Genomic DNA, 144,179 nt, shown 5'->3' on the forward strand with positions numbered 1-144,179 from the left:
CAACTTTTTAATGTATTTTTTCACTTGTATTTTGGCCAACCTTGCAATTTAATAAATTTGAAAGGTATATATGTAAGATGTATTGTAAGATATCAAATATATCAAGGAGTAGTGAAGTAATTTTAAAAAGTATCTGTGAAGGATTTTCAATAGCAGTTCAAGGAATACTGCAAGGTCAATATAGAGGTAGAAAAGTTATATTCATCACATAAGGTGATGAGTGCATAAAGGATCTTATCAGCAATTAGTTGTAAGTAGATCCACTACTTCATCTTAATAGGTGAATCTATTTTCTAAATCCTCTAACAAGGTAGACTTAACAGTCTTTTTATAAATCTCCTAACCGAGTGCATACTTCATTGTATGTTTGTAAATCCTCTAACAAGGTGGACCTAGCAGTCCTTTGTGCTCCTAATAGGGAAGATCACCAGAAGTGGTCAATGTAAGTCTTAACAGGCCAACTTTATGCTGCAATATTGAGGTTTTGTGGGTATCATCACCACCCTAGTTTTACTTTCTATTTGGAAGGTTTCTAGGTCACCAAAATATTGTGTTCTTTTGTGTAATGAATATTTTATATTTCAAAACTAATCTATGCAGTAGCATAGATGGATGTGTGGTAAATTTAAAAGAAATTTTTTAAGTTATTGATTCACCCCTCCCCTCTTAGTAACTTGTCATATCTTGAATATTTCCAACAATTGGTATTAGAGCTTTGTGGTTCTTAGGATAAAAGTTTGGCAGCTTGAGCAAAGATCTAAAAGACAAATGGACATATTCAGACTTGACAAAGCAATTGAAAATGAAAAACTAGATCTAGAGATGGCCATAGCTCAACTCAAAGAAGCAAAGGAGCATCTTTCCCAATTCCTAAAAAGAAGGAAAGTACTTGCAAGACAAATGGATGACCATCAATATGTTGAAGAAAAGATTGAAGACCTTTTACCATCAAGTAGCTCAGATGAAGCTAATGAGGCAATCAAGGAACTCTTAGCAAAGAATGGCTCTCTGCAGGAAGAAGTAAGAAAACTAAAAAGAGAACAAGAAATCCAATCAATCAGGCTATGTGAAATTTTGGAACAAAGGAATAAGGCAAATGAAGACTTGGAGGCAAGAAATAATGAAGAATACAATCAATCCAATCAACATGAAAACCTCATTGATCAAATCACTAGAGAAAATGAAGAAATTAGGATTCTCAAAGCACAGAATGAAAGAATAAGAAGTGATCTAAATTATGAAAGGAAAATTAATGAAAGAATATTGAGAGAACTGAGATGTGAAAAGAAAATTGTTGAAAAATTAAAGAATGACCTAAATACTGAAAAACAAATCAATGAAAGAATGTTGAAATCACAAGAAGACATGAATCAACTGATTCAGCAAAATGAGCAAAATCTTCATAAGAAAAAAGGTAAAGTAGGACTTGGATACAATGAATAACAAGGTGAATCTTCCAAGAAAGGTGCAAAAAGGAATCTAAAAACCTCATGCAATCATTGTGGGAAAATTGGTCATACATCAAACAAATGTTGGAGCAATGGAAAAGGAAAATTCAATGGAAAGTGCTATAATTGTAATCAACATGGTCATAAAGCCAATGAATGCAAGAAGAAACCAAAATTTGAAGGTAATTGTCACAAATGCAAAAAGGATGGTCACAAAGCATCTCAATGTAGATCCAAATCATTCAATCCAGCTGAACAACTTATAAAGGCAATATTTGGATGGGACTACAATACCTAGTGCAAATGTCATTGTTATGGAGAATATGGACACACTGGTATAAATTATGCAAGGCATCACCTAAGGAAGAAGGACACTACTATAAGGTGTTACACATGCACTAAACTCAGTCATATAGCTAAAAACTACATGAATATAGGCAAAATTGAAGATGAAAAGAAAGCAAGGGCTAACAACATAAGAAAACAAATGAAGTAGCAATGGATCCCTAAATCCACTAAAGATATAAGCTCAAATCATGGAAGTGAAGTCACTCAAGAAGTGGGTGACTCCATCCCCTCAAACTAAATTCCTAAGAATCTATTGGAGTTGTACTCAACAAGAAAATCATAAGCATTTCCAAGAAATATGAAGAATGCAAATGATCCAATCAATATTTCAAATACACTAGGATCATAGAAAGGTTATCTTTCACTGAGTTGCATCAAACTCCATCCAGGAAAGTGGTTAAAGACCTTAATGAGCAAGGTCGGGAGTAAAAGGAATTTGGTTCATCTATTGAGTTGATACTCTTGCCAAGTTAGGTTAGTGGATGACAGTCTATCACACTTAATGACAATATGGTCTAAGCATTAATGGTGAACTTTTTATCAAAATGGGAAAAATTCAACTTCATTTTTCATTGTATCCTCAGAGAAAAGAGATCTCCAGGTGCATTCAAGAAATTTCAAGTGATTCCAAGCAATTTTGAGCAAATTTGCAATTAGGGAATTTGTTCAAAGATTTCCATCACTTACCAAGTAGAAATGGCATCTGGAAGCACCACCAGCAGCAAGGTGAAAAGAGGATCAGAGATGTTCGTCAAGAATGTAGAATGGAAAGCACCAAATTTCAAGTTAGTTCTTATAGTGGCAGAGGCACTCAACCTTAATGGCACACAATCACAAATTCCACCAAAGTTACTTCTAATTAACAATATCCACACTCATTTTAAATGTTCAATTCAAGAGATAGGAACCCTAGAAATGGATAGTACTTTAGAAGAAATGTGTGTTGATGGCTCATTGAAACCCAAGCACAAGCATTTGGAAACAAAAGGGTTGACTCACATATCACACCTACCAAGAAGCTTTCAGATAAAATGGATTAGGTATATTCTTAGCCATGTTCAAAATGGTTAGTTATGGTTGGAGCAGTGCATATTGATCACCAAAAAGATGATTCACAAGATTACTGGCCTTCCCATTCTAAGCAAAGCTAAATCCACCAAAACCCTAGGTCAAGATGAACTCCAAAAGAAAACCCTAGCTAAGTGGGATGGTAGAGGCTTGAAAATTAGCACCATTACTGATGTAGAGCTAAGGTTCATAATTCATGTAATTACTCACAAGATTTACAATTTTAGTCATTTGAATAGCGTGCCATGTGAGGCAATAGACTTAGCATTCAAAGTTGTGAAGAAAAACTTGGAATTTGACCTGTCAGAGCTACTACTAAGGCAACTAAACAAGAATATGGATAGCATTAGGTCATCAAAGAACAATCCCTAAAAATTCAATTCTTTTTTAATATGTCTCTTCTTTTATGTGCAAAAATTCTTTCCATCCAAAGGCTCTTTTGTATGGAGAAAGGATGTTCCCATTTTGTATCAGATAAATGAGTCTATAGCAGAAATGGATGTAAACTTTGACAGTATAATGGATAATTATTTTGAAGACTTCAAAGAAAGAATGAACAATAGGTTCAGGATTCCTCCTCAACGTGTTGAGGACTATAAAGATGATGTATGTTTCATGGTAGACTACAATAGAGTATACATTCAGGAAGTTAGGCCCCAAGTTGCATGGGTGAAACCTCTCCCTTATGAGGTCAATATTGATGAAACCAGGGACATCATTGAAGCACTGGTAAATGAGCCTCTAGATCCCAAGCAACCAGTCTTTGGTACTTATGATGAGGAAAAAGCCAGAATTGAATTAGAAATTAAGCTGCCTCAAGCAATCAACAAAGGTAAGAGAAAGGTTGCTAAGATGAAAACTGTCACTGGTCCCTTAATGCTTATCAAGTGAAAAGGAGAGGACAAAGAAGAGGATCAAGAAAAAGAAGATGAAGAGAAAGAATAAAAAAGGAAGGTGGAGCCAGCAAAGAAGAAAGGGAGGGTTATCATTACTAAACCTTCAAAGGCCTCCATAGTTGTTTTCACCAAGAGAGGCAAAGGAAAAAATAAAGGTGAAGTGGTATTCAACAAGCCCCAACTTACCTTCCAAGAAAGGTTGAAATAGATGGAAGAAGGAGCTAGCATCACAAACTTCAAAGCTTTAAATTTTGAAACCAAAACTAATGTGAAGATGATGCAGATTGAGGAGCTGGTACTCACCAAAATGGGAAAGTGGAAGTATTCCCTAGACCAGATTACTCCTCATATCTCAAAATAATCATTAGTAAGACTGCAACTGAGGTGGGAATCAACCACATAGACAACAAAAGACATCTATGAACAATGCTTGAAGAATCTATTACCAAATCTCACTAAGGTAGAAGTAAAGGTAGCCATGAAGAATAATGAAGGTAAAATGATGATTAGATTTCACACATGTTTGATTCTAATTAAGGACATTGAGCATGTTGTAAGAGATTCAACAAACATGTGGAAGAATACCTATCATTTGCATAAGCCTAGTGATGATCTAGTTGTGATCAAGTATGATGATGGTGATAGTGATGATGAAGAAGATGCCAAAACTCCATGTGCTACTGTTGATATTGAAGATTATCAGGCACTAAGCGCTAATGATGAAGAGAAAGGGGAAGAAGCTAAAGAGGAAGACAAGGAGGAAGTGGATGAAGAAGATGAACCAATGAAGATTGTAGTAGAAGTCATTGCTTCCCTTCCTCAGTCTCCACCTAAGCCGACAACATCATCAGGGTTGGAGACAACTTTAGGAGGATAGTATAATTTCCAAGTGGCAGCAAATAGTGTTAAATTGAAGATTTGACAAATCCGAGCTGACTATTTTTTTTTTCTTGAATTGTGTGAAGCATGTGAAAGATAACTATGATGAGTTGGTGACACAGAATTCAAGGTAAGCCATTTTGAGGAAAATTCAAGAAAGATAGTAGAAGAAGTTTCTAGAGGAACCAAATGGAAAAATGGTAGATTCATTGTATTCTACCTAACCCTAAAATGGACAATTGTGGTTAAGTGACAATTGTTTTATGGATATGGGTCTACTAAGTATTGAAAAGTTTTATTTGTACATCTAGACTTTGGATAACTTATTTATGCCTCCTTCCTCCCCTCAGTTATTGTAAATATTTCCAATAGGATGAAGGTTGATTAAGTAAATTATTTAAATGTTAGTGGAGAAAGAGATCCATTTCCATTCCATGCAATAGTTGGTTGTCTTCTTTTAGGGTGCCACTTATTTGGTGGTTGGATCCTCAGTTAGTTACCCTCAATCTATGCAAGATAAAAGCCATCCATTTGAGGTGAGATTTATTTTCTAGTTGTAGATTCAAAAGGAGTTCCAAGAATATTAAAAGAAGAATGCCTTATTTGAGGATTCATTCAACATTTTACACAAAAAATTCTAATTAGATACCCCATTTTGAGCACTTATGGTCGAATTCCCAAATATAACATAATATGGAACCTTAAGACATAATAGTTGTTGTCTTGTGGTTAAGCACAATTCTTTAGTCCAAACAAGGTAAGGCTGATGTTATGCATTGTTTACTCACTTAGAATAATAAACATGGGTAACAAAATAATGAACATGGGTATCATGTCTTGATTAAAGTGTAAAATAACTTGTTTCCATTTTTAGATATATACATTGTAGACCAAATAAAAGAGTTAATTGACTATCCAAATCAATGAGTTTCAACATGTAAATCCCCATGACAAAGAAAATAGTCTTATTTTTACTTTCGTAATCTTGTTTACATAAAAAATTGCAGCACTTGTGCACTTATATGTGGTTCTAAAAAATTTGGGACATCTTTCTAGTTGATATTCCTTACATGATTATTTTAGTGATGCTGAATTTTGTGTTGACCCAATCAATGCATATTTTGGTTTTGAGAATTGATGAAAGGGAAAGGTTGATCCTAATCTTTCTCTTATTTATTTTTCCTTGGTGTTTATTTAAAAGTGAGAGATTATTGATTTTATTGAATAATCATTCGAATTAGACAAATAAGTCTATTGGATTAAAATTTTGTCCCTATAGATAGAAATATCAATAGTAAAACAAAGTGTATTATAAAGTGTAACTAAACATACAATTATATTATTTTATAACTATCAAAATGTTATTAGCATATTGCTTTAATTTCATTTAAATAATCTAGTTTAATTAATTTGATCTTCTTATTTAAAAATAATTATAAAATATGTTGATTTATATTATTTTTTCTGTATAATTTGATGTGCTAATAATTGAAGGATTAACTATTAAGCCATAATCATTGCATAGTATTTTTATATAATTTATGCATACATGTAGCCTATACAAACAAGATATGCATCTAACTAAAGCTGAATCATAATCTTGGCTAGAAACGAAGAAGGATCTAAGACATTGTTTATCAAAAAATCATGTGAGAAAGGTGAATATAAAAAAAGTCATGGGAAGAAAGAAGTCATGTAAGAAAGGTGAATATAAAAGAAGACATGGGGAAGAAAAATACCCCAAAGAAATTTATGAGAAAAAAGAAACATAAAATCACATGAAAGAAATAGAAGTAGGAGAGTGAAATACAACCACCACTTAAATAAATGAAAAATTTATCACATCCAATTAGAATATATAATCCAATCTTTTATACAGATCAAGTCTATATATAAATAGCCTTGTGTACAATTGGCTCAGCCACACGTCATCGAAGAAGTTAATTTTAATACTCGGTGATCTTCAAACATTGACACCTCAATAGATCGAAGCTTAAAGGCATGATAGAAATATCCAATCTATGAATATGTTTGTTACAATCTGAAAAACTGTGACAACAAAACCATATATTGGTGGAAACATCTAACCAACATTTAGTAATCCATTCAGTGATCAGACCTTATAGCCAATAATCACCTTATCGAACATAAGAAAAAGGCATATTGACATTTGAAAAAATATTTCCCATATGGTTTTCAGTCAAGAAGATCCTGCTATAAATTTATATATAATCAGCATATCAATTTGTATCGAATGGGTGAGGAATGGGACATAAGAGGAAGACTACATAAAATAGTGTTGTTGATCTTATTCCCTAAAACGCTTACCAACCTTTGTTAATGAAATTTCTGATGAACATGATTTCTTTGCTCACACTTTCGAGTGGAAGAAAGTCGCGTGGATGGAAGGAGAGCTGGGATGGACAACTTGGTTCGATGATCATGATGATGTTTTGGAATAGCTTTTCTATCTCCTCTTTTTGTAATCTCACTAGAACTGCTACTTAATGTGTTAGTTGGCTATTTCTAGCTGATTGTTGGACTTTGATCTGGGTGGTTGAGGCTTGCCTCCTCCCCTCTTTTGATACTGTACCTCTTTTTTGTTCTCTCAATTATTTAATTTAAAAAATTAAAGAGGTAAAGGAAGCAAAAATTCAGCATGAATTGATTTTAACAATGGTGGGTTGTACTAATGATTTCATCATAGATCAAACAGGAGAAGAAAAAAACAAAAATGCCCCAGAAGAAGTTGCACATCCAAGCTCAAACCTGATCTCCCATTCCTCCAAAACTCAAAATACTTGGTTAAGTAGGATTCAGAGCTGTTTACAAGGGCCTTTCGCTTGATCAGAGGTAGATTACAGTAAGGAAATTAGAAGGAACTAATTAGGTTACATGCTATTCCACGCTGCCAATATTGGTAAATGATGGTGATGAGACAAAGGTTGTTAAATCCAACTGTTTGTTTTACTGTTCGATTCATAGTTTACCCCAAGTGAGGGATCTTGTTTAGATGCGAAGAAAAGAAGTAGAGCAAGTGAGAATTCTCTGTGGATGCATATTTTCATACATAGGGCCTCCTATGATTTCCCTACGTTTTAGCGGGCTCAAGTATGTGAATGCTGGTAAATAAGTTTGTTTAATCAACTCTACTTTTCCCTTGGTAGGGGTGAAAGGAAATTGGAAAAGAGTCTCGCAATAATGATGGCCACATTGATATTGTGACGGCATCGGGGACACTTGAAATATGAAAAGCAGACCTAAATTAAACTCCCATCATAAATTGTTGTTACAATTTGACCCAAATGTTGTAGTAACAATGGATTCATCCCCAAACCCCCATTTGTAAGTATTGTCTTAGTATTCCTAACATATTCTCTTTTGCCTATGCCCACAATTAGACTAATGATTAGTTTACTCCAACATCCTCCCTACTAAACAAATATTTCAATTTATTCTACGTATGCCAAGAATATGGTTGTCCAAAAACTAAGAAACAATTTGTTATTTTTATTGTGATTTCATGAATTGCATTATAAATATATCTTTAGCTAATAAGCATAAATTTTGATTATGTTATTTTATTTTGAAAATATAAGTTTGAGAGTCGACTAGAGGTCAAAATCTTAATAAATATGATTTTTAACAAGTTTGAAATATACAATGCATAAATGTAAGTGTTAGTTAAAGTGCACAAAAAAATAGTTAAATATTCAATATAATGTATATGTATTGTGACTTGGTTAATGTAAAGTCATAATGTAAAATTCCCAGTCTTGAATGCATTTCTAAACAAAAACATACATTATATAGTTAAAAATGTACTTTTAGCTTCTTCTTCTTTTTTTCATATATATACATGTTTATTAACTTGCATTCTTAAATTAGGAGTCTAAATCTCATATTTAAGGACATTATTTTGATTTTTTTTCACTTATGCTTTAGTTGTATGAAATTGACAATTCTTAAATATGTATGTATATATAGACGAATTATATCTAAATAGTTTTTAAAACTAGATTCTTATGATAGACTTGCATGCATATCTATGCTCCATCCTCTTATTTTTAATGTACAATTTATTTATTTTATATATATAATACAATCATTTAAAATAATACACCAAATCATTCTTCATTTTCATCTCAACCATTTCAAAAGTCATACATAGGTCGGCTCTATATTCATCTCAACAATTTAAAAGTCATACATAGGTCGGCTCTATATGTAATAGAGAAAAGGCTATTAAAGGAAAGATGGATTCATTTACAAGGCACAAAGCTAAAAGGTTGGGCCCATTTACAGAAACTGCTTTTGATTAATATGCGGACAATTTTATCATTCCATTCTTCGGAAGTGCCAGTTTTTCATAGTTCCAAGTGTAAGAAACAATTGTAAATGTACCTTTTATCTTTTATGTTAATCTTCTCAATAGCTTTATATGTCTCTCAAAAAGTAATTAGTATGGTGATTTAACTTTTGAACGACTGATGTAACTGCTAACATGTTTTACAGGCTGGGTGTTGGTTTTTAATTTTTTAAATAGAATTATTTTTATAATTAATATTTTTATAAAATTTAGAAAATAAATATAAAGAAAAAATATATTAAAAATTTCTAGTTTCTGTATAAATTATTTTAAAGAAAACAGTACAATAACTTAAAAGAAGGTTAAAAGTTATATTTATAAGTCTATTATAAGAATGCAGTTCTTAAATAAAACTACAAAAACAAAATTCTAAGTCTTGAAATACAATTAAGTAGTAATAACTAAGTCAAAATTAATTAGATTTACCAAAATATTATCAGAAAAAATCAGCTGTGTTCCACTGGATAAGAAAAACATCTTTTACTTTCTTTTAGGTTTTATCTCAATATCATTTGTAGTCTGTTTGGTTGGTGGAATAGAATAGAAAATTTGGAATAGGCTTTCTATTTTTCGTTTGCTTTGTCAATTAGAATAGGGAATAGGAATACATATTCTATAGCCATTCTATTTCCAATATGCATTTCTATTCTCCATTCCTATACCTGCAATTTTAAATATTCATTTCATTTTTTTTCACTGAAACTTTCAATAATCTCCAATGGTATTTTAATTTTTGAATTGATGTACCTAACCAGCACTGTTTTGAATAACATGCTTTAATACACACCACTTTTCCTCATTCTTGGTATTGGTATTTTAGTCCCAATTTCGATTGCTTTGGATTTAATTTCATAGAAAAAATTTGAATGAGCCTATTTGTGCACATATTCAGCATAAAATGCACCGAAGAATCATTCTAGAAGAAAGACCATTATGCTGCAGGCTCACCATTGAAAGATATTATGTGCTTTCAGTGGAGAAATCCTTCATAAGATCTTGGAAGACATCCTTTCTTCCTCAAATATGTTATTGGATATTGCTAAATATGTTATCAAACAATTTCTGATATGCCATACTTTATGGCAGAGACTTGTTTGTGCATTCTAAAATTTGTCTATTTGCAGTACAATGGAGCCATGAATCCCAATAGCCCTTCTACTATGATTTTGTCTATAGTCTAAAATGCATCAAAGCTATCTGCCATTTGTCAATATCTTAGTTTAGATTTTCCTGGACAAATAATTTTAGTGAGAAAAACAATTTTTCAACTTGTTTTTATCAAGTGACAATAGAAATACTGTATTCATAAAACTACCAACTTTCTTAAATTTTGAAACTTCGAACTGAACCATACTGTCAGTTTATTGTGGGATTTAAACATTTGTTATGTTATCATCATTAATCTTTCAAAACTTGTCCTTACAGAGATACTGCTCATACACTTCACAAGGCACAAGTTTTACTTCTATCATGTCTGGAGACCTTGTGCTAAAATCCGTATGTGAGAGATGCGGGGCAAAATCAAACTTATATGGAAGTAACTGCAAGCATGTGACAATATGCCTGCCTTGCGGAAAACATTTGGCACAAACAAAAGCAGTTTGTTCCACTTGCAGAAGCCCTGTCACAAATTTGATTCGTGTAAGTTGGATATTATTGAAGATATATTTACTGTAGGAAAATGTTTGAACATAAAACGTTAGATTCACTGTTAAGTCTGTTGAGCATTCTATTTTATGATAGTAACTCTCATATGAAAGCTAGCTAAGTTTAATTAAATATATATTTGCAAATATGGTAACTTCTTTTTATATGCATTGAAGACAAACTTTTACTATAGGAATTGAAACTAGGTGTTTTAAACTGTAGGTTCAATCAGCGGGGATAATATTGATGTAGTGAATTGTTAAGAATTTGTGCAGGAGTATAATGTTCGAGCAACAAACATTAGTGATAAAAGTTTTTCCATTGGAACCTTTAAAGATGGTTTACCAGAATGTTTGAAGAAGGGTTCTGCAAAGTTATTCATGCATAAGGAAGGTCTAAAGGATCCCAAGCTAACAGATGCTTTGAGGGTATTCCTTCTCACCTTGATGCACAACAGAAAAATATTGAATTTATGAGATCTGTATATACATTGATCATTCTAAATGTCAATAGGGTTTGTTAAAGTGTCACTTAAGAAAGTTTTGTTTTAATCTTTCATTGTGTCCTATTCAGCCATATGCTTATACACAGTTTTTGGTCAGGCCAAACACGAAAAGAAGCCATGGATAATAGAAGATGAATCTGGGGAACAAATGTATAAAGGGAGACTTGAGGGTTCACAGCAGGGGGCTTACTACATATTGATGATTCATGAAAGGGACTTTCTGGCCATTCCTGTTGATGAATGGTACTTCTTTTGTCTCTTCATCTGTTTAATGTTTTCAAAACATTCAAGAGGCTAATGCCAATTATCATGGATAGCAGTGTCTTTTTTCCTTCTTTAGTATGTGATATTTAAGATGGCCTATTTTTCATATATTAGCTTATGTATTGATTGTTGCAATAAAACCTTTGGCAGGTATACTTTTAACAAGGTGGTTAAATGTAAACAGCTATCTTTGGAAGAAGCAGAGGAGAAAATGAAAAATCGAAAGAAAACTGCTGAAGGATTTTCTAGATGGATGATGAAAATAGCAAACAGTGGTGGTGCTAGCGCTAAAGATGGCAAACTTGAAGAGCTTGAAGGTGGTGCAAGGAGTGGACGCAAAAAGGGTGATGATGAAGGCAATGACAATGTTCTTTCTGATAGAGAAGAGGAGAATGATAGAGAAGAGGAGAATGAGGATGAAGAGGAGGAGAGAAAAACCAGGCTTGGCCTAAACAAAAGGGTTGGTGATGAGAATGAGGAAGAAGTGAAAGGAGGTGACTTTGATGCAGATGCTGATGATGACACAGGAAAAGGCAAGTTCTTATCTATTAATGATCTTTATAAAGTGTAGAGATTAACATGCTAGTTGAAGAATACCTTAGCCAATCCCGTCTTTTGCCTCCACATTCTTTATGCGGATTGTACTTCTAACTAATAGATGTTTCTGAAAAAAACACTAAATTAATTTTTTTAAAGATTCTAACAACAATAGATTAAATTTATCATGAGCTTTGTTTGAGAGTAAAACCGACAAAGATGATAAGTTTGAACTATATATTATATTAAGTTTAAGTTTGAACTTTGAACTTTATGTGACCATGCCTTATTGGGAAAGTGTGTGTTATGACCAAAAGAAGGATGAAATCAATTCATCAAGGGTGTAATGGATGAAAGACATAGAGTTAAATAATTCAAGTTCTATGCCTACCTTTGGTCATGTAAAGGATGGAACTTGTTCCTACTTCTCTTGCAAACTATTGCTTCTGAACTTGTTGATATCAACTCTATCTAGGGCTTGAGCTTCAATCTGTAATTTGTTTGATATTGCTTACCTTTTTCTTCAGGTGATGACTGGGAGCATGACGAAATATTTACAGATGATGATGAAGCAGTTGGAAGTGACGCTGAAGATGAAGAGGAAGATGAATCGGATTCTGAAGCTTCAGTTCTGCCAGAAAATAAACAGGTCTAGTTGCATCCAGAAGTATTGTTTCCCTTAGAATATCATGAATTCTGCTTACACAAATGAACTTTGCTAAAATTTGGTTATCTACAACTTCTTTTCCAAGATTAGATTTTTTTTGAAAATTTCTGTATTGGATCTTCTTAAGTTTATTGTGCACATTACATGTAAAAAAATTAATAGAATTATGCACAAGCTTATATTCTACATCCAGCTGCAATTCTGTTAGACCAAAAGAAAATGTTTGTTGACGTAGATTACAAAACTCTCTTACCAACACTGTCGTGGTTCAAGGTTTGTTGACGCAGATTATGAATTTAACAAAGGGCTACTCCTTGCCGTATTTTGGTAGAAGAGCTTGGTTCAATAGGGGTTAGAGATTTTGCATTTCATTTAGGGCCCGTTTGGTTGCTGGAATACAACCGGAATAAGAATAGGAAATTAGAATATGATTTGTATTCTTTGTTTGGTGCGTGGAATAGGAATAGGGAATAGAAAAACATATTCTCATTTTAGCTCTAAAATGAGCTTTTGTCCATTCCAAAAAATACCTGTAATTAGAATTGCTATTCTTGGATTCATTTTAACTTTTTCAAATTTGATTAAATTTTCAAATCTGCTTTGACCTGGGGTGAGCGCTGAAACTCTGTTTTCAATATTTTCAAATATTTCAACAATTTTCCAATGGCGCCGATTGCATCTTCAAAAATATTTTCAAATATTTCACCGATTTTCCAATGGCACCGATTGCAAGTTAACCCTATTCCAATTTAAGCTTGCATAACCAAACAAGGGATAAACAAGCTTGGATTGCAATTTTCCATTCCTATTCTTCATTCTCCATTCCCATTCAAATTTTCTATCCTAATTCTCAATTCCTACGCTTGCAACCAAACGGGCCCTTAGGTTAGAAAATCTGTTCATTCCAGGGCTATATGGACTTTTATTGTGTATGTATTTATTCTCTTTGAGGGTTAGCTGATAACTCTTGCAACCTAAATTGGCCTAAATTGGCCTCTTGATTCTTCGAAAACTGCATGTGAAGTGATAATGTCTAAGGCGTTGAGGTTATATTCAAGTGCTGTTTCATTTACATGTGTATATCACTAAATTGCAGGATGGAGATGAATGTAACGAAGAGGAAGGTGATGATCTAAGCATTTCTGGAAAAGAGTTGAAGAAGTTGTCACAAAGACAATCCAGGATAGATGATGATACTGGTGCCAGAGATGTATGTTTTGTCCACTCTTATCATTAGAACATTTTGCCTTTCGTTTAATCTTTAAACAATGGGCATCTTATTTTGGATTTTCATACCGAGATGGGTTGCATTAGTTTATTCATTGTCATGGATCTTTGTCTTGTTTTTCAAATAATGTCTAAGAGAAAAGAAGCCTCTCTTAATATTTTACAGTGCCATCTCTTTCATTACATTATCTTTTAAAGAAGCCTCTCTTAATATTTTACAGTGCCATCTCTTTCATTACATTATCTTTTAAAGCTATTAGATTTTCACAAACTATGTAAATGTTCTATCTTTTTTCAAGATTAGATTGTATAAAGTTTTTAATAATAATGTTTTGGATCACATTATATGACTTATTATCAGAAATCATATAGTATAATTTCCAATAATATTACTAAAAAAATTTACCTAATCAAATTCAAAAAAAGATAGAATATTTCTTTTTTCTATTCTGCCTACATTTTCTTCAATACCCCAGCCTGACATCAGTTCGATGGCTTGTAATTACGGTGTAACAATGGAAAGAATACCATAAAATTTGTGAATCACTTTTCCCATGATCAATGGATTCTAGTTATAGTGTAACTATGGAACACCATAAAAAATTGTGAGCCACTTTTCCTAAGATCACTTGTATGCAAAGCAGTAGATTTCAATAGGTTTCACTCATATTCTTCTACAATCCCAGAACTGTTATTTTTTCATTGATCATTAGTTGTTTTTTATTAGAACAGGTGGATGGAGAGAAGCATATTACAATCGCAAAAGTTATGACTAGTCCAGCATCTATTAGCAGCATGCCACAAACAACAAAATCTGGTAGAGCAAAAAGGAAATCAGACAATGAGGATTTGAAGTCAACTGAAGCTTCACCAACAAAGGGGCTAAAGGCAGACGTAAGTAATATCTTTAATGAGATGCAATAGTAACAAAAATGCACTTTGGTGAGTGTGAGCCCTTGCCATAGATATTTGCAAATATGTTTATGAATTCTCTTCTCTTTTCTGACTTTGATTGTATAATATTTTTTATCATTAACTTTTAAGGTTATACTATATGATCTATCATTAGGATGTAATCATTAGAATGTAAGAAAGTCAAGGAAGATCATGTAGTGTGATCTGAAATAATAAAAAAAAATATTACACAATCGAATTTTTAAAAAAATTCATTAACATGAATTGTAGAAATCTGACTTCACTGATATGTTCCTTTTGTTGGATTTATCATTCTGAAGATGTGAATGTTTTGCAGTCCATTAAAACAAACAGTGTAAGAGATGAAGTTACATCTACATCAAAAAGTGTTTCAACCTTAGGGAAGCATACATTGCCTACATCTAACAAGGCCACATTTGGACAAACAGAAGCGCCAGTAATAGAGGAGGAATTGTTGAATTTTTTGAGAGAAAAGGCTCCAATAACAATTCAAAGTATTGCAGCTACATTTAGGCCCAGAATCAAGACTCAAGAGGTATGTATTGTACTTGATGGCAGCAATATTGAAATATTTGAACTCTTAAATTTATAATAAACTCACAATCAGATCAGAAATTTCTTTGACGAAAAGAATTGAATTTTTTAATCCATTTGAATAAGTATGTTTACCAAGGAAAGTACAAAGTTCATCTAGCTATTTCTTCTTATGACCTTGGAAACCTGAAGTCTTCAATTATGTTGCTTTCAGTTCCAAAGTTTCAATCAGAGTACAGATGGTACCCTTAACTCTTGGCTGGTTGGATTTGACATTCTTTGATTCTCTTTCTTTGTGGTACAGGACAAGACAGCATTTGCTCAAGCCTTGAAGAAAATTTCTCATCTTGAGAAAATTAATGGTGTCAATCATTTGGTGTTACGAAATATATAAAGTTATCAATTTTGTTTGAGTTGATGTTTGAATTTGGTTGTTCTCTCTGATAACAATTATATTTACAAAACATATCTAACATAAATTGATATAATTAGATTTTTATATTGATGATAGATCAGTAACTGTTACAGGAACTGCAATTTTATTCAAAGTTTTCGTTCTTTCTTATTTGCAGAGTTTAAGAAAATACTTGTCCATAGTCTAATTAGTCTTCCAACACTACAAAGCTATAATTAAATTGTTAAATTGTTTTCAAAGTTTTTTTTCTAACAGATATTTAAACGTTGAATTAAAAGGATTAAAAGGACTTCAATAAAAGTTAGAATTCTGTTAAATGAAAGAATAGATTATTTTAGACAAATGATAGTTCATATTTTTATTTACATTAGGTTATTATTTATTTATAGTATGTTTGCATTATCAATTTAAATATCTTTTTTTAACAATTTTATTCAGAAGTTTTGAAATTAATTTGAAAGGTATGAGAGGTTCAAATGAGTTCTAATGTGGTTGTCATTAAAATAGTTCATCTAATTAGAATATTAAATCATTCAAATTAAACTACATATCTATTATAATACAAAATGTAATATTTATCATTCAAAAATGTACTATAGGTACAACTATGTGAATAAATGTGTATTGTACAACTAATATTCTATCAGAATATTTTAATTTCAATTTCATGTTTTGATGAAATATTAAAAAAGACAATAAAAGTAGGGATATGAAGTCTTTGCCCTACTAGGGTTTCATGTGATCTTTGAGTTTCCTTGTGTATGACTCTCTGTTCCTTTTGTGTTTTCCACCTATCAAACCACATTTTCTGCAGGAGTTTTTAGGCCATTTATAATGGCCCCAGCCAGTGGTAACCTAGTTGTTGATACTAGTGTTCATGTTGCTACTTCGGAAAGCCATGGCACCTCCATTGAACAAATGTCCTTGCAAATTTGTCTAGAAGGTTTTTCATGAGGTACTCCTGATATTATCCTTCCTTTGAAAGAATTTGATGTTGCTTGTGATTGGTTAGAACAACATACCTTGATAGGTATTTTGTCGGTAGGACTCCTCCTGAAGCTATGCTCTGAGAATGGGTTAACAAGAGCCGGAGTGCTTATGGAGTCTACCTTAATGCTATGCAAAACCTTACCAAAGGTTTTTTTATGTTATTTTGTCAACCCATCTCAAGTAGATATGGTGTTTAACAATGGCCCATGGTTTATATGCTCCTCCTTGCTTTTTTTTTAAAGATGGTCGACAGACTTTACTATCTTTGATGAAAAAAAGCTTAGGATCCCTATGTGGGTTGAGTTCTTGGGTTTACCCTTTCCGTGTTAGCCTTTTATCAAGTCTATTGCTAATACAATTGGAAAAGTTATTACTAAGGAAAATGAAAAGTTTTTTAATGCTCATCCTTAGAAATGTGTATGTGTTGAGGTTGATCTCTCCAAGGATCTCAAGAATTTTGTAGAAATATAGATTAGTTCTCAAACCTTCTCTCAGAAGGTGCTCTATTTGAACTTGCCCAAAACCTGTTATAGGTGTTAGTCAACAGATCGCAAGATTAGGGATTGCCCTTTGGCTATGCCTAGGGTTAAACCCCTACCTAAGGAGGCTCCAACTAAATCTACAGAAGGGAAATAAAAAGATGAATGGACTATAGTTGGGCACAAGGGTAAAACTCCCTCAACTTTGAAATAGTCATATGTAGTTGTTGTTTGGGTTCCTCCTTGCCATGAGAGAGAAAACTCTAGCTGTTGTAGGGATAAAGTCAAATTTTTCAAATTCAAACCTTGGTGTTTCCCAGGATTCAAACCCTAGAAGTTCATAGGGGATCAAGGTGGCTGCAAGGGCTAACATTTCTATGGTGATTCACATACCTCTTGCAGCCTCTTCTATTATGAAGTAGAATGTGCAATGTTGTCACAGTTCTTCTGGATGTGTTGAGAGACTAGAGAAAAGACAAGCCATCAATCCAAAGGATTTTCCTACTGGATACAACCAAGCTTCCACTTTTCTACAAAATAGCTATTCCTCTCTTGAGGATGAGGAAGATATGGAAGACTTTTCATGAATTTTTTATCATGTAACATAAAAGGTCTTATAGACCTCTCAAGAACGTACTATGTTAGGGATATGTCATGTCCCCTTTTCAAATAATTAAAAATAATAATCTTTGCTAAGGCAGGCAGGCCCAAAAAGGTGAAGTTTTGGAAAAAGGGGATAATCTTTGGAAGCTAATGGACTAATAAATGAAGATTATTATTAAAATAAGTTTTATTAACCCCTCTTGGACGTGAGTTAGGGTTATGCCCTCTTTTAAGGGGTTTGGAGGCATTTTGGGCTAATTCCAAAACTTGATTTTTGCTCATTTCTTTGTTATTCTTTAGAGGCTGCCAAACCTGTGGAGAAGGAGACCCAAGAACGGGAGTTTGCAGGTTTCTAGGGAGACCCAAGAATAGGAGTTTGTAAGTTTCCAGGAAGGCTAAGGATGGGAGTTTGAAGCCATTCCATGTGCATCCTCATGCCGAGTTTGCCTTTGTGCTGAACAGTGCAGATTTGTGAGTTTCCGGGTGTATTTTTTGTATGAGTTTGGTGTTTTCAATTGAGTATTTCATATCAGTTTGGGTTGCTGCTTTATTTCAGACTTTAAAATGTTAAAATAGAGCTGAATATATGTATTGGGATGTGATTAAACTTCTGAGATAGATTATTAGTGTTTTTGTGGTGTTTTCGGGCATTTTTGTGTTAATTTCGAGAGCCCGATGAGCATAGTTTTTGTCCTACATTTGTGAACTATTTTGTAAAGGCTATACAGATCTGGAAATGTCATTTTGTAGGCTGTTATGCTGCTGAAATTTCTGTAAAAATGTCCATTTTCAGATTTATTAATAATAGGTGAAGTTGTGAAGCTTTTGGCACTATTTCGGTCATACCCGATTTGGGTTTATTTGAGAAATTGGTGGATCTTTGTAATATTGGTTGTTTGGTTTTAAAAATCTGATTTGAGGCTTGAAATATCATGTAAAATCAGAAAAGGGACATTTCAGTGGCATCAGAGCCATGATCTTGCCAGCCTGAGAGTTTGTAGAAGTTTGCATGTCAGTTTTGATAACTACCCAGATCTCGCATGTCAGTTTTGACAACTACCCAGATCTTGCATGTCAGTTTTGACAACTACCCAAATCTCGCATGTCGGTTTTGACAACTACCCAGATCTTGCATGTTAGTTTTGACACTACCTAGATCTTGCTTGTCAGTTTTGACAACTACCCAGATCTTGCATGTCAATTTTGACAACTACCCAGATCTTGTATGTCAGTTTTGACAACTACCCAGATCTTGCATGTCAGTTTTGATAACTACCCAAATCTTGCATGTCAAAATTTATGGTTGAATTCTACTTCTAATCATTTGCATGTTAGTTCTTGGTGAATTTGGTGGTTGCGTGTTGCTTCTAATCAGCTGCATGTCAAAATTTATGGTTGCATGCAACTAAGTGAAAGAGAAAAGAGATATTTACAGCGAGAAAAGAATAAAAATTTTTTGGTGAAACCTCCAGTTGAAAGTAAAAGTATAAAATCCAAGGAAGGAAAAAGTATGGCTAATCTAGATGAGATGGCAAAGAAATTCTTCCAAGACATCCAAAATACTCAGAAGCAAACAATGGATAGTTTGGCAGAAACTAGAGAGGCTTTGCGAATATTGACAGAAAAATTGCAAGGAGTTGCATCCATTAATGAGAAAGGGAGCACTTTAGAGGAGTCAAAAAATCTGAAACTCACACCCTCTCAATAAAAAAAAAACTATTTTTCTGCATGCAGATGAGCCACCAGTGCTAAATCTAGCCCTTAATCCCATGGAAGAGGTTACAGGTAACTTGATTGCATTAAGAGCTACTTACAATGGTTTAGATGATGACTTTCGTAGTTTAGTTCCTTTTAGAGAATATGTGGATATGATGAACACTTTGATGCCCAAGAAAGAGTACAGAAGGGAGCATGACATAAGTGGAAAAGAGCTCAAAAATAAAATAAGCAAGTTTATAGCACCTACTTTTGATGGAACAAATAAAATTTCAGCTAGAGCATGGCTACAAAAATTATAGACCTTCTTCACACTTAACCCCATGAAGGAGAGTGATGTTGTTCAAATTGCAAGTCTACACTTGGAAGATGCAGCGTATGATTGGTGGTATCATGGAATGACTACTCAAGGTCATGATCAGGTAACTACATTTGATGATTTTAGTCAAAGAGCGATAGATAGATTTGACCTCAAGGAAGATGATTATGAGGATGTTGTTGTGCATGATGGTGAGATACCTAGTAGAGATGAGCAGACATTGAGCATTCATGGCTTTTCTGAGAGAGAGTACCAGGCACAGTTAGATGTTTCGTCACATGAGGTTGAGGCTAGTAGTACTTCACATGATTTATCTTGCCAGATAAAGGTGAGTGAAGACAGTATTGTGACTACATTATCTCATCATGACAAGTATGTGGAGTTAGTTGGTATTGGTCATATTACTCAGGTGAAGAGTTTTCTTGAGTTACTAGCTGATTCTAGTTTATGGATATGGACTCGAGATTGTTATATTGGCATTTGGGATTCAGTTGACTGGAAATCTTTAACACTTTTTGGTAGCAGTGATTGTTTGGGTGCTATCATGGATTTGATTAGCAGATTGCATGGTGTTGTCTTTTCTTGTGATAGTAGCTTGTCCAATGTTAGTATTAGTTTTTATACACTGGTGTTGGGCTTTGTTCATATATCCAATCGACCATTTTTGCTAGAATATGTTGATGATCTTTCATATTTGGTAGTGTGTATAGATGAGTCCCAGGGTCATATTGGCATTGATGACATCTAGGAGGATGTAGTGGGTAGTTTTGAAGACTTAGTTTCCTTGGCAGTTTCTTTTGGTACAGAGGAGTTGGATAGCAGTGCTACAGTTTTTGATACTCTGTTTGTTGATATGAGCTTTGGAGTTGATTCACAGGATATGGATGGTAATACTCTAGGGACTAGTAACTTTGAGAATACTCCTTTAGACAGTGCATCAGAGGAGGTTTGTAGGAGACAGTCTAGCCAGTGCCATCATGTGTCTAATTAATTAGGAGTTAGTGAGCGAGACATTGCTATCGCTTGCTAGCATTTTGATGTTGCTCATCAGTTGTTAGCTGTTTATGGATGGGGTTCTCCTACTAGTGATGAGCAGGGAAGCAATTATCTTTCCTTGACAAAGTTCCACTCTTTATGGGAGGCTATCCAGATTTTGAGATAGGATTATATGCAGTTGGTAGCCGATAGAGATTATCTTATGGAGTGGGGCAGTACAACATACAATGCATTGTTGGACAAGGAAGATGAGGTGAGTGAGCTTACTCAGCAGCTTGAGGTGACTTCTGAGATTCTTGAGAGTACACAGTTGGCTTTCAAGGAGTCACAGTTTCATTTGGCTAAGGTGACCATGGAGTTAGAGCAACTATAGTCTTTACTAGATTCTATACAGTCACAAGCTATGGTGTTTGGTGATTCGAGGATGTCCATGGTCGAGATTGTCAAAGATAGTGGAGATGGGGATGCATCCATCCTTGATACTAACATTGGCATATCAGGTTTGTCCCCACTAGAGTCAGGTTCAGTTGAGTTGGGTGCTGCAATAGATTGTTGTGGTATGCCTGACATGGTGGTGACCTCTAGTACTGATGGCACGAAGACTAGAGATGTATCAAAGATCATGTGTGATGTTGGTGAGCTGGCAGTTGGCATGGTTCCTGCTAGTAATACTACTCCCTTGGTGATATCTTCGAAGGTAGTTGTCTGTTCCAACATGGTTAATGATCAATTGTAGTTAGTTACATCTGGATTGTAGTCTGAGCCACTGATTGAGATTGGTTCATTCTATCGACATTACATTGTGAGATATGCTCATGACCATGTTAATGAGATGATGATACAGAGATGTACTTTGGTTCCTAGTGCTTATCATCAGTTATGGGATAGTTTGATGCCTCAGGATGAGAGTTGTGATGGGCACGACATGGTGATAGGTCCTGTAGTTGATAGCTTGATAATACATGACTTAGAGCAGGAGTTTTGGAGTGATGCTTCAGTAGGTGTTGCTATTGATTCTACTCCTTTGGCTATGACATCTCCTGACTTAGCTGGTGATCAATCACAGTGGGTTGTATCACTTGTTCATGGTGAGCTGTTGACTAAGGTTGGTTTTTTTTATCAACATTATATTGTAGGGTATGTACATCAGTTAGCATTTGATCCTTGTGTTGAGGAGTTGATGGCAGACAAACTTGGTTTGGGTTCCATTTCTTGCTCTTTATCTTGTAATGTTTTTATACCATCATTAGTGCATGGGAGTTATGGTTATGAGATAGTGGCTAGTGATTTGCAGAGTTGTGTTGACTGCAAGAGTTGTATAGTGTGTGGATTCTCCATATTTGGTACAATTTCATTCGAGAGCGTTCACCATTGTTGCAGAGTTGGATTGTACATTTCGTATAGGCCAGTGGGATATGTTGATGGTATTTACTATGTTGGCAGTTTGATTTGTGCCCTTTACTTGGGTTTTGATGTTCTAAGAGTTTGTGTCTCATGGGTTTTTGACTGTGGTAGTGTTGATTTTGGAGTTTGGTTGAGCTTGATTATGGATTCCTCTCGGTCATATTGCAGGAGCCTATGTTAATTGGTAGTAGTATAGTTCATGATTACATTTGGGATCTAGGTGGATTGATTGGTTTATTGTTCAACCATTGCTTGAGGAAAAGCAATGTTTGGGAGGGGAGGACTTTTCATGTCCCCTTTTCAAATGATTAAAAATAATAATCTTTGCTAAGGCAGGCAGGCCCAAAAAGGTGAAGTTTTGGAAAAAGGGGATAATCTTTGGAAGCTAATGGACTAATAAATGAAGAATATTATTAAAATATGTTTTATTAACCCCTCTTGGATGTGAGTTAGGGTTATGCCCTCTTTTAAGGGGTTTGGAGGCATTTTGGGCTGATTCCAGAACTTGATTTTTGCTCATTTCTTTGTTATTCTTCAAAGGCTGCTAAACCTGTGGAGAAGGAGACCCAACAACGGGAGTTTGCAGGTTTCTAGGGAGACCCAAGAACGGGAGTTTGTAGGTTTCTAGGAAGGCTAAGGATAGGAGTTTGAAGCCATTCCATATGCATGCTCATGCAGAGTTTTCCTTTGTGCTGAACAGTGCAGATTTGTGAGTTTTTAGGTGTATTTTTTGTATGAGTTTGGTGTTTTCAGTTGATATCAGTTTGGGGTGCTGCTGTATTTTAGACTTTAAGATGTTAAAATAGAGTTGAATATATGTATTGGGACGTGATTAAACTTTTGAGATAGATTATTAGTGTTTTTTTGGTGTTTCCGAGCATTTTTGTGTTAATTTCAGGAGCTCGATGAGCATAGTTTTTGTCCTACATTTGTGAACTATTTTGTAAAGGCTATAAAGATCTAGAAATGTTATTTTGTAGGTTGTTATTCTGCTGAAATTTCTGTAAAAATGTCCATTTTTAGATTTATTAATAATAGGTGAAGTTGTGAAGCTTTTGGCACTATTTCGATCATACCCGATTTGGGTTTATTTGAGAAATTGGTGGATCTTTGTAATATTGGTTGTTTGGTTTTAAAAATCTGATTTGAGGCTTGAAATATCATGTAAAATCAGAAAAGGGACATTTTAGGATACTCGTCATAGACTTGGTAACTTAGATTTTTTTTGCATGTAAGAGGTTATAATTTATGGTTTCATGCTTTCTTCTGCATGTTGCATCATTTGTTCGGATGACATTATGTTTTCTTCTTAGCACAAAATTGGTAGAGGTGGTGTGGTTACTCTATTGTCACTTCATCTTCATTCTACTATTATTTCGCATGGTTCTGACCCCATGCACAACATAATTTGGCTTGTTCTTTCTATCAACAATCATTCCTTTGGAGTAGTTAATGTTTATGCTTCCAATGATGCTGTGGAAAGATCTCAATTGTTGGGTTGGATGATGGAAAAGTTACCTCCAGCTACTTGGGTTATGTGTGGTGACTTCAATATGGTTGAGATGGCCTCTAACAAAAATGGCATTTTTCTTTTTTCGCTAGACAACTGGGGAAAGAGAAGCTTGGTACTACATGTGTAATAAAGTAAGCCTTTATGACCCCAATTCTAACCACAGCCAGCATAGTGGGGGCTGGCACACTTGGTCCAACTTTAGAGCTAGCTCTAACTGCATTCTAAAATGTCTCAATCATGCTATGATTAATGCACAATCTTTTTTCTCCTTTTTGAGGATTGAGATCTACCTATCATTCCCTTGCCAAATGTGACATTATCAAACCACTATCCCATTTATTTTTTCATCTCTTGGCATATAGTTGTCTAGCTTGTTTTCAAGACTCAGTTTTTTCTCAATACATTAGTGCTAATGCATGCTTCAACTATTTCTCATATCCTCCATGTTTGGAATTTGGAGCCATGTCTGCATTCTTAAACTAGTTGGATTCAGTGGTGGAATGATGCCATCACCAAAATTGTTAGATTTATGAGCATCTATGAGCGACAGTTGGTATTTTTTAGACGTTGTTCATATGAATCCACTGCCATGGCTCTCAAAAAATCTTCTAAAACTCTCACCCTTAACACTTTTGATGTTGATTTGCAAATTCAGCTTGCCAAGTTTCGTCATGACAAGCAGGTTGCAAATAATTATGCTACTCACGAGGCCTAAATCAAAGCTCACCTCCATTGGTTTGAGGTTGGTAATAAGGCTTCTAAAGAATTTTTTTAGGCTCTTAGATCTCGTCATACCAATTCTAGGACTAAAAAGATTAAACAAGGCAATTCTATTCTTTCTAGTCTCCTTGACATCCTACAAGCTTTTGTGCACCACTACAAAAATGTGTTTGCTTCATAGGGAAATTTGGTTGCTCAAGAGGAAGCCCTCAAAAAGTGTATTATTGTTACTCCAAACCGCCTAGTGGTCAAGCAATGAGCCTTCTATGAGTAGCTTCTCACCATTTAAGACCTCAAGAAAGCATTTTTTCTATGGCTGATGAAAAATCCCCTAGGTTTCACAGGCTCCCCTGTGAATTTTACAAACATCTTTGGGAGGCTATTGGTCCAAACCTGCACAAAGTTTATCTTGAAGCCTATCATTCCAAGAGTCTAGGAGCTATTATTAACAAACAAAACATCAAATTCATAACTAAAGCTAGAGATCTCAAAGATATCTGTAATTGGCGACATTACCTTGCTTAATGTATCTTATAAAATTATTGCTACGACAATTTCTCTCAAAATCTGCCATCTCCCACCCTTAATTATGCAGCTAGTGAAAATTGGCTTTATTAAGTCCAGGTATATTCTTGACAACATCATTGTTGTCTGGGAAGGCATGGAGTGGGCTTGCAAGTCCAATCAATCGTTTATGTTTTTACAAATTGACTTTACTAAAGCTTATGACCAGATTGAATGACCTTTCATTTTGGCTATGCTTCAAGCTCTTGGTTTTTTGGCCCCAATTTTTTTAAGTCTATGGAAATGCTTTTTGGAGATGCTAATGCTTGTATTACTATCAATAGTTCTCAATCTGAAGCCTTTGGGATCATTTTTTCCATCTGACAGGGTTGCCCTCTAGCTCTGACCTTATATGTTCTCGTTGCTAAAGGTTTTGTGTACTTGTTAGCCCACTTTGTTTCTTCTAGTTTGGTGTGTGGCATTTCCTTACCAGATTCCTCCTCCTAGTTGGTCAATGGTCACTTTGCTAATGATTCCTTTCTCACTATTTTGGAGGATCAGAAAAAATTCACTAATGCCTTGCAATGTCTGGATACCTTTTGTCATGCTTCTAGCTCAGCTATTCAATGACACAAAATTTTCTTCCAGCTCCACCATGGCTTGACCAATTCTAATGGAAATGGGTCACTCATGGGGAGATATTTCAATTTCTAGGCATTCCTTTTTCCTTTCAAGCCTCACTGATTGATTTGTGGAATGTTGTGATTATCAAGATTGAAAAGAAGCTTGACTATTGGCTTACTAAACCCCTTTCTCTTGTGGGGAAATTCTAGATTTTCTCAAAGGTTCTGGCAGCTATGCATGTATATTATTCTTCTTTTTGGGCTCCCTCCAAAGCCTCTTATCTAAAGTTAGAGAGATTACTTTGTGACTTTCTTTAGGCTTTTGGCTCTAACAATCATGGCTTCCACGGAGTGGCTTGGGATTATTATTGCCTCCACAAAGAGTATGGAGGCCTTGGCTTTCTTTCCACTCAAAAGCAAGGGCTTGCTCTTTGTGCCAAATGGATCTTTCATGTCATAACTAGAGATGAATCCTGAAAAGTTTTGGTTTGACATTTCATTTCTTCTAGCTCTCCTATCAACAGACCTGCATGGAAGGGGATTGGCTTTCAAACCCTTCTTATCATGCAAGAATCTATGCACATACAAAGCTCTTTTTCTATCGAGAGCTTCTAGAAAGCTTGGGAAGCTATCAAGCCTTGGCTTCACTGGTCTGGTGATGGGTTCCAAGATGGTCTCTCTTTGAATCAATAGAACATTTGGTGGTCTCCTATGTTTTCCACCCAGGGTATTCCTTTGGCCAAGACTCAAGATGCTTTGGCTCTACATTTTTTTAAATGTGGCATCAATACCCCTAAGGATCTCTTTTCCAGGGTCACTATGAGCCTTAGATCATGGGAAGATATGCAAGTTCAAATTTCATCTTGCCCATTCAAATCAACAAACTTTTGATCTATTGGTTGTTGCAATTTCAAATCATTTACTTCATAAGGTGGGTATTCAGTTTGTTTGTCCTTGGTGGACTGACCAGAAATGGTATCCGTCCACTCTCTTCACTTGCTATAAGCCCAACTTGGGATATCATTGGCTTTCTCCCCATCTGTTGATGGTGGATACTCTCAACCAGCACTAGCATTTGCAGTCTTCTCCCTCTCTATGGAGAAAGCATTTTGACACTATTTGGAATGCCATTACGAAGCCCAAGATTTCCCAGTTTGCTTGGTGTCTGGTTTTTCAAGGTCTTCCCCTTGGGCCTCAGCTCAAGCATATTGGGGTTTCGGATCCTCGATGCCCTTTTTGCATCTCTTTTGGTTTGCTAGATGTGCTTAGTACTATTGGCATTGGATTCATGATTTTTTTAATCCTTTTAGCCAGAACCCTTTTCTTGGCATATGGTTATTTTGGGTGATTCCCCCAGGTTTCCCAAGAAGCTTACCCAAATCTAGCATACCTTCAAGATGGAGATTTTGTTTACATTATGGAAAGATAAGAATGTTGTTATTTTTACTCATAGTTTTCTTGACATAAATATTGCTATGTAAAGTAAAGCATGCATTTGTAATAATGTAATGATGCAGATTCAAGTACAAGCCAACACGGTGGCTCTAGAGGTGGCCCACCTCCAAGAGCTACTTAACTACTAGGGTAATGCTCCCTCTACAATTGCCAAAGTTCATCTGATGTCTCTGCTAACACTACTCTTCCTAGGGGCCACCACCAAGGGTGCAGCTCTTTAGGCCACCGCTTGCACACACCTTGCTCATATGCTTCCTATCACCACTCTCCTAGTGGTGGCAATGGTGGTTGGCATCGTTGCTCAGTTTCTTTTCCCTAAGGTGGCACAGGGTGGTCTTCGGGCCTGATGGCTCCCTTGGCTAGTGCTTGGTATATTGTTCCTGATAAATGGCCCATTCACCTGGATTTAGCTATCTCTCCCCTCAAGGATTGATAACAAGGATGAAGCTAAGACCCCCGAAGATGCTATTGATGGCTGAACTATTCCCAGCCCACCTACCAATCTTAGGGATGATTGGAGATTTCATGATTGAGATGAACCACCACCCTTGACTAGCACTACTTTGGCAGCCTAAGGATGTTTCTTATAAGTTTTTTTTGATGAATAGTTGTTGATTCCGGCTAAGGCTGTGTGAATTTTGGCAGGGTGATCTTGCATCCCCTAGCCCCTTTTTGTAAATTGTAACTTAGTATATTATTTATTAATAGAAAAGGACTATTCATCAAAAATATTTTCTTAAAAACTTGTTAGTCCAGGTTGGGTAAAAGTACAAAGGTGTGTCACCTTTTAGGCTGACTTATTAGAATGACTGAATTTGAGTATTTCTATCTAAAAAATATTTTTGTTGAAATATTTGATCTAGATAAATTAATTCTAGCTAACTTATATATGGTTTCACACATTTTCAATTGGAAATGCCTATTAAATGCATGTTTCATACTAGTTTGTATCCGATTATAAAAGAAATAAAATTATTTCAGAAAAGTGGTGTTTCAATAACTCTTACTATTTTTTATGATTTTTTTTAATAACATATAAACACCATTTTATAGAGCTCAAAGTTAAGAATATTCTCATATAGAGTTTATAGTGTTTTAATTAGATATAGTATAATGTAATTAAAAAATTTCACAATCACATATTTTAACACTCAAAAAAAGTCAATTTTGAGAATGAAAAAAATATTAAATCATATCAAAAAAATTTAAAATTATATGATGTTCTAGAGGAGAGAGTCCTCTTCTAGAATGTATAATTTTTCTTTTGATTAGAATATATTTGTTTTGGAAAATGTGGTGGGAGATGAAAACTATCGATTTCAGGTGAGTTGAAATTTGAATAATTATAAAAGAGATAATATAGGTCTAAAGCTGATTTTTATTTTTGATTCTTTTAGCTATATATGTTATCTATAATATAGTCTAAGATCAAAGGGAAATGAGTTTATTTGCATATAGTTTTGTGGTGGGAACTAGACCTCTAATTTTCAACATTTTTAGCAACTAAAAATTTATCTATAAAAATTAGTAAAATATATCAATTATTATTCCAAATAATTATTAAAAAAATCTATCCTAAACTTAATCCATTTCTAGACATTTCATTAGTTTACTTCATTTTCAAATTCAAAATAATAATACTAGTTTTATGTCATTAAAGGTGAACAATTATACTTTTGTTGGCGTTTTCCTTTACAAAAGGGTGGCATGGGTTTGTGCTTTTACCCCCCTGCCTATTTATAAGCATGGAACTAATGTTTTCAGTAGACCCCCTCTATGAATTTGTCCAATTTCAAAAAATCAGCTTCTAAGGTTTGATAAAAAAATTATTATTTAAATTAATTTAATTGATTTATTCTTATTTTCCTATCAGTCCTTTCCAATTTTTCTAGGGTTTATGTTATTTTTCCAATTCAAAAAATTAGAAAAATATGAACAAGCAAAATGAACTACATTTAATAGCTGTCACCTCCACCAGACTCTGTACTCTAAGTTGTCCAATCAAATCTATAGATCATTAATGATGGAGAAATGACTATGTAAGGAAGGCTTTATCTTAATTTCATTAAGTGATAATTTAGTCTAAATAAATTACATTTCTTTTGGCTTTTATTAACCTTTGAATCATAATAGTATTTCAACTATATCCTTCTCCCTGTTGCATGAAATTGTAGACTCATGATTTCTATACAATAATACTACTTTCCATCACACTTCATTGTTAACATGTTCGATTTAATATATTGGCTCTTTATTTGGGGGCATCTACTCACATGAAATAATTGAGTGTTCTAGTTAATGTTTTGGTCGAATCTACTTCCACAACAATTGCCATGTTTACTTTTGTTGTCGTATGAAACGATGGGTCAATATTTAGTTTCCTAAAATTATAAGATTATATAATGTAAGAGTAATCATAAATATATTAAAATAAAAAAAATTGAAGCTTAATTTTTTTAAAGCTCTTCTTTTTATAGAGTAAATCAAAATAATGCAATATTTTTAAAATTCTATTCATGTAGCGTATGGTTTAAAATAGATTTAATAAGTAAAAATGTTAAAAAAATCTAATTAAACTTTTTTATTTGATCCTTTTTATACCGAGTTTTTAAAATAGTTTTTGAATTTAGTCAAATAACAAATGAAAATATTAATAAAATTTAAATTGTAATAATATTTATGTAATTAGTTTTTTAAATTATATTAATTATTATTATATTGAACATGTAAATTAGTAATTTAAAAAAAATATCATATTGAGTATTTAGCACTGACATTATTTAATTTTTTTTAAATATATATATAAATAACATAATTAAACTCTATATATATATATATATATATATATATATATATATATATATATATATATATATATATATATATATATATATATATATATATATATATATATAGTTTCATTTTATAAAATCTTTTTCCACAATATCACAATAGTTAATAGTAGCATATATCATTAAAATGATTTCTAGTTTAGAAAAAAATATTCTTCATTTAGAGTCCTATAACTCATTCAACTATCTTTCTAGACGCTTGTTTGTTACACACTTATTTTCCATAATGCATATGTATGGGTTTTAAAAATATTTTATCTACGTGCTATAAAATCTATTTAACATTAGCTTTATTCTATGATATTGCTATTCAATAACTACTTTTTAACATTGTTTTTTAATAATTGATTTCCTTCTATTTTCTCTAATAGGCAGGGACTTATGCTCCAAAAGAGCTCTTGTTCTACATGCACTTGAAACATGGAGTGAATCTATCATTATCGTACTTTTACTTGGTCCTTGGTGAACAATACCATCTAACTACAAATGTAATTGTTTATTATGTTGATTTCCCCCTTAGGTTATTTGTAGGATAAATTATAAGTAAATGTTGGAGTGACTATTATTACTCTTTGCATTATTATTATTTTTAAGTGTAACATTCTAATATGGAAAAGCAAGAATTAAATTTCTTATTCTACCAATTTTTGACAAGTTTTATTTGATAAATTATTTAGTGCATTTAATTTTGATATCAAATTTTCTTTCTTCAGATATCATTTAACTATAATTTTAAATTGTACCTTATCTACTAAATGTATTATTTTATTTATTATTAGCACTCTTGCAATGACATTTTGTCATGTCCCCTAATTAGAGTAATATAAGTAAATATATTATTTCTTAATGTTATAATATATTAAAAAAAATATTGATATATTATTAATGGTATAATGTATTATTAAAGAATAAATAATAATATATTATGGATATAATAATACATTACTAAGGTAATATTAAAATAATAAATAATAATATTAAAGGTCAAATCATTATTAATAAATAAAATAATAATAATAATAATGTTATTATCATATAGTATGATATTACATTATAATTATAATGTGATAATAGTATTAAAATATAATAAATAAAAGATTGATAATATTAGTAAGGTAATCAAGATTCGTGGATAACAATTGTTCACATAATAAAAACAATAATGTTATAATTACATTATAAATGGATAAGACGATAATATATCTAACTATTATCACATTTAAATATAAACACTATTAATAACTAATAAATTGATTAATAAATTAATCAATATAATGTTAATGGTACAATAATTAATATCAAATATAATTAGAATTTATAATAATAATTATTAAATAAACAATAATAATACCTTAGAATACTATTTTTATAATGAAAGAAAGTAATCTAATTTGGAAGCCATGGTAGACTAACTTCACAAGTATATCCATGGCAAAATATCAAAAGGGTAGTTTATGATCAATAAGGGATGCGATTATTCCTTATGGCTCTTTGGGCCAAATTTTAGATATAAAAGGAAACCATATTTATGATTAGAAAAAAACGTCGATGATAGATTACAGATAATGATTATGATATGGAAAAGATACAATCTATTGAAGTCGATATTCATCAACCAAAGAGATGTGGGTGTTAAAATGAAGAGATGTGATTGTTAAATGAAGAGTCACAAGGTTCCTCTTGGTGACATATAATAGGAAGCTCAAACATCAATAAGGGAAAAGGGAGGAAAACGAACATAAACCAGAAGAATACCCAACAAAATGACAACCAGAAATCTCAACCATAGTGGATACAATCAACATTGTTATTAACCTTAAGGCTAATGGAAACATTGTCACTGATGTCCAAATGCATGAACAAAACTACAAGTGTTCATCTATCAAAGGTATAATTATGGGGTTGATTGATATCAAGGATAAGTAGGCATTACTTGACATTCAATTCATGACCAAATAAGTATTTAAGGATCTATTATGATTGACCTTGAAGGAGAGATTAATCCACAAAATATTTGCAATGAAAGAATTACGTTGATAAGCTGATAATATCACACGAATATGATCTAACAGTCCAGGATATAAAGCAAACAGACATCATGCAAAGAGTCATTAACATTGTCAAACGATATTACCATATTTGTCAAATGAGAGAGCCATACAATATGGAGTATAATGAACAATGTTCATGATAGTGAATAACAATGGAGACCTTTGAATATACAATTAGTAATGGATAGTTCAATTAGTAGTTTGCAATAAACAAGGATCTCCAAATGTTAGGAAAGAATGGCATTACTAATCATGAATCAACACTGATATCCAGACTGAATGATATAAACACTCCTTGGTTAATACAAAAATATATGCAATAGTCAAAATGCCCAGATATGGCATCAAGATAAGATTTAATACAGAAACTATCGATGATGTGTGTTCTCACTTCAAATTGTATGAGATATAAATGATAGTGTGCTTCCAATGCTACAAGGTCAATTCCATAATAAGTTAACACTTTAGATAAGAAAATCTGAGTGGCGCTAAACAAGTCAATAAAGAGTTTATGCTGAACAAATTTGACTGACAACCTAGAGAGGCTTTGTTTTTCACATAGTATGCTTGTAACCTGAAGAAGCCAAACATCAAGAAAAATATGGAAAATGATACAAATAAAAATAAAAAGCTGTAAATAAATGAATGACCAAAAAGGGTCATTACAATTGGTATCAAAGCATGTCTTCCTACTAGCCTATGATTATTTTAGTTGAAATAATATATTTACTGATTCGAAAGCAATAATCTAAAATTGAAACAACATCAAAACTTGTTTTGCAAAACTGACTACTCAATAAGAAATTGAAAAGATTTGGCAATGGGTAGAAATTTCATGATGAGAAAAGCCCTTATCATATCTAAATAATCTAGTAAAGGAGAATTTTCACCACTAGAATAGACTTTCAAAGTTTTCAAGAATGAATGACATTAAAATACTTCTCTAAATATTTTAAAGAGAAATTGATTTTTATCACATAATGCATCCACCAAACCTTTAGAAATACCAACATCTACAATATCTCCTGAAAATAATTAATGGAAGATTCAGTTGCAATTTGTACCCAATCTAATATTTTGAGAATTTCTAAATATTATGGAGATATGAAGACATAAAAGGCTCCATTTGGCTGTGAGAATAAGAATGGAGAATAGCATCACATAGATTACAATACCTTGAGCACGTTAGCATGGCAAGGAAAGCAAAAAACTTAGGTTTCAAAGGAAAGACTCCTCTTTGGTTAGATTGAGGAAAAAGATATGGTAAAAATGGTGCAAGCACCCTTGATCCTCATTCGATTTGGAGCTTCCACTCACTCCAGCTGTGATCACCCAAGTTCATCTTCAAATTTAGATCAATGGATGAAATGCCAATGGCCCCCAGACTTGCGTACCTGATAACAGGTTGTTGCTAATATATATAGGGTTACTTATCTATTTCTTACATATTATTCATTAATTGGTGGACAAAGTTAAGGGAAATAATGAAGTTGGCATTTCAGTTATGAAGCGAGATGAAGAACATAGAGTTTGTAATTACAAAGTAAAGGTAGCAGCTTCAATATAGCAGTGAATGGAATTCAAGTTTGGCAAGGGAAACAAAACAAAAAAAATATAAGAATAGTGGTTCATAGTGAAATCTTAGAATTATCACATAAGAAGAAATTATTTCCAAGGGCATGGCTAAGGGGACTTGGTCCACATAGCCCCACGTCATAGCAGATATATAGGGTTCAACAACCATCCCAACAGCATCTTGCATCCATGCAGATATAGCTTTCACTTACACTCACTACAAGAAAGAGATTAGGTATTAATTCATGATGGGTTTGTATGCTGCCTATCAATGATGGACCCAAAGTGATGATAATTAAAGAGAGGATTAAGATAAAATATGTAAGGATATCACCTGATATAAGGAACCCTCCATTAATAACCTCTAATCATATATGAAAAAAAATTGAACCAGTCATATGAAACATATTAGATGTACTACAAAGAATCTGACCAAGAGGTCAGTCAAAATAATATACAGTCTGTAGCAATATGATAATGAAGGAAGATATATATATTTACAAAACCCTATGCAAATATAGTAATAGTTATTGCCAGATATGGCGTGGAAGAAATATGAGATTGTTAAAATATAATGGAACTTGATGGTATCAAAGAGGGAAATCATTTAATGTTCCAAAGGAAGATAAAAAGAAAAAGATGACACATAAAAGGTAATATTGAGGTAATGTTAAGGTAAGTACTATTTGTTTATTTCATTATGAATCTATAATTTAAGTGAATGATAGATTACTCAATGTATTTTCTAATGATAATGAGAAAACATATTAAATATATACATTGAGTATATATATATATATATACACAAGGAAATACACAAGGAAAAGTGGATAAGAAGTTATCCCATATTTCTAAATCACCACTTCAAACGCATAATGGAAATAAGGTTTGGTAAGGAGGTAAGTTATATCTTATTCATATATTGTTATTATATGGAAAATTTTTATATTGTTATTATATGAAAAATTGTTAACACAAGATATAGTTATTAGTATCTTTCCCATTATTGACATATTTTGTTATTGAATAGTCTAACTCCTACTATCAATATCTTGACTAAATATTTATAATAAAATAGGATAGATTTTCAAATCAATAGGAAATAAGAAATTATCATATTATAATATGATAATTATAATATAATATGATAATTAGGATTAAATAATGATCAGATAGAAGATTATAAAACTCATACGGATGAAATAGGGATCTATTTCTCATCCACATTAAGATCTCTTAAGATAGGGAGTTGGTGGAGGGAGAGGTAGAGTAAATTCGGGCACCTGACAGATATCCTCCAAGGAACTATTTGTAGCTTATTTCACGTGCCCTCTGCACCATCAATCTACCATCTCGAGATGATTGTAATAAGGAGAGAGAAAGATTCATCTGTCAAATAATTATGTTCATTTGATTAATCATCTCATCCACATTAAGATCTCTTAAGATTGGGAGTTGGTGGAGGGAGAGGTGGAGTAAATTTGAGCACCTGACAGATATCCTCTAGGGAACCGCTTGTAGCTTGTTTCACGCACCCTCTACACTGTCAATCTACCATCCTGAGATGATCATAACCAAGAGAAATTTTTATGTGTATTATAAGAAGAAATTTTTCAAATGAGTTAAGTAAATTAAATTTAACACTCATCTTCTCATCCACATTATGATATAATAAGGTAGGGAGTTGGTGGAGGGAGAGGCAGAGTAAATTTGAGTACATGACAGATATCCTCCAGGGAACCACTTGTAGCTTGTTTCACGTGCCCTCTGCACCATATATCTACCATCTTATGATGATCGTAATAAGGAGGGAAGGAATCACCACGAGACTCATTTTTATTAGAGCTATTATATGTTAATAATTATTTGTGTTGCAGGATCCATGATCAAAAGGCTTATTGGGGAAGTATATTTTTCATTCCTTTTACTCTACTTCATTGTGAAAATAAACAAAGAATGTATGATGTGTCTGCATCGTGTATGCTTTGTGCCTTCATGCATCATGTGTTTGCACCGTGTATACTTCATGTCTTCATGCATTAATGTTTTTTCTTCATGTATGCTTCGTGTTTGCAAGTACTCAGATATTTATTTCATGCATTATGACATTAACTACATGCATACCTTATGTATTCTTTCATTCCAGTATATAACTTGTATATTGAATTCACAATAAAGGTTTAGTGTAAACAATCATTGCTTGAGGAAAAGCAATTTTGAGAAGGGGAGACTGTCATGTCCCCTAATTAGAGTAATATAAGTAAATATTATTTCTTAATGTTATAATATATTAAAAGAAATATTGATATATTATTAATAGTATAATGTATTATTAAAGAATAAATAATAATATATTATGGATATAATAATACGTTACTAAGGTAATATTGAAGGTCAAATCATTATTAATAAATAAAATAATAATAATAGTAATGTTATTATCATATAGTATGATATTACATTATAATTATAATGTGATAATAGTATTAAAATATAATAAATAAAAGATTGATAATATTAGTAAGGTAATCAAGATTCGTGGATATCAATTGTTCACATAATAAAAACAATAATGTTATAATTACATTATAAATGGATAAGATGATAATATATCTAACTATTATCACATTTAAATATAAACACTATTAATAACTAATAAATTGATTAATAAACTAATCAATATAATGTTAATGGTACAATAATTAATATAAAATATAATTAGAATTTATAATAATTATTATTAAATAAACAATAATAATACCTTAGAATACTATTTTTATAATGAAAGAAAGTAATCTAATTTGGAAGCCATGGTAGACTAACTTCACAAGTATATCCATGGCAAAATATCAAAAGGGTGCAAGTTTATGATCAATAAGGAGTGCAATTATTCCTTATTGCTCTTTGGGCCAAATTTTAGATATAAAAGGAAACCATATTTATGATCAGAAAAAAATGCCGATGATAGATTATAGATAATTATTATGATATGGAAAAGATATAATCTATTGAAGTCAATATTCATCAACCAAAGAGATGTGGGTGTTAAAATGAAGAGATGTAATTGTTAAATGAAGAGCCACAAGGTTCCTCTTGGTGACATATAATAGGAAGCTCAAACATCAATAAGGGAAAAGGGAGGAAAATGAACATAAACCGGAAGAATAACCAACAAAATGACAACCAGAAATCTCAGCCATAGTGGATACAATCAACATTGTTATTAACCTTAAGGCTAATAGAAACATTGTCAGTGATGTCCAAATGCATGAACAAAACTACAAGTGTTCATCTATCAAAGGTATAATTATGGGGTTGATTGATATCAAGGATAAGTAGGCATTACTTGACATTCAAGTCATGACCAAATAAGTATTTAAGGATCTATTATGATTGACCTTGAAGGAGAGATTAATCCACAAAATATTTGCAATGAAAGAATTACGTTGATGAGCTGATAATATCACACAAATATGATCTAACAGTCCAGGATATAAAGCAAACAGACATCGTGCAAAGAGTCATTAACATCGTCAAATGATATTACCATATTTGTCAAATGAGAGAGCCATACAATATGGAGTATAATGAACAATGTTCATGATAGTGAATAACAATGGAGACCTTTGAATATACAGTTAGTAATGGATAGTTCAATCAGTAGTTTGCAATAAACAAGGATCTCCAAATGTTAGGAAAGAATGACATTACTAATCATGAATCAACACTAATATCCAGACTAAATGATATAAACACTCCTTGGTTAATCCAAAAATATACGCAATAGTCAAAATGCCCAGATATGGCATCAAGATAAGATTAAATATAGAAACTATCGATGATGTGCATTCTCACTTGAAATTGTATGAGATATAAATGATAGTGTGCTTCCAATGCTACAAGGTCAGTTCCATAACAAGTTAACACTTTACATAAGAAAATCTGAGTGGCACTAAACAAGTCAATAAAGAGTTTATGCTGAACAAATTTGATTGATAACCTAGAGAGGCTTTTTTTTTCACATAGTATGCTTGTAACCTGAAGAAGTCAAACATCAGGAAAGATATGGAAAAGGATACAAATAAAAGTAAAAAGCTATAAATAAACAAATAACCAAAATGGTTCATTACATGTTTCCATCTATAAACTAGACTACCCCACATATTATCCAATTGCATACATGCATTTGTGATCTTCAAATTCAAAACTTGTCTATATATTTTCACAACTACATCGTAGAAAATGATCATTACTTGGGCAAGAACATAGAATGGAGGGTTAAAGAATCTTGTGTTCTAGTCTATAGAATAATAAGGCTAAGCTTTATATGGCCAAGATAAAGAGAATCAAATGTTGAATATATAGAAAGAATCATGCTTTATCATTCCAATGTAATATAATAATAATGAAACACCTTAATTATTCAAACAATGCAAAAAATCATATGGATACAAATTTTTAAAAATATCTTCATTTTTGTAGTAATTATAGGAATTTTATTGTAAAACATGTAAAGCTAGCAAGAATAAAGATTATATATGTTATTTTATATTGAAATTATGAATTTGAGAGTTAAATAAAAGTCCCAAGTCAATTTGAAGAGTAACTAGGAAGAGGAATGATGGGAGATGAGGATGATGATTCCCCCTCAAGAGTAAATGTGGGTTAAAGAGATATGAGTGTGCTCTCAAAATTGATGAGAGGATGTATGCATGAGGAGTAAAGGATGAGTGGATGGAGGGAGAAAAAGCGTGAGATGACATCTCTACAATAGGATATGTCATAGTGTTGGAACTACAATTGGAACAATTGTTATTGTTGGCATAAAGTTATTTGCCATTAGTGACAACACTTTTCTCACAGTATTAACCGAGTAAAGAAGAACTCAGTGTTAACCGAGTTCAGTCAGTTAACATAGAACTCAGTGTTAACCGAGTTCAGTCGGTTAACATAGAACTTAGTATTAACCGAGTTCAGTCGGTTAACTAAGAACTCAGCATTAACCGAGTTCAGTCGGTTAATTAAGAACTCAGTATTAACCGAGTAAAGACGGATGCAGTGTTAACCGAGTTCGATCGGTTAACATAGGACTCAGTGTTAACCGAGCTCAGTCGGTAAACAAAGAAGTTTGTTCTACCGAGTTTGTTTTGCTATTTGGCCGACTCAGTTAAATTTTGTCTACTTTTATTCAGCCGACCATTGCATGAAATTTTAACTTGGATGGTATATATATGTAATGTATTGTATCATTCAAAATATATATGGGAAATATATGAAGTATGTGAAGAATGTGTGCGAAAGCATGTAAAGCTGAATTTTGAAGGTTTTCAGCAAAGTCAGCATTGGAGCAGAAAAGTTTTATCTGTCATATCAAGGACAATCAGAGTGTAGCGGATCTTATTAGCAATCAGTTGTATTCAGATCCACTGTTTCATTCTAACAGGTGAATCAATTTTTATAAATCCTTTAATAGGGTAGACTTAACAGTCTTTGTACTAAATCTCCTAACAGAGTGCATACTTATGAAGTATGTTTCAAATCCTTTAACAAGGTGGATATAACAATCCTTTATGCTCCTAACAGGGCAGATCACCAGAAGTGATCATTGTATGCCTTAACCGGCTAACTTCCTACTGCAGTAAAGAAGATTTGTGGGTTTCATCCCCACCCCAGTTTTACTTTCTATTTTGGAAGGTTTCTGGGTCACCAAAATCTCTGTGCTTATGTGTTATGAATGTCTACATACTGCAGATTAGGTGATTAAATATTTTACTGATTGATTTAAGATTTTATGTTTACTGATTCACCCCTCCCCTCTCAGTAAACTATTATATCTTGAATATTTCCAACAATTGGTATCAGAGCTAACTTGGTTCTCAGGACAAAGCTTGACAGCTTGAGCAAAGATCAAAGTCAGTGGAGATATTCAGATTGGAGAAAGTTATAGAAAATGAAAAGTTAGATCTTGAAATGGCCATGGTTCAACTTAAAGAAGCAAAGGAACATCTTTCTCAATCCCTAAAAAGAAGAAAGGATCTTGCAAAACAAATGAATGATCATCAGTATGTTGAAGTGAAGATTGAAGACCTGTTACCATCAAGCAATTCAGAAGAAGCTGACCAAGCAATCAAAGAACTTCTAGAAAAGAATGGATCTCTGCAAGAAGAGGTAAGAAAGCTTAAGAGAGAACAAGAAATACAATCAATCAGGCTATGTGAAGCTTTGGATCAAAGAAACAAAGCACAAGAAGAACTGGAAGATAGAAGTCATGAAATCCGCAATCAAACTCATTAGTATGAAGATCTCATAGACCAACTCACCAATGCAAATAAAGAAATCAGGATTCTCAGAGCACAAAATGAAAGAATAAGGAATGATTTGAACATTGAAAAGCAAATCAATGAAAGTCTACAGAATGACTTAAGATCAGAAAGGCAAATCAATGAAAGCTTGAAAAATGACCTAATCTCTGAAAGGCAAGTCAATGAAAGGATGATGAAATCTCAGGTAGACGTAAATCAATTGAATGAGCAGAATCTTCAAAGACAAACAAGCAAAGCTGGTCTTGGATACAAAGAAGCTGGTGAATCCTCCAAGCAAGGTGAACAAAGGAATAAAAGATCCACTTGTAATCATTGTGGCAAGATAGGTCATACATCAAACAAATGCTGGAGCAATGGGAAAGCAAAATTCAATGGTAAGTGCTTCAACTGCAATCAGCATGGTCACAAGGCAAATGAGTGTAAAGAAAAACCAAAATTTGAAGGCAATTGTTACAAATGCAAAAAGCATGGTCACAAGGCATTCCAGTGCAAATCCAAATCATTTAATCCAGCTGAACAACTTGTCAAAGCCATATTCGGATGGGACTACAACACCTGGTGCAGATGTCACTATTGTGGAGAGTATGGACATACTGGCATGAATTGTGCCAGACATCACCTAAGGAAAAAGGACACAACTGTAAGGTGCTATACATGTACAGAACTCGGTCATATAGCCAAAAATTGCATGAATATCAAAAGAATTGAAGATGAAAAGAAAATCAAAGCAGATAACATTCGAAAGCAAATGAAGCAGCAATGGATTCCAAAATCTACCGAACAAGATAAGTCAGATAGGAGTTTCACTCAAGAGGTGGGTGACTCTACCATTTCCAATTAGTATTCATATAAGAAACATTGGAACTGCATCTTCCAAGATTTATCCTATGCAGCTCCAAAGGAAGAAGATGGATCAAATTAGTATTATAGATACACTCTGACTCCAGGACGGTTCAATACTTTACCAAGTTTGGTTGGATGTAACAAAGCTTCATTAACCAAATAAGCAGTTATCGAGTTGAGTCGGTAAGAGACTTTGCCGAGTTCGGTCGGTCACAACTAAGTTTCATTGACCATGTTGTGTCAACCGAGCAAGGTCAGTTCGTGACTCAACCGAGCAAGGTCGGTTCGTGACCCAACCGAGTAAGGTCGGTACTTCAATATTTTCTTTCAATCGCCGAGTTAATAATATCTATCGAGCTAGTGGATGACAACCTGTCATTTCTTCTGCCATCGTACCAAAACATTTATGGCAAATTTGTTATCAAAAGGGGAAAAATTTGATCTTAATTTTTACTGCGAACAAAGAGCTAAGGTATTTTCTGCAATTTCAGAGCGAGCTTAAAGACATTTTCGAGCGAATTTTTCAAAAGAGCGAAAGAATCAATTCAGAATTTTTCTACACCTACCAAGTGACAATGGCATCCAGAAGTGGAAGCTCTAAGACTAAGAAAGGCTCAGAAATGCTGGTTAGAGGAGAGGAATGGAAGGCGCCGAACTTCAAATTAGCACTAGCTATTGCAGAATCATTGGACCCTAATGGTGCTCAATCTCAAATTCCTTCAAAGGTACTTCTTCTCAATGATATAAGATCTCATTTTAAATGCTCTATTCAAGAACTTGGAAACCTAGAAATTGATAATGCCCTAGGTGAAATGAGCATAGATGGAAACCTAAAACCCGAACATAAGCATCTTGAAACAAAAGGGTTAACCCACATTTCGCACTTGCCAAGGAAATTTCAAGTTAAATGGGTTAGGTATGTACTCAGTCGAGTTCACAATGGCCAATTGTGGTTAGAGCAACCAGTGCTCATCACAAAGAAAATGATTAAAAAAATTACTAGACTCCCCATGCTAAGCAAAGCCAAGACTACCAAAACCCTAGGTCGGGAGGAATTGCAGAAACTGACCCAAGCAGAATGGGATGGTAGGGGACTTAAGCTGAATACTGTAGCTGACGTCGAATTGAGATTTGGCATTCACGTCATTGCTCACAAAATCTATAGTTCAAGCTGTCCAAACAGTGTACCCTGTGAAGCTGTGGATCTGGCGTACAAAATAGTGAAGAAGAATTTAGAATTTGATTTATCAGAATTACTTTTATCCCAATTCAATAAGAATATGGAAAGCATTAGAACCTCCAAGAACAATCCCTGCAAATTTGGTTCACTTTTGATTTGTTTATTCTTCTATATTCAGAAATCTTTTCCATCAATGGGATCAGTAGTATGGAGAACAGATATACCAATTCTTTATCAGATAAACGAGTTCATTGCAGAACTAGGTGAAAACTTTGATATTATTTTGGATAACTATTTTGAAGAATTTAAGGAAAAGATGAATCATAGGTTCCGAATTCCACCCAAACTGGTTGAGGAATACAAGGAAGACATATGCTTCATGGTAGACTGCGACAAGGTATACATTCAGGCAGCCAGGCCTCGAGTAGCATGGGTGAAACCTCTTCCCTATGAGGTAAAAATTGATGAAGCCAGGGATATCATAGAAGCACTGATGAATGAACCAGTAGACCCAAGGCAACCAATTTTTGGAACATATGATCAAGCTAAGGCCAGAATTGAGCTCCAAATTAAAATTCCTCAGGCCATTAGCAAAGGAAAGAGAAAGATAACCCAACTAAAGACGGAAGTGGGCTCTCTTATGATAACAGAAGGCAAAGGAGAAGACGAAGAAGAAGAAGAGGAAATCGAGTCAGACAAGGAAAAGGAGCCTCAACAAAAGAAAGGCAAGATGATCATCACCAAACCTAAAAGGCAAGCCTTTGCAGTCTTCTCCAGGAGAACAAGACAAGGAAAGAAAGAACCTGTACTTGTTAAGCCTCCACTCACATTTGAGGATAGATTGAAGCAATTAGAAGCAGGTGCTAGCTTCACAAACTTCAAAGCATTGAAGTTTGAAACCAGAACAGAACAAGAAAAGATGCAGATTGAGGAACTGGTACTAAACAAGATGGGTAAATGGAAATACTCACCGGACTAGATAGCCTCCCAGATCTCCAAAGAACTATTGGAGAGGTTGCAAATCAGATGGGATGCTGCAACCAAGACTGTAAAAGACATCTATGAGCAGACATTGATGAATCTCCTGCCGAGTTTCACTAATGCTGAAGTGAAAGCATCACTAAAAGATCACGAAGGCAATATGATGATTAGATTCCACACCTGTTTGATACTTTTCAAAGACATTGAGCATGTGGTAAATGATGCAACAAACATGTGGAAAAACATCTATCATCTACACAAATCCAGTGATGATACTGTTGAAATCAAGGACACTGACAACAGTGATGATGATGAAGATGATGATGATATTGAAGATATTCCAGAGGATCTTCATTCAATCATGTTAGAAATAGAAGAAGAGGCTAAGAAAGAATTAGAGGAAGAAGAAGCTGAAAAAGAAATGGAGGAGAAAGAACAAGCAATGGTGGAAGAAGATCCAGTACAAATTGCAGCTGAACTCATTGCATCTCCTCCACACTCTCCATCCAAAACAGTTACATCAACTATGGAAATAGCTTCTACTGGTAAGTCCTCTTAGCTCCATGTACCATCTATGCAAGTGCCAATCACTTCATTAACCGAGCTGCAGCCACCTTCATTAACCGAGTCTTCATCAGTCTCTGCAGTAAGTTCATCATGCACATCAACCTCTACTGCAGAATGTATAATAAGTGTACCTACAGATACTACAATTTTGACTTCTCTTAATCAAATTTTGGCAACTATTAGCTCTTCCACTCCATCCTATACAGAAACATCAATTTTTGATACCATTTGCACATCTCTTAGTTTTCCTTTACATAGTCCTATTCCAGTCTTATCAGCCAGCCCTGCCTCATCAACTATCGTCTCAGTTCACAAGGTTCAAGATGAAGTCTTTGCTGGAAAAGCAAAAAGATACATGTTTTCCAGCAAGACACTGGATGAGGAAATTGATTTGGATAAGGACATTATTCTTCCTAAAATAGATCTTGATACAGCATCAATTGATGAAATGAGAATGCTCAGTCAGCTATTAGAGCAGAAGGCTAGGCAGAAACAGCTACGGCATGAAAGAGATCTGGAATATAGCATCATTGAGAGTGCTAAAAATATTATAACAGAGGCTATAGGTGTTGAAGTAGATTCTACTCAACACATTTTGATTCAGTTGGAAGAGGCTGTAAACAAATTCAATGAGGATACCTCCGGCCAAGAAAAGTTGATTGAAAAGGCAGCGAAGAAATTTGACAATAAAGTGCTTGAGCACATTGCTCAGCAAATTGCATTAAATCAGGTAGAATTGTCTACAATTTTGAATAATTTTGAGAATTCTTTTAATAATGTAACTTCACTTTTTGGAAAACTCTGTGATGTTACTAAGTATACCAAAGATATAAAAGAAAAATTGAATAAAATTGATGAGGATATGAAGGTCAGTGCCCAAGTGCTGCAATCTGACCTCAGTACAAGTTCATCCCATCATCATAAAATAAGATTTTTGTCAGAGAAACAGGCAGAATTGCTGAGAGAGGAAGCAAGAATCAGGTCTACTCTCATAGATATCCAGAATATGATTCTTCCTGTCATGACTTCAATGCAAAAGCATATTGCTCATTCCAGAACATTGATTCATGACAACAATTTCTTAGTTGCAGATCATATGATTGAACTTTCTGCAGAAATTCAAATTGCACTCTCCTCCAGCAAAATTTTGCAAGAAAATTGGGATAAGACTTTGGCTCTTATTCTCAAGGTACATTCAGAATTTCTCTCTCATTTTGAAATCTCAGTGTAAATTATTTGGCATTATTGTCAAAAAGGGGGAGACAGAACTTCAGAACTTCAGAGCTATCCATGCAAAGATATATGTATTGATCTATAAATACTGTGCATATTGTATGGGGGAGACATACATCTAATAAGATCTACAATTTTGAAAACTTTTTGAAATGTATGTCAATTTCTGTACATAAACTTTGATACATAATTGTTTTTGTCACTAATGCCAAAGGGGGAGATTGTTGGCATAAAGTTATTTGCCATTAGTGACAACACTTTTCTCACAGTATTAACCGAGTAAAGAAGAACTCAGTGTTAACCGAGTTCAGCCGGTTAACATAGAACTCAGTGTTAACTGAGTTCAGTCGGTTAACATAGAACTTAGTATTAACCGAGTTCAGTTGGTTAACTAAGAACTCAGCATTAACCGAGTTCAGTCAGTTAATTAAGAACTTAGTATTAACCGAGTAAAGATGGATGCAGTGTTAACCGAGTTCGGTCGGTTAACATAGGACTCAGTGTTAACCGAGCTCAGTCGGTAAACAAAGAAGTTTGTTCTACCGAGTTTGTTTTGCTATTTGGCCGACTCAGTTAAATTTTGTCTACTTTTATTCAGCCGACCATTGCATAAAATTTTAACTTGGATGGTATATATATGTAATGTATTGTATCATTCGAAATATATATGGGAAATATATGAAGTATGTGAAGAATGTGTGCGAAAGCATGTAAAGCTGAATTTTGAAGGTTTTCAGCAAAGTCAGCATTGGAGCAGAAAAGTTTTATCTGTCATATCAAGGACAATCAGAGCGTAGCGGATCTTATCACAATCAGTTGTATTCAGATCCACTGTTTCATTCTAACAGGTGAATCAATTTTTATAAATCCTTTAACAGGGTAGACTTAACAGTCTTTGTACTAAATCTCCTAACAGAGTGCATACTTATGAAGTATGTTTCAAATCCTTTAACAAGGTGGATATAACAATCCTTTATGCTCCTAACAGGGCAGATCACCAGAAGTGATCATTGTATGCCTTAACCGGCTAACTTCCTACTGCAGTAAAGAAGATTTGTGGGTTTCATCCCCACCCCAGTTTTACTTTCTATTTTGGAAGGTTTCTGGGTCACCAAAATCTCTGTGCTTATGTGTTATGAATGTCTACATACTGCAGATTAGGTGATTAAATATTTTACTGATTGATTTAAGATTTTATGTTTACTAATTCACCCCTCCCCTCTCAGTAAACTGTTATATCTTGAATATTTCCAACAGTTATGTTGTCATTGATGTCAAACTTTATTGGTGAGATAGTTATTACTTGAGTTGAGTACCATATCAAGATAATAAATAAAGAGGATTTGAGAACTAGAAGAGATAACAAGAGGACCTAGTGAAAAGGTTAAGTTATGTGGAATTATAATGGGCACTTGATCAATTAGACTTTGGCAAGATAATGTGTAATTTAATCATAACACTAAGTGGAGAAGAGAGTTGTGTTAATGCCTAGAAGAGATGATCAATAATGAACATATACTTAGGCTTAACTAAGCTTCAATGTAGAATATTAAGGAACTTATAATTAAAGTTGAACAATGCTAGTATTGAGTGTGTAAATAGTAGAAGTCTTAGAGAGCAAATTCAATTGAGAGCTAGTAAAAGATAGAGTAATAGAGAAGTTAGACCAAGTGCAAGAAAATGAACTGAGGGGTGAGAGTGTAAGCTGAGTAATTTAGTATAGTGATGACTAAGTTATCTAGTGATGATCAAGGCTGAGGAACATAGTGTGGCTAGGTGTTAACATTTGACTATTTGTGAACGAATCTCATTTCTTGGCTGACATAATTGAATTCTTGGAATATGAAAAGCATGTTGAAGATCATAATCAATGAGCTAGAATATTTAATTCAAAAAAAATGTGTTTGAGTATTTCTATGCATGGATTCAAAGAGAATTTTGGAGATGTTTCTAGAAGAGCAAGGAGGAAACAAAAAGATAGAAGGATTTGATGAATCTAACCTAACCCTAAGATCAATGGTGGTGTTTAAGTGACAAAAGATCAAGATACCTATTTAAGGAGGTATAAGGGCTAGTCTAGGAGAAGAGGTTAGCAGAGTTGATGAAGACCTTAACAAGATTGGAGCAGTTGTTGATGCTATTGATTGACAAACTTGACTAGGAGGATGAGAAAAGTTGTGAAGAGGGGAAGTGTGATTGCTTGAAGGGTTGCTAAGAAGATTAGAGATGGAGATGATAATGGAGGCTAGTCAGTGGATCATCATATAAGCTACATTGTGATCTCTATTTGTAAAGTGATTTGTATTTATTTAGATTAACATGTTGTTACTTTCTAACCATTGTATCAGTTTGAAATCTTTTAATCAAGGTGACATTCTAATAGAATGTTATTAAGTCCTCTAACAAGGCTACTCTTAACGAGGTGATTAAATCCTTTAACAAGGTTGGCTCCTCACAGAGCTCACTTTAGAAGAGTGAAAATATTGGTGCTATGTTGCTAGTGATTTTTCCCAAATTGGGTTTCTACATTAAATTCTGGTGTCATACTTGTGTGAATGTTTATAGTTTAGTTATCCTAAATCATTCTAACACATATATTGAGCACTTAGTTTGATATTGTACTTAACACTATATATTAAGGTGTAAGGGACCAATATGACTATGTAATAGGTACATGATTACAAATGGTCAAATACAAAAAGAAACAATACAAATCCTAAAGATTGGAAGGATACATCCAATGATGTTGATTTGATTAAACCAGATTAATAAAATATTAAGTTATTTCAAGGGTCAAGATGATAGAGTGATTAAAGATTAGTGTTCTACATTAAAATGTTGGATTGCATGGATTAGCATTGATTGCACATGATTAGATTGATTTAGGATTTTTTAAGAGTTTATGTATATTTCAATTTTATTTATAGTGATTTTGGATGGATAGATTAAATTGGAAGGAAATTTGAAGAATGATTTAGATAATATTGGGTTAGAAGAAATGAACTAGATATGATGGACATTGATTTGATTAGAACAAAATTGTATTTAATATGAAATGAATCAAAGAAGTGAAATTGATTAGATTAGAAGATAAATAAACTGATATGGAAATTTTGGAAGAAGGGAAATTGATTAGATGAGAAGATAAGTGAAATTGATATGAAAGGAGTGGATTTATATATAGAATGGATTGAGGCCAATGACAAGAGAGAACCAAGGTATGGTAAATGATGGAAAGGGGAGAGATTTTATGGATGGAAGATAGATGGATGGAATGGATGGAGATATGATACGGGGGTAAGTGGATGAGTAAAAAGTGGATATGGCTTCAAGAGTTATGCAAAAAAGAAGTTAAATACCACCCACTAAAGGTAGGAGAATAGATGGAAAGATGATAGATAGAGGATCTAGGAAATGGAGGGATATTGTGATGTCCCTAGATTGAAACAATAAATAATAATTAATTAATGAGTAATTTATAATATAATTTACTATTAATTTAATTATATTATTAATATAGCATACTAAAATGATATAATATTATAAATGAATGAACTAGTCTAATACTAATATTAAATTTATTATTATAACTTAATATATAATATTATAATAATTTAATACAATTTCATACTAGTAATATAAATAGAGAAAGAATTTAAAATAATATTATATATGGGTATGCACAGGATCATGGTCAACCAAGCTATGCTCTTAAGTGGTAATAAAAAATTAGCAAATCAGGGTTATGTCAAATTGACATGTAATTTTCTACTTGTTATAAACTTTATATCAAAAAGTTGGGACAAAAGAATCTCTAGGATATTGAATTTAGTTTCTAAAATACTAGGCCCTATCTGAAAAAATAAAAATTGATTGGTCAAAATTTTGAATTTTAATGCAATAGTACAAAAATTTCAGGACAAAAGTAAGTAGACGTATGTCTGACCACCTTAATAAAAATCAAATGATAATATTTTTAAATAATATTCTAGATAGACTCATGCCTAAATGTGACACATTTTTAAAAAAAAAATTATTCTAAATAAATAAATAATTATTAATTTTCTACTTTAGTATTTTGAGAATTAAAAACTCTCGTGTTTGACTACCTTAACTAATTCAAAACTTTGCAAAATTTATTTTATATTTATTTTTCCTTATAGTAGAAGAAGAATAGAATGTGATGCATCTTTTGGATATTCAAATATAATGTAACATTTGAAAGTTATAGTTATTTTTCAAGCAGTGGGTCAATCAACACTTTATATGTAACTCCATTAGAAAATAAGAAATAATTACTTACTAAACTCATAATTTGACAAACCATATATTTATGGAAAGCTAAGGACATTCTTAAGAAAATCTTTTCATTTCATCAAAATTTTAATTAAAAAAAGCCACTAGCTACATGTTTGAAGTAAAAAATAGACAAGAATAGCCCAAAAACACATTTTCGGGAGGTTTTTAAAGTTCACCATATAGGGTTGGTATCAAAATATATAGTAGGCTTTATAAATGTATTAATTTTTTTTAGGATGGGTGGGAAAAATTGGAATAGATTTGAAATGCTTTGAGGTATTTCAGGACTACATATTTTTCAGATTACCACTTTTTGGCTGTGATCTTTCACATACTCGTATATAAGATCCATTATTCATATTATATATAATACTACTAATACAATTAAAAGATGACACATTAAAATATAAATAAATAAATAATATACAATTAATAGTATATTATTAAATCAAATAAAGAGATAATAAAATAATAATACAATAATAACCATATAACTAAACAATACAATTTAATCAACTATATAATGTAGCGGTAATACTTAATTGATAAAATATATTAATTATGTTTAGTAAAATAATAATATTATATTACATTATTAACATAATGGTTCCAAGAGACATGACTCTTGAAATTAACATATATATAAAGGGATATAGAAACTTAATAATGGGATATAGATTGGGGATGAGAAATATTTGGAATAGTATAGAGTAAAAATAGGTAAAGTTCTAATTATGAACATTACAAGTGGTATTAGAGCATAATCCTACCATCCTATGCAATAAATATTGAAACAAAAAAAAAATAGCACACTTATAAGGAAAGAAATTAATTGAAAGAATACTTAAGAGAGACAAGAATCACAATCACTTAGCAATAAGGAAGAAATATAAATTATACTACTATCTCCAAAAAATATATAAATCAGAAGCAAAATATTCTTTAGTCATTTGGAGAAAAAAACTTGGTGGGGTTGTAGATTGAAAAGAAAATAAAGAAAGCTATCATGATAAGATGCATTTGAAGTCCATAGAAAGGACAAGGAATCGAATTTAATCATATATCATACTATTGACACAAAAGCTTGCACCCTAGCTTGAGGGAATACTTCTTAGGAAACCTCATGTAACATTGAACCAATTTCAAAAGTGTGGGACTTTGCAACTTGAGATTGAGCCTCCAGAGAAGGTCAACTTATTTTACTATCAGGATGCACCTAATTGATTCTTGAGTGGAAGAGGGAGAAGGAATGCATGTAAGCAAAACTACCTAATCTAATCTAGAGGGTGATGTACCAAATACTATATAGATCTACTTCTTTCCCATTGAATGTATTAGAACTTAATAGATTTCTCAAAATATACCATTATCTACACTTTTTCAATCTCAATATCCTAGATAAGCCAAAAGATAATACAATCAAAGAAGGAATACAATGGATTCACTTGATCTAACTAGACAAAAAATATGAACATGATAATATGATATTTCAACTATCAAAATACATTCAGCGAATGAGGTCACAAGAAGGCATGCACACTTAGCTGATAGAAAATGGATATAGTAGAGAAGATCTCTATTAAACATAGGAAATATTATGGAAAAAACTCTAAAAATTAGAAAAGAGAGGACCCTTAGGAGAGTAAAAAAAATTTCTTTTATAGTTCAAGCATAACCGGGATAGCTTTAGAAAGAAGCCAAGCTCAACTACTAAAATTAAAATTACTAAGGACAAACATGCAAATCTAGAGAAAATTTGATCTGGGTACATGTGCAGAAGCAATGAAAATCTAATGTTTTGCCAAAAGAACAACCCTGAGAAGATAGGAATGGTGTCTATTAATGCACAACTAGGTAGATAGATAACCAAGCAATGAGTGAGTTCTCTTTTCGCATTTACTAGGCATGGGAAATGTTGAAAGAAATCTACAGATGGTCAAAAAGATCTAATTTGTCATTAAAGAGTTGTTTCCTCTTTGCTATCAACATGCCAAGTCAGATGTATTAGTAAGTCAAAAATATCCAACATTCCTCCTATACCCCTCCTACAATTCTATTGGTTGAAGACCCTTTTCTTTTTTAGCTTAGACAAGTGAAGCACCTTGATCATGGTCAACCTAGGGAGCTACGATCTTACGATCATTGATAAAGTCAAAACCCTCATATCATCCCTAGCCTAGAAGTTGAACCCTATGATCTTATGATCATCATTTTATCTTTTGGTCCAGAGAACCTTTCATCCTTCCTACAATCTTATAACACACCATTGCCTTACAATCTCATGACAGCATGATGACATGAAAACATGAACTTACGATCAACCCTTGGCGTAGCTTCCTAGCACTATCTAGCTTACCCACCGATCTCATTATGCATGGCCTATCATAGCATCATAGCCCTTTATTTTTGCATCCATGATCCTACAGAGATAGTTAGGATAATCATGTCACACCTTTGGCAATTAATCTTTTGATTCTTACAACCATATGATCAGGTAACAAACACTCTATCATGATATTAGCGATTGATAATCTTAACCCTAAGATCCTATGACAACTGCTTGTCGTAAGATCAAAAGTTTGTGAGATCACGACTTTGCTTCTATTGTGGCCTCTTAGGTTTGACCATCCTTCTTATCCTAACCACACCACCTTTTTTAACTTAACTAATGTCTACTCATGAAACTGCAAACTTAACCATTGTCACTAACTGTTTACCTTCCACCTAGGCTCTCTAATCCATATGTCCATTTGTCATTTTGTCACATGAATTAAAGATTAAGCATTTCTACAAAGTGATAAAGCAATGACCATAGATCTGGGGAGATTAGATGATGAGAAAATAACCTCAGTTAATGATTGCACTAACTAAAGGAAAGGGGCCCATAGTGCTATGTGGTGATTTGTCTCTTTGTCACATGAAATAAGGATCATGTGTTTTTGCAAAGTGACAAAGAGATGTTTGTTGATTCCTTTGCATCTAATAGACAAGAAGATGCATGCCTACAAAAGTATTAAATCATGAACTTAACCTTACAACTTAGGATATAATGTATATAACCAAGGTTTGAATAAAATATTAAGTTTCTCATTCAAATATTTAAAAATTCAAATATCCAACCGACCGTTAGACATTTTGTCAAAATATGGAATATGAATTTTGGTAGGTGGGAAAAATAGCTAACACACACCTAACTTTTCCTATGGTTAAAGGATCACCAAAATTCAAAGACATGTAGTTGTGAGCCCTTTTGGAAGTATATATGGGCATCATCAAAGAGATGAAATCAAATAGGTTTGAGCTCTCTCAATATAATAGTCTGGCTTTGTTGACATGTATGGTCACTGTAAAGACTTAAATAAAGATCTCTGCAATAATTTAAAAGAGTGACAGAGCCATTCAATATGTTGTTACCTTTAATGAAAGTGTACTTTTATTGAGTGCAAATTGCCATTTTTGACAAGGTGGTTAACTAGGTTGCATCATCTAAATATTAGACACCTTAAAAGAGGAAAATACCACTATTGTTTGACAATTTAGATTTAAATAAGGAGCGACATGTTTGGACATATATTATTGATAAAAATTAATAATGTTGATGACAAAATGGCATGAAAAACCACATAATATTATGAGCAAAGGAAGACAAGAAGGAAATCATTATATAATATGAAAATATCTAATAAAAGTTAACTTCATTTCTTACCAATTAGAGACCAGTGAATTGAGATGTAATAAAGAACATAATATTTTATATAGTTCTAAATATGACTCATTAAATTGTGCTCACTATGCCTCTAAGTCATACCAACCATACTATAAAAACGTGGATAGCACAAACCTCATAGTGGAAGAAAAATATTGCGCACATAGGATTGCATAATTGCACCTTTCATGCAACCTAAAATGGATATCATGTTTGAGGTTTTTAACCAAATAAATTTATGTGTATCATTAAACTCTACACTTCTACAAATTTCACATAAGTAAAGGGAGACCCTTGAGATAGGTGGAAAATATAACATGCATAGTCAAAAAAGAAAAATGGATATCAATAAATCCTCATACTTAGCATATGAAATGTGATAAAAAAATCCAATTTCCTGACCTAGAAAGCATGTGAATAGTGTAGGCTGAAACTAACACAAGGATGGTGTGAGTAACTAAGGCCAATTTGCACACTCAGCTACCAAACCACCTTGCAAGAGTTAACACAATGGAAGAAAACACAAAAGAGAATAGCACCACAAATAGAGAGAAAAATATTCTTTATTGATTTATGAAACTATCATCATACATGCCTAGCTATAAGGCCTTCTGGGTTACAGCCAGATACAAAATGCATTCAAGATCTAAGATCCAATTGCAAATTTGCACTTTCCAGTTCTACTCCACCTAAGATTCCTCTACCAAAAAAATTATGCTCAAGACTCTACCCAAGATCCCCTACTTATAGAAATCTAAGCCACAAGCTAGCGTAGAATGCTAAAAACTAAATAAACCCAACATTAAATACTTGAAGAGACACAAGTTGGCCTCCAACAGAAATTAAATGTCCAAAAATTGATATCTAAGAAAAATTGTGACATCTCATAGATCCAATTGAATTAGAACTTGTACTTCAAACCAAAGGTATTACTTTAGGTCCTCTATAACTCCTCAAGCTCTCTAAGGCTGACTCATTAAGGATATCTTTGGACTCATCTTGGAAGTCACACACAGAAACCCACTACAAACTACCACAAAACAATACTCTAGGAGAATTGCCATATCTCCCAACTTATAATGAATTAAAACTTGTGACCTTATCCAAAGATTGTACTTTAGGCCTTGTTCAATCCCAAAACTTTTTATCCTTTAACACATTGTGGAAAATTAGTTACACAGGATACAACTGACACCAAGGAACTAGAAAACACAATTCCAACAACAAGGTAAAAATGGCTCAAAACTAAAAACATGCAGGATAGTAGTGCAACCCGGGATGCTCCTGCATCAAAATTAAATAGACTCCAAGGAGGCTAATCTAATATGAAACATGATTATTAAAAAAATATCAAATAAAAATGTGGGTGCATAATTAAGTATAAAAATGTAATTACCACTGTGAGATATATAAGGATAAATTGCCACTATGGGAAAAATAAGGATAAATTAGGAGATGAGTGAATCATGGTAAAAATAATCAAGGAATAAGTTTTATGCAACAATATTTCACATTATCTAAGAATGTGACCAAATAAAGATAAGTTCATCTTCTAATTTATTTATTTTTTAAGATGAATTTGTGAAATCACTTTTTAAAAAAAATCAAATTATTCAAATATTTTGAGATTCTTATCTTAAGAATTCAATTATTATTTTCATGGTAAAACTAAGGGAAGGACCCAAATGGACTAAATGCAAGGAAAAGTATTTGGAAATATCACATGAAATGATAAATGGTATTTGTTTGATATATTGACAAGATACTAAGTGTACTTATATAAAAAAAATTATTAGATCATTTCTTGACAAGATAAGGTAAGGATTGCAATGGATTGGATTGTGGTACATCATACAAAGGCACTATGTAAGGCATACGATAGAATGGGCATGAGCTATGACATACAAGGGTACTAGGTAAGGCCTGTAGTGGAATGGGCATGAGCTACATCATACAAGGGCACTAGGTAAGGTTTGCAGTGGAATGGGCATTAGCTATATCGTACAGGGGCAATAGGTAAGGCCTACAGTGGAATGGGATTTAGTTACATCATACAAAGACACTATCTTGGGAGTAATGATCGGGGTGAGGTAATTACAATAAGGGGGAACAATAAGGCCCACTAGCTATGCCACCCCATATGATCTGGAGCCAAGGGGGGTAAAGGATTGCCCTTGGGCCTAGGGTTGGGTAATAGAGCACCATGTTATAGTTCTTCCTCTAAAAGAAGGATATAGTGATTATCTAAATAGACCACCTTGTGTGAATGTCTAACACCTACCACTAAGGCTAGTGGAGTCAAAGTTCCTCTCTTGGACTTAGTATGGTATTAACTTAAACCTAATTTATTGTGACATAACTTTCTTTGAAATTTATATATATGAATGTGTTCTAATGATTTTGTCGTTGTAGGTTCACAATCAAGTACAATAAGGAAGTAAATTTTGTAATTCCTTTCTTTGACCCTAAAAATTGAAAAATTATAGGGCTTAATCAAGGAATTTCATAATGTGTGTATTATGTTTTTACATCATGTATACTTAGTGTCTTCATCTATCTACATCGTGTATGCTTCATTTCTTCATGCATTCATGTGTCTACTTTGTGTCTGCTTTGTGTATTTATGCATCAATATGTATGATCAATGTATGCTTATTTTTTCTAACATCAATATTGAAATTTCATGAAGGTTAAAGATACATCTTGTAGAGAGAACATGGATTCTACTTCCACAAACTCATAGCATCATGACACATGTCACAAGGAGAGATCTTGAGTGTAGAGATCAAATCATTAAGGAATGTGACCATTCTAGGAATTTTGAGGGAGGATAAGTGTATAAGAGATGTAAGCAATGTGTCTAAGGGGGTGGCACACTCTTTCATGTAGATCATGTACTCTAGCTCAGAGAATCTAATCTAACACTAAGCCCCCTAGCCATATTTTTCTCAACACTCCTTTCCTTCTTAGTGGTGAGTGCAAGTGTCCTAGGCTAATGAAGATGGACATCCCTACTGATAGATTCATTAAGACCCCTAACAAAATGTTGTGTGAGGAGCACCTTATCATAACATTAACTGGAATATTGTCTCAGCCCAAAGAACCACCTCCCATATTGATCCACTATCATGTTCCCTTTTTTGAGATCATGGAAATCATCAACAGAAGCCTCTCGATATTGTGGAGATAGGAATTTCTCCCTAAATCTCTCCTCAAATATCTCCCAAGTGAGATCTACTATACTAATTTGGAGCTTCTCACTCTCCATATCTCACCACACGGATCCATGTTCTCTTAGCTATGTAATGGCACATTAGGCTTTCATGTTTCTTTCATATGGATGGAAGGAGAAGTAATGCCCCAATCCAGTAACCATGTCTTAGCCTTGAGACCTCCTCCTAGGTCATGAAATAGTGGTGGTTTAGACCTCTAAAGGTCTCTCATCATGTCCATTCAGATGGAATCTCCATCATCTTGACCATGGCCTCTCCTATAGTTGTCTCTACCACCAGGTGATGTGTGAGAGTGCTCACTTTCATGTCCATGATCTTCTTTACCTCCATGCTCTAATATGTGGAGGTCTCCATGGTGAGATTCCTCTCCTTGGCCATGGTCCTATTGCTTTTCCTCAAATCAAGGTCCCAACTGAGATATACTCTCTTGTAATAAAGGAAATAGTACCCTGACATCACCTTGATTTTTATCACCTTTTCCTCCCCAACTCCCTAACATTCTTCCTCATGGGGTTCTTCTTCATTATCATTCCATTGGTTATTACTCTTACCACTATGTCTATGTGTAGGAGGCATCACTAAAGGAACAACAAGATAAGGGTTGGAATCATATGTAACAATCATAAGTATCACAAGTGTAAGTTAAAATAAGATACCATAATATGTAGTCAAAATAATATCATACTAGGAGCATAACACAGAGATCTCAATGTTGCAACATGGGCTCTGATACCAGTTGTAATGCCCTACTTGGAGATCATTGGAACAAGGATAGTTAAAAGCCAATACCTTTTTTTTAAAGAACTAGCATAGAATCCAACAAATCAACATGCAATGAATCAAAAGATTGCAATGGAAGGTTTAACCAAACTATCCATACATCCAACGATCTCCATGTGTCACTACTTATTAACGTGATCAACTGACTATGAAAGTTTAAAAGTTATGAAACCTAGACTCTCCAATCTATTGAAACCTATAAAAGTGTACAACCTTAAAGGGTACTCAAAAAACCAAACCACACTCTCTAAAAGTAGACAAAAATAACCCATATTTTTTCATGAGGAAATGAAAACATGTAGGCTTGCATAAGAGAATACCTTCTCGTGCACAAGGAAGTATCTAGTTGCAGATGAGAGAACTCCCTCTCACACAAGAGAATGCAAAGAGGGGCCTTCTAAAAGCCTTCCAATAAGGTAGATGCTTACACAAGCATATGCATAGCCACACATAAGGAAATACCCTCTCACATGAGCATTCAACACACTCCATGTAAGAGAATGTATTCTCATGTGAAGAATCTCCTCTTTGGCATGAGGTTCAACAACCACACATGGGATCATAGCATGCAAAGAAAAATTAGGACAATTTCCTCCACACTAAGGAGTACCGAATCCATGAAAATTAAGGTTCGAACACTCGAATGAATGCAAAAAAACTAAGCAAGCTAGAAGGGATAAATCAACCATCTAATCACCTAATCCATAACACCTAGTAATAATTTAGAATAGTAATATCACAATAACATACATGAGCATAAATCAACTATCTCTAAAAACTAAGATAACATAAATTGCATGGAAACATACTCTAGAAGAAATGGAGAATCATGTGAGCACCGAGCTCCAGAATTGAACATGGAGAAAGGCCAACTCTGTATATCAATCTCTAGTATTGGTAAAGGTAGCTATGCCTCCCAAACATGTGGAACCCATAGGACCACTCCCTTCATGTTGATGGAGATAGTGATCCAACCTCAAACACACATGACAATCATCCATTGTAACACTCATTCCAAATAATATAGAGAACTGAAACCAAGATCATGGGATAATGCAATATAACAAGTCCTAATCAAATGCTCTATGGGTCTACTATGTAGGGACTCTAGTGGAGAGGAGGTTTCTTGGAACTCCCAAGCTCAACATCATTATGGACTACTCCCCTTGGGATTCCCTCTAGAGGCCAATGTGTTATGTCCCTGGATGAGTCGTGTGGACAATGTATTTTCTTATCTTAGTTAATTTCCCATGAATTTATTTAATTATCACTTAAATTAGAAACTTCTTGATGTATACCTTGTTGGGAACATGACTTGGGGTTACAAGAGAAGCCCCTGCACACCGACCTACCCTATATACCCATCCTCATCACACAATGAGTGCCCATAGGCAATGCAATTTCCCAACCCAACCCTAATGAACATAACTCAATCAACAAGCATCTAAGAGCTTGTGTCTCACAAGAACTTGACAAGTGCATGCTCACGTGCTCATGTGTGGGTAATCCAACTAGATAATAAAAATAAATAACAAGGGTTGGATGAGAAACATAAAGACACAAGTAAACAGATCACTCAACTAGCCTATATTTGGGAATATGGATTTGGCACAAATCCCAATATAATAAAAATACAAGGGTTAGAAATATATCCCTGTAGATAATCTGGATTCACAACCAACTATAGTGCCAAGAAAGTAGGGTGGCACGCAAATCTAGACAAAAACCAAAAATGTCAAAAACCTTGAACTTAAAACCCAATATGTCATTGGGTACAAAAGCCACAAATATAAAAGAAAATTTGGGTTCATAGTTCTCATGTAAAAATGGCTAGCATAACGACACAAAACCCCAAACCCTCAAGTTAAAAAGCAATCAAATGCTCATGCCCACCCAACTAAGTAGAGCCAACATGCATGAATGGAGGGGAACAGTAGTTCTCTTCCTCCTAGCAAACTTATATCCAAAACAGACTCTAAAAAAAAGTTGAGACATAAAAACAAGAGAGCCCTACCTAGCAGCCAAAAGGGGCAAAATAGGAATGCACACGATAAAATAATTGCTCCATGGAGGTCGCCAAAATCTCGGCAAACCAAAGTCTTCCTAAACCAAATCCAACAATTCCAACACCATGACGATCTTACACCCATGGCTCCCACAATGAATCAAACGATAATTCCTCCTGAAGAGGATTTGGATTTTTCTTTCAAACTTTCTAATTCAAAATGTGATAAGTGAGGGAATAATTCCCTTTTGGGATATATATTCAGTTTTTAAAAGTGAAATATAAAATTAGGAAATTAACTAGCTCACTATATAATCCTTTTCAACCTAGAAAACAATGGGCAATTCCAATTAAATGGAATTCAACTACGTCGATAAAGCTATTTGGAATTAAAACAAATAAATCAAATATAAAATTCCCTTAAACTATTAAATCATGATATTTCAATATAAATTTTGTGATCATTGTGAACCTCTAAATTCATAGACACATTCACTAGTCTAATCACATAATGCAAATGAGTATGGATTTACTAAATCACTGGAGGGTTTAATTAATCAATTAAATAGGATACATCGACCATATAGGGATGATATTGGCTAAGTAAGAATAGTTGAATCACTAACTCCATGTGCCACTGCTAAGGATATAAATCTTGCACACTAAACAACACAATCATGTGCAATTGAATATAATAGTATAGTTGAAGCAATAAATACATTAAATAACCAAAATTTAATCACATTAAAATCATCTATTTAAATCACTCACTACATCACAAAAACATTTCAAAGTAAGAACAAGGTAAATAGTCATAGTAACAAATCAAAGTATCTAGAATCCAATAAGTCCATCATATAACCATACATAGAGTATATGTCCAAATATAAAATAACCAAATATCATCATAAAGCATCATGTCACATTAATAAGCATCATCATGCAGATATGATCAAGTTGAACAACATAGCATCTAACATCTATGATACTGGTAAATCAAAATAAAGTATCAGAAACATCACGTCATCTCGAATGTCCTCAAACATGTGTATCAAAGTGTCTTTTGAAACCAAAATATAACAAGGTACAAAATGCAAACATCGGAGGCACTACATGATTTTACCATAGGAAGAATTTGCATACAATAATTATGTCAATAGGAGTACTAGTAAATCTTCATTCCAGATTGTATATGGGAATAGTCCCAAAAATTATTTTAAATTAAGATGATTGGATAAAGGAGAAATAAGTAGTGTTGAAGCAAAAAAGTTTGCTAAAACTTTGAAGAAAAACCATGAGGAGGTGAGGAAATGCATTATTTAGATGAATAAACATTACAAGGCTAAGGAAGATGTGAAAAGGAGGTATAATGAATTTCAAATTATAGATGAAGTCATGGTTCATTTGAGAAAGGAGCATTTTCCAGTGGGTGTGTATAATAAGCTGAAAATGGAGAAGTTTGGACTATGCAAGATAGTGAAAAGGCACAATTCTCAAAATTTCTATGAAGTGGAGTTGTCTATTGACATGAATATTTCACTAGTATTTAACTTTTCAAAGAAATTTCACCAGTATTTAACATAGGAGGCACTACATGATTTTACCATAGAAAGGAGATGATGGAGATGAAGGAGGTGATGGAGATGATGATGCAAAAGTGAAATGGTGTATTCTAGTAGTTAGTTTGGCTACAAAGGAGATTGAGGAGATATTTAATAGTCATGTTGGAAAAAGTACAAGGAACAAAACTTGTGAAGAGTAACTAGTCAAATAGAAAGGGAGACTAGTAGAAGATTCATCATGGCTAGCAAGGGAGGAGGTTGACCATCTTGGTTTTCCTCTAAACACCTAGGACATGGTAGGGTTGCGTCTCAAATTACCATGGGTTTCTAATGCAAGAGCATCCTATGTATAAGAGAAATCTTTGCATCACCCACAAATATTTCATTTTTGTTTCCTGAATAAGGGTTGTCTTAGTGTAGAGTTATCTTTTTGAAGGATTTGTACCTAGAAATTCAATCATATGAGCTCGGAATGTCTTAATTTCAAAGGTGGATGTTCATATTGGATATATTAGCCTACCAATTGAGGCTCAACATCATATCATAAGTATTTGAGGAGCTATTATGGATTTTTGGTGTACAATTTTGATCTAAAAATTGTAGGATCAGTTTTAAAGACCTTAGAGGTCCTGAATGGGCTCCAAAATGAGGTCAATTGGAGGTTGCACCTATTGGGTAGTTTAGATTAGAAGCTTATAATTCCAAAAAGGGGTTATAATAGACAATTGGAGAAATGGATTTTACGTTATGGCCTTCCAAACTTGGGCCAACCAAAATAAGCGTCAAAGGTGTATCAGACCAACTCTATATGTAATTTTAGAGTTAGTCAGTCTCTAGGGTCAAGGTTTAATGTCTAGAAACTTCTCAAGCGATGTAAAAAATGCCTATTTAAGGAATACTCATACATTTTCTAGGACAAATCTGGGAGATAGTTCACAACCTTGCATTACAAATTATTGTAAGGAAGGCGCACATGTGGATTTTCATATTGTATTTCAAAATAATGCAATTCTACAGTTACAATGATAATAAGAAGCCCATATTTTGTTCTCACAAATTTTTGTTATTTATTTGTTTATATTATGGGTTTGTTGTATTAAGGGGATCAACATTCATCACTATTACATCCTATCAATACCTAAAAGAACCTATTTATACATGTTAGGACCTAGTAGGACTCCTTATACCTCCCCTTAAGACACATATGGATCCTACGTACCTAGTAATTTATCATAAGTGGTCCTAATGTGTTATAGATAAATTTAACACCCATTATTATCTAATAAGACCCATTCCATCCTATTAAAACCTAATAGAATCCATTAATATGCATTAAGACCTAGTAGGACTCCTTAGGTTCCCTCAAGACACATATAGATCCTATGTACCTAGTAATGTATCATAAGGGTTCCTAATGTGTTGTAGAGTACTTTAATACCCATTATTACATAATGAGACCTATTGTGTCATAATAAGGCCCATTAGAACCTTTTATATACATTAGGACCTAGTAGGACTCCCTAGGTCCCCTTATGATACATATGGATCTTAGGTACCTAGTAATGTATCATAAAGGCTTCTAATGTGTTCCAGAGTAACTTAATGCCCATTATTACCTAATACAACCTATCATGAGATGGGAAGATCTATTTGAAACTATTTATACGTGTTATAACAGAGTAGGATTCCTTATGTCCCCTTAAAACACATATAGATCCTAGGTACCTAGTAACATATAATAAGGGGTCCTAATGTGTCATAGAGTAATTTAATACCCATTATTACCTGATAAGACCTATTGCATCTTATTAAGACCTAATAGAACCTATTAATATGTGTTAGGACCTAATACAAATCCTTAGGTCTCCTTAAGACACATATGGATCCTATGTACCTTGTAATGTATCATAAGGGGTCCTAATATGTCATAGAGTAATTTAATACCCATTATTACCTAATAAGACCTATCGTATCCTATTAAAACCTAATAGAACATATTAATACATGTTAGGACCTAATAGGACTCTTTAGATCCCCTTAATACACATATAGATCCTAGGTACCTACTAATCTACCACTTTTGACCTAACATAACCTACTAGGAACCCTTAAGCCATATTAGGATTTGTTAAGCCCTAGCATATATAATATGATCTATTACTATTGGAAATGAGAATGAAGTAACTGAGAGGGGGAAGGGGTGAATCAGTTACTACAAAAATATTTCATAGTCCCTTAGATGTCTAAAAGTTTGATCTATTTTACAGATTACTGAAACTTGATATTGCAGCAAATAATAGCAATCATTAAGAACTGATATCAAAACAATTCAGCAAACTCAAACACTAGAGACACCAGATTTAACGTGGAAACCCAATATGGGAAAAACCACCAATGTAACTAGTTACTATTTTTCACTCTTCTGAAGTGAGCCCTGTTAGGAGCCAACCCTGTTAAAGGTTACAAAGCCACACTGTTAGGTGTGACTCTGTTAGAGGATTTAAACACTCTGTTAGAAGTGGCCTTGCTAGAGGTCTTTAGAACAATTCAACTGAATTGTCACCTTGTTAGAGGATTTACAATATGGATGTTAAACCAACTCTGTTAAGAGATTTGGATTCACTGCTGCAAAGGTTATAAAGCAACAATGAAGTGACCTGAATAATATGCAACTTATCTTTTGCTGATTACAGATCTCTGTTCGGCTTGATTGGATCCTTACTGATCAAATACAACTTTACAACTCCTTTAATCCTTCATCAGGATTCGCTCAGTCTCCTCTTATCCAAGTATTTGCTTTCGCATCATTGCTTCTCTTGTTCTTCACTTGTTTTTACACCTTTTTTCTCACACATTTTTACAACTTGAATAACTCTCTATATATATCTTTTAGCTTATCAAGTCGGCTCAAATAACTTGGAAAACAATTATTCCAACAATCGGTTGAATTGCAAGATTTAACAAATCCTTTTATTGGCCAACCCAGCACGGTAAACTCTATTCAAAAATAATTCCTGTGTTATCCGACTAAGCCCGGTTAATACAGAGAATTCTATGAAATCCTTCGGTCACCGAGTGAACTCGATGAAAACTGACTTCTCCATCTTTCCTTCGATGACCGAGTGAGCTCGGTGAAAACTGACTTCTCCATCTTTCCTTCGATGATCGAGTGAGCTTGGTGAAAACTGACTTCTCCATCTTTCCTTTGATGACCGAGTGAGCTCGGTGAAAATTGACTTTTCCATCTTTCCTTCAATGACCGAGTGAGCCTGGTGAAAACTGACTTTTCCATCTTTCCTTCGATGACCAAGTGAGCTCGATTATTACTGTCTTTTTTATTTTCTTCGATGACTCGGTTATCACTGTCTATTTTATTTTCTTCGATGACCGAGTGAGCTCGGTTATCATTGTCTGAACTCGGTTAACTAAGATTAAAGACTTATATGACATTTTGTGTGACATCAAGGACAACACTATCCAACAATCTCCCACTTTGGCATTGATGGTAACACAACATATCATAATAGGATTTAAAATTTTGAAAACAAGATAACAAGCTTCTCCCTCTTTCACTAGTCTCCTTCTTTTAAGGAGCTTCATAGCAGATTTTTTAAGTCTCATAAATTTCAGAAAGATATGATAGTAAATCTCTCCCTCTTTGACAACACATGCCAAAGACAACAGAAGTAAAGTGAATTTCAATGTACCTATAGTACTGATTCATATGCAATGATTTCTGATTAAACTGCATCAATAGATAGATCTTCAATCTGGTATGCATTGATGCATCACTAAAGCTTCCTTTTGTGAACTTCAGATAGGGGAATGACCCCTAACTTACCTCTAAGATATAAAAATGCATCCTTAGACAAGGGCTTTGTGAATATATCAGCAATTTGTTCCTTTTTGTGGACATATTCCAATCTGATCTCCTTGTCTTGCACTAATTCTCTGACAAAATGATATTTGATTGCAATATGCTTGATCTTGGAATGCATCACTGGATTCTTGGATATATTGATTGCACTTGTATTATCATAGAACATAACAACTAGTTCTTTGATTTCCATCTTCATTCCTTGCAATAGTTGCTTAAACCAAACAATATTAGAACAATTTACTGCTACAGCAACATACTCTACCTCTGTTGTAGATTGGGTTGTACAATTTTTTTTTTTGCTTGTCCAAGAAACCAATCTCTTTCCAAGAAAGAATGCTCCTCCACTTGTGCTTTTTCTGTCATCAAGGTTCCCTACCCAATCAGCATCAGTAAAAACTTTCAAATCCAAATTACCTCCAAATTTGTACCATAGCCCATAATCTTCAGTTCCTTTCAAATATCTCATTATTCTCTTGATTGCCATCAGGTGAGTTTCTCTTGGTTTTGCTGAAAATCTTGCAACAATACCAAGTCCGAGAGCAATATATGGTCTGGTATGAACTACATACTGCAATTTTCCAATCATAGATCTATACAATGTTTGATCTACCTCTTTGGATTAATCATCTTTTGTAAGCTTCAATCCAGTACACATAGGAGTTCCAACAGGTTTACAGTCCTCCATACCAAACTTTTTCAATATCTCCTTGATGTATTTTGACTGAGTGATGAAGATGCCATTCTTATTTTGTTGCATTTGAAGACCAACAAAGAATTTTATCTCACCAAACATAGACATTTCAAATTCCTTTTCATTTGTTCTGAAAATTCTTTGCAAAGATCATCATGCCCTGTGAAAACAGTATCATCTAAAAATATTTCTGCCAAGACAATATTATTATCTGGAACTTCCTTTATATACAAGCTACTATTATCATTAGCTCTTTGAAAACCAATCTGAATAAGATAATTATGCAATCTTTAATACCATGCTCTAGGAGCTTGTTTCAGACCATACAGTGCCTTGTGTAATTTGTAGACCATGTTCCTTTTATCTGGATCAACAAAACCTTTAGGTTGTTCAATGTAAACTTCTTCATCCAGTATTCCATTGAGGAATGCTGACTTGACATCCATCTGATAAACTTTGAATCCTTTGTGAGCAGCATATGCAAGTAAGGTTCTGACTCCTTCCAATCTTGCAACAAGAGCAAAAGTTTCTCCATAATCTATACCTTCTTCTTGTGAGTATCCTTTGCATACCAATCTAGCTTTGTTTCTGGATACCTTACCATCTTCAGTCGAGTTGTTTCTAAATACCCACTTGGTTCTAATTATATTCTTGTCTTTAGGTCTGGGTACAAGAGTCCATGTCTTGTTTTTCTCTATCTATTCTATTTCCTCATTCATTTCCTCAATCCAACTATCATTTGCCAATGCATCCATAATACTTCTAGGTTCAAAATTAGCAAGTAAACAAGTATTTTTCAACTTACTTCTTGTCAAGGTTCCTTCAGATTTGTCTCCAATGATATGATCTGGTGCATGATGTCTTCTGACATATTTTTCTAATACAGGTTCCTTGCCTCTTGAATGAATTTCATTGGTATCCTTCTATACTTTAGATTCTTGTTGTTCTGGCTCGATAGATATTGGCTCAGTTGATTCAGACTTGGTAGACACTTGCTCGGTAGTGTCTAAAATTTGTTGAGGCTTGGTTTGAACTATTTGCAACTCTGTTACTGAAGACTCAGGAGTTGAGGATTCTTGAGTGAACGGTATACTTGGTATAGTATCTGGTTCAATGTAAACAAATCTCTTGTAGTCTTCAGGTACCTTTTTGCTTTCTTCTTCTGATTTGTCTACAAACTCATCAATTTTCACATGTGCACTTTCTATGACCTTTTGAGTAGATAGATTTAAACATTTATATGCTTTGCTTTTGCAAGAATATCCCAAAAATATTCTTTCATCACCTTTTACATAAAATTTTCCTTTTCTAGATTCTTTCAAAATATAACATTTGCTTCCAAATACTTTCAGATAACTTACATTAGGTTTGTGGCCATACCATAATTCATAGGGAGTCTTGAATGAGTCCTTTTTCAGCTGTACTTGGTTTAATGTATGAACTACAGTGCTGATGGCTTCCTTCTAGTATTTGATAGCAATGTTTTTTTCTATCATCAGGGTTCTTGCACAATCCATAATGGATCTGTTTCTTCTTTCAGCTATTCCATTTTGTTCTGGAGTTCCTAGTGCTAAAACCTATCTTTTAATACCTCTTTCAATGCAGAAGTTATTGAATTCATGTGAAATGAATTCACCACCTCTGTCTGACCTTAAACATTTCAGTCTTTTCCCTATTTCTTTTTCTACTCTTTCCAAATACCATTTGAATTTCTCAAATGCTTCTGATTTATTTCTTAGATACATGACAGTCATCATTCTTGAGTAATCATCAACAAAGAGAATGACAAATTTCTCTCCAGTATAGCTTTCTATTCCAATAGGTCCACATAAATCAGTATGCACAATTTCTAATATATCTTCAGATTGATAGTTTTTACCTTTAAAACTAGTCCTTCCCATTTTACCAATCTGACAGTTCTTGCATAGACCAACCTCAAGTTTCATAATGTTAGGAATGCCTCTTACTTTCTTGAATTTGCTTATTTTTATCAAATTATCAAAATTGACATGACACAACCTTTTATGCCATAACCAAATCTCTTCAATTTGAGCAATAAAACATGAGCATTCACCAAGTTCTAGATAGAATAAGTTACCTTTAGTTTGGGTGCCAGATCCTATCAGCTTTCCTTGCTCATTCAACAGTTTTGCCTTTCCATGCATGAATTCCACCTTGAATCCAGTATTGAGTAATTGTGCCACACTTAGCCAATTATGTTTGAGACCTTCAACCCAATAGGCATTATTAAAAACAAGTTCTTTGGTTAGATAGATTCTTCCTCTTCCTTATATGAAACAAGGTTCATTATTACCAAACATTACACTGCCACCATCATAATCTTCAAACTGATCAAACTTAGATTTATCACCAATCATATGATGTGAGCAACCACTGTCTATAATCCATGTATCATTCTTACTTATATGAGAGATAAGAGCAATTTTATCTTCCTCATCATTGTCAAAATCATCTTTAACAACAATATAAACAATTTCATCCCCACTATTATCAGAATCTTTAGAATTTTCAGCCATGAAACATGATTTCTTACCTTTGTTCTTGAATGATTTGAAATCTTTCTTGCCATTCCATTTATGATCCTTCTTTTCATCATTATTCTACTTGTTCGGGCACCTAGCTGCAATATGACCAATTTCTTCACATGAAAAACATATCAGAGGAACTTTACCTTTATATTTTCCTTTGCTTCTGGAGTATTTTCTTGCTAGAAGAGCTTCAATTACTTCAAGATCACTGTTTGAGCTTAGATCTGATTCATCTCTACTTTCTAACTGAAGTTTCTTTTTTCTTTCCTCCTTGAGTGAAAGTTTGGCCTCAAATGCCGATTCCATGTTCTTGGAAGCTAGAACATAGTTGTCAAAGTTATCTAGTTCAAATGCAGTTAATCTCCCAACTATGGCCTCAAGATTTATCTGATGATTTGCTTCACATCTTCTTTCCTGAATTGCAGACACTCTGATTTCATAAATAGGAAGCAAGGTTATGAGAACTTTTCTTACAACTGTTTCTCCTTTGATGTCACCACCAGCTTCCCTGATTGCACTTACACATGCTTTAACTATTTCAACATATTTTGCAATGTTTTCATCCTCTCTCATCCTCATTTGATCAAATTGTCCTCTTAGACTTTCTTCTTTTTCTCTTCTCACATTGTCATCCCCTCCATAGATTTCTTTTATCTTGTTCCACATGTCAAAGGCGGTTTTGCAGTCCTTAATGTCATCAAATTCTTCATAGCTGAGAGCAGATGCTATGTCTATCATCATGTTGTTGTGAGTTTTCTTTTCAGCAATATCATTGACTGATAGTCTGCCAGAAGGTTCTTCATATTTTTCTTCAAGGTATTTCAGTCCATTATCACCAACAGTAGCCAGATGAAGTTTCATCAGTCCTTGCCATGCTGAGAAGTTATCTCTATTAAGTTTTGGAATTTCTCTTTTGTAAGACATCTTGATCTTTTGCTTAGATCCTTGAAATCTTCTCCTGCAAGTACCAAAAGCTCTGATACCAATTGTTGGAAATGAGAATGAAGTAACTGAGAGGGGGAGGGGGTGAATTAGTTACTACAAAAACATTTCATAGTCCCTTAGATGTCTAAAAGTTTGATCTATTTTACAGATTATTGAAACTTGATATTGCAGCAAATAATAACAATCATTAAGAATTGATATCAAAACAATTCAGCAAACTCAAACACTAGAGACACCAGATTTAATGTGGAAACCCAATATGGGAAAAACCATCAATGTAACTAGTTACTTTTTTTCACTCTTCTGAAGTGAGCCCTGTTAGGAGCCAACCCTGTTAAAGGTTACAAAAACACACTATTAGGTGTGACCCTGTTAGAGGATTTAAACACTCTGTTAGAAGTGGCCTTGCTAGAGGTCTTTAGAACAATTCAACTGAATTGTCACCTTGTTAGAGGATTTACAAAATGGCTGTTAAACCAACTCTGTTAAGAGATTTGGATTCACTACTGCAAAGGTTATAAAGCTACAATGAAGTGACCTGAATAATATGCAACTTATCTTTTGTTGATTACAAATCTCTGTTCGGCTTGATTGGATCCTTATTGATCAAATACAACTTTACAGCTCCTTTAATCCTTCATCAGGATTCACTTAGTCTCCTCTTATCCAAGTATTTGCTTTCGCATCCTTTCTTCTCTTGTTCTTCACTTGTTTTTACACCTTTTTTCTCACACACTTTTACAACTTGAATAACTCTCTCTCTCTCTCTCTCTCTCTCTCTCTCTCTCTCTCTCTCTCTCTCTCTCTCTCTCTCTCTCTCTCTCTCTCTCTCTCTCTCTCTCTCTCTCTCTCTCTCTCTATATATATATATATATATATATATATATATATTTCAGATTATCAAGTCGGCTCAAATAACTTGGAAAACAATTATTCCAACAGTCGGCTGAATTGCAAGATTTAAAAATCCTTTTACTAGCCAACCCAACACGGTAAACTCTATTCAAAAATAATTCCTATGTTAACTGACCGAGCCCGGTTAATACAGAGAATTTCATGAAATTCTTCAGTTGCCGAGTGAACTCGGTGAAAACTGACTTCTCCATCTTTCCTTCGATGATTGAGTGAGCTCGGTGAAAACTGACTTCTCCATCTTTCCTTCGATGACCGAGTGAGCTCGGTGAAAACTAACTTCTCCATCTTTCCTTCAATGACCAAGTGAGCTCAGTGAAAACTGACTTTTCCATCTTTCCTTCAATGACTGAGTGAGCTCGGTGAAAATTGACTTTTCCATCTTTCCTTCGATGACCGAGTGAGCTCGGTTATTACTGTTTGTTTTATTTTCTTCAATGACTCGGTTATCACTGTCTGTTTTATTTTCTTCGATGACCAAGTGAGCTTAGTTATCATTGTCTGAACTCGATTAACTGAGATTAAAGACTGATATGACATTTTGTGTGACATCAAGGACAACACTATCCAACAATTACAACCCCTTTTGAAAAATTTAGATTTGATTAAAATTTAGATTTTTACAAATATGATTTACATGATACTAAAAATTAAATATAATATTGTTAAGTTTTAAATGTAATGGAATTAATTTTTTACTTTTATGTGATTCTTATTATATTGTACTTAAAAATTAACATTTATTGCACAATCTCAAAAGTTATTCTTTGATTACATTAGTTTTTGAAAAAAAAAGTACATATATGTATATGCATGTGCAAATCTCTATTATCATCTATCTTATTGTGCTTATATATACATTTCATCATATGGCATCTCATGGTACTGATTCTAGGGACACTATTGTACATGATTGTTCTCCTAGTGTTTCATCACATAGGTCTACAAATAGTAGTCAGGATAGAAAAACATTATTTGCATAGACCATACATCATTTACAAGCTACTATTGCTTCTCTTGATGAGATTCTATACATTTCACCCACCTTATAAGATAGGAAAATTGTGGATTCTAACATAGATGAGTTAAGGAAAATGTTTTATTTTACATGGTGATGTGGTGTTCTGATGTATTAATTGTTAGAAATAGATAATATTGAGAGGGGGTGAATCAATATTATAAAAACTTTTTCCCACAATTGAATATTGTTAATTACTTTGTAACTTGCATATGAAATTTGTTGGTGTAAATACATACTTTACTATTTACACTTACTTAAGTTTACAATAAGATCTTATTAAGGATATTGACACTATTAGGAGTCTATGAAGTACATAGAGTATCTTGAGTGCTTGTTAGAGGACTAGGCCATGTTAGAAGCCTCAACCTTGTTAGGAGTTGGTAGATCAAATACAATATATGCAAGAAGAGCCCACTGCCCTAACATTCAATTATAAAATTCAATTCTTCACAAGAATATATATTCATACAATACTTTATGTTTACATTGTATTTCACACTTCCTCTAATCATACATTAGATGTAGTTCACATATCATCAACTTCATATCAATCACAAATATCACATAGATCATAAATATGTTGCATAGTTCATCATATATTGCACACTTATCTTGACAAGATAAAATCTTTACTTATACCTCTCATATTCATAATTCACTACTTAGTTGGCCTTCATGCTTTCACACGCTTGGCATAATAAAAAATAAATTATGGAATAATATCCACATATTCAGCTCACCATGACTTAGTATTTATTTTGTTACCAAAATAAATGTTAAATACCTATACTAGTATTTCAATCATATCATGCATTGTACTATTTGTACACACCCATGCACTGGTATATGTCATCATGACAATGTCATAGAACTTTCCTCAACTATGCATAAGCTAACTCTCAATTAGTTGTTCATACACATCACATTGTTGGTCTTAGATTGGTTTTGACAATTGAGTGTCAATGCACTTAACCAATTTCAAAGATGATGTCAAGTCTGATACAAATGTCGAGCTATAGTATGTGTTGAGCTAGAGATTCAATAGGTGCCAAGTGAACTTCAAGTGCTGAGAAAGTATCAAGTGCTAAGTGATAAGTGATGCCGAGTCACTATAGGTGTCAAGCAAAGAATAGATGTTGAGCAAGACAGAGTTACTATAGGAGCCAAGTGAGACAAAATTTCTATATGTGTCAAGCATCAACAATCAGTAAGTGCTCAGTAACATAGAATCAACATACAAGTTTGTACCTTCACAGACTCAGATGTAAACTATTTTTGAGCTGACCTAAGATGAATCTCGAAGGATCTTAAAGATAAGATCGAATCTTTTATGTTCCCTTTGTAATCAACATATAACCAATCAAAAAAATGGAGAAAACATGCAACCAATAAGAAAAGTGTAAAGATTTGAGTGGCAAAAGAGGATGAATATTGATCATAGATTCATACCTAACCCTAAGTCTTCAAAGTCTTTGTAAGGAGGTCAATATCCCATAATTCAGAGAGTGGGAGTTTTTTGGGAAAATGCTAGCAAAGTTTAGAGGGGTATAAGGACTTAGCGAAAGAAGAGTAGCATTGCATAATTTAGTTGGTTAGAATAGAGCATTAGCACTTCAAGCAAAGACATATCAGATTAGGAAGGATCATATCAGTTTGAGAAAAAAAAGGATCTGGAATTAGAATTGGGGATTGTACGTTATCAGGTCAACAAATTCTAATAATTTCTAGCCTTTTTATTTAGAATGAAAATCCTATGGAGATAAGTTGGCTTAGCAGCCATGTTGTAAACTTTTAACAAGGTGCTAAATCCTTTAACAGGGTAACATTCCAAGTGAGTGTTTGTAAATCCTCTAACTAGGTCACTTTTAATAGGGTGAAAAGCCTTTAATAGGGCAAGCCTTTCATAGGGTAGACCATTGGAAGTGGTCAAACTTTTTAACCTTAAATAGTTACGTATTGCTATAGTGATAATTTGTGGGTATCATCCCCACCCTAGTTTTACCTTCTTATTTTGGAGGGTTTCTAGGTGACCAAAATCTTATGTTATCTATTTTCATGCATGTCTTTACTTTCATATTTATTTGATATGGTAGATGCATGTGGATAATCTCATTTAAAAGTTTTAGAGGATTAAATATTGTTACTTTTGATTCACCCCCCCTCTTAGAAGTAAATCTTCCCACTTCTAAATTCCAACACACATCTCTCTGTGTTGTTGTAAACTATCTAACACTTAGAAAATTTTCTATCTCTAAATACATAAATGAAATTTTGAATATATGTTGCTATAAATGACAACACTCATTATATCTATCTGACCATATTGCCAACAATCTCCCTCTTTAGAATTGATGGTAACATTTTGCAAAATTGGCTAAGTCCCAAAATGGTATCATGCAGAATAAAATAAAAAGAAGTAACTATGCAAAATTTCTTTCAAAACATGAAAATTTTATTCATGTTTTTATGGATCATTACATTCCTTATATCTCCTTTACTTTGATACATAAGTACATAAGCATACTCCCCCTAACATATACAATATATACAATTTTTGTTCTACATATTAATACTCCCCCTTTGACATCAATGGAAAATGTGTCAAAATTTGTATACAAAAGTTGGGTGACCTACTGTTGATCATCTTGTCAATCTAGAAAAATAATCTGCATAAACAAGTTTTAGCCCATTTACTTCATTCTTCCAATTTTCTTTTACTTAATCATAAATGTTGATTAGTGCACATCGTGCATAGGGTGCCACTTCAAGTGCACTCAAGTCAGTATATGCAAAATTTTCATAGAAAGTCTTTGCTACAAAGCATTCCTCTAATTGCCTATGCAAAGTACTCAACTTAGTTGACAAAATTTCTCTAAGACTAGAAAATCTCTTTGTTGCCTTCTCCTTGTCAAATTCCAAGCCTCCGATTACACTATGGATCTTCTCCACTTTAATTTTACAGTGTTCAATGTTGGTTTTTGGGAGTAGTAACTTCATAGAGAGTAATTCAAATTCACTCATATTACCCTTAATTTGACTCTAAAAGTTGGTTAGGTATTTGTATGACAATGTGCACTATCCATACAATCTCTTCCCTTTATCAATGATTTTTTTGAGTTCCTTGATGCTTCCATCAAGTTCTTTCAAGTCAGTAAATTAAAATTGATTTTTGAAAACAAGTCTGTTGTTTACCTATCACCTTTCCATCTACAAATTGAAATAATAAGATTGGTGCCTTATCCATTATGATTTAGAGTCCATTCAATTCCTAGATCTAATTGATTTCCTTACAATCAACATTATCAACAATTCTTACTAAAAATTATACTTACAGACATCCTTCCTATTACCATAGAGACCCTATCAATACCACTAAATAATTTATTTAATTCATTGAATTAATAGAAATGGTGAATTGATATACAATTTGATTCAATTGCATTCAACTGGACAAGCTTTGCTTACACAGCTTCAAAATAACTAAGTAAAAGAAATGGAGACAAGATTGAGCTAGAAAAGATGTGGTGACAACTCATCTTTGTATTAATTTTGTTCTGAAAAAAAATTGTATATAATTGAAAAAGACTCAGAATGACTCAAGACCAAACATCTATATCTTGGAAAATTGATGTATTCTCATAGAATTTGTAGAGAAAACATATAACGAAGTATTCACATCAAGATATTGGACTAAACAGAATTAAAGATAGACTTAATAGAAGCTAAAAGTGATACCACTATTTGGACCCTTTTTCTAGCCCTGGAATCTCACTTATATAATGTAAGATGCAACAAGCTTTAGGCATAGAGAACTAATAGCTATCCTTTTGACAAAAGATATTTACATTTTGTAGCTATCACAAAAAGACAAAGTTGTGTGTAATAGAAAAACTTTACATCAAAATATTCTTTAGGTGGGACAATTTTTTGTTACATTTCCAAAACTATGAATTCCATGATTTATTCTTTGTTTATTCTGACTCCTCGAAGTATGTGGCTATCAAGCTTGCTAATGATGTGTCATGTTCTGGTACCTACAAGTTAACCTCAACTTGGGGGTTTTCATTGTCTTCATCATGAACTATTAAGGTAACAATTACTTCTACATCCTCATCTACCCCATCATCTTCTACCATCTATCTCGAAGACACAATTTCTTCTTTCCACTTGTTAAAAATAGTGTCATCAGGCCAATCAAAATTTAGGATTTCCTGCTACACTTGTATTACAAAATTTCTCACTTTTTCTATTTCAACAAGATCTTTTTAGATAACATTGTAAAATAATTGCACTTTGACCAGCTCTTCATTGATCACTACCCATAATATATGACCCTTTTCATTTATAACATTATTCATTCTATGACATAGTAGTTCATCTAATTCCTTTCCCCATTCTTCCTTTTCTTTTATTCTATCAACCCTTTTAAGGGCACTCAGAAAAAGTTCAAACTTCTTTGTTATGTACTTGGAAAGGTAAATTGTTATTCTCTTTTAAATAGAAATCCATTTCTCATCAAAGTCCTTCAAATTACTAAGTATATCAAAAATATTTTCTATTTGATGGCAAGGTAATTGGATGACAAAAATATGCATAACAATAATATCATCATTTCTTTCACTCCATTTCCATACAATGGGCTTTGAGTTGTCTTCATCCCTCTTTATTTCATCCCATATTTCTAGGATTCTTGCCAACTCAATTTTGGCCACTCAATTTTATCTACTAAGTACAAATTTTTTTGTCTAAGCTTCTCTTTATATTGATTATTCAATTCAATATGCAATTCATATAGCTTGGTTTCTTCTTCTTCAAAGTCTTCAATAGTATAGAACTCAGGCCTCTGTGGGGTATCTGGTAACTCAATAATGGGGGTGGATTTAAATGGTTCAACTAGGGGGTGAGGATATATAATTCTTAGCCTACTAGATTCTCCTACTTTCCTCTTTCCAAGTTGTTTTTCCATTTGGGATATTTGGTTTTCTAGTAATTGTATCTATTTTTCTCTTTCCTCATATGCCTTAAGTATTTCTTCAAACTTGGCATTGAGTTCTGAGAATCTACTTTGTTCTTTTCCTACCACTACATCCCCAAACTCTAACATTTCTTTAGCCATTCTTGTAACCTATTGACTACCCACTTCATCAGCCATGTATATTGTAAGAGCACCAGTGTGTTCTGCACTTGAAATTTCTTACATTCTGGTCTTATTTCTTTTTTCAATTGAGCATATGACCAAGGCTTGATGTTCATTACTAAATTTAATCCCCTTATGTGCTTTTAATATCTCTTCCTCTATTTTATACTACACATCTTTTACTTTTCTAATAGAATACAAAATCATAGCATTAGCTATGCCCCATTCATGAAAAACCAAGACTCCTAACTCCCTAACCAATTGTCTTCTGGCCTCAGGTGTTAATTAGGAAAAATCCTCCAAAAATTTAGCCTTCACCTCTTCCTCAATGTCAAAGTTTGATTTATTTGGCTACTCTGCTTTTATTTTCTTGCATTTTCCTCAAAATTTCCTATATTATGTCTCCAAAACAATTGTGCAAAATCCCTAGATTTAACAAAATTCTCATCATCTATGAACTCCCAAGAATCTTGAGAAATAATAGGATCTATCTCCTTATAACCTATGTAATCAGCAATAGTGAGGTCAAAGGAGGGCATAGGAGGCTCCTAAGGTACTCCTGTTTCCATATCAGAAGTAGTAACAACTATATCTCCTTCCCCACCCATTTGTCTTAATTGTTCTCTTAAATATGTTTCATCTTCTATTCAGAGTGGGGTTTGAGTTGGTGAATACTCTTCCACATGAGAAGAGGACCCCTATTCTAATTTTTTCCTTTTGGGTGCACTGGTGGTAGGTGGACTCTTTGGTCTTGGCCTTAGATATGAGGGTGAACATGTTGTATACTTTGAACCATAATATATCTTACCCTCCTCTGTAATGTGTATGGGCCTGAAGAGACTATCATTCGATTATTTATCCTTCTCTCCACCTCTACTGTGTTATCAGGATATGTCTTAACAAAGGTAGCCTTCTTTTCATTCATAGTTTGCATTATTACAACAAAATTATTCATTAATGCATTCATTTTTGCCCCCCAATACTTCTTATCTTTTAAGGGATTATAATTTGGAACAAAAGCATTAATGAATTCTAAGACTTTACTAAAGACTATCCATTTTTCTTTTCTAACTTTCTATTCCTATAATGAAAAAAAATTTCTAATAACATCTTTAGGGAAGTATACATGCTGCATAATAACCTTAGCTCTTTTCCTTTCCCTTAGGAGGTCATAGAATCCTTTTGGATTAATATATCTTGCATGGAACTCTGTCATGTGATATCTATTCAAAAATAAACTGGGATTTCTCCATCCTTTCTTTACAAAGACAAAATCATGAGCCACAGTAACAATAGGGAAGAAAGTGCCTTTACCTTTGCCGATCATATCCCTTTCTTCAATGGTTCCAATTTTCCATAAAAACTCTACAATTCCTATCTTTAGAGGTACATAGAAAGGTAAAACATGAGGTTTTCCCAAAAAATCATAAACTCTAATCATAGTAGAAACATTGTATGGGATTATATACCCCCAATTATGACTAACCAAAAGTCCCTTAGCATGGTCCTTAGGTTTGATTAATTCTAGTAGAGGCTATGGAATTCTTGGGCTATCCCCATTTAGGAGTAATCTGAGCCTTGATGCAAAATATCTGTCAAATCTAACATAGATAGCATCCATGGCTTCCTAAGTAATGTTAACACTCCATAGCTAGACTTGTAGCTTCTCACCATCCTTTTCTAGCTCCATCTCCATTCCCTTAGAGAAAAAGGTAACTCCCTTATAGAGACATATGTACATCAACAAAGAGTACCAAAAAAAAGGTCTGTTCACCTTAACTTGATGTATTCCAACCAAATAATTATGAATTTCTTCTGAAAGGAAGGTATCAAAATCAAGAATGGTGCTCATTCAAAACTACAATGTCTAAGCCATAATAAGAACAATATAACCTTGGATGTATTCCTCCTCATCCATCCCAAATATCTTACAAAGTATAAAGTTTGGGTTTTAGAATCAAAGTATTTTCTCATCAATGGCTCTAGGGTGCTTGGTGTAACCAAGGGTAGTGACCCAATCTTAGCAATATGTTGTTGTAATGACCTCGCTCTCAAATATACTCTTTCTGAATCACATCTTGCTTGAAGATCATCCATATCAATAGGCTCATGAACTACATGGTTAGGGCTGAGCTTAAAAACCTCATTGATCAATTCAGGAAAAACCCTAAAAAGATTGTCTCCATCATAATTCTTTACAATTCTAGTGATATGGTCATATTTCTTGGCCATATCAGACAATAGATCTCTATCAAAGAAAACCCTAGGGACCACTAATTTATCGATATCAAATTCCCAAACATTACTCAGAGGAGTGTCTAGGTTATGTTCAACAAACCATTTTAAAAATAGTTCTGAGCCTCCTACAGAAACCCACGCATCTCTCACCCAATCGTCTCTATCATAGAAACCATCACCCACAACCAACCTAAGGATTTTTGGGATAAGCTCTCTAGCTTTTGTTATCTCATGTATAGATAAAGGAAATTTTTCCAAAAAATCATCATGGACTGATCTTTTAAGATAATTAGTATGACCAGAGAATTCCTTTCGTGGAGGCATTTTTTGAAAAATCCAACTTCACACAATTCTAATTCCTTGATTTTCAACAATTATAGAGCACTTACCCACTGAATTATGCTTCCTTTCATTTGTAAATTGTATTTTAATAAGCTAAAGACTATGTAGAATTTTGTACTTAGCTCTAAATACCCTTGCTCTCTAAGAATTCTTTGCAATTATGTGGTCCAATAATGGTAAATTTACAAACTAAACCAGGGCATAAAGATCCAACGAAGGAGTTTTGAGAAATATTATTTTACTTTAGCTCTTAATTTCATGCCATGCTTCAAATTTGAATTTCATCTATCATTCTCACAGCATTAAATGAATTTTTTAAAAAAAAGCAAAACTATTTTAAAGCTTTGAATATCCTAGCCATGTGTCAAGCAAGTGCTTGCTCACTTTTTTAAAGTTCGAGCATGTTGATAATGTAGGTAAGTGTTGGATATTGATCACCTTTAGGTCTAAGATCATGAAGATTCAAGCATATTGCAAATAAAACTTTTAATATTAAGATCCAATTAGCATTCCATTTCAACACCTTTTTACACGCTAGGTTGGCACTTCCCCGCATTACTCAAATGTCATGAAACTTCATGTTGTAGGTAATCACCAATTGTTGATCTACCAAAGATCAACGATCACAGAAAATTGCACCTTTATCATGTCCAGTCAACTAGATTGACCAATACAATATCTCCTTTCAAACCAAAATGTTCTGACAGTTGCCATGACAAAGACTTTATTACAACATGTGACAGGGGTGGGTTGATGACATCATCAAATGCTACATGTCTCAATGGTACTTCCCTATATTACTTAAAGACCTTGCAACTTATAAAAGTAGGTAAGCACCATTTGTAGATCTTAACAAGATCAACGACTAGCCCAAAATGCTCATCTAAAGCTCAAAAGTTTCACATTAATACTTAGGAGACATGACCATGGCTATGGTAAGCTTGGAAATTAAAAGGTCAATTTTTAGAAAAATAAAAATAATCTTTATAAAAAGAAAACTTAGGGTAAATTGTATCCCACACTATTTTGATAATGAATACCTCTTTGAAAATTAGGGCACACAACTAGATTTTATTTTATCTTTCAGGAAATTTGAACTAGGGTGTTTCCACTAAGGGCTACCAATTTTTCAAATATGACCCTAGGCTTTTTATTGTAAGGTTCAACATATGGCAAGAATGAAAAATTAGGCCAACATGGTCCACTGGTGGTCTACTTGACCCTTTTCTTTGGTGAAGGTGTAGGTTCTTGCTTCACCTTTACCAATCTATTAGATTTCATCTATTTTGTAGGTGCTTCCACCTCTTGCTACCTCCTTGGCTGATCACTTTTTGTTCTCATAGGTTGCACTTGCACCATAGCTACATATGGTGCAATAGGGGCCTGCACACATTGTTGTGCTATTGTCACACCTTCTGCAGGTCCTACTATGGCAATAGGAGTTGCTACTAGCATTTTAAACTATCCGTTCACTCTCATTTTCATCGCAAAGCCTTTGACCTAATTTAATTCCTTTATGGTCATGTCATATTCCTTGAGAATGGAATCTATCACATTTTCCACTTTCTTCTTGCTTTCCTTGTTGTGTAGTTCAGAATGAACTATTCTCATTTTCTCCTCATAAGTTCCCCATCTAGGGAACTTTGTGTCCTTCTTAGATTGGAGTATGATTTGCGCATACCCTTCTATGAGCTAAATGCTCATCTCATATCTCATGGGTTCAATGAACTTAACCCTTGGTACCATAGCTTCCATATAGGAGTTATTTGTCTCCACCATGAAGCATATCTCATCCTTATATTTCTATACTATAGAGGGAGGTATTCTATACTTGTGTTTCATCTTTGAATGGAAAATTTTCTTTATTCTTTCAATATCATCATCTTTGACATCCTCCAATTTTGATATGTTGCATTGAGTCATCATCTTCATTGCACACTCTTTGATATTGCAATTTGTTACTCCAAAAAACTTCTTTGTACCATAAAAAAACAAATGAGTCGGTAGAGACTCAAATATAAAAACTATGCTCTTTTTTTTCTTCACTTTAGCAATGTTATCCAACAATTACAATTTGATAATCTCACATAGATTAATGTTTCTCCCTTGAACTGCCATCACATAAGTCACATGTAAAAATGCAACTAGTACTGAATTACCCTTTGATCCATGGTTGAACTTGTACCCTAATATCTTTCTTAATAGTTTTAGTCCTTTATCTTGAATGGAGTCTACCTTCATGTTTCTTCCATCAAACCTAGTATTTTGGTTCATCTCAACCATCTTTCTTACATACTTCTCATTGGTAGGGTTACATCCCTCATTAATCAATGATGTCACCTTATGAACTAGGTCATTGTCAATAACTATCTATGCATGGCCTAGCCTTAACAAATCATCATGTACCCTACTTAGAATAATTTGGGTCCAATCATGATTATCAAATGTTGTATAAAACATATAATTCACTAGATTCAACTCACTTTGGTGTGCATACTCATATTTCAAGGATAGGTCACTGTTACACATGGTTCACAAATCTTTGTAAATATCTTCATCTCCTATGCTCTTAATTTTATAGTGGATATAACTTTTGATATCCTTAAAATAAAGCACATTCTTTGGAACTTGTGAATATGTGCCCAATAGGTCATCTAAAAGTGATACAAATGGAAGCTTCTTGAATACATATTGTGGTGTATCACTTACATCATAAATAGTTTGACTAGCCATTGCAATTCTACTATATTCACTAAAAATACTTAGCTTTAGCTCCACAAAATACCTTAAAAATTATGTTTAGGGCTTCTTCAACTATGTGCATCACAAACTTCTCTTCACACTTCAATTCACTATCAAATCACTCTTCAATTCACTCAAGACACTTTGCATGAACAAATGGTATACACAATCTTGCTTGTAATCCTTAAATTATTTCAAATCACACTGCACTTTAAATGTGTATCTACCAAAAATTCAAATATTCTCTCTATTTACCAATAAGCTTGTTTTTTGGATTCCTACTCACTAAGATCATATCTAGACTTCCACACTTGACCATATATTTCTCTTTATGTCCTTAACCTTCTATTAATTGTGCAATTTCCAAGTCTCTCTCTAACATGATGCACTACTTCTTCTAAATGGCTTAATTCAAGTAGAATGAGTCACAAATAATCTGTGACTTCAATGTCTTATTAGGTGCATCAAAATATTGTTCCTCCAAAACTATATACGATCTTTCTGGATCCTTTGTTATCACAAATGCTTCCTTGAATTCATAAACATGTTCATTTAATGATTCATTCTAACTATGGGTGAACCCACAATAATGAGTTCCACTTTAGTGGGACAAAGAGAAATGCAAAAAAATTTGCAAAGGTGAAATCAGGTTTAACATGTGTTCATTGCGAACATATTATTATATAATAACGTATGTTCATTATGAACATGCATAATTAATATGTTCATAGTGAACATCTAAAAGTCAATTTTTGGCGTTTAAAAATGTCGTTTTAACCCCTTCTTGTCATTTTTCACGACATTCACTATTCACTCAAGGGTTGGAGCGAATGTGTGGTCTTCGTCAACATCATCCTATCATTTTCCTTCAAATTCTCCTCTCGAGGTATGTTTATATATTATTATTTTAATGTTTTTAACATTTTTAATTTTTTAAAGCATTTTTTAATGTTTTCAAAGCATTTTTAAATGTTTTAAAAGCATATTTTAATGTTTTCAAAGCATTTTAAAATGTTTTTAAAGAACACTTTAACGTTCTTTATGTTTTTAATGTTTTCAACACATATTTGTATTGTTTATTTATATTAAACTTAATTATATTAATTTAGAAAACATTAGAAAAATATTATATAAAAAACATTAGAAAAAAAATTTAAAAAACATTATAAAAAACATTAGAAAATTTATAATAATAAAAAAATTTAGAAAAATTTAGAAAAACATTAGAAAATTTATAATAATATAAATTTTAGAAAACAAATTTAGAAAAACATTAGAAAAAACATTAGAAAAAATATTAGAAAAACATTTAAAAAACATTAGAAAATTTATAATAATATAATGTATTAGAAAACAAATTTAGAAAAACATTAGAAAAAAATTACATTTAAATATTAGAAAAATATTAGAAAATATATTTAAAAAATAATAATTCAAAATTTTATATTAGAAAACAATGCGAAAATAAATTAGGATTTAAAAATTAGAAAAATATTAGAAAAAACATCAGAAAATATTTTTAAAAACATTAGTCTTGAAAATTAGAAAACATTAGAAAAATATTTAAAAATATTTTAAAAACAATAGTGTAGAAAATAAAATTTAGAAAAATATTTTCAATATTCATATAAATTTATTAATGTTAATGTACATGTTATTGATTTTTTAATACATCTTAATCTTTTATGTTTACGTATATGTTTTATTCATGTTTTTGTATATGTTATTCATCTTAATGCCTTATTCATGTTTATGTGGATGTTATTCATCTTTATGCACCTTAATCTAAACTGTGTAATTAACTATATTTAATGGCATACATCTTAAGGGGAGATCCTAAATTATACATAAGAATGTAGATTAAAATATACTTATTTTATTTCATAGATATATGTATATATCTTAATGTTAAATGTACAAATGTATGTATGTTTTCAATATTCAAATTCATCTTAATGTCTTAATCTTAGAAGTGCAATTACATGACGTCTTAAGGGTCCATATCCTAAATCATACATGTAAGAATGTAGATTAAAATGTATTTTTTATTTTGAACAGAGATGTATGTATATTTTTTCATGGTTAAAAGTAGGTCCATGTACATTTTTTACATTTTTATATGTACATATGTTAATGATTGGTCTTAATTTGTCTTATAACTAAGTGTAAATAACTATATTTAATGACATGTCTTAAGGGGAGATCCTAAATTATACATAAGAATGTAGATTAATGTATATTTTATTTCATAAATGTACATGTAAATATGTTAATGTTAAATATAGACACATGTATTTTTTCAATATTCATATCTATGTATTTATATTATTATTTTAATGCCTTAATCTAAGTATATAATTAACTATATAATTCAATGACATGTATATATAAGAATGTAGATTAATTTGCATCTAGGTAAGAATATAACATACATACATACATAAGAACATATAACTTAGAATGTGTATGACCTAAAGAATACATGTTACAACATTTAATTAATAAAAGTTAATTATAAGAACATAACTTGATTATATACAAACATAAAGAATGTACATCATATAATCTAATGTTCATGTAAAGATTATATATTTAACTTAAATTTTAACTCTTAAACCTTAATGCTAAACAATAGTCCTAAATACTAAACCTGGTCATAATCCTAACTACAAAAACCTAATCATAAATTATAACCCCTAATCTTAGATGCACACTTGAAACCATAACTCCTAAATCTCAATTTGAACTGTAGAGGTCTAAATGATAAACCCCAACATTAAATAGTAAATCATATTAATACTTGATCCTAACTTTAATTTTAAATATTAAAACTATGTATTAAAACCATAATCCAAAATCTTATCCCTAATAAAAATCCTAACCCTCTAACCATACTTCTAACAATGATGTAAACCTATAACCTAGAACCCTAATTATAATCATAAATCATATATATTAAACCATGACCCTAAATACTAAACCCTAATCAAGTTGTATGTCTACTAAGATCCTAAAATGTTAAATTTAAAAGCTAAACTCTAATTCTAAAAGAGCTATATAAACTAATTTTATGTACTAAACCATAATTATAACCCTGATCATAAATTATAAGCCCTAATCATAATCCTAGATCCATAAATTTAAACCCTAATGTACAAACCATAACCCTAAAAATAATATTAATACCAATGTCAACCCATATCCTAACCCTATAAATAATACTAATATAAATGTAAACCCAATGTATCCTAACCCTAATTTCATAACTATAACCCTAAATCCTAAATGCTAAAGCCTAATACTAACCCTAATTGATAGACTATAATTTGTACTCCTAAGGTCTCCGACCATGATCCTAACCCTAATCATGGTCTCAATCCTAAATCATAGCCCTAACCATAATCCTAACTCTAACCATAATCCTAACTCTAACCCTAAAAATTAACTAAAATAATTATCCAAACCCTAACCCTAACCTCAAGATCTTAAAGTTTAATTTCTAAACCCTTATATTATAAATGATAATTTACCCTAAATCATAATCTTGAACCAAATCACAAACTTCATGTTTGCTAAACCCTTATCCTAAATTCTTAACCATATGTGGACGTTAATTTATTAACCCCTAAATAATGCTAAATTATACTTGTATAAACCCTAACAATGTCATAACCTGTCCTAAATCTTACCCTAAAATTGAGCCTAATTATAGCCCTTACACTAAAACCCTATTTCAAAACCTAATTGAGGCCTAGAACTTACATAAAATTAAAACAAGTTGACCCTCATCCTAAATTATAATATTACATTCAAGAGATACATGCCATAAATAAGCACATGTACATGTACTTGAAGTATGACCCTTCTTTTAAATGATCTATGTCACCCAACTTGAAACCTAAACCTCAACATTATCCTTTAAGAACTTAATATAAATAATTTATTACCCTAATTGAACTCTAATAATACCCCCCAAAGTATAATAAAATCCTAACAATAAATTAACTCTAGAACCATAAGCAAACTCTCAACTTTAAAGTTATCTTCAACCCTAACTATAAATCAAAGACTTTCCCTCTAATTTGCACCTTATCCTACTTGCTAACCTTAACTCTAACCTTAATTTTCCTTAAATCATAACATTAATTAAACTAATATATCCCTATTTTAACCCTAACTATAATATAATCTAAACTATAACCATAACCTAAGTTAACCCAACCCTAACATTCATGATAACCATACCTTAATTTGAATCCTTACAAAAGCCCAATTTGAATCATAAGGGCCAAAATCATAAAAGCCCAGAGGTTGTTTGAACCTTAGTAGAAACATTAATAATAATAAAAATTAGCTAGAATACTAGACCTTGGACAACATATCTCGTGATAAAAGATCAATTCAGATTCTTGTAAATGATTTAAAAACTAGTTTGAACAAAAGCTTGAAAATAAGGGATTAAAAAAGGTGTCAAAAGTTGATTTTTTTTCCCTCGAGATAACCTAAACTTGAACATCTATATGAAAATTTGGAGATACATGGTTAAAAAATTAGTATGATAAAAAATTGAGTGCACATGCATTTTTTATTTCATAAATCTAAATTATAATAATTTACAACATCTTTAATCAAATGATACTAAATTTTCACTTATTTGAAAACAATTTACACATTAAAATACATTATTATATATTATGACATTGTGTTATTTCTATTTAAGGAAAATATAGAAAATCTAGCTAATTAATTTAACACATTTTTAATTAATAATAAGTAAATATATTATTGAACTTTCTTATTATATGATTGAAATTTTATTTTGGATATTTAATTATTTTTAAATGAAATATAGAAAATCTAAGTTTACTTATATTATTTACTTATTATTAATTAAAAATGTGTTAAATTAGCTAGATTTGAACTATATTTTCCTTATAGAAATAACATGCAATGTCATAATATATAATAATGTATTTTAAGTGTACAATAGACTTAGCTAATTTTTAATTAATAATAAGTAAATATATATAGTTAATTTAACACATTTCATGTTTGAAAGTTTATTTTGAATAAATTATTGTTAAATGAAATATAGAAAATTTGTTCTAACTCTAAAGTTCTCATGTATGTACATGTATATGCATTCAATCATATATATTTAAATTTTATCAGATCATATATGTACATGTTGCAGATTATCTAGACACATGTGTGATGTACATTTAATTACATGTATAATTTTTAATTAAAAATAAAAAGTTGTGTATAGTAGACAGTTTAGTTCTTGATACATGTCTACATCAATATAGCTTCACACGATTAGCTTATTGCGGCTTTGGGTGCAACACTTGATGCAATTCCTATTGTGGCACAGGTTGATGTGGTTCCTGTTCCAGTGCTCGATGCAGTTTCTATTCTGGCTCCTCGTATAGCTCATCATGGTGCTCATGGTGGGGATCATGTTGCATCTCATGGTGGGACTCATGGTGTACCTCAAGATAGGGTTGGTTGTGTGGTTCATGTTCTGGCTCCTAGTGCGGCTCCTATTCCAGGTTAAGTTGGACCTGCAGCTCCTACTGGAGATCCTCCTGCACCACCTCCATGCATCAATATCAATGCTTTATTTGTATTTTCAGAGCAGGAGGTTGCTAAACTACAACAATCTATATCATCCTTTGATGATGGTCTTTATAGAGATATATGTGCTACAATATGTAGGAGTTCACATGATCTGACAGCTAGATTTAGAGCTCACCATTCATTTACTCCTGACATATTAGCTTCCATATGTAGGGAGCTTAGGGCTAAGATTTTAGGAGATGCATCTTTTGATGACATCAAGAGGGTGGCCCCCAAAGATTTCATCAAAAGAGAGCTCTTTCCAGGATATGAGGGAGCACAAGGTAGGGTGAGAGGCTATCAAGTCACATGATGCACAGTTCCTATTATTGCTAGCATTATCTATCCTAGGTTCTTAGCTGCGCATGGTCGTTATCCTAATAACAACCATATACCTCTTTATTTTGCATAGCAGTTGTATGCTGAGTTTTGCATGGGGCTTAATTTCAACTACTTGGATATTCTTGATTATTAACTATAGGGGCGTGGTCGGATCGCAGATCATGACTAGTATCGTAGTGCACATCATCTGCCACCTCCAGATGTCAAATAGTTTGTTGGACAAAGATTGACTCCTGTGACTCCAGCACATGCACCTATTGCAAATAGAGTTGTCATTGCTTCCCAGAGGGGAGCAATTGACACTATTTGACACATTGTATCTATGACTGCTAGTATCACATTTGATTCTATTGGTCATTATATTCATAGTCAACATCCTCGTCCACCTAGTTGACCATCTTTAGAGGCATCTAGTAGCACTTCAGGCACCTCAGATGATGCATATAGAGTTGCTAGGCTACCACTACTAGGTGATGTTCATGGTCTTTTAAGACATCAAACATATGATTCAGCACTATATTTTTTAGAGGATATGTTGCACATTATTAGTTATGTTTTTGATAAACAAGGGATTCTAGTTCACTCAATGATGGTAGTCAATAGACAACATCAAAGCCCCAACGTAGTTCCATAGACACAAGCCACCACATCAATGATAGATGATACACCTATGTGTAGCTCACAGCATTCGACACCAAGCTCATGACACTCTATAGATGACTTGGGCATATGAGTTGGAGATGTCCAGATCACAGCTAAGGGTCTTGATGATTTTGGTGAGCAGTTGCAAGGCCTGTCTAAGATTGATACTAGTTCAACCTTGGCTATTTCATCGTACATGGACCTATTGTTCGGATAACCTAGTAGCACTGATTTTATACCATTACCCAGCCAATTACATAGTCCACTTCACTCAAATTTACTAGTAGTTGGACAAGGTGCTGAGGGTGGTTCAGTAGGTGTCAGAGTTTCAGGCCTAGGTGCATCGATAGATGATAGGATGGAGTTTGTTGATCATCCTCCACCTCTAGAGACCTAGGTACATATATAATTTATTTTTATTTTTAAATATATATGAAATTAAAAAAATAAATTTATTAAAAAATCTAGTTCAAATATATATATATATATATATATATATATAATTTAATCTAAATAACTATAATAAATCATGCAGTCATAGGTTGCTAAGCACATGGTTACATGTAGTGTTGGTTCAGGGCATCATGTACATGAGAGAGATGATTCTATTGAGGCACCCAATAGTGCTTAGGTACTTGAGTTTTAAATAATTTTTTAAAAGTTATTTAAATGTTTCAAACTATATATATATATATATATATATGCATGTTTGTATTTAATTTGAATGTACATGTACACATGTATATATATGTTTAGATACAACTCTAATGTATGTATATGTATATATATGTTTGCAGGGCTCGTTTGATGCACCTCAGCGAGAGGATGTACAAGAGACTCGATTAGAGGGTCATTCTGTTCGTATGCGTCTTGAGGAGTCCCTCTAGTAGTAGATCTTTATATATTTTTTGATGCATTTATATATTGGAGGTAGTTTACATACACATATGTGTATTTTTATTACCTTGATGACATACATGTATACATATGTTTCACTATTTATTTGATTATTGAGTACTTCAATAGTTAGATGGTCATATGTATATATGAATTTTTATATTTTGCTACGTACATGTATTTATTCGAGATTTAGAATTTGTGTATGTATGCATTTTAGTTGTAGAGATATATTTTAGATCTATAGATGTTTATTCTTGAGATGTGTATATGTGTATTTTTTTTGTATTATAGCTATAGAACATGATCTTGAGACGTGTACATGTTACATATATACATGTGTGTTTTTTTTAAATAGTACTTATAGTAGAACATTCTTCATCAATAATATTATAGCTTTTAAACTTTAGATTTTATTGTCATAATTATAAAATAATCAAATTAATTTCTCTAAATACAGGTACTTCAATAGTTAAATATTCAAAGAAGTTCCAAATTGATCTATGAACCTAATTGAAAATTTTGAAAATGAATAATATTTAAATAGGGTGATTGAATTGAATTAATATAGGTGCTTAAAACTACTAAATTAACCTAGAAATGATTTAGATTATAAATTTAAATGTTCATTATATTTTAAAATTGTAATCATTATATGAAATAAACAATTAGAAGGACTCAATATACATAAATTTGGTAAATCAATTAGTACCTGAATAAAGATGCAAATTTGTTATACCAATTAGTAAGAAGTTAGAAAGATACAAATTTCTTAAATTATCAATTACTAATCCACTAAAGATAAATATTAGTTTTATGTGAATAAAAATATGCTAATTAGGTAAGCCAATACATTATTTTAGAAAACTTTTATAAAATATAATATTTAAAAGCATATTAATTTAAACTTTAAGAGTATGACCGTAGATGTAATAAAGTTCTAACATTAAAATGTATAGTTTTTTAATAAACTAACATTTGATAACTATGAACTTATAATCTTACAATTTTAAAAACACATTTAATTCACTAATGAAATTCAATAGTTTGAAAAAAATTGATAAATGAATTTAAATTATTAAATTCATCCATGGTACAATAAATTTATTATTAAATTATATAGTTTTTTAATAAACTAATGATAATTAAGAACTTATGATCATACAATTAAAACCACATTTAATTCAAGATGAAATTCAATAGTTTCAAAAGAAATTGATATTTAAGAATTGTAACATATTAAATTATTTTTGATACATATCTATAGATAATGATTGTGTAAGTTTGAACTAACTTAGCCTATTTAAATATCAAGTTGTTAAATTATTAAATTCATCCATGGTACAATTAATATTATTAATTTATATAGTTTTTTAATAAACTAATGATAACTAAAACTATGATCGTACAATTAAAAACACATTTAATTCAAGATGAAATTCAATAGTTTGAAAAGAAGTTGATATTCAAATTATTATAAAATAAATCTCAAATGTCAATTCAACCATGATGTACACTTATAACATGTAATATCTTCTCATGATCTTCATTGTCTAGTCTCCACTTGCAACATGCATGCTTAACTTTGATTGGATGTAGACAAAGCTCGGTAGCAACAATCAGGTGGTTTTATTGTAAAACCTTATTGTTAGGTTGATAATCAACAAACTGTATTTCATGTTGGACTATTTTGTCTTGCTTCAAATATGTTCCCTCTATCAAAACAGAACTTGCACCACAAATTTAAGTATTTTAAAATTTCATAAATATAAAGTTACCTATATATATATATATATATATATATATATATATATATATATATATATATATATATATATATATATATATATATATATATATATATATATATTTATTCATATAAAGTTACCTATGGGGAACAACATTCCATCACTTTCTTCAAGGTCATATAACTTTGTCCTCTCTGTTGTACATCACAATAAATAATAACTGACACCTTCATAATTTGTAATGCCTCGCCCAAAGATCCTTGGAAACAAGGATGGAATACAAGTCAAGAATTTTTTTTTACAAGTATGAATGCACATGACAACATCATATAGGGATCACAATGATCGTAACGAATGACTTCACCACAATCTTGGCAACCAATGAATCTCCAAATGCCACTACCAAACTGAGATAAGCAAACAAAAGCCAACAATGACCACACACAAGATGAGGGCTCAAAAAATGACCACTCATCAACAAAACACCAAGCTGGGGTAAAATGTAGAATCCTAAAATTTGGCCAAGCCTGAAATCCTAAAGCCCTGAAAATTAGCTAAGTCTAGATTTCTGAAGCCCTGAAATTTTCTAGAATCTTAATCTTATCTCCGAGAGGTCTGAAACCTATCTCAAAAGATTCGTCGCATATATTAAAATATATCTTAAGTATAAGGAATTAAATATATGCCAACGATATATTTTAAACCCCTAGGAAATCTGTTCTCAACTAGGAAGGTGTAAAACCCAAAAGGGTGTCCAAAACCAACTTTCAAACTTGCATCGGACAAGCCTAGATAGCCCCTATTTCTCATGCAAGAAAGTACACTTGTCTCAAGTTTTGCACAAAATCTTGCACCGCTATGCACGACTTTGCGCGAGGACTCCTGAGCATTATGTGAGGGTTTCATTCTCGTGTGAGGATTCCCTACACACCATGCAAGGACTTGCATTCTCGCACAAGAAAGTGTATTCTCTTGCATGAGGGAATACATTCTTGCATGAGGAACTACCTTTCCATGCGAGAAAACAATTCAACATGACAAAAAAATGTAAACGAAAAGCTTAAAAACAATGAAACCTCCACACCGAGAGGAGTGAATCCACATAAATCGAGGAATGAACATTCAAGAGCATTAATAGCAAGGAAAGAGGAATATCTATCCATCTAAACAATAACAACAATGAATGTACTAAAACCAACATCGCAGTGAACAAAAGCAACATCACAATGTATAGAAATACTAGAAGAAACTAAACAACCAAATTAAGTACGCTGTTCCTCCCAACCGTCAATAGCATCATAAGACCATCGTAAGTCCTAGCCATCCTATGAGGCCTTTCCCTGACTCATCCTAGCACTGAGGATACATTATTATTTTGATGCTCATGCTTTGTTATGTCAGAACCTTATTGGATACATTGAACATTGTTAAGCTATTTTTACGATGTGTGATGCTTACTTCAGTTATTTGATTTTTTTCATTTAATGCTTATAAACATGTATAACGATGAAGAAAATGTATGCAACACTAATACATTTGGTTATGCAAGTCGAAAGGTTAGAAATATGAGTAGAATTAGATAAACAATTATTTAATTGAGAAATGGATGCTTTAATTTATATAATTCCTCTAATATGTAATTCACATTATGCATGTGGTTTTGGACCTACTGATGTGTGCAATGAGTGTGCAGGAAAATTAGCCGAGACAACTCAACGAAAAAGCGGAGCTAAACTACTTGTTAATTTTGTGCTAACCTTATATTGTAATTATTTAAAGGTTGTAATTTGATCTTACTATTCTCATAATTCTTAATTGTTACTAATAAGTCTTTAAAGGCTTAGAAACATTAAATTTAAGTACTCCTATGGATATGGGTATGGGTGGGGGTACTTTCCAACCCTTTAGCCTCCTAGGTTGACTCTTAGGATCTCTTAAAAACCCTATTATAGGCTGATTTCGAAAATGGGTTGCTCTGTACTTGAGTTAGTGAAACCAAACCTCCATCTGGAGTTACTTGAAGCTTAGTGGAGTCAAGGACCATACTTAGAGGAATTTTTTTGGAGGAGTTTAGTTTATTTTCACCCAATCCTCTAGTTTTGGGAGGAAGTCTTGAAGATTGAAGGAAGAAAGGGAAGCTCTTCTCAAACCACCATTGCCATAACTCTTTGATGAAGGTAGGAGTTCTTCACTCCATGAATGGTTCTTCATGTGTGTTCATATTTTGAATCTTGCTTGAATCATGTTGGAGACATTATGTAGTTTTGCATTCTTTTTGTGTGTTGAGGGTGGATTTGGGAGGGATTTTATCTTTTTTTCTTTTGATGTTATTCATATGCCCTCTTGGTGTGTTGATTGTTTTTGAGAGATTTTCATGGGGATGTTTTGGAAACACTCACCCTTGGATAGGGAAGAAGTGGCCATGCTTGGGGAAGGGGCATTAGTTGGACCTCAATAGTGTAGAGTCTCCTCTCATGGAGAGAGGAGGGAGAAAGGGTAGGGTGTATGGGCCCCTACTTGTCATCCCATACCTTGTTGTTATTGAGAATTCTTGAATGTGGAAGAGAATAAAAATCCTTGTGGATATAGCCCCAAAAGGGCCTTGTGAAAGAATGGAAATTCTTGAAGTTTTAAGCCCTGAAAGGGCTAAGTGAAGGTATGGTGATTGACTTCTCCTATTGAGAAAATCCACCTTTCCCCTATATTGGTTCATTGTTGGACCTATTGTGCAACTGGGTGGGAATGTATGTTCAATTTGCTTATCTCCTTGTGTTGTTATCTCCATGTTGGTTCTTGTCTCTTTCATTTTTTTCCCTTGATGCAATGAAGACATTTGGAAAAAGATTTCTTGTGAAAGCCTTGAAGAAAACTCAATGAATTTTAATATGATGTAAATTGTAATTAAATTTGATGTAGTGGCAAAGACATCGGGTTTTCTTACTGGTTCTTTCCTGATGGAGCCTTGAACCAGGATGAATAATAGAGAAAAAAAAAGATTATGAAATTTACCTTGCAATGCTCTCATGTGATTTCAAATTTTGGCATATGTATGTGAGAAAAATAGGATGATAGATAATGTCCTTGAATTATGAATTTTCAAAGTTTTCAATTATGTTAATCAAAGGCAATTTGATGTTATAAGTATTAAGAGGAAATGGAATTTCTCATTGTGAGCACAAAGTTAACTCTCTCATTGTAATGGTTAGCTAATAGAATGTAGATGATTAAATTATGTAATATAGATGTCATGATGTATTTTAAATTTGATGTTCATGGGATATGCTAACCTGAAGTTCACATAAAATCCATGTAAATTCTTGTTGAAATTGCAAAAGTAGAGGTCTATGTTGAATTTGATTAACTAGATAGAGCACTTAAGAAAAGAAAAGCTATACTAGTGACATTTAAATCTAAACAATCCTAGGATTGCAACACACAAAAAAAAAAAAAACTTAGACAAACAGGATAAGTGCAAGCGAAATTAACAAGCCTGTAGATGCAAATATACTCACTGGAAAATGTATGCAACATAATCAATTAAAGTTCCCAAGTTACAGAGATTAAATAATACATAAATAGAATCAATATTACCTGCCATTATGTCATCAAATATCATATCTAAATAGTGATAAGATTGAAACGTAGAAACATCAATTACATACCTTGTCCTATGGGCGACCAGGGAACTTAAAGGATGTCAGAAGATATTATTTTAAGAAGAAATAATAATAAAACCTAAGTGGGGATGGTCACATCCCCACCCACCCCCTAGGTCGAATAGCTAAAGGAAGCATTAAGGTGTGGAGGGGTCAACAAAAGAAAATTATTCCTAAGTCCTTTTACATCTTCTAACCATCTCACATTATGCACTTCACATTAATTGTGATAGGTGGCTGTCAAATCGAGTTCCATACCCCATCTTCTTACCATTTTCTTTTAATCCTTAAGAGCTAGGCATGGAAAAATTTCCCCCTGCCTACAGCAAGGTACGCATGTCACTTCAAGTGGGGAACAAAGGAAGTTGATCACATATATAAAAATGTTTGAAAGGAATTAAGTCTGTGTATGACTTAATGCGCCCTCCCATCATTTGTTATGCGCTGACCCATCTGCACTCATGCAAGGTGAGGTGACAGGTCTGCCGCGCGTAGACTTCGGGCAGTGCGAGGGGGGGGCACATAGGTAGGATAGGCCCAGTTGGCCTAGGTGAAGCTGGGGGTCAGTCTTAGGGTAGTAGCATAGTTGGTCTTAAATTTAATTATGTTTTGTAGTGTAGTTACTAGTTAGTAGTTAGTATCTTTTGTTAGTATAGTTAATTGTTTTAGTTAGTATGTATAGATTAGTAAATATTTGTTAGAAATTAGATGTATGTTTAATTTTATATAGGAATGGCATTATATTGTTAGTGTAGTATTAAGTTAGTTAGTGGTTTTGTATTAGTTAATGTATTAATATTATGAAATTAATAGATTGTTATTTTAGTTTGGTGATTATGATAATATTAGATTTAAGTTAGTTTTAGGTTTAATTTTGAATGTTGTTTACCATTTTGGTTTAATTTTAAGTTAGTTGTTTCAAGTAGTATTTAACTTATTTAAGTTTTATTAATATTCATTGTAAGTATTTGTAGTTTAAACTATATGTTTAAATATTAATTGTTTAGTTAGTTTAATTGTTAATGGAAGTAAGAAATATGTTTTCATTTAAAATATAAGGTTATGTAGTATAATTAGTTTTAGTTTAATCATGTTATTGTTAGTTTTATATTTTTTATTTTTTTATTTTTTTGTGATTATTATGTCTCATAGCTTAGTTATATTTTTAGATATATATATTATTAAAGTTTAAAGTTTTAGACTTAATGTTAAGATTAATGAAATTAATTCAGTAAAATTTATTAAAAGCTTAGGTTAGTATTAGTGTAGGATACTAGTTAATTTTGGAATATTAATTAGTTTCAATTTGATTAAGAGTAAGATTGAATTTAGTATTTAGTTTAAGAAAAGTTTGGGTTTAAGTTGTATTTAATTTAGTTAATAATTATTTTAAGATAGTTTGTATTAATTCAGTTTTAAATTAAGGATTGTTGAATTTTTTTAAAATTAGCTTAAGTTTAATTATGATGAAAGTTGAATTAATGATTAATTCACGTGCGAAGATTACAAACCTAAGATGAAATGTAGAGAACCTTTACTTTAATTGTGAATGCAAGCATATCAAACTTAGAGCATTTTAATTATAAAAAAAAATTGTGGTCATTTTGCCGTTATATTTTTGGGCATGACATTTTGGTATCAGAGCCCGTGTTTCAACACTAGGAACCTAAAACCATTATGCTTCTAAACTTAACTAAAAATTTTAATTGTGCAGGATTCCTCCTATTACACAGAGCAACCGACGAGGTAGAGGTCGTAGGGCAAGAGGTGGTAGAGCAAGATAGGAGGATGGACCTCCACCTCCACCACCGCCTCCTCCTCCACCACCACCAAACCCAAACCAGGATATTATAGATGCACTTCAAACTTTGATTGGTGTAGTTCAGCAGAGAGTAGTACCTTTAGTTCAGCCAGGTTAGCAGATTCCAGTTGTAGAAGCAGAAGGACCCGGAGGAGGCGGGCCCAGAGTCAGAGAGAGGAATAGGAGTCCCTCGCCGAGATAGTTGGAGGGGCAGGGTGAGCACAAGGAAGAGTCAATACACCAGAGAGGACCCCCACTTGACAGACCTCCTAGACATATAGGAGATGATATCAAGGAATTGGTTCAACTCGAGCCACCATTATTTACCGGTTCCACTAAGGGGATAGTAGCAGAGGCATGGTTGCAGAGCCTACAATGGTGCTTTGGATTATGTCGATATGGGAGTAATCTAAAGGCACGACTAGTAGTTCATCAGTTGAGGGGAGATGCCTCCAATTGGTGGCATCAGGAGGAGATCATTGGAGGAGTGAGCATAGATACCCTCACCTAGGAGTCATTCCTAGAGAGGTTCAGGGAGAGGTACCTACCTGAGCATTTCAGGTAGAAGCAGATAGAGAAATTTCATTCACTACATCAGAGGGGTCTCACCGTGGCTCAGTATGAGAGCAAGTTTCTCAAGCTCCTTCCTTATGTCGAGTACATGAAGGACGAGAAACTGCGAGTGCATCAATTTATCATGGGCTTGAATTTCTCACTTCAGGGTCTAGTTTGGATGGCCTTCCCTACCACCTTCAGACAGGTTGTTGAGATGGCACTAGTGGTAGAGGACACTTGAGGTAGACAGGAGTCACGAGATTAGTTTCAGAATCGAAACTCTACCTAGCAGAAACCCTCTTGGAAAGGGAATCAGAACTACACAGCAGGGTCCTCTAAGGGCCAACAATCTCAATAGCAGAAACCCCAACAGTAGCAGCAGAAACCCTCACAGGGTTATCAGGGCTCCAAGCCCAAGTAGTGGCATTCACAGAGTCTGAGGTAGGATCAAAAAGTATAGACCCCACAGTCACAGCTAGTGAAGACTCAACAGTCTTCTAGGGGTGGATTCAGTGGATCTAGCAAGTTAGGAGGCCTACAACAGTCTAGATCATAGGGTGCCTGATCCTATACACGAGGTCCATGTTACACTTGTGGTGGCATGGGGCATATTTCTAGAGAGTGTTCTTAGGGATAGTCCTCTAGTGGTCAGAAAGGGGCTTTTTTAGAGCCGAAAGTTGGCGACGTAGGCATATCTCACAGAGTTTTTGCAATGGTTGACAACCACCAGGCCGAACATCAGGCCATGGTTATTGAGGCTACAGGTAGTATACGAGGTAGCATGGTTACTATTTTATTTGATTCTGGAGCTACTTATTCATTTATATCTCCTTTCATCGTGGAGCATTGCGGGCTAGTGGCAGTTAGTCAGGATGTCAGCTAGGAGGTAGAGTTAGCCTCAGGAGCCAGAGTGTCAGTTAGTTCCATGGTGCATAGTTGCTTGATTCAGATTGGAGACATATCCATGATGTTTGATCTACGTATTACCCCTCTAGGTTCGTATGATGTTGTTCTTGGCATGGATTGGCTGTATGCCCACAGCGCCAAGATGGATTGTCGACTGAAGAGACTAGAATGTGTGGATGAGTATGGTATCTCTAGAGTGATCCTCGAGGTTAAGAGACCCATATCCCTTTGTATGATTTCTGCTATGCAGCTTAGATGGTGCATGCGAAAGGGATGTCAGTTGCTCGCTATCACCATCAGTGACAAGGAGGAAGATCTAGAGGGGGAGCCATCCCTTAATGACTTTCCTATTTTGCAAAAGTTTGTAGATGTTTTTCCTTCAGAACTCCCTGGTAGGCCTCCACCTAGAGCAGTGGATTTTCATATTGATCTTGTGCTGGGAGCAGAGCCAGTGTTGAGAGCATCGTACAGGATGACTACCCATGAGCTTAGTGAACTTAAGATTCAGTTGGAGAAACTCTTAGAGAAGGGGCATATTTGACCTAGTGTGTCACCTTGGGGTGCACTAGTGATCTTCGTTAAGAAGAAAGATGGATCACTTAGGTTGTGTATTGATTATCGACAATTGAACAAAGTAACCATCAAGAACCGATACCCTCTTCCTAGGATAGATGACCTCTTTGATCAGTTGCAGGGTGCTTGAGTATTTTTGAAGATTGATCTCAAGTCAGGCTATCATCAGTTGAGGATTGTGGATAGTGATATCCCTAAGACTGCTTTTCATACTAGGTATGGTCACTACGAGTTCACTGTGGTACCATTTGGCCTCACGAATGCTCCAGCTCTATTCATGAGCCTCATGAATGGAGTATTTTGTACCTTTTTGGATAAGTTTGTGGTTGTTTTCTTGGATGACATCTTGATATATTCACGTGATGAGAAGGAGCATGAAGAGCACTTGAGACATGTATTACAAAAATTGAGGGAGAACCAATTGTTTGGCAGCTTGTCGAAGTGTGCATTTCTTTAGACTTGAGATACATTATTTGCATCATGTCATATCAGGCGATGGTGTCTCAGTAGACCCAGCAAAGATTAGGGCCATCATGGATTGGCCGACACCCACCAGTGTCACTCAGGTGAAGAGCTTTATGGGACTAGTAGGGTATTATTGACGCTTCATTTTAGGATTCTCCAGATTGGCACATCCCATCACATCTCTTCAGAGGAAGGGAAAGAAGTATGAGTGGACAGAGAAGTGTGATAGAGATTTTTAGGAACTTAAGAGAGCCCTCACGAGTGCACCAATTCTTGTAGTACCAGATCCATCCATGGACTTTGTCATGTGCACTGATGTATCCTTGGATGGTAGGGGCAGTCCTTATGCAGGATGGCCAACCCATCTCCTTTGAGTCTAGGAAGTTGAAGACTCATGAACTCAACTACCCTACTCATGACCTAGAGCTTGCGGCAGTAGTTCATGCCTTAGTGAGGTGGTGACACTTTATACTGGGTCATAGATTTTAGCTTCATTCTGACCACCAGAGCTTACAATACATATTCACATAGCCGAACCTTAATGCTAGGCAGAGAAGGTGGATGGAGTTCCTTTGTGAGTACGATTTTGATGTTCATTACATCAAGGGGAAGGAGAATGTAGTTGCAGATGCCTTAAGTAGAAGGCACCATGAGTTATCATCTATGACTACTTGTATTGATCAGAGGGAAAAGATTCTTCAGCACTTGCTAGTAGATGAGCTTTATTCAGAGGTTAGTCAGGTGGTGCATTCTCAGAGACCCTTAGAAGGGAAGTATTTAGAGTATTCCTTGGAGTTTGACAGACTCTTATGCCATAGAGGACGTATGTATGTACCCCTCACTGGGGGATTGCGCGAGTTCATTATACTTGAGGCTCACAAAGCACCTTATGCAGCGCACCCCGGTGTTAAGAAGTTACACGCAGACTTGAGATAGTTATATCATTGGCCAGGCATGAGAGTGCAGATGGCTAACATAGTTGTGAGATGCCTTGAGTGTTACAGGGTGAAGGCAGAGCATCAGCATCTCGGTGGGCTCCTCCAACCTCATGAGATCGCTGAGTGGAAGTGGGACGTTATATCTATGGACTTTATTGTTGGTCTCCCCTTGTCGTCTCATCGCCATGATGCCATTTTGGTGATAGTTGACACATTGAACAAGGTTTCCCACTTCTCTCCCGTGCGTACTACATATACAGCACAGAACATAGTGCAGGTGTTTCTACGAGATATTGTTAGACTTCATGGCATTCCCTGTAAGATCATCTCCGATAGGGACTCATTGTTCACCTCATCTTTTTGGAGAGAGTTGTAGTTGGCATTGGGCTCTAAGCTCAATTTTAGTATAGCATACCATCCTCAGACCGATGGGTAGACTGAGTGAGTGAATCAAGTTTTGGAAGACATGTTGCGTATGTATGTGATGGACCATCAGGTCAAGTGGGAGGAATACCTACACCTTGTCGAGTTTTCCTATAACAATGGGCACCATTCTTCCATAGGTATGCTGCCTTATGAGACCTTGTATGGAAGACCTTGTAGGACATCGTTGAGTTGGGATAGGATCGAGGACTGAGTATCTATTGGCCCTCAGTTGGTTAAGGAGATGGAGCAGTAGGTGACTTTGATTAGACAGTGCTTGAGAGAGGCACAAGATCGACTGAAGAAGTATGCAGATGCGAAGAGGATAGATCGGGAGTATCAAGTTGGCGATAGAGTTTTCTTGAGGGTGTGGCCACATAAGAGTCTGATTTGATTTGGAAAGGGCTCTAAGTTGGTGCCCCGATTTGTTGGACTGTTCGAGATCCTAGAGAGGATAGGACCAGTTGCCTACCGTTTAGCCCTGCCACCTAGCCTATCACGCATCCACAATGTGTTTCACATTTTCATGCTTAGAGGATACATTTATGATGAGTCTCATATTATAGATTGGGATGCTTTATAGGTGGATTCGGATGGCCAGTTAGCGCTACAACCCATCTGTATTATTGCCCAACGGACCCTAGCACTTCGAGGTTGAGAGCTGGACCAGGTTAGAGTCCAGTGGGATTGCTACGATGAGGTTACAGCTTCTTGGGAGGATGCAACATAGATGTGAGCATAGTACCCTTATCTTTTTGATGAACTCTAGGAGGAAGTTCATACCTAGTGGGGGAGGATGTGAGGCCTCGCCCTGACTCATCCTAGCACCGAGGATACATTATTATTTTGATGCTCATGCTTTGTTATGTTAGAACCTTATTGGATACATTGAATATTGTTAAGCTATTTTTACGATGTGTGATGCTTACTTCAGTTATTTTATTTTTGTCATTTAATGCTTATAAACATGTATATCGATGAAGAAAATGTATGCAACACTAATACATTTGGTTATGCAAGTCGAAAGGTTAGAAATATGAGTAGAATTAGATAAAAAATTATTTAATTGAGAATTGGATGCTTTAATTTATATAATTCCTCTAATATTTAATTCACATTATGCATGTGGTTTTGGACCTACTGATGTGTGCAATGAGTCTGCAGGAAAATTAGCTGAGACAACTCAACAGAAAAATGAAGCTAAACTACTTGTTAATTTTGTGCTAACCTTATATTGTAATTCTTTAAAGGTTGTAATTTTATCTTAGTATTCTCCTAATTCTTAATTGTTCCTAATAAGTCTTCAAAGGCTTAGAAACATTAAATTTAAGTACCCCTATGGATAAGGGTATGGGTGGGGCTACTTTCCAACCCTTTAGCCTCCTAGGTTGACTCTTAGGGTCTCATAAAAACCCTATTATAGGCTGATTTCAAAAATGGGTTGCTTTGTACTTGAGTTAGTGAAACCAAACCTCCATCTGGAGTTACTTGAAGCTTAGTGGAGTCAAGGACCATACTTAGAGGAATTTTTTTGGAGGATTTTAGTTTATTGTCACCCAATCCTCTAGTTTTGGGAGGAAGTCTTGAAGATTGAAGGAAGAAAGGGAAGCTCTTCTCAAACCACCATTGCCATAACTCTTTGATGAGGGTAGGAGTTCTTTACTCCATGAATGGTTCTTTATGTGTGTTCATATTTTGAATCTTGCTTGAATCATGTTGGAGACATTATGTAGTTTTGCATTCTTTTTGTGTGTTGAGGGTGGATTTGGGAGGGATTTTATCTTGTTTTCTTTTGATGTTATTCATATGCCCTCTTGGTGTGTTGATTGTTTTTGAGAGATTTTCATGGGGATGTTTTGGCAACACTCACCCTTGGATAGGGAATAAGTGGCCATTCTTGGGGAAAGGGCATTAGTAGAGAGGAGGGAGAAAGGGTAGGGTGTATGGGTCCCTACTTGTCATCCCATACCTTGTTGTTATTGAGAATTCTTGAATGTGGAAGAGAATAAAAATCCTTGTGGATATAGCCCTAAAAGGGCCTTGTGAAAGAATGGAAATTCTTGAAGTTTTAAGCCTTGAAAGGGCTAAGTGAAGGTATGGTGATTGACTTCTCCTATTGAGAAAATTCACCTTTCCCCTATATTGGTTCATTGTTGGACCTATTATGCAACTGGGTGGGAATGTATGTTCAATTTGCTTATCTCCTTGTGTTGTTATCTCCATGTTGGTTCTTGTCTCTTTCATGTTTTTCCCTTGATGCAATGAAGACATTTGGAAAAAGATTTCTTGTGAAAGCCTTGAAGAAAACTCAATGAATTGTAATATGATGTAAATTGTAATTGAATTTGATGTAGTGGCAAAGATATCAGGTTTTCTTACTGGTTCTTTCCCGATGGAGCCTTGAACCAGGATGAATAATAGAGGAAAGAAAAGATTATGAAATTTACCTTGCAATGCTCTCATGTGATTTCAAATTTTGGCATACGTATGTGAGAAAAATAAGATGATAGATAAATGTCCTTGAATTATGAATTTTCCAAGTTTTCAATTATCTTAATGAAAGGCAATTTGATGTTATAAGTATTAAGAGGAAATGAAATTTCTCATTGTGAGCACAAAGTTAACTCTCTCATTGTAATGGTTAGCTAATGGAATGTAGATGATTAAATTATGTAATATAGATGTCATGATGTATTTTAAATTTGATGTTCATGGGATATGCTAACCTGAAGTTCACATAAAATCCATGTAAATTCTTGTTGAAATTGCAAAAGTAGAGGTCTATGTTGAATTTGATTAACTAGATAGAGCACTTAAGAAAAGAAAAGCTATACTAGTGACATTTAAATCTAAATAATCCTAGGATTGCAACACAAAAAAAAAAAAAAAAAAAAACTTAGACAAACAGGATAAGTGCAAGGGGAATTAACAAGCCTGTAGATGCAAATATACTCTCTGGAAAATGTATGCAACATAATCAATTAAAGTTCCCAAGTTACAGAGATCAAATAATACATAAATAGAATCAATATGTCACTTCAAGTGGAGAACAAAGGAAGTTGATCACATATATAAAAATGTTTGAAAGGAATTAAGTCTGTGCATGACTTAATGCGCCCTCCCATCATTTGTTATGTACTGACCCATCTGCACTCACGCAAGGTGAGGTGACAAGTTTGCTGCACGCAGACTTTGGGTAGCGCGGGCGGGGGGGGGGCACGTAGGTAGAATAGGCCCACTTGGCCTAGGTAAAGTTGGGGGTTAGTCTTAGGGTAGTAGCATAGTTGGTCTTAAATTTAATTATGTTTTGTAGTGTAGTTACTAGTTAGTAGTTAGTATCTTTTGTTAGTATAGTTAATTGTTTTAGTTAGTATGTATAGATTAGTAAATGTTTGTTAGAAATTAGATGTATGTTTAATTTTATATAGGAATGGCATTATATTGTTAGTGTAGTATTAAGTTAGTTACTGGTTTTCTATTAGTTAATGTATTAATATTATAAAATTAATAGATTGTTATTTTAGTTTGGTGATTATGATAATATTAGATTTAAGTTAGTTTTAGGTTTAATTTTGAATGTTGTTTACAATTTTGGTTTAATTTTAAGTTTAGTTGTTTTAAGTAGTATTTAACTTATTTAAGTTTTGTTAATATTCATTGTAAGTTAGTTTGTAATTAGTATAGCTAAATATTGGTTGGTTTGTATTTGTAGTTTAAACTATATGTTTAAATATTAATTGTTTAGTTAGTTTGATTTTTAATGGAAGTAAGAAATATGTTTTCATTTAAATTATAAGGTTATGTAGTATAATTAGTTTTAGTTTAATCATGTTATGGTTAGTTTAAAAAAAAATATTATTTTTTTTGTGATTATTATGTCTCATATCTTAGTTATATTTTTAGATATATATTATTAAAGTTTAAAGTTTTAGACTTAATGTTAAGATTAATGAAATTAATTCAGTAAAATTTATTAAAAGCTTAGGTTAGTATTAGCGTAGGATACTAGTTAATTTTGGAATATTAATTAGTTTCAATTTGATTAAGTATAAGATTGAATTTAGTATTTAATTTAAGCAAAGTTTTGGTTTAAATTGTATTTAATTTAGTTAATAATTATTTTAAGATAGTTTGTATTAATTCAATTTTAAATTAAGGATTGTTGAATTTTTTTTTAAATTAGCTTAAGTTTAATTACGATGAAAGTTGAATTAATGATTAATTCACGTGCGAAGATTACAAACCTAAGATGAAATGTAGAGAACCTTTACTTTAATTGTGAACGCAAGCATATCAAAATTAGAGCATTTTAATTATTAAAAAAAAATTGTGGTCGTTTTGCCGTTATATTTTTTGGGCATGACACATCCCTCACGCGTAACATCCCAAGCCACCAATCTGATTGTTTGTACTATCATAATAGGGATGTCACTACTAAACATGCTACCAACAAAAGCATAAGAAAATCTAACATGCTAGTAGAAAAGCATAAGATAATCCTAGAGTAGATAACATCACCTATCACATGCTAAACATCAATAAGCAATAGATATGCTACTACAATAATTCACATCATCTAATCATATGCTAAACATCATAATATGAGAATGCATCAAATAAACTAACATCATCTAAACATGATATCTAAGCATTCCAATGAAAGAATAAATCACAAGAAAGCATACTCTACAACCCCAAGTACCAAGTGAAAACATCCAACAACGGTCACACTAGGACAAAAGACCATCTCTGTACATCAGTCCCTAGCAGTGGTGAAGGTAGCTATGCCTACCAACCACATGGAACCCATAGGTCCACACCCGCCATGCTAATGGAGATAATGATCCAACCACAAACACACATAAATCACAACATCCATGGCTAACACTCATGCCAGACAGTATGATGATTGAACCATTGACAAGGAAATGCATAAACTACAGGTCTTGGTCAGACATCTCAGTGGGCTACTACATAGGGGCTGACATCATGGAGAGTCACTTGGCATCCAAAAGCCCAAGCTTGGACCACATGTGGAAACACTCTCAAGGGACTCCCTTGGAACCAACACACGAATGTGGATCTTTTCATTTTCTTAAATTTTATTAACACTCACACATTTTAATTTAGTTATCACTTACTTAAAACTTCCTATCCTTCATCAACCTCTAGTGCCATAAATGCTGAGCTATGAGATAGATTCCCCCTCCATATGCTACCCTACCCTACCCATGCTCATCCTACGACAAGTGCCTGCGGGCATGGATACTCCCATCCCAACCCTAATGATCAAAACTTTTAGAAAAGACATGGAAGGTCGAGACCCACAAGTCCTCTGACAAACGTACATGCACATACTTGTGTATGGTGCACCACCATCATGAAGATCATAACATAAGGATAGAATGAGAACACAATGCAAATAAAACACTCAACCAAAAGCAACATAGGAAGGACAGATTCTACACAAATCCCAAAGCCAACAAAACCATACGTCATAAAATCACTCAATCGGCCTCAATCTGAGAGTATGGATTCTACATGAATCCCAATGATGCAACAAGACCAAACATCATGAACTCACTCAATCGGCCTCAATTCGACAGTATGGATTTTACACAAATCCTAGCACTCATGAAATAACAACAAAGGTCTAAAAGGAACAATCCAGGTATAAAATCACTCAACCGAACACAATGTTAGGAGTATGGGTGTGACATGCATCCCAATGCAACATGAACATGCAAAAGTTCTCTAACTTATATTCAAATGGATCATCCAAGTCCACGACCCACATTGTGCCAAGAAAACTCAAGAAAATAGGGTGGCATGCAAAATGAGCTAAAAACCCCAAATTTTGAAAAACTTCAAAATTAAAACCCATTTGGCCTTTGGGCACAAAAACTCCAAAAATCCAAAAATAATCAAGACACTGTATGCAAAAATGGCCTCCAAACCCTCATATCAAAACATAAGGAAATGTTCGTACTCACCCACTCAGGTAGAACTAGCGTACAAAAACAGAGGGGAACACTAGTTTTCAGCCTCCAAACAAATGGCTACCAAAAATGAAAGCGGAAATGGAGCAAAAACAATAAAATAGGAAAGCCCTATCTCACAACCAAAAGGGCAAAATGGGAATCTGAACCATAAAATAAATATCCTGCAGAAGTAGTTGAAAATTGCAGCAATCCAAGGTTTCCCCGAGCCGGATGCAACGAGCTCAATCTTGCAACGATCCCATGCCCGTAGTTCCCACAACGAACAAAATAGTAAATCCTCATGAAGAGGATTTTGGGTTTTACTCTCCAACTTTCTAATTTGAAAGTGAGAAGTGAGGAATTAAATTTCTTTTTGGATACTTATTCACTTTTTGAGTGAATAATCGATTAGGGAAAATAACCAACCAACCTAGTTAAAACCTGAATCAACCCAAACAAAAATAGGCTATTTCTATAAATAGGAATTCATCTATGGGAAAGCTACCAAAAATAAAATAAAACAATTGAAAAGCCCAAAAACCCAAAAACACAGAAATCTCCTTAACCACTTTTGCGACAATGCAAAACTCTAAATGCACAAACACTCTCACTAGTCTAATCAAATAATGTAAATGAGTTTGGATTTAATAATCACCGAAAGGTTTAAATTAAATATTTAATTAAGAATACGTTGACCATATAAGGATGACATTGGTAAAATATGAAAGACTGAATCACTAACTCCATGTGCCACTGCTAGGGATATAAATCTTGCACACTAAACAACATGATCAAGTGCAATTGCATATAATAACATAGCCAAAACAATAAATGCATTAAATTGCCTAATTTAACCATTTATTTAATTATATTAAAATAATCTATTTACATCACTCACGTTCGCATAAAGCATAGAAACGCAGGAATGAAGTAAATAACCATAGCATTAAATCCATCAAAAACATAATCAAAGGTATGTTCAAATACTAGATAACCAGATATCATCAAAAAAATACTGTCATCTCAAAATGGCATCGTCATGCAAAATGATCAATTGAACAACATGGCAGTCTAAAATCTATGATACTAAAATCAAAGTATAACATCTGACAGTCGGGTTACCTCAAATGTAAAACATCACATAAGTAATAGATATCCCTCAGATCAAAATATGATGAGGTAATTGTACACAACACATAACCAAATAATCCAACATGAACAATCAATATCTAATTACTTAAGCATTTAATAATGATTGATTAAAGAATCAACAAAAAGGCACTTAAAAAACATAAGCAAACACAGTCATAAACATGACTAGTCACTGCTATAGGAACCTAGTCCAGTGTACATGGTAAAAAGTACATAGTGCAATCTCTGCACACATCTCAAGGTAATCATGAAAAAACCTCATGATACCACATTGATCCTGGTAACCACTAGTACAAACCTTAGTGAACAATAAATCACATCATAATCTCATAGATCAGTCAAAAGCATAATCAAAGCAACTGATATAGAAACATAAATCCAAACACCTCGATGGTGTAGACCACTTAGGGTCACAATCATGATCCATCACAACAAAAGATCTACAAGGTTGCATCCTTCAGGATGACTTATAGAAGTCAAATGGGAGAGGCACTATATAATTTCTAAGCTTAGCAATCACTGTAAAGATATCTCCTACATAACATGTATGCATGTGTATGTGTATAGTACATATATAAGACAGTTCAAATTGATAATTAAATAACACTTGTTCCAATTAATTTTTATGATACTTACCCACTTTTACCAATCCAAAGATATGATCATAATCATCAAAAATCAATGGAATATCATCAAAATTTTCATCATCTTTCTCAAATGTATTAGTAACATCAAGTGGTACCGAAATCCATGCACCTGTATTTCCACGTGCTTGATTGATGCATTCTTCATAATCTTCATCAATGCAACTATCATAAAAACATGAATATTCTCTTGTCTTCAATTCCTAATTGCAATTATCTGTACTCATGACTGAATGTAAGGAACATGTGTTTTCTATCTTCTTGCAACCATGTATGTTTTTTCTATTAACACCTAAAAGTTCATAAAATTGAAAATATGGACAAATTAAATTTAAACTTCAATAAATTGAAAAATAAAACTTAACAATAAAATTTTATAGCTTAATTGCATAAAAATTAAACAAATGTACACATCCATACCTGTTATCTCCCAAAAGACTCTATATGGTACCTGTTGACTCGTTGTTGATGATGTCCCAATCTCATCTAATGCAAAATGTGTCTTACACCATTCAACAACATCATGTGCATCATTTACATGAACTCCCTGATAATTCATTGGATACTTTCGCAGAGCACATTTGATGCAAGCTCCAACACCATCATGTTCACCTTTTCCATGGCCACTCTCAAAGAAATTCCATATGTGTTTTATATTCTCATTGTGATGATATCTACATAATTCATAAAATGGTCTAGATGATTTGAACTGTGTGGCACATCCATCAGACCAAACATAATGTTTATCAACATTTATGTTTCTTTCTTTCAAATAAGAAAAGAAGATATTGAAGCAATGTTCGACATAGTGAATGTCATGTTCTTTATCATCACTTATATAGAAATGATATTCCTTTTTAATTACTCATGCTTGAACTATACTCTGAACACCATCCAAATCTAACTATGCATTTCTATAACAAACATGTACCATAATAGTGACCTACTTAGAAAAGTAATAATCTAATTGAATTTCTTTCTGATGAACAAAGGAATAGGTCTTTGAAAAATCATCAACTAATACAATCATTCCAAGTGGGAAATTATCTCTCAAAGTTTGAAATTGTTGTGCTTCCCACTTTGTAAAAAATGCATGATGAATATAAGGTTGAATAAAATTCTAAAATTTGTTCATAAATGTTAGAATAGGTAACTCCTCTTCAACATATTCCAACCTTTTTGTTTCTTTTCCCAAATTTGTTTCATTCTTGACATGCTTGTAACTTTTGCAATTCAATTTTTTTGTTGCATCAATATTTTCAATTTTCAAAGGAAATAGAGCCAATTCACCACATGTTTCACATAATCCTTTGATGCAATTTATTTGATTAGCTAGATCATCTATTTTTTCACATAGAATGTATGATATAAACTCACTTCTCCTACTAGGAGGAGCAACATGAAAACCATATGTGTCTTCTACAAACTTTCAAAATGCCTGATAGTGGAGATCAAACTCAATATGATGATAACAACAACATGTTTCAAACACTTTGTTTGACCTCACAAATTATGGCTTCAATTTTTCAAACAACATTTGCCCAACTTTTACATTAGGATGTTCACTACAAAATGACACATATAACTCGTGTTGTGTCCAACCAATGTTTTGTGTGATGTTCATATAGATTAGATGCAATCCTATGCCTAGTAAAATATTTGCTATTTGATGAAGGATGAGTGTTATCAATCCAAAATGATATGACTAAATTCTTTAATGACTCTTCAATCCTATCAGAATGAGGTGCTCTCCACATGATTTCCCAATTATCCTCTATAGTACTATCATCCATAATTAATCTTCTCTTAACATATTTACTCATTGTTTTCCTACTAAAACCCATTTTAGGTAAAATTGAAGATATTTTTCTATTTTGGGTCATATTCTTAGTTACAATAGATATCAACATCACTTTTCTTGCCACATACTTATCTTTAGTTCAAGAGTATTTTCCTATGTTTCTCAAACCTTGTTTAATATTTTCAATCAGATTAGTTTGCATGCTAGAAAATCTTCTCTTCTTTGATGTTGTGTCTACACCTAACAATTTCAATGCCTCTTGCAACTTCTTTTGTGTAAGAAAAAGTGAAAGTAACTGAGCTTGTTCAAGTGTTTTAGTGTTATCAAATTGAGTCATAATTTCTTTTATCTTCTTATTCATTGACCTTTTCTTAGAAAAACTTAATGGTTTAACAATAGCTACTGGTCGTCTCAATTTATCCACATCTATTTTAAGTAAATGGTCTAAATTTTTTGGAGAAATAACATTCTTTACAGATTGGGAAATATTTAGGAGTTCATTCATACCAGTTCCTACACCTGATCCTGACCCTTCTCTAACTTTTTCTACTAGAATTTCTACAAGGAGCAATCTTGAGCCTTCTCCAACATCCATTGTTTGAGATTCTATAGGGAAAGATTTTGACCCTTCTCTAAATTCTATTATTTGAACCTCAGTAGGGAATGATCTTGAGCCTTCTTCAACATTCATGGTTTAAGATTCTGTAGGGAGTGTTCTTGACCTCTCTCCCATATGCACGTCTTCTACTTCTGTTGAGCCTTCCTCAACATTTTCTTTACCTTGTTTAATTTGATGATAACGTGTTGCAGTCTTCTAAAGATTTCTTTGTTATGCTTCATCAGATCTCTTTCTTGCATATTTTCTTTTCCTTCCTTTCTTGTTTCCCATTATTTAAAAAAACAAAAATTACCCCTTGCCTCAAGATAAATTTTGCACAATAATCATATAAAAAAAAAAAATTTGTATGGATTTGCTTGTCATTGTTACTACTTTTAACTGCTTGTCAAAAGTTGATGTCAAGTTTTTTATTTTTTACATGTTTGTGCGAACATAATAAATTAGATATGTTCACACGAACATATCATGTTAAATTTTTTGTGACCAAGAAATTATATCCTGTATGTTTACAGTGAACATACGTTCACACTAAGCATATTAAATATGTTCACTATGAATGTCATGTTCGCAGTGAATGCCTAAAACTAAGAAAAATTTGCCCCCTTTTTCTTAATTTTTTTCTCTTTTGACACCCATAATTGTAGAAGAATGATATCCTACTGTAAGATAAAAAATGTCAAAATGTGCTACTCAGAGCAAGCTTTCCAGTGACTATAATTGTAATACATATTTTAATCATTAAGACTTTCAAATACGAGTTTAACTCATGATCATAGGTTCATTACTGATTGAACATCAATCGACTTCAACACTTCAAGAAAATTAGTAAATTAAGTCAATTTTTTTTTGAAAAATATGTAGGAAATAGCTTATTGATATAGCTTTCTATTAAAAAAAAAAAGGTTTATGATAAATTGACTTCAAATTATCTGTGTCAAAATGAATGTATGTCTAAATTATGATTGGTGTCACTTCATAAACTATACAATATTCAACCAAAATAAATCAAACCAAATGAATCCTCTAGATATTAATGTTACAAATCTAACACCAAAAGAATTACTTCATTATCATTTCTAGAAAAAAAGTTATGTGTGTCAAATGGACTGTCACTCTTTAAAAATATTGAATTTTATTATGTACCACTTTTGAAGGAGATAAAATAATTGACATAAATAAATTAAAAAATTTAGATTAAAAAATATGGTTACAAAGTAGGAACAGAGTACTAAAAATCACTAGTTTATATCATGTTTAAATTATTTATAATTTTAGAGATATAGTCACTCAAACATGAGATTTGTTGCAAAAATATTGATTTCGATGTCAAAATTGGCCAAAAAGTGGAACCCATTATTGTGGGATCACCCCTTAGATTATTACTATCATTATCATTCCTTCTTTCATTTCTATTATTGTTCCTTCTATTATTAGGATTCCTATTAAATTTACTTCTGTCCATTTTGCAATATCCCATTGTGTGTCTAGAGTTATTACATAACTAACATATAGGTGCATTTATTCTCTAATTAGTTCCATTCTAATTCTCAAGTGCTTTGCAATTCCTTGCAATATATATAGGATTGTTACACTTGTAGCACATGAACTAGTTCTTCTCTCCATTATATTTCTCTCCATCATTGGATCCATTATTTGATCTTCCTCTTTCATTACCTGCAAGGTTAGTATTCCTAAACTTTCTACTATTTGCATTATTACGATCAAACTTAGGTTTCTTACATTCTACTGCTTTATGTCCATAACCATGAAAATTATAGCCATAGAAATTAGTAATCAGTTTAGGAGACTTACTTGTGCAATTTCTTTTGATATGTTAAACTCCATTACATATGAAGCATTGACCTCAGAACTCACATTTTACTTCCTTAGGTGGTTCATCTTACTTAAGTTTATCAACTTGCTCTATTATCTTAGGTTCATCATGTTTCTCTAATAAATCAATTAATTTTACTTCCTTTGATAATTTAGTAGATGTGCTTGATTCAACCTTACTCAGATAAGATTCCTTAGGGGATTCAATAAGTGGATCTAGTTCTCTTTTGATTTTAACTTTCTTGGCTAATTTCTCTCCAATTAGATATCTGAGTCTTGTCTTGTCATAAGAAGGTCTTTGGTGAAATATATGTTGATCTATCTTCTCACTACTAGAATTATGTTTCTCTAACTATTTCTTAGCTTGTGCCAATCATCCATTCACAATAATATTATACTTTTCTAATTATGCATGCTCAATCTTAATAGTATCTAGTTTAGATGTAACTTTACTTAATTGAGATCTAAGATCTATATTCTTAGTTTTCAGTTCAAGTTCATTCTTGCCACCATTTTTCTTAAGACTCAACTTAAGTTGAACAATTATCAATTCATGTTTCAAAATCTCATTTTCTTTCTGAAGATTTCCTACTTCATCATTGTCACTAGTCTATGCAATTGATTCCTTGCCAGATTTTAGATCATCAATCTTGTCTTTTAGTTTATGAATGAAAACTTTTGCATCTTCATATCTATCTTTCAGGTTATCTCTTTCTTCAGTAAGAAGGTCAATCTTCTCAAGAGCTTCCTCAAGGTTTTTCTTCAACTATTCCATATCTATAGGGATCTTACTCAAGTAGTTAAACTTATTTTGAGTAATTGGGCTTTGATACCAATTGTGAGAAATAGATAATACTGGGGGGAGGGGGGGAGGGGGGTGGGTGAATCAATATTCTGCAAACTTTTGCCCAAAACTAAATATTGTTAATTACTTTGTAACTTGCATATGAAATTAAATTGACAATGTTGAATAGTAAATATAACCATACACATAGAGAACTCATAACACTATTATTTTTTAACTAGGGAAACCCTGGGCAAGGGAAAACCCTGATGGGGATGATACCCACTAGATGATTCTCTAAACAATAAGATCATGTTAGGATTCTATGAAGTACATATAGTGTCTTGAGTCCTTTTTAGAGGACTATGCCTTGTTAGAAGCCTCAACCCTATTACAAGTTTCTTCAACCTGATTAGGTGTTGTTTCAACCCTATTAAGAGTTGGTGGATCAAATACAATGTATGCAAGAAGAGCCCATTTCCCTAACATGCAATTATACATTTCAATAGATATACATACAATACTTTCTATCTATTGTATTTTGTACTTACTCTGATCATACATCAGATGTAGTTTTCATATCATTGAATTCACATCAATCACAAATATCACATAGATAATATATATTTTTCATAGTTCATCATATATCACACACTTATCTTCACAAGATAAGATCTTTAATTATACCTCTCATATTCATAATTCACTTCTTCATCAGCCTTCATGCTTTCACATGCTTGGCATAATATGAAATAACTTATGGAATAATATCCACATAATCAGCTTATCATGACTTAGTAGTTATTTTGTTACCAAAATAATTCTTCAAGTCATACAATCCAATTCTCTGCTATTCTCTGTTCTCCTCTATTAAATACCCATATGAGTATTTCAATCATATCACATGTATTTTTTGTACACACCTGCACACTAGTATATGTCATCATGAAAATCTCATAGAAATTTTCTCAGTTATGTATAAGCTAACTTACAGTGAGTTGTTCATATGCATCACATCTTCTCTTTGTGTTGTTGCATATTGTCTAACACTTTGATAATTTTCTATCTCTAAATGCATAAATGAAATGTTCAATATATGTTTCCATAAATGATAACACTTAGTACATCTATTTGACCATATTGCCAACATTATTGGAAACCTTTATTTTATCCTCGATGGTTGGTTGTACAATATATGTGGCCACAGATGGATAAACTCCTATTTTATTTTTGCAAACAATTATTTACAAAATTTAATCTACACCATGATGTTGACTGCATATATTACCCTACCCATGTTGGTTTGGGTAAGGGGAGACTTTTAGATAATTTTAGATGACTTGATTCCTTGGTTCTAATTAATAAGTATGCAATGGTTACTCCAAAAAATTTGGTGATGCCAAAATGGTTGGAGCTAGCTATAGTAGGAGTCCTAGATGAAACTCACAAAGATGTTTATGAGAGGATCATGACTATTGAGGCATAGGATCATGAGATGTCTACTTGTAAGATGTATAGATATATGATATGCTCATGAAAAGTGTCTATAGGTGGTCATGATGTTGTATCTTCTTCTACTCAAGATATGTATTAGGAGGTGGACATACCATCTCCACAATGTTTTGATAGAGTCTATGGTGCACTTGTTATGGGTCATGGACACATTTTTATGTAGTGATCTTCTTTGATCTTATCAAGCTATATACATGTTGAGTAAGGTTCCTCTTAGTATAGTAATATCATATTTTACTAACCTCATCATTGCTGGACAAGAGGCACAATGTGGACAAGGGTAGGAGGACATATCTACACTAGCTACAACTCTAGTATAGACTATAGTTGAGGAGGATGCACCTCCCCCTATCTAGCTAGCTTCAAATAGTTGACATTAAGGTAAATTTTGTTGGAATACTTTAGAATAACTGGGGGGGTGAATTAGTTATTCAAGGTCCAAATGTATAAATAAAAATTTTCACAACTTAGTGAACCCATAAAACATTCATATCCATACATGTATCCATAATATTATGCAATCACTAAAAGTTGTAGGTTACTATCAAATCAACTTGCAAAAATGTAAAGCATGAAACATAAAAAATTCATCAACACACTTGACATAATGATTTACGTAGAAACTTAATTTGGGAGAAACCACCAGTAACATGCTACTCCTTTCCACTCTTCTAAAGTGATTCCTTGTGAAAGGCCGACCCTATTAAAGTTTACAATGCACATTGTTAAATGTGACCTAGTTAAGGAATTTTAATCACCCTATTAGAAGTGAGCCTTGTTAGAGGACTTTAGGCCATTCACTTGGAATACTACCTAGTTAAAGGATTTACAAATGACTATTAGGTCAACCTTAATCCAAAGGGTTTATCCTAGACTGATACAATTGTTATAGAGTAAAAGTAAAGCTTTGATATGATATAACTTATTACTTCTCTTACAGATTACAAATCTCTATTTAGTCCTCAATTCTACTTGGCTTTCATACTTTGCAGCTTTAATAGCTTGTTCACCCTTCAATCATTTATCTCTTTAAGCCTTCTTGCTTAACAGGCCATTGTAGACTCTTCTCTTAGGTCACTTGATGAAGCACAATCCTTAACTCCTTCTCTTCCCTAGGTTCTCACACATGACAGCTTTGCTTCATGAATAGACATTTCCATAAATAGGAAATCAAGATATTTTCTTGCTCAATTTCCATCATCAAAATTTAGGGTTTTGATCGATTAGGTAGGATACAATGTATCTATCCCATATCTCATCTCTTCTAGAAATTTCTTTTAGAATCCATTTTAATTCACCTAAAAATGGTTTATCTCAAATTCTATGCCACTAGCTCATCAACCTTATCTTCCACCTAGTTCAAAAAATTCAATAAAATAAATGTGTTAGCTTAGATTCAATGAATCTTTGATCTTTAAGATAATGCAATAGCTCAACATTATCAACCTTGTGATGTTCAACACATACTATGTTTCTTGACATCTATTATGAAATCATCGGTATCAACCAAAGACTGTCTTGCTCAACATCCAATATAATTTTCTTTTACTCAACTCCAACTAACTTTCTACTTGGCTTACACTAACTTTTTTTGGCACCTACTATCCACTTGGTCAAGCCTTGCAGATAAACTTTGTGTAACTAGTTCTTCTAAACTTTCTTAGTGTAACCAACATTTTTAACCTTAAGTAGATTATCAATACATCATGTCATCACTATCATAATTGATCCTTGTACTTCATTACATAATCATAACCCACCCTTTCCCCTAGGTTCTTTTGTTACATCTTATTGATCAAATCCTCTTCATCAATCAAGTAAGTGATAGTACTTGAATCTTATAAGAAGTTGTCTTACTAGAAAATATCAAGTTTGACATCAATGACAAAAAAATGATTAAAACACATATTCTTCTTCAACAATCTTCATTTTTCAATAATCTCTCTCAATAATTATCTTTTCGATCAAATCTCAACAATCTCCCTCTTTGGCATTGATGGCAAACCAAACTAATCAACTAAGTCAATCAAATGATGAACATCTTGTTCAACCAACCTAACTAGGTTAAATCAATAAGGCAATACCAAAAAGAAAACTTGCATCAAATTTCTCCCTCTATTAGCAACTTCTATCTTCTGATTATGTTACAAAACTCCTTCTTATGACTCCCTCTAAGTTCCTTCTTGTATCTCCCTCTGTCTAAATAGATTAGGATTTCTCCCTCTTTCTTGCATTCTTCCCCATCTTTTTCATCATACATGTGTTTTCTTCTAATATTGCTGATCAATAACACTCTTCATCTCTTTAACAACAATCTCTTGATATTTCCCTCTTGATTAGTAATCATACTATTGATAGGCATATCTCCCTCAACATTTATGCTAGTTTGATCAGCAAAATATCTCCTTGTATGATTATACATTCTGGCTTTGATCAATAAATCTCTCCCTCTTTGACAACAATGCCAAAGACATATCATCTTTTTATCTTAAATATGTAGATATAGGCTTTTCATTTTCTTCAATTTTTCCCTTTCTGACCATGCTTGTGAGTGTTTTGAAGTTTTAGTTCTATGATTACTTTAGGTGGCTCCTAAAGTAAGATCCATTGCATCAATTTGCAACATATGACAATCAACTTGTTTGATGCAAGGTACTCCTCTTGTTATTCAGATAGCCTTTGATAGGGGTATCACCCCTAGTTTACCTCTTAGATACTCATGAGCATCCTTAGCTAATGGTTTTGTAAATATATCATCAGTTTGCTCCTTTGTGTTGACATATTCCATCTTCACCTCTTTATCTTGAACTAGCTCTCTCAAGTAATGATACTTGATTGAAATGTACATTTTCTTTGTATGCATCACTGGATTCTTTGATATATTGATAGCACTTGTATTATAACAATAAAGTATCATTGGCTCTATGATTTCTTCCTTCATGCCTTTGAGTAGCTGTTTGATCCATAGAATGTTTGTGCAATTTACAGTAGTAGCAACATATTCAACTTCAACAGTGGATTGTGAAGTACAACTTTGTTTCTTGCTAGTCCATTTAACTAGTCTCTTGCCTAAGAAAAATGCTCCTCCACTGGTGCTCTTTCTATCATCAATGTTTCTAGCCCAATCAACATTAGTGTAGGATCTCAATTCAAAATTTTCATTCTTCTTGTAGTATAGAGCAAACTTTTATGTTCCTTTCAGATATCTCATTATTCTCTTCATAGCCACTAAATGATTCTCCCTAGGATTAGCAAAAAATCTTGCAACTATCCCTACAGACAATGCAATATTAGGTCTACTATGTACTACATATTATAATTTGCCAATCATAGACCTATGCATGGTTTGGTTCACCTCAGTAGAATCATCATTCTTTGAAAACTTGTGTCCTATCACCAGAGGTATACTTACTAGTTTGGAATCCTCTAATCCAAATTTTTTCAATATTTCCTTGACATACTTTGAGTGAGTGATGTATATACCATATTTCATCTAATATAGTTTCAAACCCATAAAAAATCTGATTTCTCCAAACATAAAAATTTCAAACTCTTGCTCCATCTGATTTTCAAAAATCCTTACATAAAGCAACTTGACCTCTGAATATGATATCATCAAAAAATATTTCAAATAACAAAATACCTTTACCTTTCTTTGTCTTTATGTATAGATTGTTGTTATCATTAGTCCTTTCAAATCCAATCTTTAGAAGATAATTATGAAGTCTCTCATACCATGATCTTGGTGTTTGTTTCAAACCATTTAGAGGTTTATGCAATTACATATCATGTTCTTATTGTTATCATCAACAAAACCTTTCGGTTGTTCTATGTAAACTTCTTCCTCTAATATGTCATTTAGAAATGCAGATTTAACATCCATCTAATAAACTTTGAAACCTTTGTATGTGGCATATGAAAGTAGAGTTTTTACTCCTTCTAATCTAGAAATAGGGGCAAATGTCTCTCCATATTCAATTCCTTCTTCTTTTGCATATCCCTTGCAGACTAATCTTGCTTTGTTTCTTGTGACTTCACCATTCTCATCTAACTTGTTTCTGAATACCCACTTTATACCCAATCACATTCTTGTCTTCTAATCTAGGAACTAGACTCCATATTTTGTTCTTCTTTATTTGTTCAATCTCCTCTTCGATGGCTTTCTATGAGTCAGTATCTTCTAGTGCATCTTTTACTATTTTGGGTTCCTTCAAGCTTAGCAAACATGTTTCATTTTTCAATATGTTTCTTGTCTCAATTCTTGTTTCTTCATTTTTTTCCTTCAACTTCAAAATCACGATGTATATCTCTATCGGGTATCACAACATCTCTTTCATGTGTACTAATCTCATAGTCAGAAAGTGCATCTACTTGATTCTATAACTCAACATCTAAATGTAGCTCAGTTCTTGAATGCAACTTGGTATTCATAGGGTGTGACTCGGAAGTCATTGTAACTTGCTATTGGTTTGAAATTTGATTTTCAGCATCTTTTTTAGTAGGCATTCCTTCATAAAAGTATACAAATGATTTTTATTCTTCTAGTTTTTTCATAGGTTCAGCCTCATGTACTTCTATATATTCACCAAAATTCACATTTGCACTTTCCACAATTTTTTTAGTGTTAGTATTAAAATACTTATAAGCTTTACTTCTTGTGGAGTATCTTAGGAATATACCTTCTTCACTTTTTGTATCAAGCTTTCCATTCCTAACATCTTTAAAACTGTAACACTTACTTCCAAATACCTTAAAGTATTTTATATTGGGTGGATATCCATACCATAGTTCAAAAGGTGTCGAATGAGTACCTTTCTTGATTTGCACACAGCTCAAGGTATAGCCAGCTATACTTACAACTTCTCTCCAATATTTTAAAACAACATTCTTCGCCATCATGGGTGTTCTAGCATAGCCCATCATAGATATGTATCTCCTTCTAGCTATTTCATTCTGTGGAGGGGTTCTAGGGACAGATTTTTATCTTTTGATTTCTTTGTCATTATAGAATATGTCAAATTCATTTGATGTAAATTCTTTTCCTCTATCTAATCTCAAACATTTCAAACTTTTACCTATTTCCTTTTCAACTCTTTCCAAGTACCACTTAAATATTTGAAAAGCACCAAATTTTAATTTTAAAAACATAACTATCATCATCATAAAGTAATCATCAAGAGATAGCATTATGTACTTATCTCCCTTGTAACTTTGCACATCAATTGGTCCACACAAGTTAGTATGAACAATCTCTAGTATTCCTTTAGAGGTATAAGTTTTAATCTTAAAACTTGACTTTGTCATTTTGTCTAGATAACATTGTTTGCACACTACATTATCAGTCTTCTTCAACTTAGGAAAACCTCTAACTTTCTTCATGTTACTGATACTAACCAAGTTATCAAAGTTAACATGAGATAAATTTTTGTGCCAAAGCCATACATCATCAAATTTTACAACAAGACAAGTAGCATCCTCTATATCAAGATAGCATAGATTACTTCTTGTTTAATCACCTTTTCCAATCAGTTCCACATTTGTTTCATATATCTTAGCACTCTTTTTTTCAAATTCAACCTTGCATCCCAAATTTTTCATTGTGACCCACTCAACAAGTTATAATTTAGTCCTTCAACATAGTAAGCATTCTCACATGAAATCTTATCTATGAGTTTGATAGAACCTTTTCCCTTTATCAAACATGGTGCATCATTACCAAATCTTACACTATTTCCATCATCACAATGTAAGGTAATGAACTTACTTTTGTCTCTAGTCATATGATGTGAGCATCCACTATCAATGATCCATCTATCATTTTTGTTCACACAAGTCACAAGTGCAGTTGCTTTATCTTCATTATATTTTTCCTTCATTGCAACATACACCACTTCATCATCATGTTCATTAGAATCATCCCTTGTTTCCTCTTCAACAATGTAGCATGACTCTTTTTCTTTATCTTTTTAATCTTTGTTGTCATCTTCTCTTCTGATCTTTTACTTGTCACTACCTCTATAGTTCTTGTTTTATATACATCTTGCCACAAAATGACCAACCTAATTGTAATTGAAACAAATAATGGGTAACTTACCTTTGAACTTGCCTTTACCTCTATGGAATCTTTTTGCTAGTAGTGCTTCCAGTTGTTCAACATCTTTTTCATCTATATCACTATCAATAGACACATATTTTATCTTTCTTTTCTTCTTTTACTTCACCTCATCAGAATCTTTCATTAACATCTTAGCTTTGAAAGTAGATTCAAGACTCTTAGGTTTGTAATTATCAAAATTAGATAGCTCAAAAGTAGTGAGTCTACCTATGAGACCTTCAAGGGTTAGATTATTTCCTGGAATACATCTCAATTCTTGAATTTCAAAAACTCTAATAGCATAAATAGGTAGTAGTGTTTTCAAGGCTTTTCTTAGGATAGTATTATCATCTATCTAACTGGTAGCTCCTTTTATTGCACTAACAACTTATTTTATTCTAGTAGCATATTAAGCAATATTCTCACCTTCTTCCATTCTCATATCATCAAACTTACTTTTGAGACTCTCAGATTTGGCTCTTTAAACATTTGTGTCTCCTCCATAGATGGTGGCTAGGGCATCACACATTTTCTTTGCACTATCAAGACCTTTGATGTCATCAAATTTTAAATAACTTAGGGCAGAGGAAATCTCCAACATCACCTAATTGTGCTCTTTATTCTTCTTCATATCTTTAGTAGTTAGAACTCTAGCTAGATCAACATGTTGCACTAAAATGGTACATTGTGCATGATCTCCAAGTCCTCCAAGGTATAGCTTCATCAAACTTTTCCATGTAGGAAAGTTATTTCTATTGAGTTTGGGTAATTCTCTTTTAGACATCTCAATCTTTGTGCTTCTAGTACCTTAAAACTAGTCCTCTTAAGAAGAAGACTCTGATACCAATTGTTTGAATACTTTAGAATAATAGAGGGGGGGGGGGGGGAGGGGGTGTGAATAAGTTATCCAAGGTCCATATGTAAAAATAAAACTTTTCACAGCTTAGAGAACCCATAAATCATTCATATCTATGCATGCATCCATAAGATTATGCAATCACTAAAACTTGTAGGTTACTATCAAATCAACTTGTAGAAATGTAAAGCATGAAACATAATAGATTCATCAGCACACTTGACATAATTATTTATGTGAAAACTTAATTTGGGAAAACCACCAGTAACATGCTACTCCTTTTCACTCTTCTGAAGTGATGTCGTATGAAAGGCCAACCCTATTAAAGGTTACAATGCACACTATTAAATGTAACCCGATTAAGGGATTTCAATTACCTTGTTAGAAATGAGCCTTGTTATAGGAAATTAGGTCATTCACTTGGAATGCCACTTAGTTAAAGGATTAACAAATAACTATTAGGTCAACCTTAATCCAAAGGATTTACCCTAGACTGATACAATTGTTAGAGAGTAACAGTAGAGCTTTGATCTGATACAACTTACAACTTCTCTTGTAGATTATAGATCTCTATTCAATGCTCAATTCTACTTGGCTTTCATACTTTATAGCTCTAATAGCTTTTTGACCCTTCAAGTATTTATCTCTTTAAGCCTTCTTGCTTTACATGCCATTGTAGACTTTTCTCTTAGGTCACTTGATGAAGTAAAACCCTTAACTCGTCTTCCTTAGGTTCTCACACATGAAAAAATTTCTTCATGACCAGACATTCCCATAAATAGGAAATTAATATATTTTCCCATTCATTTTCCATCATCAAAATTTAGGGTTTTGATGGATTAGGTAGGATATAATGTATCTATCCCATATCTCATATATCTTCTAGAAATTTCTTCTAGAATCTATTTGAATTCACCTAAAAATAGTTTACCTCAAATTATATTCCACCAGGTCATCAACCTTATCTTCCACCTAGTTCAAAAAATTCAAGAAAGAAAACTTGTCTACTTAGATTTAGTGAATCTTCAATCTTTGAGATAATGTAGCAACTTGGTATTATCAACTTTCTAATGCTTGGCACATACTTCATTGCTAAACATCTATTATGAAATCACTCAGCATCAACTAAAGTTTACTAATGCTTGGCATCAACTGTCTTGCTCAACATCCACTAGAATTTTCTTTTACTCAGCTCCAAGTGACTTTTTTCTCAGCTTGTACTAACTTTTCTTGACAGCTACTATCTACTTGGTCAAGCTTGGCAAGCAAACTTTGCTTCCAAAATTTCTTAGTGTAGCCAATATTTTTAACCTTAATAGATTATCAACACATCATGTCATGACTATCTTAACTGATCCTTGTACTTCATTACATAATCATAACTCAACCTTTCCTCTAGGTGCTTTTGTTACATCTTATTGATCAAATCCTCTTCATTAATCAACTAAGTGATAGTACTTGAATCTAATAAGTAGTTGTCTCACTATAAAATAGCAAGTTTGACATCAATGGCAAAACAATAATTGAAACACATAGTATTCTTCAATAATCTCCCTTTTTCAATAATCTCTCTCAATAATGATCTTTTCAATCAGATCTCAATAAATTTTTCTATCAGTGACTCAACACTTAATTGGTTACATTGCTACCAAGCTCTATAGTTGCTATTGAGCTTATCATTTAGTTTGCAATCTTAAACAAGTGATTTGGTCATTCCTAAGCTAAGTAGTCATTTTGTAGTGTCTACCAAGCAACACAATGTCTATCAAGATACACAGTGTTTACTAAGCTTCAAAGATAAAGTTTAGTCAAAACCAAACATAGAAGAGGCTACCAAGATAGATAGTAAAAGTGAAGAATAGCTTAGTGTTAACTGAGCTCTATAGTGTTAACCAATTCTATTAGTATCTACCAAGCTCTCAAGGTTAAAAAAGTGGATCTAGTGACTAAGTCATACAATGTCAACCTAGTGATCTAGTTGCTACCAAGTTACTCAGAGTTCATCGAGTGACACAATGTTGACCAAGTTCAAGCTACTTGAAAGAGATTATTATGGATTGAGCTTCAAGTTCAAGCATTGATAGTGTTTGTTGTGTATCAAAACTTCACCAATTTTGTCTTTAGAACCTAAGTTATAGTAGTTGGGCCAAATTTGTGGATTATGATGTAATTGGTATTGTAGCCGAGTTTAGTAAGTTGTAATTTGAATTGGTATATATGTAATGTATTGTATCATGTCCAAATATATATGTGATAGCATATGATGAGAAAAAGTAAGAATTGAAGAAGGCTACAAGTAGCATAAGGGACAAAAAAGTATTGTCTATCATAATCAAGTGATTATTATAAAACAAGGAATCTTAACCAACAAATTAGGGTTATAGATCAGAAATCAGCCACTGGTTCATCCTAACAGCGTAGACTTAGTTGTCTTTGCTAAATATCTTAACCAAGTGCATAATTCATTGTATGTTTGTATATCCTTTTACAAGGTGGAGCTCACAATCCTTATGGCTCCTAATAGGGTAGATCACTAGAAGTATTCAATTGTAAGCCTTAATAGGTTAACTTTATACTATAGTACTAAAGCTTGTAGGTATCATCCCCACCCCTATTTTATTTTCTAATTGGAAGGTTTTTGGGTTACCATATCTTGTGTCAAATTTCTATGAGTGTGTAGTTGCTTTCATTCTTTCATGTATGCAATTATATCATAATGTTGTATGAAGGGTTAATTGGTGAAATAAGACAAAGTTTTATTGGTTCCTAATTCACCCCTCCCCTCTCAGTAACCTTGCCTACCTTATATTTCTAACAATTAGTATTAGAGCTATTCAAGTTCTCACATCAAAAGTCTAATAGATTGAGAAAAGATCAAAGGCAGTGGAGGTATACATGCTAGATAAGGCTATTAAAAATGACAATTTGGATCTTGAATTGGCTATTGGGAAAATAAATAAAGAAAAGGAGAAACTCTCTCAATTACTAAAAAGAAGGAAAGATCTTGTAATACAAATGAATGACAATCTCTACACTAAAAAAAAATTGAAGATATATATATCCTGAAAGAAATTTAGATGAAGCTGATGAAGAAATCAAAGATATATTATAAAAGAATTCCAATCTTCAAGAAGTAATCAGAAAACTGAAAAGAGAACAAGAAATTCAATCAGTTAGATTATGTGAAATCATGGAAGAAAAGACAAAGCCAAAGAAGAGATAGAATAAAATAACAATGAAATCCAACAGCTATCCCTTCAACAAGAAGACTTCATTGATAAGCTCACCAATGAAAATGAGGAACTTGTGAATCTAAGATCTAAGAATGAAAGACTACAAAATGATCTCAACACTAAGAAGAAAACCTATGAAAGAATGATGAAATCTCATGAAAACATGAAAAAATTAAATGAAAAAATTTAGTACAAACATAAAGACAAAGCTAGAATAGGATACACAGAAGAACGTGAATCATCTCAGCAAGGAGCTCAAAAGAATCAAAGACCTACTAGTAGTCATTGTGGTAAGATAGGTCATACATCAAACAAATGTTGGAGTAATGGAAAATCAAAATTCAATGGAAAGTGTTACAGAAATTAAATGCATAAAGAAACCTAAGTATCAAGGTAAATGTCACAATTGCAAGAAATAAAGACACAAATCTTCAAAGTGCAAAACCAAGCAGTTGAACCCAATAGAAAAAATTGTGGAAGCAATATTTTGATGGATTACAATACATGGTGTAGATGTCACTACTGTGGTGAATTTGGGCACATTGGAGAAAACTATGAATCATCTCAACAAGGAGCTCAAAAGAGTCAAAGACCTACTTGTAGTCATTGTGGTAAGATAGGTCATACATCAAACAAATGTTGGAGTAATGGCAAATCAAAATTCAATGGAAAGTATTACAGCTATAATAAGCATGATCATAGAGAAAGTAAATGCACAAAGAAGCCTAGGTATCAAGGTAAATATCACAATTGCAAGAAATAAGGACACAAATCTTCAGAGTGTAAAACCAAGTAGTGGAACCCAATAGAAAAAATTGTGAAAGTAATATTTGGATGGATTACAATACATGGCGTAGATGTCACAATTGTGGTGAATTTAGGTACATTGGAGAAAACTATGAATCATCTCAGCAAGGAGCTCAAAAGAATCAAATACCTACTTGCAATCATTGTGGTAAGATAGGTCATACATTAAACAAATGTTGTTGTAATAGAAAATCAAAATTCAATGGGAAGTATTACAGCTACAATAAGCATGGTCATAGAGAAAGTAAATGCACAAAGAAGCCTAAGTATCAAGGTAAAAGTCACAATTGCAAGAAATAAGGACACAAATCTTTAGAGTACAAAACCAAGTAGTGGAACCCAACAGAAAAAATTGTGAAAGCAATATTTGGATGGGTTACAATACATGGTGTAGATGTCACTACTATGGTGAATTTGGGCACATTGGAGAAAATTGTGTAAAATGTCATATGAGAAAAAAAAAGACACTACAAGAAGATGTTCAATTTGTATAGAACTTGGACATCTTGCTAAGAACTATATGAACACAAGTAGAATTGAAGACGAAAAGAAAGCCAAAGCTGAAAATATTAAAAAGAAAATGAGGTAGAAATGGGTGGCAAAATCTCTATAGAATGTAAACCAAGATCATGAAGTGAATGAAACCAATGTCAATGAATGGGGTGGTCTAAACACTTCAACTTAATTCCCTATGGAGACTACTAGAGCTATGATTTGGAAGAAGAAATATAGCACCTGTTCCAACTAGCATTCAAGATGCATAGGGATCACTAAGCATAATAAAAAGTAGAAGACCTTACTGAGCAAGGCTAGGTCACAAGACCTTACCAAGCAAGGTCAGGTTACATATTGTTGTAGACTCAACTTGGTAGTTCCTACCAAGTTTTTGATGACTCTACCAAGTTGTGAATATATCCTAATCATTAAAAGCAAAATTGAGTGGAGGATAATTTGTCACCAAGTAAGTATACATATTAAGCATTAATGGTGATTAAAAATGGGGAAATTTGTTAAAAGGAATAAATTGAAGGGCTTCATTGTGAATTTCCAAAGCTAGTTGAGAAGAGAAAATTTAGAGCCCTTGAGCAATTTGAGTACCTTTTGTTGAAGTTTTTAAAAAAATTCAGAAACCCAATCGAGCAATGGCATCATCTAGCAACAAAAAAAAGAAAGGGTATGAAATGTTGGTTTGAGGAGTCAATTGCAAGGCACCAAACTTAAAGTTGAGTCTAGAAATTGTGGAAGCACTTGATTTAAATGGTGCACAATTGCAAATTTTGCCTGTTGTGATTTCACAACATACACCCCATTTCTCGTAGAAATGGGGACTCCCTAATAAACCTTTTGTTTCCTAGACCTCTAGTTTGGGGCCTAAGTCATTTTTTGAACTCTTCTTTAGTATAGATCAAGTACTAGTCTTTGATTGGATAAGTACGAGGTGTTAGAAATGTGAAAAATTGGAATATTTTACATTTTTTAGTGTATAAATGTGCACTGGCACACTAGCACACATGCACACCTATCCAGGGTGTGTAGGTCCATTGAATGCACAAGTGCACACTTATCTCCCTTTGGAGATGCACACTTGCATAGGTGCACACCTCTAAATGGTACGCATTGGGTCAAAAGATAAGAAACACCTAAGGAAAACTGTGCACTTCCCCAAGGTGTGCACATGTGCACCTTTCAAAGGAGACTTAAAACCAACATAAGGATGTGCACATGAATACCCTTTTTTGAACTTTTAAAATTTAATCCCCTCCTTGCACATAGCAATTGCACTAAGTGCATGTGTGCAATTGTGCACATGCATATGTGCACACCTCACCCAGGTGTGCAAGTGTGCAACTACACCAAAAGACCGTTGATATGCCTTTTCAACGTACCTAGCACACTTGTGAAGGTGCATAAGGTGCACTATTTTGCATTCCAGGGATATTAGGGGGTATTGAACTAGTTTTCCACTATTTTAGTATTTTGGGTTAGATTTTCAACTCTCTAGACTACTGTTTACTTCTTTGTGTAGACAAAAAGGAATTCTTAACTTGTCAGGGTCATAACTTTTGACCTAGAGATCAAAATTGAATTTTTTTTATACCATTGGAAAGAAGAACTAAAAATTTAATTTCAGTCTCTAAAATAGTGAGCCTTTAGCTTCCCAATTTTAGAGACCAAGGAAAATTTCAACTTGAAATTTTGTGCAAAAGACCTCCAAAAAAGCCAGTTAAAAAAAAAACAGAAAAGCTTCTTTAAAAAGATACAAAAAAATTTCAAAAATTTGATCATTTTGGATAATTTGGATCACTATCTCTAACTAGGAAGGATTGAGTAGTTGAATAGAAGAAAAAATCAAGGAATGGATTTTATAGTGCATGAAGTACATATAACACAAAGGTGTGGCACATAACATGCAAGTGCATAGATCATCATAGCATCTTCATTATCAACAGCAATAGAGATCCCACCTAAGAAGGTAACCTTAATCTTCAAAGGAGTCACATGTAAGTTTTGATTCATGAATTTGCACTGAAGATCAAAGATACAAAGTTTGGACACATGAACCAAAATAGGTTCCTCATCTTATGCAACTATTAATGACAAGATTAAACATAGGTGCCCTAGGATTTTAGATAGGAGGAGTTCAAATATATGAAATTTTGTGGATATAAAGAGGCTATAAATCATCAAAAAGGGAAAAATAAGTACACTAGAGTTCTCCTAGGCCTTGTCTGAGAAAAACCCAAAAACCATTTTCAAAATTGAGAACTTTGTTTTTTTATGAATTGAACACATTACACAAATTTCATCAAGGTGTACAAGTGTGCAAGGTGTGCTACTCCAAAGGTGTGTGACTCCAAAGGTGTGCTAGAAATTTTGAAGAAGCTATAGGTACACCAACAGTTAACTACTATTTCCAAATTTAGAACTTTTAATGCACTAGAACACATTTTGATGGTAGTTTAACTCCTAGAAGCATTTAGAGAAGTCCAAGCTTCTATTTTTAGAGCTTCTAGTAACTCCCAGATCCTCTTATAGCTTCCTTCTTCTTATCTACTTATTCTTTCATTGTTTTTATGTCATATAAAGGCTCATGCATCAATTCATTGATAAAGAAACAAGGGTGGAATCCTACTTAGCACCATTTAGAGAGTTAGTTTGTATATAATTAGATTTGTTTTATTAGTTTAGAAGCATATGTTTTCATTAAGAGATCTCTCACTCTCAACACAAATTGAGAAGATAATTTATTATAAATTTAGGAATGTAACATGTATTCTAGGCCATTATTTTGATGCAATAATATATGTTATTGGTGCTATCATTCTAAGTGTACTTATTCTTGTTGGAGTGTGTTATTTTTTTGAATTCTTGTTCATGATAATAATGGATCCAATATTTTTTTCATGTTGATTTGATTTGTACTATTATAGTTATGGTTTTTTTGTGTGTTGACAAATTTTACTAATGTACTGAGTCAGAGAAGAGATCACCCTACTATTCCTACATAGATCCTCATCTCGCATGAGCACACTTTCCATGGCCTTGTGATTTGATAAGAAGTGAAACATCTTTTAGTTTTACTAAATTCCCATCAATGATTGCATTAGTAGATTTGAGGAAGCATTGCTCCTACTTTCATTGGTTTCCTACTCAATCTTTTCAATGATTTAACTTGCAAACATGTTGTTTCTATGGCTTATGTCCATTGGGAATTTCCCTTTCATGCTATTTTCTTTCATCTTTCATTACCTTATCTTTTTATTTTCTTTTCTAACCCTTGGTTAAATTAGGAATTCATATAGTTGTATTGTTTGATTGCATTCATTTAAAAATAAAATATACCAAAAATATATCTCCTTTTGTGGTTAATTTTGAAACAACAAGAAAACTAATCATCTTATCTAAAATTGGTTCAAAATAGAAAAGGCCTCTTTGTGAATAAACACATTTATCTTTAACTGAGTGGATTCCAGTAGGTCACAAGATCACCCAAAACCTTGGAGTTGATCCCAGATCAACTTTTTAAGAGAGGAGTTCAAAAGGATTCCTAGCATTGTGTAAGATGATAGCTCAATACTACCTAAGGTATTACTCATGCATGAAATCTATTCTTTTTATCATTACTCAATCCAAGAACATGGAACCCTATAAATGAATGAAATATTTAGTGAATTATATGTGAACAATGCATTAAAACTCAAACATTAGCATTTGGAAACCAAGGGCTTAATACACATATCTCATATGCCAAGAGACTTTTAGGTCAAATGGATGAGATATATTCTAATTCATGTACATAGTGGATAGTTATGGTTGTAGAAACCTATTCAGATAATAAATAAAATGATCCATAAAATCATTGGGCTCCCAATACTCAATAAATCAAACACAACCAAAACCCTAGGTTGGGTTGAACTAGAAAAGTGAACTCTTGCCAAGTGGGACAAAAGAGGAATGAATATTAGTAGCGTAACTGACATGGAACTGAAATTCAGCATTCACATCATTGCACATAAGATTTATAGTTCAAGGAGACTAAACAGTGTATCATGTGAAGCTAATGATCTCTCTTACAAGGTCATGAAGAATGACATATCCTTCAACCTTGTTGAATTACTGCTGAACCATTTCAACAAGAATAGGGAGAGCATCAAAGGATCAGAAAATAACTTGTGTAAGTTTATATCTCTTCTTACATGTTTATTTTTCTTTGTTTAGAATTTTTTCCCTTCAAAAAGTTATAGTAATTTTGAGGAATTATGTTCCTATTTTGTATCATATTAATGAGTATATAGTAGAGATGGGTGAAAATTTTGAAAGTATCATGATAACTACTTTGAAACATTCAAATAAAAGATGAATAATAGATTCAAGATTCTTAAGAAGCTTTTAGAAGACTATAAGGATGATATCTACTTCATAGTGGACTATGACAAAGTGTACATTCAAGCAGACAGACCTAGAGTGGCATGGGTAAGCCTCTAGAGTATGAGGTTAACATTGATGACACCAAGGATGTGATAAATGATCTACCAAGTGAGCTTTTGGATCCTAAAGCTACATACTGTGACACCTATGATGAAGCTAAGGCAAGAATAGAGCTTGAGATTAAGTTACCTCAAGTTGTCAATAAAGAAAGAAAAAGAGTAGAAAAGCTACTGAAAGGAACTAAGAAAGCAAGTTCCCCTCTAATGCTTACCAAGAGAAGAGGTGATGACATTGAAGAAGATGATGTAGAGGATGAAGGAGAAGAAGAAAAATTTAAGGAAGAAGAGCCTCTAAGGAAGAAAGGAAAGGTTATCATAACTAGACCTACCAAGTCATCCCATGATTTGTTCACTAGAAGGGAAACCAAGTCAAGAAAGAAATTGAAGTTAGGTGACAATGAAGCAGAGCAAATAATCTTCAAGAGATCTCCACCTACACTTTAGGAAAGACTAAAGAAAATGGAAGAAGGGACTAGTATGGAAAAATTCAAATTTTTTAAATATGAGACAAGGAATGAGGATGAGAAAAGGTAGATTGAAGGTGTTGTTATGACCAAGCTAGGAAAATGGAAGTACTCTCCATATTTTTATTCTCCTCCTTGGGCCCCACATCAAGGTTATTTAAAGAATTAATTGTAAATCTATTTGGATTAATGGAGAGAGTTTATTCTAAGCCCTTTTATAAATCCATCTATTTTTCTTCATTTTGCATCCATCCATGATCCATAAAGTACATAAATAATCAATCCACAAGTATCCTAGAATCTCATACACACTCAAGAACTTAATCATTAAAGAAACTCCCAAGTGCATTCAAGGAGATCCTTTATCAAGCCATTGGAGAGGAGATCTCTTCTATTGAAGGTGCTTTCAAGGAGATTCAAGAAGTTTTTATGTAGGAGTATCCTAGGTTGTATGGCTATCTTGCATTTTTACTGAGTTTCTCAGTATTTTTTGAGTTCACAATTACTACCAAGTTAACCTATGGTTGTCAATTTTCTTTTGTTTTCAAGCATTGGTGAGCTACTTTGGTTGCCAATTTTATTTGGTTGTTGAGTTTTGTCGAGTTTCCTTTGGTTGTTGACTATTTCTAAGTTCACCAAGTTGTAACATTTTTTGGATTCTTCATTTGTTAAGTTGTCTATGTTTAGTTTCCTATTAAAGATAACTTTCACATTTAATGTAGTGATGGATATTTTGCAAGGGTCAACTTGTGACTTATTTTAGAATTTAATATGAGAGTTTATTTTGTTTTAGTTGCAACAGGCCTATGTGTGGTCATGCATGTATTTAAAGAGTTCTTTGGTAGAAGTCTTAGCCATGGAAGTTAGGAGTAAGAAGATAGGAGAAGTAGAAGCAAGCTAGATTGTGAATTTTGACTTTGTGGATAGAATCTGATTGTAATGTGGTCATAAGCCAAAAGGCCTTATAGTTGGGCATGTATCTAATATTTTGAATGAATATATGAAACCATTTGTGTCATGCCCAAAATTACAGGACAAAACACAACTACAATTTTTTTTTTCTTTTTTTCTTTTTTTTATAAAAATTATTATTACTATTATTTTATTTATTTATTTATTCGTATTATTATTATTGAAAAGTGAATAGATTGTCTTACACAAGTCATGTAGCACAATAACTAATTCTATCTCCCAAGGTCATACTAGTCTAACCATTCGATCTAACTTGATACAATTAATAACATTAATATCAATATTATGAGGATAGAATTAATAATGCCCTCATTCAAATTACATCTTCATGCATAAGGATCTCACTATATCAAATACCTAATAATGATCAAATATATGTAGGAAAATTTATAACTTCCCATTTACATATTTAACCAAGGAATGCAAAGGTGGATTGTACACAATTTCCCTATTTTATGAGTCATATTTATTCCTTATTTTACAATATATATAATTGCCATTATAGGTGCATATTATAGTCTAGATTTTTAAATGAAAATTTACTTCATGGTATAGAAATTTGAACATATAACTCCACCCTTTACATCATTTTTAACATATATCTATATACTACCTATATACGCATCACATCTATAATATCTAATGAATAAGGGTTAGACATTTATATTGAAAGAAATATAATATACCATTTGATTATTAACTAGCACACATTATACCTCTTCTATGTATACCTATTAATATCACTACCTTTCACCTTTTGTCACATTGTCCAAATTTTTTATCTAATCATAATAATATCTCATCTTATCAAATACTAAAAAATCTAACCTTAGTATTACTAATATTCACCAAAATTACATTAACCAATTATAATTCAATTTTACTTCTAACAAATTTCCACCTTATTCATACTTGCAACTATCCTTTATAATATCTCTTGCACTTACTCATTTCAAACTCAAATATCCACATTTAATAAGAAAATGGATTACTTGTGTAAGAGATGACATATATAAACCATAACAATTTTCCAAAACCAACAATCCATTACATTTATTACCAATTATTATTTATATTCTAATTGCCTAATTACTTATCTCTAACCCTTTTCAACATACATTTCTACACCCAACTAATGCTAGTGTTTAACTATCTACCAATATTATCTAATGTACACTAATACAACTACTACTAATCCTAGTGTCCTTCTAAACTCCAACATCTATGTGGCCTGAGGCCCCACCCAATACCAGTGCTAAAATCCTTAACATTCAAGTCGAACCCCTCCCCAACATCACCTCCCCCAAGACCCCTCGAAAAACCCACCTAGCTTAAGTACTTAAGCTATCCCCTCAGTCCCTAGGCCCAATGCCTTAGTGGGCAGCATCCTATACTATCTGAAAGGATAACAACCCATCTTTTATCCCAATGCAAGATGGGGGAGTTTGAGCACATGCCAAGCATGGAGATTTGAAAGGGGGTTTCAGCTTATACCTTTTTGGTTACCCCTAGGTCCATGGGATATTCATTCCCTTTTTTCTTGGTTAGTTAAATTTTATTTTTGTTTACATGCTTGGTCATGCATTACCTTCAATGGGAAAGACTATGAGTGTTTTTAATATATAAATATTAATACTTTTTTTTTTGAGTTTACCTTCTTCTTTTTTTCTCTTGAGAGGTAGTGAGTCCTTGGTTGGGGTGATGTAGTTGTTTTGTTTTATTGTTTCTTTTTAAGTGTGAGTCATAAACATGGGTCATAGTCATGGGTGTTCATGGCTCTATTTATCCCCTTTAAAAAAGTGCATCCATGTTATAGCCTTTATCTCATATCAATGTATTTTATTTTATTTTAAATTAGAAGGTTTGAGGAATATTCTCTTGATTATTATATTGGATTGTATTAGCTAAGAGTCTTATTAATCTTAGCACATACAATAGAGAGAGAGTTAAGTCTCACATACAACAAGCTTTTGTTCTTAAGAAATTTTATACTAAGCTTCCTTTTGTTTTCTTTTCACTACTAAACTATGATGAAGTGAATATTTGTTTGGTAGAGATCTAATGTTACTTCTATATTCCAATGTAACTACCTACGCAAGACTCAATTAAACCCACATATAATAGTTAATTAAACCTCAAAGTTTTGTTTGAACAAGATGGAAGTTTTCCTTAATGTGAACTTTCTTGTAGGCTGTAGTCATTTGGTTCCAACTAAGAAATGCTAAGACCCTTTGATATTATCTCCATATTAATATAGGAATCTAATTCAATGAAGTTATTTGAATCCTGATGCAGGAGCATCCAGAGGAATAAGGGCAATCCTGTGTCACCCAAAAAAATGTACTTAGACTTAGTTTCTATTTTATGTCTTTACATTTTTGGATACCCATTTGGCTCAAATAAAGGTTCCAACTCTCATAGTTCAACTATCAGTGCATTTGAAAATCCCGAAAAAATAGGAGCATGCAATTTGACCATCATTTTGGTGACCTAGAAGGTGCAACTTGGTCAGATGAATGCAATTGAGATTTAGAGCATTCCAAAAAAAGAATCAGGTCAAAAGGCCCCACGGTTTGAAAGTTATTGCAATCTTTCAGGTTTTGGAGACCTCCTAAGAATGCTTCAAAGTCAGGTTTGGGGCATTAAATGACCTTGAAAAGGATCAAAAAATGGGGGACGAGTGAAGCTTTTCCATAGGGCTATAGAGCGCTTCGAGATCTTTTCAAAAATGTAAACGGTTCGTCAATCGGAGCTACAGTTCAAAAGTTATGCCTCCCGGAAGTTCGGCTACCGTTTCTGGATTCTTCTAGATTTGCACCGACTTCTAACGCGGCTTCTGGAACCTTCTATTTTGTCGGTGGATGCCTACTAGCACTTTCTAGAATGTACTCCTAGTCCTTAACCCTCTGGGGTCTATTTAAGGAGATTTTTGGCATTGTAAAAGGCAATTTGGATTGGAGCTTGAGAGGAGGTGCTAAAAGGAGAAATATTCTCCAGATTTATGCTATTGTAGCTCATAGGGCATGTTTTGAAGTTTCTTTTCTCTGCACTGTTTGTACTAGCTTATTTTCTCAGTTAATATAATTCCCTTTTCTATTGTGTCTATTCTGTTGTTGGGTTGTGTCCCCATCAAATCCTATATAGAAATATACTTAACTTAAGTAGAGCATTTAAAATAGATCAATGACCTATTTGATTCCTTCATCCTATCATTAATTGAACTTAGGTGATAACTCATATTGAATGGATGCATAATATAGTTTCTTTAAAAGGTCAAACTCTTGGAAGCCATTGTCTTTCATGGATTCAATGATCTAGTTGCAATAGTTATACATTCCTTAAGTACAAATTTCTATGTCTATTAAATGAAACTTTCTTATTCCCAACTATGAATGATACCAAAAGAAACATTTCATCTTCATTTCATCTAAACTCATATTATTATATCCTATAATGAAACTACACTCTTTCCATACATTACATCTAGGTGCATTCTATATCATAATACATATGATAATGACTAAATTCTTTCCTTTATTCCATGAATGCACTCCTCACAATAATGTTCATAACATGATGATCTTTCTTGCACAATATATTACACAAAACAACAATGGGAAATTTAACTTTTTAATACAATGCTCAAGACATGGAGAAGGATTTTCACCCTTCTATATACATTCCATAATGACATTCCAAAATGAAATGGGGAGACCCTAATATCTTCTTGGGTCCAAAACACAAAAAAAATTGCAAAACAAATACACAAGAACCATGGAGGCTCACCTCTCATCCTATGCCTCTATGAAACCACCCACCAAGTTGGGGAAACAAGGCTCAAATAGGTTACACTCAAGGAACAACAATGCATAAAATATGACATTACAACACATATAAACTCCCTTCAAGGTTTAAAACAATGATTCACCATTGGAATCATGAACACATTGGGTGAAGGTGGACTCTTCAGAGAGGAGAATGCCATATCCATAACACAAAAATCAAATTTCAATTGCATTTTTTCCTCTCAAGGCTATCATAAAATATCCTCCTTACACATACACTTATACCTCCAAAAAAACAAAAGGCATATGGCTTCATTGGATCCCATACTCCATGAAAGAAAGAACAACTCCTCATCATGAGGTAATTTTTCTCAACTACAATGTTGTTCCCAACTAACCCCTTCACCCAAGGCTTCTCTTCTCTCCCAAGGGTGAGTGAAGCCTTCACACCCATGAACAACTTCAACATTCAAACAAAACAAGGAGATAAAGGAAAAAAATCAAGAAAATGCATGAAACACAATGCACAATCACAACACAACACAAAGATTACAATAACAATACATGATCCCATAACAACACTCCATACTTGCAAATTCATTATGCAATGCTAAAACAAAATGGTCATGGTTTTAGAACCAACCTTAGTCCAAGCTAAAGGAAATGATAGTTGATAAGGAGCTTCATTGTCCTCCCTCCAAAACTCTAACTATCTCTAAACTTAGAAAGTGGGTGAACACCTCACTACTTTGTCCAAGTCTCCCTAAAAAGGCTCTCCCAATAGCTATTTTGGCAAAAACATCAAGCCACTCCTCTTACAACCTTGTCCCTACCAAATTTATTACTTTGACTATGAGCAAATATGGGGTTGAACTGATGAGACAACTCAATTTTCGAATTGGTGAAAGAATGCATTAGTTAAGGGGTCCCCTAGGCTAGCTAAGCAATAAAATGGTCAAAATTAGCCCCCTAACATGGTATTCTAACATATGGGTACCTTATTTTCACAAAAATGGCACTTTGGGACCCTCTAAAATCTTTATCAAGTTTGAATTCGAATTTCCATTGATGGTTACCCATCCTATCCTTTTTCCCAATAGATTTACTTAAATCTTTTGAAAGGCATTATTTTAAGGTTATGTGTTGTCGTGACCAAAACCCTAGGTGACATGTCATCAAAATATAAACAATTACTAGTGTCAAGTAGCACATCTAAAATACATTACACATCACCATGACATGTCCCTAATAAATTTATGGCACTAATTTTATTACACACATGCAAGCTTACATTTACAAAATAAACACATCATAACAAGGCTTTTGAATCTTCCAAAGATTTGCCTTGGCTAAACAGTGTCCACATAAGTTTGGACCTTGTTTCCCTAATTAAATTTCATGGTTCAATTTCCTACACACTAAACTTAAGCATCAATAGTCCAATGCAAATCATATAAAAATACATTTGTGTAGATTCATGACAATTTTAACATTTCAAAATCAACATATTAAAATTTTCATAATTAACCTTCCTTTTTCTAATCATTTTCATATAAAAACCATTCAAAATAATAGGATATTAGAATTTTCATATCAACATTAATCTTTCCCTATCATGATCAAATTAATATTTGAAATCATGTTATATTCCATTTTCTATCATGGTGATGAAATGTTGAATCCATACTGTTGAGTCAACCAACATGAAAATTAGTTCTAAATGCATATCTTAGGTCAAAATCACCAAAATGTAAACATTACAAATAGTATCCTTTGATTTAGTATAGTTTGATTATTAATGGTATCTTGTTATCATTATGAGATAAAACACATAATAAGGTGTATCAATTATGTCAGGTAAAGTAGGAGATTGCATGGTCGCATAGTTTTCAAAATCAATCATAGAATAGATCTATTACATTTTACTAAGCCATAAAATATGTCCTCATGAATATCAACATATCTACCTATTACTACTTCCACAATAATTAGATATCGCACTACACAATACTGAGTTCTACCATGTAGACCCTTATCTAATTTTGATAACAATTTTCATCTATAACTATTATTAGTGTTATCAAGGGTGCATGTTTATTTATCTTTCCAAAATTCAATTATCTTAATAGCACATCTAATATCTTGAACCCATCAACATATTTTCTAGGTTATGACATCTCAATCCTTTTTCCCATAGGTCTTAGCTTATCATCCTAATGTAATTTTTGAATATGATACTTAACACAACAAAGACTAAAATTTATATTAGTCCCATTAAGACCTCAGGTTCTAGGAATACATAGATTCTAAAACCTTCTTACCATCACTCAATCTTAAGGTATATGGTAATAGTATACAATTCATAATCTAAGACACAAAACATGTGCTCTCCTCCCCTTATGCTTCCTAACTCCAACCATATTCATGTTATTAATTTTTTATAATAAGGTACTAGGGAAGGGACCTTACAATTTGTTCCTCTATCTCTTGAGTTTGTTGTTATTTGTGATTTTTTTCTATTGTGTTTCCTCTAGTATGTAGTTTGGATAGTTGGGTGTGCCTTTGGCCCTGGTTATCTCATTCCTCTTTGCATCAGGTGGTATCAAAGCTCGAGGTTCATCCTTGTGGAGATTGAATCATGTAGAAACTGAAGTGAATTTGGTTTTAGGGTTGAAAATCTATAGATTTGACCTATAATTTGTAGATGGTTATGATCTTGTAGGAACCTAATTGTAAAGATGGTTTGAGGTAGAGGAAATGCTAACAATGTCGTATTGGACACATTAAAACAAATTACAACTAGAATAGGTTTTGTAGAGACAACTCAGAGAAGAGGATCACATCTTGATGATGTGAGTGATGATGAAGTAGCAACACCAAACCCTAATCTAGAACCTGAAGAAGATCAAGATACAAAAAGGTTGTTGAGAGTGTTGTCTAGGGAAATTTCAAAGATTGAAGTAGAAGTTGTTCCTTATGATGTAAAATTAGATACTAATGTTGTTTTGGATTCAAAATCTAAAATGGAAAATTTCTTTAAGTATGAAAACACTCATGACAATAGGATGGTGAAAATTACAGTCACAAGGTTGAAAGGACATGCCTCACTTTGATGAGATCACTTATACTTGATAGAAAAAGGAGAGGAAAGGAGAAGACTGAGACTTGGCCAAAGATGGTGAACAAGGTAAAGAAAAAGTTCCTTCCTTCTGATTACCAAGTTAGTTTATTGAGAAAGATGCAAAATTTGAGACAAAGGGACATGACCATGAAGGAGTATATTGAGGAATTCTATAGATTGGACATTAGATCTAGACATGTGGATGATGATGTTGAGAAAATTGCAAGGTACATAAATGGATTAAGATCTAGAATTCAAGATCAGATAAGTTTTGTTAAATTGGAAAGTGTAGAAGAAGCATACCAATATGGCTTGAAAGATGAGGAGATATTGACAAAGAAACCTGAATAAAGACAATGAGGTAGAGGTGGTAGATTCTAGAGAGGTAGAGATAGATCTTATGGAGAAGGTGGAAGATATGATAGTTCTATGCAAGATAAGGGAAAATTTGAATGGAAGAATGATGATAAAGGAAAGACCAAGTGGAAAGGTGGTGATTCCTAGTAAAGAGGCACTAGTTATTACTAAGGAAGAGGTAATTCTTATTCTAGAGGGGTTTTCATAGTAATTGTTTCAGATGTGGTAAAGAGAGATATAGATCCTTTGAATGTAGATCCTCTTAAAGTGGACAAGGTAATAGAAATTTTGTGGTGCAAGGAGACACTAAGGGTTCACTTAGTGGACTTGAGGCTAGAGAAAATTTGATGGTGAGAAGAACTTCATGTAGTAAGCGAAGTGAAGAGGAACCTATCCTAAGAAGAAGTCTTTTCAAGACTAGATGTAAGATGGCTAGAAAATTTTGCAAGGTGGTCATTGATAGTGGAAGTTCTACAAATTTAGAATTAGAAGAATTAGTTAAAAAGTTTTAGTTGCAGAAGTTGGAGCATCCTAAAACTTATCATGTTTCATAGATGAAAGATGAGCATAAGATATTGGTAAGTGAACATTGTATTGTGGAGTTCAAGATTAGATATTCCTTTGATGAAGTTCTATGTAATATTATTCCTATGGATTATTATCATATTTTTTTGGGTAGATCTTGGAAAAATGATAGATATGTTATACATGATAGAATGTTGAATCAATATACTCTTTGGGTAAATGGGAAAAATAAAATATTGCTTTCTTTGATTAAAAGTCTAGATGAGGTTAAGTGTACTACTATGAGAATCAGCATGGTTAATGGAAAAAATTTTGAAAAGGAAATGAAGAAGAATCAATTTTTTTTTCCATAGTCCCTAGAAGATTGAGTTGTACTAGTGGCAACTGAGTATCATAAAAATAATGCTAACCAAGTGCCAATCAATATTGATTGAGTGAGAAAGGTAGTGGTAAATGAGTGACAACATAAACTAGTAGTATTGACTGAGTACCAGTGAAAGTTACAAAATTGTTGAATGAGTATAAGGATATTGTTGCAAAGGACACACCTAATGGTTTACCACTAGTAAGAAGTATAAGTCATTGTATGAATTTGATTCCCAAAGGTATTTTTCTAAACAAAGTACCATATAGATTGACACCTACAAAGAATGAAGAACTTAACAAGCAAGTGAATGAGTTGTTGGAGAAAGGTTTGATCAAAGAAAGTTTCATTCCATGTGTTGTACCTACCATATTAGCACCTAAGAGTAATGAAGGATGGAGGATGTGTACAGATTCTAGAGTTATTAACAAGATCATAGTGAAATTTAGGTTTTCCATGTTGATTATGGATGACATACTAGATTGTTTGAGTGGAGCAAAGTATTTTACCACAATTGATTTGAAGAGTGGCTATCATCGAATCAAAATTAGAGAAGGTGATGAATGGAAGACTACTTTCAAGACAAAGAATGGTTTGTATGAATAGTTGGTAATGTCTTTTGGTTTGACTAATGTAGCTAATACATTCATGAGGTTGAAGAATGAAGTTTTGAAGAGATTCTTGGGTAATTTTGTGATTGTTTATGTGGATGATATTCTAATATTTAGTAAGACTAAGGAAGAACATCATGAGCATGTTGGACAAGTTTTCCAGAGATCAAAAGAGGAAAAGATGATTAATTTAAAGAAGTGTTCTTTTATGCAAGAGGAGATTATCTACTTGGGATTTGTGATTTTAGCTTATGGTTTGAAGATGGATCCTTAGAAGGTTAAAGCAATTTTGGAGTGGCCTGCAGCTAAGAATGTGGATGAGGTAAGATCATTTCATGGTTTGGCTAGTTTTTATAGGAAGTTATAAGGAATTTCAGTTCTTTTTGTAATTGTATGACTAAGAAAATGAGAGGAGATAAAACCAAATTCAAGTGGACAGATGGAGCTAATAACAATTATGAGACTTTGAAACAAAAGGTTGTTGAGTTACCTGTATTAGCATTGCCTAATTTTAATAAGGTATTTCAAGTTGAATGTGATGCAAGTGGTAGTGATGTAGTACAAGGCAAGAGAATCCACAAAGGATATGTACTAGGCCCCAGCAATATAGCCACACAACAAAAACAAAATAGAAAGAAGTAACAATGCAAGATCTGATACTAAATTACAATAATTTATTCATAAAATCTAACTGATTACATGCAATATGCCTGACTATAAGGCCTTCTGGGTTAGGACCAAATACAAAAAAAAAAAAAAAACATTAGTTCTACAAGATCCAACAAGATCCAACTTTAAAAACCAATCTTAACTAGTCCAGATACATAGCTAGATAAGTACCCCTTAGGTCCACCAAGAGATCCTCTAGTTCCTAAGCCACAACTCTAGCTCTTCAAATTCATACCTATCCTTTATTCCATCACAACTCAATTAATAAAAGACTCCACAAGACCCCTAATCATACTAATCTAAGCCACAAGTCAGCCTAGAATGCTTAAAAATAAATAAACCTAACATTGAATACCTAAAGAGCCACAAGTTTGCCTCCAACAAAAATTAAATGTCTAAAAATTGATATCAGAGAAAAATAATGATAACTCATAGATTTGATTGAATTAGAACTCATTCTTCAAACCTAAGTTTAGTATTGAGGTCCTCTACAACCTCTTAAGCTTGATAAAGCTTATTCATAAAGGATAACTTTGGATTCATCTTGGAAGTCATGCACAAAAACCTATTGTGTAAAATTGCCAGAAATTGATACTCCTAGAGAATTGCCATACCTCCCAACTTATAATAAATTAGGACTAGTGACCTTAACTAGAGATAGTACTCTAGGTCCTCTTTAATATCTAAACTTCACATCCTCTAACACATTTCAAAAAATTAGCTACATGGCTTGCAATAGACACCTAGAAACTAGAAAACACAATTCCAACAGCAAGGTAAAAATAGCTCAAACTTCAACTCAATCTATCCAATCTCTATGAAATCATAAGGAAAGATTCTCCAATGTGTCTCCAAAACATCCCTAACCATGAAATCATAACTCCATAAAAATCCAAGCTTGATGCTCCTCAACACTTAACCAAAATCCCTCCAAACATGTAGGATTACAAGAAAGCCTAGGATGCTCTTGCATCAGACACCCTAGGTTTGAAAAGATGTTCTAGTAACTGTAAGAACATCTTCTAGAATTTAGCACATAAATTTCAAACTAGTTCTTCACATACATTTCCTCCAAGTCTTCAACTTACACACTCTTTCTCTTATTTTTCTTCTTCTTCTTAACATCCACCATAGGTGTTCTATAGGTCTACTTTCCATGCTAATCTCCAACCTTTTTAGAATCTACCAACTCAACTTAGCTACCAATGCTTAGGTTCCTCCTACCAAGCTCTTCATTCTACAAAGGAATTAGGGAAAACTTCCTACCACCTTTCTTAATAGTAAACACATTCCTAACACAATCATGTACAACCCTCCAATCATACTACCAAGGTCTGCCAAGTAACACATGACAGCTATTCATATCCACAATATCACACAATAGTTCATCCTTATACTATACAATCTGGAAATCAACAAGGCATTGCTCCCTCACTTCCAAAGCATACTCACCTTGCAACTAGCCAATTCTATAAGGATAAGGATGTCTCACTCTCTTCAAACCAAGTTTGTAAAGCAGCTCTTCAATGAAAAGGTTATCAGTACTACCACCATACACAATCACCTTGCAAATTTTTCCACTAGACTTAAAATAGGTCCTAAACAAACTAGTTCTCTAACAAGAATCCAATGTCCTCTCACCAACTAGTACTTGTCAAGCCAAAAAAATTTCTCCTTGCTCAAGTTGACTATCCTGGACTTCAATCTCATTCATAACAATAGTTTTCCTACCAACTAGACATTCAAAATATCAATGCCCTTCTTTCCCACATCTAAAACAATTACCTTTGAGTGCACCTCTACCTATCCTCCTTTTCTATTCAGTAGGTTTTGGTTCTCTTTCCTTGATGTTTCCTCTTCAACATCTCTTCTACTCTCAAAGCATATTGATAAGCATCCTCAATCAAAGGAATATTCAGCATACCAATCTCATTGCAAATATTGAATATCAAACTATTAATATATCAAGCTACCTTCTCTTTTGACAATTCTCTATGCCCAAACTGAATAGTCAACATGTAGAACTCCTTGGTATAATCCTTCATAGTCATATCCTTCTATTTTAGATTCTACTTCTTAAACAAATCAAGTTTATAATCAACAAGAATGAACTTAGCTTTCAACTTAGTCACCATTAGTCTCCATCTAGTTATCTTCATTTCACCTTCCTCTTCTCTATCTCTTTATAGTTCTTTCCACCAAAGAGTAGCATGTCACTTCAACTTAGTTTATGCTAACATTACTCTAAGTGGATCCTCAATATCCTCAAGCTCAAAGTAGGTTTCCAATTCACCAATCCAAACAATCAGGTCTTTAGGATTCAAAGTACTTGAGAAATTAGAAACCTCCAGCTTATGCTTCAACTTCAACTAAGATCTAGGTCAACCAAACTTACCATCCCTAATTCCAATAGGTCTCTTCACATAATCATTTTTTTCCTCACCACTTGATCTAATAGCTTTAAAGTCTTTGGCAATTTTCTCATAAATTGCTTCAGTACCCACATGCCTAGGTACACTACCTAAATCACTTACAATTTTAGCAATCATGTCACTCTTCATCAATGCAATCTTAGATCTAAACTCTGCTCTTATCTTTTTAGAGATCCTTTCTTCCACAAAATCACTAAGATAATTAATTTCCCTAGGGTCCAACATTATTGAAGGAATCTTCCAAAATTTTGGGAAACCACCAATCTAGAAGATCAATCAACCACAAGATCAACCTTCTTTGCAAATCCTAGTGTAAACTACCTCAGCTTCGACGATCTGTCAACACACTTAGGAACAACCTTCACTCTGTTAGGAACCTGTGTGTTCCTTCTGTTTATTTTGTTAGAGTAGTGTTGTTGGACGCATATGCTTTGTAAGTCGTCCCGTGAGTATATTTTATTATCCCACATGCATAGGTAGTATTACTTTTCTAGATCGTACCCAGTATATAAGAATAGGTTGAGGCCCTTGATGGGCACAGACGAATTTATTGTATTGAGCTTGCTCAAAGGAGGTTACCCCCTCGAAGTGGCCTGCGATCAGTAGATTCATTCTGAGTTCTGCTATCACTTTGTATTCTGTTATTTCGAGCATTCTCACGATATTTCTATAAGGAGGTTCTTCTCATCTGGTATCAGAGCACTCTCTTGGGCTCGCTGGGTGGAAATTACATCAATTTTTTTTTTTTTTTCTGTCGTGGCCTTCAGGTTCCTCTCACTTCTAATATCTCTTGTTATTGCAATAACTCTTTTTAGTTGTTCTGTCTGTGAGTGAATTTTTCTAAGTCGACTGTTCAAAAAAAAAACAAAAAAAAAAAAACAAAAAAAAAAAGAGTAAAAATTTTTCTGTTTTTTAGTCGTAGCTTCCTTGTTTGCTTTCTATTTCTGCTCATACTTCCGTAGAACGTCTGCAATATCATTTCGCATACTTCCTTCCTTGGTGACCCAACCCCAAATTTTACATATCAAAGCCCTAAATCCCTCATTTATCTAATTTTAGGGTTTGCCCTATCTTTTTCACCTCTCATCCAATCGCCACCAAACTGAGCCACAAGATTCAATTCCTCATTTTGCTCCCTTATCCCTCTTGGACTGTTCGCCTCATTTCGCCTCCCTACCCTTGAAACCCTCATTTTTCTTTTTCCCTTGTCCCTAGATAGTCTCCCACCACCCGTCGAACACCCATTTCCTATATGAGTTTTACCCAAATCCAAGTTTGCCGTAACTAAAAAAGTTTTTGCT

General features: G+C 33.3%; 1 protein-coding gene across 1 annotated transcript; it reads left to right on the forward strand.

The window, feature by feature from the left end:
• Positions 1 to 10,478: 10,478 nt before the first annotated feature.
• Positions 10,479 to 86,266, forward strand: LOC149554310 (transcription initiation factor IIF subunit alpha-like). The gene is made up of 11 exons (XM_089828419.1): positions 10,479 to 10,649; positions 10,931 to 11,083; positions 11,258 to 11,403; positions 11,575 to 11,957; positions 12,489 to 12,610; positions 12,791 to 12,901; positions 13,725 to 13,838; positions 14,588 to 14,749; positions 15,108 to 15,326; positions 15,630 to 15,701; positions 86,084 to 86,266. The coding sequence occupies exons 1-11, from the start codon at positions 10,479 to 10,481 to the stop codon at positions 86,264 to 86,266; spliced, it is 1,836 nt and encodes a 611-aa protein (XP_089684545.1).
• Positions 86,267 to 144,179: the final 57,913 nt, after the last annotated feature.

This window comes from Cupressus sempervirens, chromosome 5 (assembly GCF_028749045.1).
Source record: "Cupressus sempervirens isolate cs-2001-9-10 chromosome 5, ASM2874904v1, whole genome shotgun sequence".
In the NCBI taxonomy this organism is placed as follows: Eukaryota; Viridiplantae; Streptophyta; class Pinopsida; order Cupressales; family Cupressaceae; genus Cupressus; species Cupressus sempervirens.

Excerpts from the sequence above, each read along its gene's own strand:
- LOC149554310 (XM_089828419.1), top strand. The coding sequence starts at position 10,479 with ATGTCTGGAGACCTTGTGCTAAAATCCGTATGTGAGAGATGCGGGGCA. Across the intron at positions 11,084-11,257 it reads AGCTAACAGATGCTTTGAGG|GCCAAACACGAAAAGAAGCC; the intron begins GTATTCCTTCTC and ends GTTTTTGGTCAG. Across the intron at positions 12,902-13,724 it reads CAACACTGTCGTGGTTCAAG|GATGGAGATGAATGTAACGA; the intron begins GTTTGTTGACGC and ends ACTAAATTGCAG.